The following is a 144179-nucleotide window of genomic DNA, read 5'->3' on the forward strand; positions in this document are numbered from 1 at the left end:
TATCAAAGGGCGGTGACTCCGCTGCAGGACAACCCAGGGATCCAGTCAGACCAAGGAGCCCGAGACCAGTTAGGAGAAGAGTCAAACCAGACCGTTATTAGAACCAGGGTTGAAGTAACCTTGGGAGAGTCAGTTAGGCTTCCATGTCAGTGTACAGAAGAAAATAGTGGTAAAGGGAAACTCAGAGTTCAGTGGGAAGATAGCCATGGTAAGATCCTAGATCTGTCAGAGACAGTACCAGTAGGGAAATATACATTAGTTAATGACAAAAGGAGAGTGAAGGTTGAGGGAGACTGTAGTCTCTATGTATATAAGCCTCAACAGGAAGATCAAGGCGATTACAGGTGTTCTTTTTACGATCGGCATAGTGATACTAGGGGGGAATAAGAGTATAGATTCACAAGAGGTTGGGGAAACAAGAGAATTGACAACGATGACATCAACTCTCCAGACGAAAGCTGGACAGATGGAAGAGAAATCTACTCCTTCAATGGCAAAAGCTATTGAAAGTATAAATGCATCACATGTAACTACGAAGGCGCCTCAGGTGATATCTATAACGTCACCTCCTTGGAGTACTGTGATTAGAGCTAAGTTAGGAGGAACAGTTTACCTTCCTTGTCAATGTGGAAGAGGGAATAATGGAGGGAACTTGTTTCCCAAATGGGAAAATAGTCGTGGTGAAGATTTGTTGTTGACAAGACCTGACGATGACGTTGTGCCTCGTGGTCAGAGGAAGTATATTTTGTATAATGAGGTTAGGTGGATAAAAATTAAAGATGATTGTTCCCTTGTCCTGCGCAACGTTACTCGGGAAGACGAAGGGGAATATATGTGTACATATCGGGAGCCAGAGTTTAAATTTGTTCCATCTAGCCACTCTTGGATTGGAAGTTACATAAGTCGTAAGGTGAGACTTATGATAACAAACCTAAGACCTGTTGAAGTAACCACTGCAAAGGTAAATAACACACGTATAGAGGCTGCTACTTTAAATTTGAAATCAATAAATAATGATAATGCTTCCAATCAGAGTACTACCTTGGCGGTAATATTAACGCCTAGGAAATTGGAGAATGTGACACAGACACTTGACAAAGTATCCTTGAAAGTGAAAGAGATGGTAATTGAGAGCCGGAAGTCTATGTTAGAGATGGGGATTAGTGTGAGTAGTAGGAAGGAGATTGAGGAAGTGAAGGTTGGAAATTCATCTGAGACTGTTCAGAGGAATATTGTAGATGTGGGAAAGGAGTTTGTTGACTCGGATCGGATATCACAGGAGATGTTTGAACAGAACCATGTAATGCAGAAGAGAGAAGCTAAGTGGAAAGCGTATGGATTTGATGCTTTAGCGTTGGGAATTGTAGACCCATGGGCAGGTAGAAATTTATGGTTTCAGCAGTTAACACACTCAGTGAGATCAATCAAGAAATTGAAGGGTCCATGTGTGTTGAAAGTACCAACACCAGGTACATGGCCTTCAATTTTGGAGGCGGTACCGGAACCATTAACTATGGCATGTCAATCTTCTGTACTGTCATGGCTCTTGTATCAACAGCAGTCATCAGTGGATAAAGTGATGGCTTTATCAGTGAACCTTTTTAAACCTAGAATGAATTGTTCTTGGTTGGCAGATTTACCATATGAGAATTTGCTTGAACAACATGAAAATGTGATGACAGCGGTACCTGATCCGATGGAAGTGACACCTGTGAGAGCAAAGTACTGTTTTTGCTCAAATGAAACTAATAAGGGGTCTGGAATGTTTATGGGAATATCAGAGTGTGATGGCTATATGATGGATTTAGGAAAGCGTGAGGATGAGGATGTGAATAAGTTGTATGAAGTGATTTTTCAAGTGTCAAAGCGTCCGAGTAGAACTTTGATGGTAGAACATCAAGTGTTGCCTGGTAATGTGACTATAGGCAATTTCAGGGATATTTGGTGGATTTGTGGTGAAAATGCTTATCTATTTCTACCATACGGGTGGACAGGATGTTGCTATATGGCAACACTGAAACTCCCATATGAAGTTTTTTCTGTCCAGAAGGGAGAAGCATCTGATGAGGCTCAATCTAATGTTGCTTCTGGAAGTAGGAATAAAAGAGAATTAGCGCAATTTCATAATCTGGAGTCTTACCATTGGAGAATAAGTATAGGAGAAAAGTGGGGAATAGGTTTATTTCCGTGGTATGGGGTAGCGTTCTTGGCAGATCACATCGACAACATTACCTATACCTTGCAAGGCTTTGCGAACGAAACCATAAGAGGTTTCGAATTGTTGTCAAACACCCAGAGAAGTCACAGACTGACGTTGCTGAAACATGACATGGCTCTTGATTATATTTTGGCCAAACAAGGGGGCTTATGTGTTGCTTTAAATTTATCAGGAGATGCTTGCTATACGTTGATTCCTGATAGTTCTGACAATATGACTAGTGTCATAGAGGCATTGAAGCACATAAGAGATGCGTTTGGCCCATCAGAAGACGCGGGATGGTCTGCAAACGCTTGGTTGCAGGATAAATTGGGGCCACTAGGAGCAGTGTTAGTTCAGGTTTTGGTAGCGCTCGTTATGTCGTTGTGCGTGATGTTTTGTTTTTGCACGCTGTTGTTGACCTTTGCAAAGGCCATGATAATTAAATGGGTTGGAGTTGTGCTGCCCGGCGATCAAACGCTGATGCCATTATTACACGAAGCTGACACGGACGTGGATGAGGATGACGCCATAAAGATCGAATTGGTGGAGGAATATCCATTTTAAAACATAATCATATTATTTACCTCTGTTTTTGCTTGTGTAGTTTGTAGTGTTGATGTTGTGTTGCTCTTTCGAGACTTTGTTTAGTCTCGAAGGGGGGATATGGCAACAAATGAACAATATGATTAATGGACAATATTTACATTTTTACTTATCTTATTCTGTGTTTGATGTTTTAATTGGTATCTGTTCTGTATGCAAAAGATACTGGTTTTCTTTTCTTTCATTCTAGAACATATTGGGGAAGAATACTGTGAGGGTGGTGGATTGTCAGGGACTCCGAGGGGCTGAATGGATTCAGACACTTCAAACATGAAAATACGAATGGCCTGAAGAACTCTGAACGTGGACTGTCGATACAACATCCAGAGTCAAGACGTCATCGATACTACACCGGCGTCAAGGCTGCTGAGAAACTACAGCGTTATACAGTCTTATGTCTTCTCTGAGATGTTACCTTAGTGTTATTGAAAAGGAATTTTCTTTTTTGTGTATTACATGCTTGAGAAATGATGGTTTCTAAATATAATGGGACCTCAGATGTTTTCTTTTTCTTTTTCTCGATGTTTAGGGACAGTGGGGTAGGCAGGAAAAGGTTCATAGAAGGGTGCGATGGGTCGACCAGCCTGACTTTGGACATTTGTTTTGTTTTAATTTGCTGAGAGTTCCATATGCATTTGCTTAAATCAGTTCCATATACAAATTGCTAAAATCCTGTATTTCAGTGTTATGGAGTATTACGTATGGTCGCCTTGGCAGAGGGACCGTGAGAGAATTTTCCTGTATACATTGTTTAATACATTGTTCAAGAAAGATTAGCTGCCTGACAGGTTTTTCACTCTCACTTTTATACTCCATAAAGTTGTTTCAATGGTAATAAGGACAGGTTGTTAAATTTGTCATGTTAATACACCTGTATGTTTCTTCTCTTATTTTTTCGAGACTTTGTTAAGTCTCGAAGGGGGGAATATGTGGTATATTTTCAGGTCTGATGCCGGACTGAGAGGCCCCTAATTGTAAACATATGTGAAAGAAGTAGGGCAAAGGCCAGGGGCTGAAAGATAACATGTAGGGAATACCTAAGGCATGAGTTCATATCTTAGCTCAGGGATTGGACGATCTGAACCCAATATATGGGGGTGCGAGGGACCCGAAGTGCAGGACTTTCATATTCGCCCCGAAGCCTCCGGACTGCTCGAGACGTCCGTATGACATGTGTGACTTGTTTGTAATAAACTCTATTTACCAGCAAGAACAGTGTCCTCGGAGCTTCCTTCATCATCACTTCAACAGCACGGTCGCAGAAAAGATACGACAGTAACGACACACTTACATTGTACACCCAAACTCTTCAGAAACAAGCTAAGCAGCAGCATGTGTAATAAGGTCTGTGCCTCCATCCATCCTGTCAGCCCTCAATATTTGATTGACTGCAACGTTAAACCTTCTTTGATCTGCAGTCTATCAAAAAAAATTGTCATCTTGTCAGCCGTAACCCCTCGTATCAGAGCAGCTCCCCTGCTCATCTGAAAAATTCATACCAAAACACATCAACAACAAAGGGATGAGGAAATTGTCAAAGTATTGCAGCAGGATTGCAGCAATACTTTGCTCCTCAGAAGATTTTTCGATCCATCCTTCCATCTCTTGGGTATGTCTGTCTGCCTCTCCCTCCATTGTCTCTCTCCTGACCAAACCTCCTCTTCTTTCCTTACCTCTCATGCTTCCTTATGTTTAGGTCAAGGGCACTACATGGCTTTGTACCAACTATCACAGCTCAAAAAGTATGATTTGATAACCAAATATTAACTGAAAATCAGTTTTATATGCTAGAAAGTGATAGATTCAATCTTATTTTCAGTCACAGGCAGCTGCTTAAAAGAAAAAAAGCATCAAGTTAAATCTAGCGACTAGCTGGTGAACATAGTGATGCAGCTTAAGAGCAAAATCTTTTTCTCAGATTTTGTCGGAAACCAAAACAGAAAACTTAGGGCCTTTTTTTTTTACACCTGAAAGTCTGAACTTCAAAACCCGGTACTATATTCATTCATGGAGCTCTCCAAGTCACTGCATGTTCTACAACACTGTCCGGCACATATTTCAGAATAAAAGCCTCATGTTAACAAATGAAGGAATTCTGTCCATAGAAAAATCACTTGAGGGCTTTTATTTTGAAATGAAAGCAGGAAGTGTTGATTTAAAAATAAGTCTTTACTTTTTTTCATCTCCGTAACATATTCTACAGATAGACATCGAAACTGTAGTAATCTTGCTGGTATGATGTCCATATACTGTCAATAGATCACTTTCACTGTCTGTTATTGCTGTGAACCGCGCGCGGCACGCATCAAAAATAGGCGAGACCTCTATTCTCTAGAAGAGACGCAGCTGAGGTGCGCTTCTCACACGGGCAGTGTGGCTGCTCTAACCTGTTAACATGAACGCCGAAATCAAAAAACAACAGGTAACGCAGCTGCCACGCGCCCCTAACGTTCCCTGTGTGTCCCGGGCCTTACGTGAAAGTGCAACTTCCGCGCACGGGACAAGAAGAACGATATCCTGGATGAAAGCCTTGTGTTGGTTTGACTCTTTCGTTTTTTTTCGGTTTACAAAAAACTAAAACCGAACCGAACCGAACCCTGGTTCAATTTGATCCGGGCCAAGACCACCTTTTTTCTCCGGAACGTGGTCCGAGGGAGGTTTCACCCCTGTAATTTTCATTAATATATCATTAATTTGTATTTACACCTTTGATGTCAATGACTGTTAAATCACATTTTTCCTCACACAACTAAGTTGGGAGACTTGACAATGGAGGTTTCTCGAGTAGCTGCTTGTTGCTGAAATCTTTCTTTCATTTTTCTACTCTTCCTCGGCTTCCTTCATGACGACCAGTTTTGACATTAGCATGCAGGGACTGTTGTGTCTGTTAGCCATGGGACTGTAAACTGGATTCAATGTAGGCATGATGTGCAAGCCAGAATAATGAAATGTCATGTTGTGTGTGTGTGAATGTATAAGAGAGAGAAAGAGATGGAGGAAGAGACGACAGAAAACAGACAAGAGAGTTTTTTATTGTGTTCATGAGTCAACAGTATATGCTCAGGATTGTGTGAGTGTGCTGCATGTGTGTGTGTGTGTGTGTGTGTGTGTACATACTGTACATGCATGATCTGGGTGCAGGCGGGTCTGTGCATTTGCAGACTTGTACATACAAGAAATGTACAGGATTAGCTGTGCTGACACAGTGACAACGTTCAGTTTCACAGCAGCTCACACGTCTCCTGACATTTCATGAAATGAGCACGATGTAATAACATAACATGGCCTGTGCATAAGAAATGAGAGGGATTCATTTCCCACCAGGAGAGGATTACACAGAGACACTGACTTCAGCTTTGAACTATCGCAGAGTAAAGCAAGTGTGTGTGCAGGGATTAAACATAGAGAGACATATGACTTTATGTTAAATTTTTAACCTTAGGGACGATATTTTATAGTTTAAAAATGTCCATTTTCACACAGATTTTCCTCCTCTGATCGTCAGGTTGTTTCAACATGTCTTCAAACTAAATTAAAAAGTAGGTCATTGTCCTACAAAACCATCAGTGTGTTCCGATCTGGAGCTCCCAATTACTTTTAAAAATGAATATGACCATTACAGAAATGATTCATATCACTGTTTTCTGCTCTTCCAGCACTATGATTAAGATTTGGTTAGGTTTGGTTATGGTTAACTAAACTACTTAGTTAAAGGAATCATTAGATATTTTGGGAAACATGCTTATTTGCTTTCTTACCGAGTTCTCTCATCCCGATAGCTCTCTCATTTCTGAGCCGGCAGGCAGTTAGCTTGGCTTAGCATAAAGACTGGAAACAGGGGGAAACAGCTAGCCAAAGTCACCTGCTTGGTTTACCAAAACCATCGCACATTTTACCATCGCTTGCATGAATTTTGAGCCGCAAGAGTGTTTTTGCAGTCCATGTTTATTCATCCATAACAGTCTATGTAACAATTAGTGATGGGAATTCCATCTCTTTTTAGTGATCCAGATCATTTGGCTCAGCTCACCAAGAAGAGCCGGCTTGTTCGCGACCAACACATCACTAGTAACAACGGTAAGAGATGTAAGCTGTAAGCATGCTAACAACGTACTGTATGCATTGACATCGTGTGTGTGGGGAGTGTGTCTTTGTGTTGACACCTCAGCCTGAGAATCAGACGGATTTTAAAACTTAACTGGAACTCCAGTTCTCTCTATTATTTTCCTCCAAAGCCTATCTTTTTCTTCCTGTATTCATATGTTCCTGTTGTTTGTGCCATTTCTAAAATTAGCCTCATTAACATTCCTGTTCTGTGTGAAAGTATTCAGGATGAAAACAACAGTTCGAAAAAATATATTGATGTCCGAATTAATTGCAAGAAAGAAAAACACGCACCCTGTGTGTAAAGGCCTTAAATCCATTCAACCTTCATGCAAAAAACTAAAGACTCTAAAATGTGCAAACTAGTTCCCACTTGCTGCTCTTTCACTTGTCAGATCACCTTCATACTGGCTCAATCATTGGCTCCCCTGACCTTGCACTTCCTATAAACAAAACTGAGCATGGCTGGATATCAACATAGGACGCTCTCTCTCTCTCTCCGACCCAGATTGGACCCAATCACAGCAGCCAACCAGACTTGGAAAGAGAGAGTCTCTAACAGCTAATTCTGCTGTGATTCCAGCATGTCAGCTGAGAGCCAGCTGGATGCAGATAGAGAGAAAAAAGAGGAAAGAAGTCAAGAGGGGTAGAGAGAAAGATAGAAGTGATGGAGACTGACAGATGAAGAGACACGACCGGGTGGCCGTATCGTGTACGCTTTTGTCAGCCAGGCTGTCCGAGGCCTTGGCAGTCACGCTCCATTTATCTGACACGTGTTGAGAATCAGAGAGGCTTGAGGTTTCCTCTCTATTTCATTCTCTTGTCCTTCTCCTCCTCCTTCTATTTTCTTTGTGAATATTCGATTCCCCTTGAGCTACGTATCTGCCATGAAGAGGAGGAGGTTAAGGAGAGGAGACTAAAGAGGAAGAAGTTGGGAGTACTTCAGAAAACAAGCAAAACTGAGACAGCAAAGCTCGCTCTTATCTCTCGAGTTTCCTCTTAATTCATTCCAAAGACAGGAGGAAACAAAAGCAAAGAGGAGGCTAAACCAGTCAGTGAAAGAGGGGACAACAACGTTCTATGCAGAGAGGAAAAATAAATGACAACTGGGGAATAGTAGTTTTGGAGTTAATGAACCAGACAGTCGAGGAAGAAGAGGAACCAGAGTCAAAGGGAGACGTGAGAATAGAGGGGGAAGAGAAGGAGACGACAAAAAAAGACAAAGTCGACTGCTTTTCCAAATCCTTAAAATGACATATAGAAGACGAGGACCAGCGAAGGTGAGGAAGATGAGCTAACATCCCCTGCAACAGCATCAAAAGGCTTTTTAATCATAGTCTGAGAGGTGTCGACACATATCACGGGCATTCATCATTTCCCTCTATGTTCTTTTGTAGATAAACATAACAGTACAGCGAGTCATTACACAGGTGTCGAGATAAATCTTCAAACAGCGTCTGGCGCTTTGTCGGCGTCACTTATAAGCCGCAGTCATTTAGATTGAGCGCTATCTGCATGTAGGGATTTTTGGACTTATGGAGAGACGATTGGAATTTTAAAAAAGGAAAAAAAGCTGAACGTCATGTGAATGTTGAGCAGGGACATGACTTTTCCCTGAGCACTGAGGTTTGACGCAGGAAAAAAAAAAACGAAGAAAAGTTTCGAGCGACCGTCTCCTCCGCCTGCGCTGGACGTCTCTGCCCTGGGCGAGTGTGGGGGAAAAATGCAAGCAGATAAAAACACAAAAAAAAGTTGCAGTGTCTTTGCATCCCCCTCTCTTTCTCTTCCTGTCTCCTTCTCCTCGCTATCATTCCCTCCACCCCCCGCCACCTCAGGGAGGTAAATGACTCTGCTGTGTGAAGGTAGAGTCGAGGCTGTTTGACCTTGATAGCAAACCTGCATTCCTAAATAAATATTCAGTGGCTCAGGAGCGGTGGCGCGTGCCTTTTCCTCCCCCAGATAACAGGTTATGTATGAGGCAGATGCTTTGGTTTTGGGCCCAGCCAGCACCGCTACGGCCTGCCGAGGGAGCTTACAGGAAGTAGTGATGTTGCATTACATTACAATAGAGCTTTTTTAAACTCAAGACATTTTGACTTGTCACGGTAGGAAAAGCACAAATATTAGAATTAATGATGGCTGAATCAATTTAGCTGCTTTGATTTCAGGTTCCTGAATAATGCGTGCTGGGTCACTGACTATATTGACATGCACACTAAAATTCCACTATTATTCCAAATATGATAATATTCCGAATTTGATACAGGTCATTTAAACAGCATATTCTGTATGGAGATTATGAATTAGGCCTTATTAAGACGTGGGATATGCCGATATTATTCAAGTTTTAGGAGCATTCTTTGGACATAACCATCAACATCAGAATATGCGTCTCGATTGGGGATTTACGTCAGTTTGCGACACATAACCTCTTGCCTTTTTACGGCCAGCTCTGTGCGTTGTACACAAACCAACTAGCCGACAGTTTGCAGAGATGCATGCCCAAAAGAAAAGTCCACATTTCTGGTCAGAAGGAGAAACACTCCTACTTTTAAACATTATGAAAGACTTGGATATCAACAGGTTTTTGGATTACGCCAACCTTTTCAAGAAGTTGGTTGAAGGAATGAAAGAGGGAGGCTGTAATTGCATGGTCCAGTCATATGGCAAGTGTGGTTTAATACTACAAATCCCAGAAGTCTGATTAATTAATAGGCCTACAGCTTGGATACTGCATGGGGGAGAGTGTTATTTTATCTCATTGTTATCTCTCCCACAGTAATGCTGGAGTTCATGGTGGTCAATGGTAAACTCCAACACTAACAATGGAAACAACTGTGACCTGAATGAGGTGTGGGACTCACTGATGATTTAATTCAGTACAGGTGTGACTGATTGTATGTATCAGAGACCTAATTAGCTGAGCCTCTATACCTCACAGGTGAATAATTAAGACAACCAACCCCCAAATCCTTTTCCACCTGAATAATAACAGAGTTTTACAAACCACATGCTTATCTGCAGGAGGTCAGCTGGTCTGTTAATCAATACTTTAGACTCAACCATTAACTCACCAGATAGTTAGCCATACAACTTTAACAACTGGCTTTTCCTGTTTGGAAAGAAAATCTCCTCTACTTGTTTCAAGATATTTTTAAATCCCTAAAACCCTAAACTTTTAATAAAATGTCCCCTTCTTGTAATTACGAAACAGAGATTGTCATGAAGTAATTTTATTGTTGATATTTCATGTTTACAAAACATCCATGAACACATCATGACAGTAGGCCTAACAAGTTTGCATTGGATACATTTCAGTAGGCTTTGATGGTTTTTGCTTAATTGTCATCAGTTTTCATTGGTAACTTTTCTAGTCAAGGTAAAAAAGAAAAATGTGAAAAATGTCCACATTGAGGTCCTGTGCAATTAGGCTTAGGGCTCTCACATCAGATGGGGTTGGAGTTACAGTATCGCAGGGACTTACTCAGCATCCTGTACCAACCTGACATGTACAGTGGCTACAGATCCGATACTCTGAGATAATGCTGTGTTGAACCCAGAGGAGCGATCCATCTTCAGTTGGTGTTACCTGCACAGTGGCTTTAGAGCAGCGCCTTCTGTAGAGATCATGGATTGGAGCCAGCAGCGTAACATAATTGTGATTGGCTCCAGTGCAAATTTTCTTCTTGGGCCCTCACCCCAAACACAAACACACGCCTGTGCGCACACACAAACTCGGACACACACAACCACTTCAGACAATTGCTATGGAGACGCTCATCATGCAACTCCCATCCAGCAAACCATCCTGAAATCAGCACCACGGACAGCAGCCAAAAAACGCTAATTTAACCGCCCGCCCTGGACTCAGCGGCTAAATGTTATCACAGACACAGATTACAGTAGGTGCACATTTTCTGGCTGTTTTGTGAAGATGAAATGAGGAGTTATCTATATGATACATCCGCATTTCACTACAAAAACCTAAATAAGGTTGCAGCTGGTTGGAGGGAGATCGCCAAGGAGCTGAAAGTTTCCCACTTGCTATACTGTGTGTCATTTCCAGTAAATCTCCCAATATAAAAGGCCAAGCTCTCAACATGGCGATGGTGAGCTGGGCGGCTCACAGCTAATGGTGGTAACAGCGCTAACAGTGCAAACAATGGCGAAAAGTGCTGACAGAGATAAGAGTGTTTACCTGAGGGGGAACCGGAGGGTGGGTGCTACACTTCTGCGATGTATCAGCACTGATACAGTGGGGCACGCTCACATGCACTAACATGCACTAAAAGACATGCAGGACCCACCCGGCTATGTCAACAAAGCAAGGAGAAGCTCGGATTACAACACACACAGAGGGAGAGTGACTTCATTCTCTGCTCAGGTATACATTACTCCTCCATATCTTTACATAGCGAATAGTTGTTTGCTGCTATATTAATGCTCTGGATATCGTATAGTGCACATTTAAAAATAACAAACGTAGGAAGATAAGTGGTTCCGTCTCCAGTCTGATCCAACAGACGTGCATAGTAACGGACTCAGTGTGGACAGAGAGCGCCCCATGCTTTAGTCGGAGGATTTCTGGGTCGCTGTGCAGCTGCACCGGTTGCACCGTTGATATTTACGCCACTGATTGAAGTGACATCTCAGGATGATGTTAGGGGTCGCAGTCGACGCCCAGCTGGGCATATAAAGCAAATTATCTGCTGTTTTTCCTTGTTTATTATACTTCCAATATGCCTCGTCGTTGCTGCATCCCAATAAAACACCTCAGATTTCCCATCAGATGGTGGCTCCTTTGTGCAGTGAACCCTATCAAACACAACACCAAAACCACAATCATACAAACATAAGAACACCTGAGGACAGACAGAAGGTGTTAGGCAGGGAAAAAAAATCAAATAAATAAAAAAACAAAGCAAAACAAAACAGCATAATGCATTACACCTTCACTCTACATTATGTCACCTGTAACAAAACACGCACACCTAGGAATGCGTAATTCTGATTTTCAATAACTAGGTGAGGTAAGATGACAGATGAGATATATTTTACACTCCCTGAGGAAATCTGTCACAGGCGCATCCAGCCGTTGAATTAATATGAAAATACATATATATAATATTGCTCACTGGCTCACACACACAAACAGCGCTATTTTAACATTACCCATCAGTCAGCACTCACACAGCAAGTTCGTTATAACAGTAACTGCACTCAAAGGAAATGGTTTGCTTTCTTGAGGACACAAAGAAAAGAACAAATGTTCACACCTTTTTATGGGTATTTTATGTGAAGGACAATTATACTTTTTGTATGACACAGGTCGCACTGAAATGGTATCTTACTTCTTTAAAGAACAATTCTGGTTTCATTAAAACTTGGGTCTTATTTTACAGCTTTGGTAATATCTTTGTACTCACTGTTGCAGCCTGGCTCAAGGAATGCAACACATAGCGGAGACCAGACCAGGTAAATGTGATGAATAGGCATATGTATTTGCAAAAAGAACAATACAAAATGGAACAATGTGTGAAAATGTCTTTAAAAAAAACAAAACTAAAACAGCAGCTGTGTCAGTAAAGGGAGGAGAGAGTCTTTGTGGGAAGGTGGTGAGCTTTATTTACTGAACCACTCCCGGCTCAGGTGTGTCTCATGAAGCTGACGAGTGGATCCTGCAAGACAAACCAAGAGCCGGCAAGCAAAGAACACAGAGACCCCTAGAGTGTGTTCCAATCCACGTACTTCAATGTAGTGCACTGTGTGTACTCTATACTCACTTGAATAGTGCGTAAATTTCAACAGGGTAGGGTCGTCTCAAATCGAATACTCTGCGACGCACTGACTGGAAATGACGATCGCAATATTTGACCGCGGCTCGCTACCCGCCAAAATATCTTCTGAAAAAAAAAGTGGAAATTACATTTCCAACGTCGTCGCCTACGCCTACGATGTGTCCTCCTGTTGGCTGAAAATGCACTGGTATGTTTACGTATTGTATTGTTTTGTTCTGTTATCTACGTATGTTTGAATAGTGGTCGTGGCTCCGCCCCTTCCGCTACGTAGCCAAGATGGTGACAGTTGAGTGTGGAAAGTGTCCAGCGTTCCACACTCAACGATCTGACCGTTTTGAGTACAACATCCGGGTACTTTGAGTGCACTGCATTTTGCCGTTCTTCCCAGCGTGAATAAACTTATGCACTCAAAATAGTAAGTGTAAGTACAGAAGTACGCGGATTGGAACACACTCCTAGTGGAGCGGAGGGGTCATCACAAAACCAAGTCAATGTTTAGGACCTTAAGTGCAAAAAATATTCTTTTACTGCCCTTCCAAAAATATATATATATATATATATTCCTACTAAGCTGTTTAAATGGTTAATGAGAATGAATATTCCACTTATATTCCCGTTTACATGCAGCGATGCATACTCTGATTAACGTAACCAGTGGCGGACTTGTTCGACCTTGTGAACACAGCCTCCCTCTTTCATTATTTAGGCTACTTTACCATCAGTTATTACAAAAGAGATTATTACAACCATTATTTTCACAAGACTGTTGTTAAAATAAAATATAACTGTTTTAAACTCAAGTAACTATTAATCACAAGTCATACTTAGTAGGATATGTAATTGTAGTTGATTCGTTTTTTACCGTCCGGTCATTGCAGGTATCTGTTAAAATGAGCTGAGCTGCCTCGGTCTTCCTCTGTAAATCAAACAAGTGTAAATCACTGTAGACACATCATGACAGGACAGCTCTTTTTTCTCTTTTCTTCAGTTCCTGATCCGTGTGCCCTCGGCTGCTATCGATGGTCTTTGATGAGGACCCTGAGTGATCGCAGCCTGGCTTCACCTCTGCGCTCGCAGCGCCCCGCAGCCTTGTCTAATTTGTTTTCTCACCAAGTAATTAAAAATGCAGTGTGGAGGAGCGGGCTGATCAATGACACCTGGCAGCCACGGAGGGAAAAGTTCAGTCCGTCCATTCATCCGTCAGTGGACACCTAACTGTCCATTTATCTGCCCATCCACACACACACACACACACACAAAACCAGCCATTCCTCTTGCATCCTTCCATCCCGGCACCTTCACCTACTACTGACCTTGGAATAAATGCGTGTGTGTGGTGTTTGCAGATGACATGTGCTCCAGAGGTCGAGGTGATTGAGTTGTTTGTGCAGGTAGGTGTGTTTAATCATCTCTAGAGGTTGAGGTTAATCCGGGTAGGAGGCAAAGAACTCACACAAGGCAAGTTTACTTGAATACAGCGCAGTCGCAGAGAAAAATGTTAGCTTTGTATGTTTCTGCAAACCCGGGATACATTTCACATCAGCCTCGTATCACGTTTGCAGAAATGAATAATGGTGTTACTTTAGGATCAGGCAACAAAACCTCCATAGTTAGGTTTAGGAAAGAACTAATTGGTTGGGCTTAAAACTATTACGTTTGTACAGTGAAAATGAAACCGAACGTTGTGAAAATGGGACACAAACAAACGGCTGATTGTATCGAAACACGCGACGTGAACAGCGGTCTCCTGGAGGAAAGCCTTGTGTTTGTTGGACCCATCCACCTCCCCTCCTGCCAACCCTGTGTCTCTCATTTTGCTCTTTATACTACCTCACTTGTTCTGACCGAATGCATAAACGTCAACATTCAACGAACCCCACATTTTTTTCCGGGCGACTGGGCTGTGGTATAGCACCTTTCAACTAACCTTGCAATCAGTGATCACGTGAAAATCCATTGTGTCAGGCTTGAAGTAATGCGTTTGCGTGTCTTGCCAGCCTTTGACTGGACCAATCAGCATCCTATGAGGAGCTACAGTCTGCTATGGGCGTTTATGTGTGCGTGACGCAGCACAGAAAAGCTACGGTTCATTCTAAGGTTTTTTCGCACTGAAAGCTTTTCTCGATGGAAAATATATTTTCACTCTTTTCCTGACTGGCTTTGGCAAGAGTTTGATTGACAGATGGTTCAACCAATCACCTGCCAAGTCTTTTTTTGGAAGTGCCTGCCCTTTTCCGAACAGTTTCCAATGACGGCTGCTCAGATGGTTCTGTGTAACAAAGCATCTGGTGCGTCAGGTTGCCTTTCAACAACGGAGTAATTCAAAATGCTTTACATAACAGACACATACAGAGACACTTAATCCTCATGACAACGTACTGTACAAGAAGTGTCCTCTTTGTCCCTGACAATGACATTTAAGTCATAATACTGTCACTCTCCTCTTGAATCTTATCACCATAACACACTCACACAAACACACACGTGTATTGACTTACAGTAATTCTCTGAAGGCTTACATTAATCTAACCTTAATACCTACATGTAATATTTTTTAGGCTTCACCAATTTTCACTGAGAAATGTTCAGAATTTCTGAGAGGAGCAAAATGGTTTAAACAATCTGGCAATGAATGAGTGAAACGGGGAGGCTTAAATACTGGCTTGATTACTGTTGATATGAAGCTGTGAGCTCAGGTGAGGTGACGAGGGGGGAGTGGCTTACTGGTGGGGTGAGGTGAGGGCCAAGTTGTGGAAAAATACTGAGTGCAGGCATGAGAACGAGCAGACTGTGAAGAAAAATTCCAACAACAAAAACTGAAAATGGAAAATGGTCTTCTAATTCACAAATCATGTCCAATCACGTCTACTCTACCATTTTTTTAAGTGATGATAAGGCCGGAAATATACTTTGCGTGTCAACATGTATGCAAGGGTCCATGTGATGTAAATTTCGTCGTCATTGGGTGTACGCCTAGGCTCTGTGTGGACGTCCAAATTCCAGCAATTTGTTGTGAACGCACAGACCTGTGTGGACTTGTCCAAGACAAGTGGTAGTGTAGCGATCTACTGCGCATGTGTTGAACGTGTCCTCCAAGCGGACAGTGAAAACACAACTAATATGCGTCCGTGGTGTCCGCAACTGTACGTCTGTGTGACCGTTTGGGACTACTTACCTGAAATTACAAGAATTTGTTATTTCTACAATGGTGTTTTTAGAATCGCACTGCAACAGCATTGAAGCGTTTTGCAAATACCAGATGACAGATTTATGTCCAACGCAAAAGGGTTTTAGGATATGTTTGAGGAGTTTTGAATCTTGAATCTGGCATTCTAGGATGAAAGAGATGATGTAGGGATGAACTGATACATGATACTGTTGGATGGCGTGATCAGTCCTCTGTAGCAGAACCATTTAGAGAATCCAGTTAGGGAAGTCCTCAAGCAAACGTCATCACCAACAGCTGCTTTGAGCCTCCCAGTCAGCACAAATGAATGCATACAACACATGAGCTACCATATGCTGGGATGTGTGCGTCCAGGAGAGATAGTGTGTATGTATCTCTGTGTATGTTGGTTACGTGTGCATTTGCATCTCTGCCGTTAGTGCAATTAATGACTAATGTAGAAGAACTGAATACTTCAAAATGTCCCCGGAGCACATTTGTGCAAATGATCCAGATGCTGCACATGCAGCTAACCATGTTTGTTAAACGTGCTCTCTGATAACATGACAGCCAATCTTTTGCAAAACCGTATTAATAATCCTGCTGTTATTTCAATTACAAGCATGAGGAAGATAATTTCAGCTGAAACTTCGTGGTCATCTGTTGCCGTTCTGTGTCTCCACCACTGTCATGTAGCTTGACAGCTATCTTCTTGGACTGTCAATTATCAGAGGATGACCAGCATGTCACATAGCCTTTTGACGACCTCTCCCTTCCCTTTTCCTTTCTTCTCTCTCTCCCTCTATATTTCACATTGTCTCCTTCTCTGTCATTTAATCTCTGTGATTTGCGTGGGTGTAAATAATTAAGACATCAGTCCCAGGGTACAGAAATCTCTTTCAGTGGGAGCTTGTAAATCAGAACTCATTATCAAAACCCGTAGAGGACCTGTTGGACTGTTATTAAAAAGGAAATTGAGAATGCTGCTTTGCTGATGACAGATGAAAAGGGACATGAACCCAAACCCATGCGTTACCTCAGCAGGATACTGTCAAAGAAAAATAAACTTCTGCCTATTTCATGCTTCTCAATGCCCTACCCTCAGTAGACCATGGAGAGGAATCCTGGCTGGTTTTGTTATGCAAAATTTGATGTTTTATTTTTTTGTTGGTTAGGTCAGTGGGCTTGATTTGACTGACACATCCACTGATGATGTACACCTTAAGTTCCACCTTGTTTCTGCATCATTGTGCACCTCTGGCTATTAAATCTCAACAATGAAAAACGTAGACGTAAGTGACGTTTCGAGCGTTTTGAACGTTAGTGATGTTCGAACCATCACTTACAAAGATTTGCCAATAAATTGCACTCTAAGGGAGCTATAGTGTGCAGACTTTCTTCTACGTGTTTCATTGCTGTCTTCTATTGGTCCAGCGCCGGCCTTCTATGGTTTTGGATGTGCGCCACCACCTTACATTGTTTGTACCATCAGGCCCTTATTATTTCTGTTTAATAACTTTTCAGTCCACACGTAACTTGCAAGTCAATCATATGTGGTGACAAATTACTAAAGTTTCAGACAGTGATCACCAATGTTTCAAATCCAATGCAGATAGAGAAAGAAAGAAAGACAAAATATAATTTGTAAAATAGCATATGGTGTCATCTGCAAACATTCAGCAACTTTTTCCAGCAGCTCTTGCTTCTCAGAAAAAGAAAAATGCATTTCAGTATATAGAAATATTGTCAAGGCTCTGAACTTTTTCCCCTTTAACTTGATGTTTATAGAGAAAGTTAATTAGATCTCGCTGTTGCACACCTTGCAAGCTGCACTGGTTAAAATTAAGTGAGGACTAACTCCACACACCTTTAGCATCTTAAGTGCTGTATTCTTCTTTGATGTAGTGGCTGCATTAGTTTTCATTTTCCAGCAGGGTGAGACCAGGACACCCATTCTTAACTGACTCGGTTGAGGCACATCAAAGGCTTCCTTATTCACCGAGGAACGTATACCGCCATCGTGTCCTCATATGAATCAAATCAGTGTAGAGGGAAGAAGTTTGGGATACTTGCTTCCAAAGTGCATAAGGAAATCCTTATCGGCACGATCAGGTGTTGTGGATTATGGGTGAGAGTTACTGCTACATTTACTTTAGATTTGATCGAGAAAGTGCAAGGCATTCTGCAAAGTTTTACGGTGAACACGGGCTGTCAAAAAGTTATTATGAAATAAAATTATAACCTCCAGGGAAGACAGCAACTGCTGTATAATTGTCTCGCAGCTAAAAGCGATTATGAGATGAAAAACATCCGGATCAGACTCAACTCAACAATCAGTCACATTGTATGTTCACTTTACAGTCATTTATCCAGGCAGCACATCACAATGTTGAATCAGAGGCGAATGGCACAATCAGTAACAATCAGGTCGATATACACAGGCACGACTGCCGGTTGAGCACATATCTCAAGTGTGTGGGGGGGATTCAATTAAACAATTTCCTGAGGGAAACCCTCAAATGGAAGGTTTCAAATGAGACCATGATTCTTTGAGTGAAGAGACTTTCATTACCACTCACCACAGAGGGTTAATCATGTATGAACAGTAGTGCTGATGAAGCATCTGGGATGAGTGGGAGAAACATCTTCAAGATAAAAACAGCAAACCCATATATTTCCATTAACAAAGTACTTGTAGATATCTGAGATATGATGTGCCCATTGGTGAGATACAGTGCTGCACGCCAATCACAATCTGAGGCTGTAATGAATGTAATGATAAATGAATGACGCACACTTCACACTTGGCTCAGGCATATCAGATATAGTAGGCCTGTATGGATAAGTGAAAGTATGCATGCGAGTGTTAACCTAAATTAAATTGCCTCCCAACTTTGCAACTTTGAAGCAGATTAAAAGAGGGGAAAAGGGAAAATAGACCAACAAAATAAACCGAACAGTAAAACGGACAAAGTTTCAATAGGTCAGTGCTCTGGACAACGCATCAGCCAAGACATTTTCGGCAGATATCTATGTTGTATGGCTGAGGGGAAAAGACTTCATCTCAAAATGTGCTGGTCCATTTGCTAAGACTCACTAATATACCATATACTGTAAGACAATGAGTCATTCTAACAACTTCCAGGAGTCTGGCAGGAAGGTCTTTGTGTAAGTATGTCACTAATAAAGAGGATTAAATTAGCTGCAGTTGAAAACATACTTGGACAAGCTTCACATATTACATAATGCTTTAATGGAAGAGTCATTTTATGAGAGAAAACGCTCCGAGGCGGTCCATTTTCGCATTTTGTCATTTTTATGCCACGGAACAAAACTACGGTAATGGCCGAAGTTAGGTTTAGGCAATAAAACCACTTACTTAGGTAAAAAACATCATGGTTGGGCTTAAAATAAGTACGTAAACTAAGTAAAATACGTACGGACACAACATAACAGAAGTACGGAAAACACACTACTAACATAACTTCAAAATAACTCAACAACAATTTAGGACACAAACTCCGGTCTCCTGGTTGAAAAGGCCTGTGTTTGTTGGACCCGACCACTTCCGCTCTGCCCACCATAAGCAAATGTTCGCAGTTTTCTACGTCACTAACTCTGAGCGTAGCATATTTACGCGGATACGTTTACATGGCAGTCACTACAGACTACAAATGACACGCCAAAAGCAAGAAAGGCGGTCGTATTGCACGCAAAATGACTTGCGATTCATACACTATTTAGTGCAACCGGGCTGGTTTTCTCCTTGGACTCATCTTGGGGAAACATATTTTTTATTTCATTTTATTTTTTGGAGAGAAGATTCAGTTCATTTCATCAAACAGAGGATTCACATATGAATAAATTACATTCTGTGGCCAACAAATGAACCAGTCACAAACAAGTTACATAAACATCAATTGAAAATGGAAAAACTCCATTAATAACTTCTACACATTGGAAAATAAGAGTACAAACTCTAGCCCACTACAAAATGATTGCACTGCAAATGGTTTTCTCTCAGTATGAATTTCACACAAAATAACCAACCCTCATTACACGTTTGTCCAGAGTGAGCGGACCTTGCTCGTGCCTCCATCCCGATCCGCTGGGTCACAAATCTTCCTCCTCAGCATCACGACCTCTGCTCCTCCCCCTCCACAGACTGTGTTTGTCAATAATTGATTTGACCTTCTGTTTGAGCAATTAACCCCATCACCTCTCATTCAATGTTTATCGACCCTCTAACAAAACACAATCCTGTGGGAAAAAACACAGCGAATGAATATAAATGTTGAGCACGAGCGGAGCCGTGATCCTCCATCAGCCGGAGGCAGAGTGAACTCGGTTTCAGTGCTGCATCTATTTTTATGTAATTATGCGCACATTGATTAGCTGCATTGACAGGCTTACAGTAACAACTGGAGCTGAATTAAAGAGGTTAATTAATATGACTGGGTTTCGGCACATGCCAATATGTAATGATGGAGGAAAGGCTGACTGTGTAGAGGTGTAGAAGTTGATTATCCTCCAAGAGGAGAGTGATTTTACGGTCAGCATGCTTTCCAATTTCTCAGCAGCTCTCTCCCTCTTCCTCCTGTATCTTCACATCTCCATCTCTTCCCTCCATGTGTTTCCCTCTCTTTCCGGGTCGGCCTTTAAGCCACATTCTCCCTCAGACTGTCATCACATGCTTGTATCCCGAAGTGCTGATTCCTCTTCCTTTAAAGAGGAGCTATGTTGCTCCAATTAGACGGACAATTTAATCTGATATGAGGTGAGAACATCGCTACTTCCTGCAGATATTGCACATTTATCATTTAAGGAGCACCAGTGAAAAATCTTTTTTTATTTTCTCTCTCTCCCCAGAGGCTCTGGCAGCGAAACGGGACATGCAGTATTATACACCATCTCGGTTTAATTTCAGCAAACAACATTTAGGCTGTGTAAGTGTGATTGCTGCTGTCAATCACCTCTAAGCTGGTTGAGGGGGGGGGGGGGGAAACAGCAGTATTAAAATTCAGAAACAACCACATCCATCCATCTGTTAGTTTTCTCTGTGCACATATTGCTGCTTAGGGTGCTGGAGCATATCCCAGCATGCACTGGGCCTAAGAGCCCACTCAAGAATTAATGTTTTCACTCAGCTTGAGGTGTAAAGTTACCATATATATATATATATTAAGAGAAGCTCTTCACAAAAGTTGTGCGGTTTTGGGGTGTGCTTCCACATATTCTTGCCAACCACTATTATACCACAGGCCTTTCTCATTCCCAGAGCCTCAAATATCAAGGGCTCGTCATGTGAAACCCATCCGAGGCAACAGTAAACGCTCAAAGGAAGTGCGCCGGGAGTGTGGTGACGTAGTTTAAAGAGCAAAAAGACACACATTGGCAGGCGGGAGGAGAGTCGGATGGGTCCAACAACTACAAGACTCAATAAATTTGTGATGTGATGATGACGAAGTATTACTAATATTCCTGGCACGCTTTTGATTACATAATTCTACATTGTACCTTTTCAGAACTTTAAACATCTGATACGCTGATAGAAACACACTTTTTTGCATTATTTTGCTCTTTTAAGACACGTTGCTTAAAATGTATTTGTAATAATTTGATTTTGCACATCCATGTTTTATTTGTGCATGTAAAATGATTCACACATCTTCTTTTCACAGCAGATATCTCGACCTGTCAAACACAGGTCTGACTGATATTGCCACTGATGCACTGCATGGCAGTAATTGCTGGAATGAAGCCGTCATTATAGTTAACAGTTCTACCTTTTGCTTTCCCTGCTATGACAGGTCAAAGTGATGTGATGATACAGTAGCGAGGCTATCAGGATTCAGACAACAAAACAACATGAAAAGTAGGAGATGGAAAGACCTTTCACAGGGGAAGAGAAGAAAAATACAGGTGGTGCTCAGCAAGAAAACACGCCGCTCAAATCCAGAATATGACGCAGATCTTTCTCTTATAGATGAAGAACCTTCGTTAGAGCGTTTTAGTGTGTAGAAGCTCAACACAGTTTGGCCAAAGTTTGAGAAAAATGTAAATAAACATTAAATTAACCATACTAATTGATGTTTTTCATATTTTATATCAATTCAACAAATAAACCTTGATAAAACATCATTACATTGAAATTGGATTTACACAGAGACACGGTCGATATGGCTCAGAGGAATATCTTTCAAAACATATTTTTAAGAGGGTTCATGTTTCTCTGCTTTATGTTAAAATAATTTGCATTAATATATTACAACCCGCAGTGTGTGTTCTGTAAAGATAGAATACAAGGATGAGATGGAAACCTCAGTCTAGTTGGGTGGTTGGGTGACGGAGGCGGCATTTAGAAGGTTTGTTTTATATTAAGAGGTCAACAGTAGAGTGAGACACTTCGATCCATTAACTTATCTCTCCTCTGACAGTCTCCCGACATGTAGATAAGTATTCGTAGAAGAAAACACAAGCGAGGAAAGCTCCTCGGTGGCGTCGGGCCTAAAACCGGCGTCCAAGGCCGCTCGCCACGGTCCTAACCGGTAAACAGATATGACAGCTCTCGGCAAGATGGGCCCCTCAGTTGCAGATTTTAATCTCCCCAGGCGAGCTCCGTCCTGCCGGCTCACCTCGCTGCATTTGCTCTGAGAAAAGCCGCAGCAGCTCAACATAACCCCAGAGGAAAGCTTAATATAATTCCTCCACTTTGAAACATCTCATCTTTTTAAATCTCTGCTAAGTGGGAGGAGGAATGGAGGGAAGAGAGGAGGACGAGGTAGGAGTGGTGGTGGTGGTGGTGGTGGAGGAGGACATGCCAGTCTTTGCCAGTCTCTGTGTGTATGTCTCTCTTTTCCTAAATCTTTCCTCCCTGCTTCCTCAGCAGTGAGAGGAGTGGAGCAGTTAGCAGCGTTACTATCATTCCTCCTCCTCCTCATCCTCCTCCTCCTCCTCCTCCTCCTGCCCCCTCTGGGAGAAGAGAAAAGCAAAAAGCTGTTTACTTGGTTTTCACTCTCATTAACCGCAGAAGCGAAGGTCAGCCCGTCAATACGCTCGGCCGTGTTCATCTTTAGACAATGGGTCTTTCAAAAATAGTGGGCATAAAATAAAACAATTAGCAGCACCTCTGCCATAATCTTTAATGTCAAGCTGCAGGCTTTTAGTCCAAATGCACTGAGGTAGAAAGACTCAGGGAAAGGGTATGTTTTGAATAGGAAAACAGTGAAACGATGAGTTGCATGTTGATTAGGTACTTATCCACCACTGACAGAGTTTGACAATTTTTTTGCAAATATCAACTTTTGCATATTTGAACATGCAGTGGATAACTTTCTTTACCTTTCCAGTACTTCCTGAAAGTCAGTATACTTATTTGTGAGAGTTGAGAAGATGTCTCGATTGGCTTGAGATGTCGGACGATGTCGTGTGTTCATGAGTTAACTGAATCATTTGTTCATTTGTTAAGTTATGGTTCCAATGAAATTACAGAAATAATGCTTCATTGCATAATTTCTCAACTTACAACAAACAATATAATTTCTAATTTGTGTTTTCATTTTAAATTAGGTGTAGAACACTTCTTATTGTGCACTTTAAGGACAGTTTGGTTAAGGTGGATCTTTGCAACTGTTATATCCGACAAGACCAACAAAGAGGCAGCTGTAACGTTCTCTTTGGATCATTAGACTGGAAATACATTTATATTTCACCAGTGAAGTTGTTGCTATTCTCAGACACAGTTGAGTTTAATATTAATGAAGCGTTGCTGTTTCCCCATGCAGTTGAAATAAGTAAGTATGCCCATCTTTGATGTCAAGCCAACATGCAGCCCATTAAAAATCTTTCTTTTCTCTAAAACATGAGAAAGCAGACAATATCCATGGTCATTAGAGTAAATAAGACATTTTCAATATATCTGCTGTTTCATTATATATTACGCTACAAAAGCCGAAGTCACTTTAGAGGTTCAACATTTTACAAAAAAGCTTTTCAAAATGCTGCTTAGAGTTAGAAACATTCTCAAGATGATTACTTAACGTCTGTTTTCTTTGATGTACAGTAGGATATTAAACAGAATAGTCAAACAACTAGTTTCCTATTAACTTTTTTGAAGTATTCCTTTTGTCCTACTGTGGTGATGATGCTTTAAAGACAGGTTAAGTTCATTTGCAGTCAAATTTAGGAGCACTGCTAAACTTATTTAAAGGTCCCATATTGTAAAAAGTTTTATTTTCATGTCTTTTATATTATAAAGCAGGTTTAAATTGTATATAAATACTGTGAAAGTATCAAAACGCTTAATCCACAAAGAAATACACACAGCCCGTATTCAGAAACTGAGCTTTTGAAACAAGCCGTCAGGATTTCTGTCCATTTGTGATGTCACGAATATACAATACTTAGACCATTTCACAGTTTTAAACGTAAACATTCTAAATGGGTCCCAGTTTATTTCCTGTTGCAGTGTATGTGAATGACATCAGCTGACAGGAAGTAAACATGGACCCCAAACTGTTGCCTAGCAACGCAATTCTGTTGCAATTCCATTGAAATGCACTAAAACGGAGCGTTTCAGACAGAGGGTAAATATAGGTATATTCAGATAGACAGTATGAGGAAAATAAAGGTTTTTTTAAACATTAAAGCATGTAAACATGTTCTAGTAGAAACCCAAAATACAAGTATGAACCTGATATGAGCACGATATGGGACCTTTAAATGCAATGTTTTTGGCATGTTTGAAACGCATGGTGTGAAACTACAGTATATGCCGTGCTAGTGGTTAGCATGACTCAATGTGAGTGACATATCTTGTCAACTCGAACATTGAACGAACATTTACTTTCCAATTAGGAGGCTGAGAATAGAGTGGACATATGACACTCTGGATAAAACTACAAATCTGCAAGAGAAACGGGGATGTGACAATGAAGAGTGACACTGCTACTCAGGAACTATTCCACTAATATTTAGAGGCATGATCACATCGCAGCGGGTCAACATACTGCAGTGTACAAATGTCAGTGTCACTTAGAGCTCCGCCGTCCTCATGTCTTTCCGTGTCTCCACGTTTCTCTCTCTGTCTGTCAGGTGGAAAGGTCACCTGCTCGGGAGGATCACAGCTCTCTCTGGCTGATCTCTTCATCATAGAGCTGCCGCACAGATCTCATCAGTAAATACGTCCCCGCTCTGCTGAGACCTGACCTCCTCCTCCTGTATCTCGCTCTGCATGAGGAGGTGGAGCAGCTCTCTTCTGACATCTTTTCAAAGGTGTCACAAATACGATGCCTGCATAGATAAACAACCAAGGTGGTTGACAGCCTCCACAGGCCATTAGACTGCGTGTGCCATGTGGACTGGTTTTACTGGGAAGTTAAGTTTAAGTTGATTCTACCAGCCGTGGAAAGTCTATATTTATTTAGTTTTGTGCAGTGCTTACTTTGTAGATCAGAGGGTCCTGGACTACAGAGAGGGTGTTGTTCCGGCGGTTCACCCACTTGCTTAACTGTTATTATGTTACATATGTTAATTTTGTTTTTATATCCCAAGAGGTATGGGATCAATGCAAATAGGTAGCAGACTACAGGTAGTCAAAAAACGTGAGGTTCCGGATCCTCTTCCGGCAGGATCAGGCACAAATGAAGCCCTGGTTTTATTTTATAATTCATGTGTACGCTAAAACTAATACCACTATAGAAAGTAACTTTTTTTTAAAATCTATTTACTCAGATATCATATTTGTTTTTTGGTATTAAACTTGAATACTTCCATTTTATGCTACATCAAAGGTGACATATTATGCAAAATGTACTTTATGCATATTTGACAACTATACTTATTAGTTACTTTGCAGAGTAAGATTTAAAATACAAAACATTGAATTGCTCATTGAATCAATTATGATGAAGTGTAACAGATTAGCACCACCCTCAATAGATTCAACATTTAAAAGTACACGTTAAGAATGTAATAGTAACAATCCAATAGTTTCATATATATATATATATATAAAATTATAAAACACACTGAAAAAGTAATTCTGGATAATGAGTCGAAACAAAAAACAAAAACAGCGAGAACTCTAAGAAAGACGGGAGGTAAAAATAGAGCATGGGTATGTATGGGTACGTTCGTAAAGATGCACCGCAACAGGTACAAGTAAGAGTCAAGAAGACATCAGTGACAGTCTTTCCACACATCCTTCTAATCAGCCGAAATAGTGTGTGCAGTAGTATAGGCAGAGTTTGGAGATGAGTAAAGGGAAATAAATTAGTAGCTGGAGCAAGAGGGTCAGCTTAATATGATACCAAATGTCTAAACATTTTCTCTACTGGGTTACAAAAGCATTAAACACACTTAAGAAACATGACACGGGATGAAAACACTAAACTTCCACTTGTTTAATTGTAACTTTTAAGTAAAGGATCTGAATGCTTTTTACACCGCTGCACTTTCCCATTAATTCTAAAGTAGAAGTCGTACTGTCAACAAATGAGACGATAACTAAAGTGTTTCAGAGCGTCCTCGGGGCCACTACACTGCCGTTTACAATGTGTCCCACTCCATTGGGTTTGGTGGCGCATCTGCTGGGCCTTGGCACACATTATGAATGAAGTGTATTTATTCTGTACAGCAGTAAATACTAACAAAATTAATCTCTAAGGTAAAGTATAAACTGCTGCGGCAGCAAGTTAAAGTATGAAAACTTGGTCCCTTGCCACTTCATTGGCAAAATGTTTTTAGTAAACCTGGCATATAATGCAAACGTGCAAATTGGGAGGAAATGTAAACTTTAAATTTTAATGATGTTTTTTTTATTTTAAAATGACATCGTGATATGAAACTCATGGGGAAACTATAGAGCAGGATGGAAACCAGAAGCCTGAAGGTTGAATCATTATTTATAAAATGGGTCCGTGTCTTATGTGCATTAGTGTCGAATACAAAGTGTGCTGCTCTCTTTCTCCTCAGGCGGAGGGCATGAATATAAATGATGGTATTTTACTTTGTAAGAATCCAGGCACGAACGACACACACTTTCCAACACACACACGTAGATGTATGCGAACTGTACGAGCACGTGTTGAAATGAACACGCATGTACCAAATGCACACCCACAAGAATATGCAAAATAAACACACGCACGTAGAGTACAAACACATATAGAACCAAAAATAAAATACACATGTGTACGTACGCTCGTACACCTTTGTTGTGGTCATATCTGTGCGTGTGCATGTACACACATGCCTTCTTCATTACCAACTGAGGACCACAACGTTACTCCAACAAAGTGAGGACCTCTGTTTCTGGTCATCTCCGAAGTCCACTGTTGGACAGGAAAGTAAGTGCTTATATAGACACACATTTATGCAGCAGTGTGTGTTTACCCAAGCTTTTTTTACTGTGCACCTGTGTGCAATTGTGATGTTGCCAGATGTGTGTGCACGCATCTGTGTGAGTGTGTGTGTGTATACAAACCATGTGCAGTGCTACTGATAAGGACTGTCCTGAGCGGCCATTGGTCATAGGTGTGTGTGTGTGTGTGTGTGTGTGTGTGTGTGTGTGTGTGTGTGTGTGTGTGTGTGTTATGGGGTCCCCTCGGTCGCCCTACCATTCACTCAAACAAAAGCTGAAGAGATGACCCTCTGAGACAGACATTTATGACCACATCAACACTGTCTGGCTGTTTTTTTCCCCCCACTGTCTTCCTTCTGCCCCCTCAGTCCCTTCACTTCAGTACTGTCAAACCAGCTTTGCCTCAATAGGGGTCTGTCAATACTCACACAGCTCTCTAGAGGTAACTACACAGCTAGTCAACCGTGAGCATATGAAGAAGGAGTGGGCCATTAGCATACCTGCTGCGGCGTGTAGTGTGGGCTGGCCCACCTGGTCTCCGCTTGCTACTGCTCGCTGTTCCGAGTTGCTCGGCCAGCTCCCGACTCCGCCTCAGTCCTGTCGCCGGTGCGTCTGGGCACATGTGGGGAGAGCCCAAGCAGCTGTGGGCCGACGGTCGGCCTCGCAGTTCAATAAGGTCTCGTTAGGACGGGACGTAGACGATACCCAAGGAACTGTTGACGGCACAAACATTCACGGGGCATTGTTCAGTCACGGTGTCACTTCGTTAGTCTTCTCAGGATTGGCATTCAACTTTAACGACCGAACACACCACGCCAAAGTCCTCCCTTTTGGCGTTCAGGTCGGTCTCTCTGGCGTTCCTGTGTGGCAGCGGCCCTCTCGCTCTCCCACGAGGTGCTTAAATCACTTCCTGGTCACCAACTAGGCCCGCCCCTAAACCTCAGCAGCGAATCGTCATAGCCCATCCTTATGACTCAACTTATGACAGGCAGTTAGACCTTGACAGTACCTTTACTTCTACAGTTCGCTCACTGTCGATCTTTAAACATATCTTCAGAAATCGTTAACCCCATATTTTAAGGGTTTAACCACAAGTAATAACCCTGTCTTTTACTAAATTGTGTGCCCATACAACTAAAGTGCATTCTCAATAACATTGCGAGGGAAACATATTTTTCTCGGATGATGCAGTTTCAAACAGTTTTAAACAGTAGACCTGGATGAGGTGTAGCAGAGTCAGACTTACTGCCAATTTGGCTCAGTGACCAACCGTTGTTCTGCAACAACAACAAAACACCGTAGTAAGTGTTAGTTTCCCCCTTAATGCTCTTTGTTAAAGGATAGGTTCACAATTTTTGAATCTATATCGTAAAACAACAGTCAGGTGCCCATTCGGACACTGAAACATGTTTTGCTTACTGTAATTGTTTCTTTTTAAAGGCTGCTAAAAATGAAACATTACAAAGACATCTAAATCAGATGGTTTTTGAAATATACTATCTCTATCTAGATATTTGGAGTGAAAAAGGTTACATTCCCAAGGCTGGCTTTTTAGCATTATTATATGCGCACAGAAGATTGTTGAGGAAATGTGAGTAGTTGCATGAAGTTGATACTTGTGAAACAAAAGTAAAAAAGCATTAATAGATGAAATCCTCATAATTACATTCAAGTTAATGACAGAGAAACTCCTCCCCCGTGTCACCCATTCTATCTCCTTTCTGCCTCTTCCCTTGGGTTTAATATCAATTCTTGATTGCTTTTCATCTCTCTTCAATTTGTTTCATTATTTCACTCTCTAATTATTTCAACCTCTGTGTTCTTCATAGCACTCGGACTCTAGAGTTTTCACACGTTTCCTTCTTTCAGAGAATATAGAAGAAAACTGTATTTTCTCTCTCCTTTCTCTTTTATTTCCGTCTCCTCTCTCTGCCTCTTTCTCTCCCAGGACAGTCTCTCAGACAGAGGAGTCACAGACCACATTAACCTTTAAGAGCTAAAAATCAATGTCCTGTTGTTAATTTGTGCTAATTTGCTTCCACTTAGTTTTACAGCAGCCTTCTTTTTTTTTTTCCCCCACTCCGAATTTCAAAACGAATGAGAACATACGATAGTTCTATCGCCCGCACGCCTCCAGACGTTAAGCGGTTTTGTCTGTCCTCAATCCATGTCTTCAGTGCCCCCCTGGGGCCAGCTTAGCAATAGAAAATAACTTGGAAGTTACAATCAGGCTTTTTCTGGAGTGGTTGACTTGGTTATGAGGATATACACACAGAAACCTAAAGATGAAGACTCAGTGACGTGAAACACATTTCTTATCAGCTCTCAGTACTCACTGCACCTCAATATATAGAACACCCACTCCAACTGCCACTGCCTGAATCCAAACCTCAAGCCACTAGGTGTAGAATTGCAAATTGCAAACCATGCACAGTAAGTTCAGCCAAAGTATTTAGTTCACATGCATTTGACGATGCTGCCAGTTTTTATGTGCACAAACTTCAGTATGAAAAGACAAGACTCAGAATGAGTGCATAGGTGGTGGCATGTACAAAAGATGGGCTGATGTTTGGTTTACATGAGTAAAAGAAGTTGCATTCAAATGCTTCACTTGAAAGTAGAAATATTCCATTGTTAGCGTGCTAGCAAAAACATGTACTGTGTCGTATTGTCTGTTTCAAAAGTGGTAATTTTTATGCATGGTTTCTTTAGGGTATTATGTAATAATATGCATTACATTATTTACTAATGCATTAATGTGAAGGCAACATTTTAATGTTGTACGCATTGGAGCCAATTCTGTCAAATAACTATTTTACATGCTGTCTTATTACAACTTATTTCATAACTTCAAACTTGTTTGTTTTCCTTTTTTATGTTTGAATCTGTCATTACATATATTTTCACAAGTAATTGCACTCAAAACATCACATCCCTTTTTTTTATAAATGAAAGCTATTATGTATCCAAAACAGCGGATTGAAGTGGTTTGAATTAGCATATATCTTTTTCAGATGAGCCAAGCAGCTGGATCACGGACCAATCAATGGGACAGACAATCACCAATGTCTGAATACCCCAAACCTTATGACCTATTAAAACTAGCCATTGTAAATCTAAGAGAAAGCATGACTCTGCAACTGCATGATGTGTTTCTCTCCATTGATTCATTCAAAAATTGTTGATATTTCAAGAGAAAGATGATGACATATCCAGAATAAAACTACAAAGCATACACCAAACAAGCGAACACTTGCTAGGAATGCAAAGTACATTTTTTATGTTGAGTATTTGTTGAGATTTTTGAAGCATTGTTTACATTTGTTTTTCACCCTCACCTTCTGACCGAACTGATGTAGGTGAGTGCCAAACAAGAAAAGCCACCACACAGCAGGAAAACACCATCTGAGAGCAAATGTTAGTGCATGTGTGGCTGCATGATTATCATCTCCCAAACCTATTTGTCAACTTATAGATGTGCAGGCAGAGTGTGTGTGTGTGTGTGTGTGTGTGTGTGTGTGTGTGTGTGTGTGTGTGTGTGTGTGTGTGTGCAGGTGTGTGTCTGCTCAGTGTGCCTACTTGAAAATCAGCAGCAGAGCTTCACCTCTTGTTATAGTAGCATCTCATGTAGATGCATCAGAGCCACACTGTGTTCAGAGACTGCTCCCGAAATCCATAATGGATCTGAATAACAGTGATTTCTGAGACTGTGTGCGTGTGTTTGTGTGTGTGAGGCCTCCTTTAGGAAGACATGCATTATGGATGGCACCATGTCACCATTAATAGGCCTCTGGACTGGAGAGAAAACCTTTAGGTCTACACCCTCGTTCACAGTTTATAAAAGATATATGGATGGATGTGTGGGGTGGATGATGGTTGGATAGATGGTCGAGTGGATCAATGGATGGATGAATGGTGGATTGAAATTACGAATGGATGGATAAGTGAATGGATGATGGTTGATGGATGGATTGGCTGTGCTTGGTCAGTGGCCCTATACGCTTCAAACTATGACACTCTAGGTACCCCTCTAGTGTCACTTACGCGTTTACGCTTGTTACATGCATAATGTATTTTCAAAATAAACTTACGTCTTCACAGGAAGTTAGGTTTAGGCAACAAAACTGCTTAGGTAGGGTTAGGAAAAGATCATGGTTGACGTTAACTTGACTGACAAACGATTCACATGACTCACGTGACTAATGACTGATGTGACTGTTCAGACCTGGTATTAACATGCGTCCTCAGTGATCGGATCACAAGTGGACAGCTTTAAGTACGTCTGTCCACACCTGGCATTAGAATGCGTCTCCACATGCGTCTTCAGTGGCCACTTGCCACTGGTTTTGACTGAGCATTAACCAGGTCATTCAGGACATTTTAGTAGTCATCAATTACTCCGACTAGGTGATTAATCACGGGAGTATTTCTTTTACCCAATTACAATGATCGTCAAAAACGTTTCAAATAAGACCCACCTGGGGGGTAGGTGAAATAACAGAGTCCTGGATTGGCTCTGAGAGGCTGTTTACAAATGAGCCGCGATCTAATTGGACTAAACCCCCAGCAGGCACGTCTGATCTGGAGATACCAACAACTAGATAGCGGGAGCCTTTCCTAAATACCTTAAATTATATTTATTTAACAATGCATAAAGTAGAAAATGATTGTTCAAACAAAGCTATGTTCGACAACAATCAACGTTATGTCCAAGTTTCTCTCTGCCTCTTTCTCTTGCTGCATGTCCAACATGTTCTCACTCCCTTTAGTGCCCCACACAGCCCAGTGTTAGAGCCACCTATGACAACAATGACTTGTCAACAGCTACTACCCCCAGCGGCCCCAGCTGCATATCTGCATTGCCATGACTTTATTACTGCACCGAGCTAAAACAGCAGATTACTCTAAAGAGATGCACAGTGTTGACTAGTGGTTTTGACTATTCTTGGAAACCCATAACGTCAGCCCAGTCATTGTCACTGGAGGACCAAATGTAACCTGGCTCTGCCCCAGATTTGTCATGGTTTAAGGGGTGCAGACTTATTATTTGGGCTCAGAATCAACTTCAGTTAGAAGCACTCTGGGCCAGTGTCGTCTCCCGGACTTGGACCAGTGTACTTGGACTGACACCATCAAGTCATTCAAATAAAATACCCAAAATACATAGTCTATAATTGTCCTCCAGAGCAACACATATAGCGTCTTCTGATCTGACACCCCTACTGGCAGGATGACACTGTTTGTCAGTGCCTTCCAAAACTGTTACAGATCACGTTACAGGTTTAGTTAGGGTTAGGGAAAGACCTCAGTTTGGATTGAAACGACAACTTTGTAATGGTAATTGAATGATCGTGGTCATGCTTAAAACAATGTTGACTGTGGCATTTTGATCTTCTTTATGTCACTCTTTTCTCCTGTCTGTTTCCAGTTTTGTTGGCATTTCTTTCTCCCTCTTCCTTTTCCTCAACACCTCCCATCTTCCTCTCCCTCTTCACCCTCCTCCGTGTTTCCCATTACGACTTCTGTCTCTTCTCGGCTAATAGTCGAGTATCTGCCCGCGACGCTGATGAGGCCCATTAGCGCGAGTGAGCCGCAACAAAGGAGGATCACAGCTCTGCAATGTAATGTGATGAGTTTCCTCTCTCTTATCAATTCCAGGGAAACATTAAAGGAGTACGGGAGGAAAAAACTCTCATTTCATACACCCATAATTAAATGACACAGACGGGTTGATAGTCCCTGGACCATTGTGAATCCAAATTACGCAAAGTAATGAAGGAAAGCACTTTTAAACTGGAGGTAAAAAGCCAGAGAGGCTTTGAAATCATCTTTATGCTTCAGCTGCATGTTTTGTGTACATTTATAAAGTTGTTTGGTGTAAATTTACCTTAGAAAAATAGATAAATAAGAACCGTCCCCGGTTAATTTACTTTCAATTATAACTTGCTTTGATGTACCCATTCTTTTTTTTAATAGAAAAAGGTTATTCAGAGAACATATTGGAGCAGCAAAGAAAATCTTCCTGAGTGAATATTTTAGAATGCATATATCGCTCATGCATATAATACCACTGGCTTGCAGAGCTGCTCTCACAGCCTTGTGCACACTGAAGGTTAGTTGTGGTTATAGGGAGAGGGGGCCAGAGAATGGGGGGCAAAATTGAGAGATAGTAGAGAGTATTTATTTCATTACACTATGTTGCAACACAAAACTATGTTTCTAAAACATAACTAACTCCAACCACAGGAAAGTAATTGAATATAATTTACAGGACGGGTAATGTAGTAAAAAGAGAGTCCAATAGTGTGTTCCAATCCGTGTACTTCTGTACTTACACTTACTATTTTGAGTGCATAAGTGCGTTCACACTGGGAAGTACGGCAAAATGCAGTGCACTCAAAGTACCCGGATGTTGTACTCAAAACGGTCAGATCGTTGAGTGTGGAACGCTGGACACTTTCCACACTCAACTGTCGCCATCTTGGCTACGTAGTGGAAGGGGCGGAGCCACGACCACTATTCAAACATACGCCGATAACAGAATAAAACAATACAATACGTAAACATACCGGTGCATTTTCAGCCAACAGGAGGACACATCGTAGGCGTAGGCGATGACGTTGGAAACGTAATTTCCACTCTGCTTTCATTTTTTTCAGAAGATATTTTGGCGGGTAGCGAGCCGCGGTCAAATGTTGCGATCGTCATTTCCGGTCAGTGCGTCGCAGAGTATTCGATTTGAGACGATCCTACCCCGCTGAAATTTACGCACTACTCAAGTGAGTACAGAGTGCACAAAGTGTACTACATTGAAGTGTACTTCTGGAAGTACGTGGATTGGAACACACTAACAGTTTAATTTTTAAGTCCCCATTACAGATGTTTCCATCGCAGGAGTTTTTCTTCTAAATTCTCAATTGGAAAAATGCACTTTTTGTTGGTTTCACTTTAGAATATTTTCTGGAAAATGAAAATATTTTCTTCATTTATCATTTTAGAATGCGAAAGTTCTACGTTATAAACCACATCCCTTACTTTATGGTATTGCAGCCTCAATTTCTTTAATTTGTCACGGCATTGTTCCGCTGTTCTGTTGTACCCACGCGCATGCAAATACTCTCGAATTATCCCATAAATCTCTGCATTTTTGTGAGTATTTTGGATGTTTTTGTTTGCCCAAATTTCAATCAAGCATTGAATTTCTGCGCTAGACCAGAGAGATCCTTTCGTTGCCATGTCTGAGCTGTACAGTCACGTAGTCATGACAACGCATTCTAAATAGCGGTCCACTTCCGTGTTTTGGTACGGTTTGCTTTCACACCTGATACAAACCGTACCCGAGTACGCATGATCCGTACTCCAGACCACCTTGTATAGTGGACTCGAGTGTGGATCGACGAACCGTGCCCGAGTACGGTACGGAGCGTTCACACTAATCAATCCAACTGGACTTTGGGGGACAAGTGTACTCGGATCCGGGCCTGGGTCCCTAATGTGAAAGCACCCTAAGATAAACTCTGTTGGCAAGCTGGTTCAGGTACATTAGACACATAACAATGCTTGATAAAAAAAAATACAGTGTGCCATCTTTCTGGAAATGCCTTATTTTTATGAAACTTGTAAAATGTTTGACGTTTCTTTAATTCAATAATTATAGTCATTGTTGTGTTTCCGGGACTGTCTCAGTTCCCATGGTGAGAGGAATGCAAGCTTTGTGATGTCTCCCGCGGTATTTATTGTGTGATTTGTATAATCTGTGAAGAGAGGAGTTTCAATCTGGACCTATTGTGGCAAAACAGATTGGACAGAGCTTGAGCATTCTCACTTCATCTGCAGTGCAAACTGCAGTCTAAATAGCCAATAGCAGTATTTCAAAATGTGAATTAAATCAACCAAATTCTTTTAAATTAATGTTTTTTCCTCCTTTGTTCAAGTCGAGCCAAGACTGTGAGTGCCTGTATTTGTATTGAAATAGATAATGTCACATTTGTTTAATATCTATTTAAATGGAAAAGAGAACAGGACTAAAGCCAAACATCCCAAAGAGAAAAAAAACAAAAAACAACAGCCAGCTTCAGTTCTCTGGGTGTAACAGATGAACAGACACTTTGAGAGAAGCCCAGCACTCCCTTGGTGCAAGAGCACATCCGGACTCCAAATTCATCCTCATTAGTTTCCCATGATGAGTTTAATGAGCACCTCGTTGGGAAGGTTTTGCTTGGCCCACTGTCCTCTGGGTCCTCTGGCATCGCAAGGCCCGCGAGAGCCTCTCACATAGAAGAACCCGATGAAGCGACATCCATCATCAAACAGAGGCGAGAGGAGATGGCGAAAGAGAGACAGAAGGAGGAAACAAAAACCCCACACAGAGAGAAGACGGAGAAAGTGAGGGGGAACGACAGCAGATGGAGTTGAGAGAGGGTCTCCCAGCGGATGAGGGAAAAGGGGAGAGCTCATGATTAGCAAAGCCACATCCATCATCCTGCAGAGGAAAAAGGTGAAGAAGAAAAAGGAGAAAACGCAGGATGGACACAAAAAGTGATGAGAGAAAGTAAAAAAAAAAGGGAAATTACAATCTTGCAAGGTGGTGCACCCACCTGCTACTCAACGTCAGCAAAACCAAGGAGCTGAGAGTTGATTTTTAGGGAAATAAAAGGGGGCGAAGACACACACCCCTGTCTATAGCAGTGGAGCTGAGGTGGAGGAGGTGAATAGTTTCAGGGTCCTGGGAGCATCACAGAGAACCTGTCATACCCTGCTGTCCTCGAGACATGTTATACATGTCTGTACTTGCATATTTTGATCCAGGAAAGAGAATAAGTCTCCACATATGCTTCAAAAGCTGGTCTGGGGTCAGTCCTCCATCAGGACCATGATGGGAACATAGACTGTATATAAGACGTGGACGTAGTCACCGTAACGTCACCCATTGGTTTGTGGACTACGGTTCTGAAGCCTCGACTTTGGCATTTTTGCCGTCGTTTTGGAACCAGAAGCAACACGAGAGGGTGGAGCTAAGTACAACCGAACGCTGAATAAGACAGTTTTAGGTGACCAAAATGTTCCAGAAGTTGTTAAAGTTGTAAGACCCAACGTAGTGGTAGCGACCTGTCAATCACGAGGTAGCCCCGCCCTAAAGCATCCCCTGCTTTATGGTCTATTTGACTCTAAATGGGATCATAATTTACTAAATGAACATCATGCTGTATTGAAGAAGACTTGAAACTAGAGATTGAGACCATAAACTCATGTTTACAATGTTTACTGAGGTAATAAATCAAGTGAGAAGTAGGCTCATTTTCTCATAGACTTCTATACAATCAGACTTCTTTTTGCAACCAGAGGAGTCGCCCCCTGCTGGCTGTTAGAAAGAATGCAAGTTTAAGGCACTACAAACAGAAATGAGATACGCCCAAATTGAAAAAGAATGTTCATAAATTATAATCCTTGCTAAACAGAGAAAGGATGTAATGCAGAAGTTCTATCAGGGACATTTGGGCTTTGAAAAAAACAACAAAATGACTGGCAAGAGAGGCTGGCATCAAAATGTACAACATGCATAACACACCAGAGCAGACACCAGAAGGAGACCATGATCGATGATCACGACCATGATCGATGTCCTCACCCAGCAGGCATTGGAGAGAGTCGGTGCGGATCTGTTCCCTTTTGGAGGAAATTAATACCCGTTGTTAATTGTCTATTTTTCCAAACTATCCTGAAATTGCTCATCTCACAAGCCTGACAGCTACAGGGGTGGTGAAGCACATGAAGTCAATATTTGCACGACATATGAAACTACAAAGGCGCGACGAGTTCAACCATAAGGCAGCAAATCCACATTTCCCCGAGGGGGAAGTCAAGACAGGCCAACGGGAGAGTCGAAAAACAGGTGCAAACAATACAAAACAAAAACTCATACCAACTGTGATGACATTTACCTGGCACTACTGGCATATAGAACAGACCCACTTGAAACTGGAAAGGATTCCCATGGGTGGCAAATTACAAACACAAGTGCTGGGGGGTTAGAGAGAGACAGATGAAACGCTGTAAGCAACGCCAAAAGGTATATTGTATCTGAAACCAGCAGGCTTCCGTAGGGAGGTCATGGTTGATACGTCATGAGTATTTGACTGAATAAAGTTTAGTACATTAAATGGTGGTCAGTCGTCAGTCATTACGGATCCTATTATTAACACACGTCCATGAATCTGCTTAGAAATCATTGAATAGATTATGCTCCTTTTAACTTCCGAATTGGCCTGAGAGTATTCACATTTTTAAGCTTTTAGTATGAAATCCAGTGATAGTTTTCTGTACATATATGGGTACATAGCAAAGTAGTTGTAGCCCACTGACTCCATTAAAATGTCAAAATCCATTAATATTAACTTTAATTTTTCATGCTGCACTACTGGGGAGCTGGAGTACACCTTTTATCTCAGGGGACATTGCGTGCATGTTTGCATGCAATGACCTCACATGTTTCATCTTTGGTTAAGAGTATGATTTTGAAGAACAATGCAGCCAAACCAACCTATTCTACTGCAGCACGTATAAAAGAACATGAACTATGATGACAGCTTTAGCCGACTACTCTCCCATCCCCACAGACTGAATTATCAGCAGCTAAAGGCTAAAAGGTGGAGTTAAACCCAGGGGTAATACTATATTTCTTTAAAGCTCTGGAGACGGCTGGTTGGCTCTTGGGTTTCAGGGCTTTGAAACTTAGTATTGTGGGAAACCAGCGGTGAAATGCAGTCTCTCATACTGGGATATGGTCTCATAAAAAAATAATGCTCCTCCTCAGGCATGGCCCTGCTGGTCATTCTGAAGTCTGGGCTGAAGGTTTATAAGGTGATGGTGCTTTCTTCCCATCACTCCTGCTCTCCACAGACTCTGGCTTTTACCTACTTGTTTTACCTGATTTACAGATTCGTCACTTTAATTGTGTTAGAATAAAGAACGCTGCTGTACTTCACAACAGTTTGTAAGCCACGGACACGGGAGGTCAAGCTTAATGAATTTAAAAGCAAAAACACAAAGAAATACAGAGTTCCTCACTACTTTATTCAAGCCGCCTCTTCTGCTTCATTCCTACATATCCCAGAGTGCCTACCAGCAACATTCAGAGAGCAGGTGTGATCCTGTTGCTGATGTACTTATAAGTGAAGAGTTCAAACCTAAGAATGGAAGAGAGTGGGAACATTTCCAGTCAACAAAACTGCTCTCTCTGCACCAAGATCCATTTCTCTCTGTGTGATTGTTACACATCTGTGTGAAGTCTGCAAAGACGTCCTTGATCTTTGACTCAGAGATGGTTCACAAAGCAGAAAGTGTTACATAAATGTTTCACACAGCTGAAAATAAGAATACATTTGCTTTTATACTATTTTTTAAATATGCACATTGTTATGTTTCCAACATTTGGTGAAATATTGCAGCATTCGAGGCCTGAAGATTGAACAAGGCCTGTAGTTCTACTCCTCCCTGTTCCTTATATTGTTTTAGTAAAGTCCCTTCCTGTTTTGTAACCCCCCAATTTATGTTGCTACTGTTTGCTGTTCATTCAAACTCAATTTTTATCTTCATATGGTTCACTTTAGGGGTTCAAAGTCAGGCTGCCCCCAGCCCTAGGACGCATTTATTGTGAAACACCAAGAGGAAGGGTTAAGTTTAATTAACAGCATCAGAACAACAATGCAAAAATACAGCATAATCTGCTAAACAAGCAGTGCATAAGGCCATTATTTATTTTAAAAAGCAATGTGATCTCATCCTTACTCGTCAAAGTTGGTGCTCGTGCAGAAGCATAGTATCTTGACGTTGAAGGTTCGCAAGTGGCGGTTAGGCTTAGGCAACCAAACCATTTTGTTAGGGTTGAAAAAACATCATGGTTCGTGCTGTTCTCATACACCATTCGAAATTATACCTACGAAAAGTAAATGCACTGTAATTCATATATATCCCATGGAATCAATTTGTATGTAATCCACGTAATTGTGAACCAGTATAAATAGCAGCGGACGCCGTGCAAGAAGGAGGTCGGGTTGGATGGGTGGGTCAAAGAACACAACACCTTCGCCCAGGAGACAGTGTCTTGTGTGAAACCAGAAGTCAACGTTGACTTATTTGTCACGTAACTTCAGTACTTATGTGACGTCACTTCCGGTGTGGTGTAACTTGACCATGATCTTTTCTTAATCCTAACCAAGTTGTTTCCCATGAAAACAGCAGTTTATTTTGAAAGGACTTGAGCGTAAATTGACGCTGGACATTTGTAGGAAAACACACAGAATAAGAACTTTTCGTAAGAAATCATACGAACTGTTGTATGAGAATACGTTGCATGGTATGGCTTATAAGGGTTAGGGTAAGCATTGTTTCTGTTTGGGAATCAAACCATCCAATGACAACCATTATAGGTCTCATTTAAACCTTTTTTTAAATGCAGCGATAACCCACGCATCTCTATGTTTTACAATAATTGCCTGAAACCATCGTTTGTTGTTCCATGCTCATAAAGTAATTACGTATGTGTGTGCAGATTGAAGTTTCAATTTAAGAAAGTGCTGCAGATAATTGTATTTCCAACCTTTAAATTAAGTTATAAAACTGAGAATTGCTAGCACCGTTCTCTCCAATCTCATGGGCTCCTTGTGCCTGATAGAGTGAACATAAGTACCATTAGAGCCCTGGTGAATTGGTTGGAATTAAAAGGGATGTTTGTCATTGCCCGTGAAGTCAAGCATTTGCTTAGTTGAGCAAATTCGAGTAACCCTGTTTACCGGCGTTATGTCGCCTGTAGCAGAGAACACGAGTGAGCAAAAAAAAAAGAAAGAAATAAACAAATAAATTAATGAAGCAGATGACAAACTGATGGAGACGAAAGAAAAAAATGTATATGCAGGAAGACCTCTGAGCAGCTTGTGCCAGCCGAGAAAAGAACCTGCAGGGGGTTATGCAAATGCCCGAGTCGTAGCCTGTCAAGAAATCCGAATTCAGCCCAAGCACGTGTCCGCGCTCACCCTCTGTGGAGTCCTTACACGCTTTATTATTCATTTCCAGGCATCACTTGTGGCTCCTGGCCATATTTTTAGAGAGCAGAGAGGGAAACATCCTTGAGAGGCGTCGGGCAGCGAGACGGCGAGTAGTGTTAGCACTTCTGCTCACTCCAAAAGGCGTTACCAATCCCGGCGGACGAGCGGAGCCCCACAGAGGAGCGGATGGGACGTAAAATAGCATATGGCCAAGCACTATCATTCTAATTGCAGCTGCCTGTGAATGACCGGCTTCTGCACAGGACACTAAATCCACCTTGTGCTGTTCAACGCTCTCGCATCTGCTTATCTCCCTCCGAACGCAGAAGAACACTTCTGTGCTTAATAAATAGGCCTCCCCCTTTAAAAGCTGCTACACACAGAAATATCAAGAACAGCAGGGAAGGAAAATAATTGTATTGCTGCAATTTATACACGGTTGCAAACTATTCCCTCTAAAATGTCGCTTTGCACCACATTTAACTAAATGTACGGAGGGTTGTTACTGACCAGGTGCAATCTGAGTCTGTGTACATGCTTTCTCTCTTTTTTATTTTGTCCCTATTTGCTTCCTGCTGTTACTGCACTGGTAGTTTTGAAGGTGATTACACTGTTTCAAGGACCATACCAGTGATTTTGCATATTTTAGCATATTTACTACAACAAAATATAACATGCATTTGAAAATGGGGAAATTATGGTAAGATTGCAGTAGAAAAAAACACTGCTATGGTTCAGAATAGCTCCAATTTATCCCATTGTAATGCCATTAATTTGAAGTATATTAAAGACACAGGCCAAACAAACAACCAACATGTTCTCATCCCAACTTGTCACATACTGACGCTATGTCAGACCCCTTGGTGTCACTTCTCGCTAACAGTAAACTTAACATTGTGAATTAAACAAAAAACACCTGCTTAGGTTTAGGCAACAAAACCACTTAGTTAGATTTAGGAAAAAGACATCATGGTTGGGTTTAAAATTACGACATTCGTACAGTGAAATGTGACATTGTTGTGAACATGAACGAACAGCTGATTGTAACGTGAAAGTGAAACTTAACACACAGGACACGAACGGCGTCTGTATTTCACTCCCTGGAATGAGAATGGGCTGGAACAAATTGTCTCCAGCATCAGTCGAGGTGGTGGATTGGTCAAACAAACACAGGCCTTTCACCCAGGAGACCGCTGTTTGTATCCTGTGTTAAACCAAAAGTCAATGTTAACTTATTTTAATTTACATCCGTATATAGTAAAAGTAGTTTTGTTTCGTAGTTTTGTGTTTTGTTTTTTGTTTTGTTTAACGCTAACCACATGTTTAAAACTGCTATCGTAATCCGGGAGAAAATACCGTTCCTTTGAAACGTAAGTGAGAACGCACATTTTGTAGGAAACAGGGTTGGAAAAACAATAACATTGGTTATTTGTGCTAAATCTGAAAAAACACCTATTTTTCCGGCAACATTCAAAGGTCTGGAACCAGGCTATATTTGCATTGCTATAGAAAAACCATGAGGCACGTACAGACAACATCCTAAACAAGAGGCAGTAAACGTCAGCTGGCCAACGCCCCACAAATAAGTTGAGAACAAGGCATTACTGTAAAAAAGCTGCTTTAATTCCTGTTTTTATGGCAGGGGGAGATATCATACGGGCCTAACGATTTAGCAACTGAAGAGCTTCCAGACGCCAGCTCTAATTCAATTTCCTTTCCTGCTCATTAACTTATAGTCCAGTCATTAGTTAAAGGCAGTGCTGTTTGGATTGGCTCAGCATTTTGGATAAATTAAGAGCAAGATGGTTTGTCAGGCTGATATGAGATCAGTGGATGAAATCCTCTGAGCTAATTGGAATTTGTCAGCAAGCTGCCAAACATGGGTTTTTTTTGCGCTGTTTAACAACAATTTACAAAGACGTTAAAGAGAAATGTTGTGTTTGCCCCAAGTAACGACAACTCGCATCTGTTTTAAAGGAAGCTGCTATCATTTCAGTAATACTGCTCTATTAAGTATTGATTACTTCTCTTTAATGTCTTTCTGCTTTAAACTTTTAGTGATAATCTACAGAGAAACTCAGTGATTATAAAGGGACTCTTCTGTAACAAATGAAGGTCAACTTTTAAGGCACTTTTTGAGATACTTTCATAACATCTCCCAAGTTTTGGAAAGACTTTCTCACCATTAATTCATTTACGTCGGCCTTATTGCCAAAATGATATATAATTTCTGACAGCGAGAGTGGGAAGCTGCTCCTGGCACGGGAGCACAGGAAGAACGCCAGGGAGTAAAGTTATATCTTTAATTAATTAACATGGACAATGTTATCTTTCTGACTTCAACGGCAGGTTTCTAAGCCAGGAGGCCCCAGTTGTAGGACGAATATAATATTAGCTCAGGAGGAGGGGGGGTGAAATCACTGGAGGTCACAGCCAACAGATTCATGTACCAGTCCTGTTGATATACGATGCAGCCGAACATGAATTTAAAAAGCAGAAGTAGAATAAATAAAGAGGAAACATGACGTGCAGCAGGTTACAGATGTGCGTGTGCATGACGTATGTTCTGAGAAAATTGTGCCGTTGTCGTCGAGGCCAAAGTGGAATCAGTGCATTTATCAGTGCAAACAGCACCATTAGGAAAGGATGTAAAGTAATAGTAGCAGGACTGTATGCAAAGTGGCAGAGAAGTCAGAGCAATTACTGGCAGCATGGTGCGACGTGAAGGAGACATGATGTGATGAAAGTGCTCTACTGTACCCAAGGGCATTTTCTGCGATTGCTGCATAAATGCACAAATGGAAGCTGCTACATACTGTACAGTATATCAACCAACGTTAATCATGTTAACAACATCTAGTCTACGAAGGAAAAACATCTCCAGACATTTATTACAACATGAGTTCTATTTTCCTAGCACCTGCTGTTCTATTAATTCTGATAACATTGTACTCACTAATGCTAAAACAAGCAGTCAGATGGTCAGACGGGTTGTAAAACAAACTTTAAAAAAACTTCTCTGAAAGAGAACATCTGTCCAACAACTGTCCATCACGATTTAAACAACTTCCTGGTTCAACTATGTCCTACGGTACCTACCATAGTTATGTGTATGCACTTTTCATGTGCAATGAATTACATTATGGATGCACCTATTTGCAGTTTTACCTCCAAATAGTGTGGTGTAAACTGTCGACTTGTTTACAACCTGTCTAATTATCTGACTGCTGTTGTTTCTTGCCCCGTTAGAGCCGTCATATTTATTGTTGATGCTGCGTTCCGAGATCTCAGCAATCACTTTTGTCAGTACAGTGTCATTATAATGGACAGAACCAATGGCCAGAGCTGTGGAAATAAAACCCAAGTTGAAAAACAACCCTAGTTTTGCTTGAATATGAATATGGTAACATTTGTGATGGTGAACGTCGGGCGTCTGGTAGCCTGGAGGTCGGGATGCGAACCGTGTGGCTGCAGCGTCCCTGGTTTGATTCCAGCCCGTGACCTTTGTTGCATACCCAAACCCCTCTCTCATTCCCCATTTTTCCAGTCTGTATCTGAACTGTCACCATCTTATAAAGTTAAAATGCCCCCAAAATATACTACATTAAGGGAATTGGTCTGTCAATTCAACACATTCTCATCCCATCTCGCCACGCCCCTTCTTGGCGTCACTTAATTTTTGGCATCAAAACATCTATAGTTACTCTTGGCGTCACTTTAAGTTTAGGCAACAAAGCCATTTAGGTTTAGGAAATAACTACATGGTTGGGCTCAACACTACTACGTTTGTAAAGTGAAAATTACACTGAACGGTGTGAACACAGGACACAAACGAACAGCTGATCGCATCGTGACGCACAGGACACGAACAGCGGTCTCCTGGATGAAAGCCTTGTGTTTGTTGGACCCATCCACCTACCCTCCCACCCGCCTGGTGTGTGTCTTTTCGTTCTTTTAACTATGTCACCACACACCCGTTACACTTCCAGTTTACTGTTGCTGCGGATGGGTTTACATTATAGTTAACGGAACGCCCGGTGCGTTTCTTAAAGGTGCTAAAGGGTGCTTTGTGCAGCGGTACCGAACGCCGACAGCCGTGACAACGTCTTGATATTTAACACCCTGGGAGAACGGGCTGGTAAATTGACTTTCATAATGTTTTATGGACAAACTAGGTGATTATACTTTTATGGTTTATGTATATCCATTCTTAGTCTATTTTTAGTTTCCATGCAAAGTGACATCCTAAAACCAATGAGCAATACATCACTAAATTGAAGAGTGTTTTACATGGCTGTAGTCATCAGCCATGGTTGGGTGTACAAAGAACATGACTTTGACTCTGAACACTGAGGTTTGTGCCTAACCCTAACCCTAACTGCTGGTTTGTTCAGTATTTATCATTTCTTCCTAACCTAAAACCAAGCCTAAGATCAAAAATAAACACAAGGCAACTGTGTGAATAGATTTTCATGTGAGAATGGGAATTTGATCAAAAATAAAGTGTCTTATTTAATGAGTTTACTTCTGAAAACTCTAACACACACACACAGACATAGCATGTGGCACCATTATGAAGTGGGAGTTTGATTATACTCTCATAAAGTGGCCCATCATGGGACAAAGCAGCCTTTAAGCTGCCTCAAGGCCAGAATCTAAACTTATCTGTCTGCCCTCCCACATAGCACTGCTAATATACTGTCTCTGTGGAACATAAGGAGACTAATTACATATTACTGCTCTGTTACTCACTGCACGGAAAAATCTGCCTTCTTTCTCCATAAAAATTGTCTAAACCAAACGTCTGCTCCAAAGCTATTACTTCTTTTTAGCTTCATTAATTTGTTGTTTGGAAATCATGAATTGGAGATGTGTTTGGTGAATCCCACTTCAGTCACCGAGGAGGGATATAAATCAAGAACAGGTGGGTTAATAAATGATGCTTAAAGCTTACGTTTAGTGATATATGAAGGCCTGATTTACTGATTCAGAGTGAATGCAAAGTAGAAATTAGAAGTGGAATGAATGTAAAATCAGTGGAAAGCCATGAAAAGAATTCTTTGGGAAGAGAAATGTGAAGCTTTTTCATCAGACCAGTATGCATAATTGTAAGCTGCATAACAAAGAATGCAGCCTGAGGAAGAAGAAAACCTTGGCACCACACAAACCATTGCACAACAAATATAAAGATGAATGCTGTAAAAATGCCCACAAGGGCACTACCACTATCGGTATTGGCACCGATGGAGCGCTAAGTACTTATAAATTTTATTAATTTGTTTTAGACAAAACAAATACTTAAAATGGCGTGAACTTTAAGGCCATGAATATCATCTGGTGTGATGAAAAAGAGCTGCTGTGGAGAAGATTCTTTACAGACGTCTAAAGGTCAACACACACCGGCCACAACGTGGAGCATCATTTGATGCATTTCACTTGACACCTGATGCATCATTTAGGAATTAGATGGGGTACAGTAGCTGGGATGTGCCGATCCCAGGAGCGAATGTGTTAAAACTAGATGGTTTTCTGGAGAGTTGAAATGCGTCAATGCTGGGAAATAGGACAGTGGCGTATCCCAACAAGTTGACACACATTGAATGGGTGTGAGTGTACTGATCCATCTCATATTCCTCATATGTTTTTCCTTAACTTTGGAGCAAATAAGCAATTTTTCATGTCAATATTTCCCAATTTGGGATCAATAAACTACATCCATCCATCCATCCATCCATGGCGTATCGTATAGCTACCTGAAAATAATCACGTTCGGTAGAGTCTTTCATCTAATCTGTGGTGTTACTGGGCATGTTAAAGGCAAGTATATCCCCTTATAACCAAGCCTGGGGAGAAGCAATTCTTTAAGGACAAGCTCTTGGAACTTAATGTCCCTTGAAGTATTTTTTTGCTTCGTCTTCTTGAGGGTGGGCTGCACGGTGGTGCAGTGGTTAGCACTGGCGCCTCACAGCTAGAGGGTTGCAGGTTCGAATCCGGCTTGGGACCCTTCTGTGTGGAGTTTGCATGTTCTCCCCGTGTTAGCGTGGGTTTTCTCCGGGTACTCCGGTTTCCTCCCACAGTCCAAAGACATGCAGGTTAGGTTAATTGTGGACTCTAAAAAATTGCCCGTAGGTGTGAATGTGAGCGTGAATGGTTGTATGTCTCTATGTGTCAGCCCTGCGATGGACTGGCGACCTGTCCAGGGTGTACCCTGCCTTCGCCCAATGTCGGCTGGGATCGGCTCCAGCCCCCCCGCGACCCCTAACGGGATAAGCGGTTGCAGATGGATGGATGGGTCTTCTTGAGGAAGAATAAGGGGAGATGTAGGTAAAGCTTCGACGCCAGACTACACCTTTGGAGGCCTTAGGTAATAATGTAGTGACAGATAATTGCACGAATACATTCTACCGTAGCGTTCTGTGTGTGAGTGTGGATCTATGTTCATGCGAGTGGGCGTTAATCATCCGTTGGTCAGCGAGTGTGACGACCACCTCATGCTGATGCCATTTATTACTGTTGCAAAGTGGCAGAAGTTGACAGCTCCATAAGCACTTATTAGGATCATCTAATGGTAATGACCGTTGACATCAGCTGTCATATATGGTGTGCATCTACATCGCTGGCAATAACAACATAATTACACGCCTGAGGGGCAAATGAAATTAAAGGGCCTTAGCCGTGTCGTTTGAAATAACAACTGAGGCTGTAAAAACCACAGACTGAATGTGAAGAATGAGTGACTCTAATTCCAAAATAAGTCGAAGCTCATGCTTTATTAGGATTGATTGTGTTTTATGGTGGCTGTATAGCAATTTTGTACACCAGTTTGTAAACATTTTGGAGTTCTTTCCGCCAAGTGTAGCCGTCCGAAACCTACAACTACATTTTTGTTGCTCATATGAAGGGTCTGTACAATGTGAATGTGAAGCTTTAAGATCTGCATCACCTATGGATATGAAACTGCTCAGAGAAATGATGCACCTGAAGTCAATCCTTCAGTGGAATGACCGGCAGGTTATAATAAACAAGCAATCCACACACCAGACTCTTTAAAAGAGGCAAAGAAAACCTCTTCAAGGCATTTATTGACCTTTCTTTGCTTCCTACAAAATCTATTCAATAAAAGCCTTGAAGAGATTATGTTTTCTGCTCCTTTACAGTCTTCTGGGCATTCTGTAGAGTCTCTTGTTTATTTGTTCATGCCTTGCCATCACTACCTGTGTGGAAGGGCCATCGAAAGTTCACCAACTCTACACAACACATCAATGGTTGCCATGGAAGCAAACAACAATCCTTTTACATGCAGCCAGGTGTTGGTATCTCAACAAATTTCCAAGCTGAATCCTTTCTGTTGATGTTTCACCAATCAAAAGCTTTCAACATGCCAAATAACTCTCAACGATATAATAAAATATGATCACAAACTAGGCCGATGAACATCCAACAATGTTGGTCACAGAACAAATTTAGACACTAAAAGGTCTGCATTTACTTCTAAACATGCACCAATTTCAATTCAATTCAATCAAGCTTGTCTCTCTGATTATGAATGAGTCTCCTGTGATATCGCCTGACACATGTCAAACTTTTTTTACATTTATTTTTAGCTTTTAGTGTGAAATCCTGTGTGATGAGGCCTGCATGTTAAGACCTTATACCCAGAAACTCCATGACCAAAATAAATGGAGCTAAGCTTTTTAAGACGTCTCCTGCTTGGACAGCGATGGGTGCCTAAAGGCTCCCTAGGCCAACCTGGAGAAACCAGACCGGGAAAATGAATCAGTAACACTTTTTCCTTCACTTAACAAACTCAAACTGGCCACTGAAGTCTGATCTGCTTACTGTGCTTGGACCAGATGCCAACCCCCGTTTCTGAAAAGGGAAGACAATGCTCAAGTACCTTAAAGGTCCCATATTGTAAAAAGTAAGATTTTCATCTCTTTTATATTTTAAAGCAGGTTTAAGTGCTATATAAATACTGTTAAACTATCAAAACGCTCAATATACGGACAAATACACACAGCCCGTATTCAGAAATTGCGCGTTTGAAACAAGCCGATTTCTGTCCATTTGTGATGTCACAAATATACAATATTTAGACCATTACACGGTTTTAAACGTAAACATTCTAAATGTGTCCCAGTTTATTTCCTGTTGCAGTGTATGTAAATAACATCAGCTGACAGGAAGTAAACATGGACCCAAACCATTGCCTAGCAACGCAATATCGTTGAAATGCATTAAAACGGAGCGTTTCAGACACAAGGTAAATACAGGTATATTCAGGCAGAAAGTATGAGGAGAAGAAAGTTTTTTTTTTAACATTGCAGCATGTGAACATGTTCTAGTAGAAACACAAAATACAAGTATGAACCTGAAAATGAGCACGATATGGGACCTTTTAAACTTGCATTCTATCTAATGTCCAGCAGGGGGTGACTCCTTGGTTTATGGGTTTCAATCGTTTATGGTCTCAATCGCTAGTTTCAGGTCTTCGTCATTACATCATGATGTTCATTGAGTAAATTTGTTCCCATTTAGAGTCGAATAGACATTAGGACGTGGCTACCTTGTGATTGACGATTGCTACCGCCGTGTTGTTCAGTCTGGGCATTGTCTATATGTTTTGTCATAGAGCTTTAACCCTTTCACAGTGTGTTTTCATTCCATGGAAGTTGTGATGTAATATGTAATGTAATGTAATAATTCGATCGCCTTGAAATGTCTTATTCAGCGTTCGGTTGTACTTAGCTCCACCCTATCGTCTCACGTCTGATTGCAAAAAAAACAACATGGGGACAGCCAAATTACCGAACTTGTGGCTTCAAAACCGTAGTCCACAAACCAATAGGTGGCGTCACGGTGACTACATCCACTTCTTATATACAGTCTATGGTTTGTACTGCTTCTAGGTGTGGCCCCATGTATTTCAATGAATGCAAAACAGCAGTGTGCTCAAAAAAAGATCTGCAGCTAAACCACAGGTTGTGTTATGCACATGTGAAGGAACGGGGTGAGACTGTTTTGATTTGGGTTGCAAATTAGCTCTCAAGTGGAGTCTCGAAAGAGCAGAGCAAGCAAGCTGTGGTTCCATTTTATGCACTGTGAACCCACTATTGTGTGTGGGGGTTTTTCATGTGTGTGTGTCTACGTGTCTTTTTACAGAATTTGTTGATCTTTTTTTTCACAGGCAACTCACACCCTGCCCTATAATTAATGGAGCACTGGCAGCTTCTCCTCATATGCACCGACTGAGCGCTCGGCTTCCTACGATGTCAAGAGCCAAGAATGGGATTCAAAAATAACAGGGGAGTGACGTTTGGAAAAAAAGCAGTAAAATATGGTTGGGGTGGATTTTTACTGAACTTGAGAAATAAAAGACAGAAAAAAAGCATCTGATAAAGCTCTTGCGTACATTTCTGACACATTTACATTTACAGTGTATATACATTTATACAACTTTCTACACTTTTTCTTTTACAATGTCATAACACGTCATTTCTTTCCAATCTGAGGGCAGCCAGCGGCAGCAGATTGTTTCTGCACTTTAATCTTTGTGGGCAGAAACATTCACAACAGCGAGTAATGTATTGAGGCTGTGATGTTAATTGTAAAGAAAACCTAATAAATAAATAAATAAGGGATCAGAGGAGTGTATCAGAATAAAGGTCCTTGACAACCTCTACCAGGTTAGGTTAATTGTTGACTCTAAATTGCCCGTAGGTGTGAATGTGAGTGTGAATGGTTGTCTGTCTCTATGTGTCAGCCCTGTGATGGACTGGCGACCTGTCCAGGGTGTACCCCGCCTTCGCCCAATGTCGGCTGGGATCGGCTCCAGCCCCCCCGCGACCCCTAACGGGATAAGCGGTTGCAGATGAGGATGAGGGACAACCTCTACCAGGAGGGTATAACAGTAGTGTGCATAACAGTATTGAATAGCTTCTTTGTAAGTGCCGTTGCATAAATGTGTTCAGGTAGAAGTGTTTCAGTCAAAAGTACATTAGTCCACTGTGTTTTACATTCCGCCCCGGAACTAATGTTCCCTGTGTAGTACCACTATGACGAAATTTGTTGAGGCACTGTAAACAATACAACGTGAGTGAAGGAGCAGATTCCTTTCGCGAGGCTCTGTAAAGTGTTTAAAGCTATGATTATCGACGTCTGAAGCTAAAAGCATACCGTCAAAGAGACTTTCAAAAGGACTTTGATGGACTCAATAACCTCTTTTCATGACAAGCGGCCAACGAGGTATTGTTGTTCTACCTGTAAATGCACTTTAACTCATGTTCGCGCCAATTTGTATTTTCCTTTGTTGTCATATTATGTCAAGTGTATTTTACTGATATGCTTGTGCTATGTTGATTCGTAGTTCTCACGGCGTATGCATGACGTGACTAAGAAGTGAAGCATCAGAGAAAAGACGTGTCCAAGCAATAAACGCCCGTATCAAAGAACCGACCTGTGTCTATGTTGTTGTGAATAGAGCTACATTCTTTGTGTGAGGATGGTGTAAGCAGAAATGTTAATATGGTAAGTCACTTGAGATAGCATGTGTTAAGTTGGAAAGATGTCAAAATGAGAAAGATGATGCAAGAAGTACAGTCTTTGTTTTGGTGAAAATACAGGCATGAAGTAATTATAATATGTATGGTACTGGTTGTCACCTCTACAGTGTAAACATCACTGTTTTCATCTATGCAAAGTAGCACTAAACACAGTTGAAGCCCATGAAAATGTCCCTGATTTCAACCCGGTCTCACCAATGAATGACACGGCAATTTGTAAGTCATTTCGTGTCTAATAACGACGCCGTTCTTGCTTTTGGCGTGTCATTTCACGCCATGCAGTCTGTACTGAGAGCAATGTGAACGCATCCATGTAAATATGCTACGATCAGAGCTAGTGACGTAGAATAAAAAGTGATAAAAACTGCTTCTGGTGGACGAGAAGGGGAAGTGGATGGGTCCAACAAACACAGGACTTTCAATCAGGAAACCGGTGTTTTTGTCCCAAAGTGTTGACTTATTTTTAAGTTACGTTAGTACCTTTAATGACGTGTTTTCCGTACTTATGTTACGTTGTTTACGTGCATATTTTACTTAGTTTGCATACTTATGTTAAGCCTAACCATGATGTTTTTCTCCTAAACTTAACTAAGTAGTTTTGTTGTCTAAACCTAACTGCAGTCGTTACCGCAAAGTATTGGAGAAATTAAAATTTTACCCTGATGAAGGAGCTAAATGAAAAGTCCGGGATCACCTAAGTTCACAAAGACTGTGAGCTTGGCAAACAAAACAAAAACATGGCACTTATTGGCATTACTGGTGTCATTAGTTATGCTGTTTTCAGGTGCCTGTGTGTTAAAGTTATTTCTCCAGTTATTCCGATGACGCACAGTTAATTCTTTGGAGCACAATGTTTCAGCATCGACTAATTAAAGGCAATAAAACTAGAATAATAATAATTTATTGTCTGAGATTTAATTTGCCTTCTGTCTCTGTTTTAGTTGGTAAACACATGAGAAATGATGTGGATATGCGCATCAGTCTAGCCTGCCTAGAGTTCTGTTTGTTCATTAGGAGCTGTTGGCAGTCAGATGTCAGCATCTGTCTCCTTTTACTGGTAAATCCTTGCGTTTGGCGTTGTTTCCCTCATTACATTCTCACTCCTAACAAACCCCACCAGAGTTTGGTTGTCAGAGGACTAAGACCTCACTTTTCAGGAGTATTTTGAAGTGTTTCTCCTTACGTGGGTTTAAGCCCACTGAGAAATCACTGTGATGTTGAGCTATACGGAAACATTTGAGTTCAAATGAATCCCTGTGTAGATATCTGGCTTGGATTATAAAGGAAAGACAGCTATGGTTTCTCTCCAAAGAATAAGACTTACATCAATTCCTGAAAGCTTCGGAAATACCAGAAAGCTTCTCCATATCAATACTAGCTTCACCACAATCAACATGAATTATGAATAAGTTTAATCATATGCAATCAAATACAGTTCAGTAAGCCTGTAACAAGAAGTACAATGTGCAATTCCGCAAACATAAGACAAATGTGCAAATTCAGCGAGGGGTGGGGTGAGGGGTTGGCCCCTGTACAATTAACTTTGTATTTAATAATTTAACTGCGCTTGGGACAAATGATTTCTGGTCGACAATCTTGATGGCTCGTGGCAATATAAAGCACCTTCCTGAGGGGAGCATTTTAAATTGAGGGTACAATGGATGGAACAGATCACTTGCTATATCAAGAGCTTTCCTTTTTGGTATTCAGTACATGCCTGCCCCTTAATTGCTTCTGTGGTTTCCCTATAATTTTACTGGCCGTGTTAACCACTCTTGACAGATTCCCTTTACATTTGACACCCAAGTGTCTGTTCGAAGCGACCGTGTTAAAGGACGAAATCATTTCCAACAGATTTTTGTGCACCATTTCAAGAATATTCTGGCTCACCCTAAACTCATTAAGTAGGCGTAACCTCTGACCTACCTAACTACAGACTTTCCCCTGCAGTGTCGTATCATAAACATATTTAAATAATCTTAAATCTGCATCTTGGATTCCAATTAATTGGTATACAACGAAAATAAGAAAGGTGATAGAATGGTACTTTGGGGCGCGCCTGTGTTTAAAATGGTCAATTCTGACACCTTTTGAGGACTCTTTGTAGACGGTCAGACAGAAAATCTCTGATCCACAAAATTAGACCACCATTCACCCCGAGATCCAGAAATCCAGAAGCCTTTGCAGGAGGACGTGTGTCTTCAGTCAACACAGATTCACATTCCAGCTCATGTTATTGGTCATAGGTCTTTTTGCACGGGATACATTTTGACTTTGTCACAGTAAGAAAAGCACAGGTGTAAATAATGAAATGAATGATGGATGAGTTCCATTCAGCTGCTTTGGTTTCAGGATCCTGGTATCGTGCATGCTGGCTCACTGTGACTCTCACTAGAGCACTTAATAGAACAGAGCTATCGTTCAGGTTCGGGTTCGGGTTAGGGGTTAGGGTCAGCTATCGTAAACACATTCACATTCCTGAACATCGTTACTCCAGATAAGCTGAGTGAACAGTGTCACAGCAATCAAGAGTGAAGTAATGAGCATGCACACTTACTTTCATATTGTATAGCCTATGCCAATTTGGTATCTATGTGTAAAGTTCTAAGTCTGCTTCCGCCAATGTTCTCTGCATACTTTCATGTAGTATTGTGAAGCAGGCTGTCTTTGGTCTCCAAAGCTTTAAATTGGCCGTTAGTAAACGTGTCTCACGCTGTGATCTAGGTCTAACATTTTGGCGCTGTCGACCAAAGATTTCACAATGTTTCCGGCATCTTTCATCTGGGAAAGTCTAAAATCTCACAGTGTATACGGACTTTAACTGCTGCATCTCTGTACTTCCCGTATGTTCAAATCAATAGAAAAAGAACTGCGCACTCAGGAGTAAAATTATAACAGATTTATCCAGCAAAAGATAAATGCAATGCGGAGGTTTAAGCTGTCCCAACACCCTTGCAACAGGGCTTCCTGTTTACCCCCACACATGTCAGCCAATAACAGTGCCACCTGTGTGTTTCCCACTTTGTTTCAGGTCAGATTCATCAACCACACAGGTGGCTGGATCAATGTGGAACGTTTAATTATTGTTGTGACAAATGGCAGCGGCATTTAGCAGGGTTTGCAGAGCAAATGATCTCAGTGATTGCAGTAGGGGAGTGTGCCATGATTCACAATGACAAGTCATGAATTATTAAGCCGCCAGAGCTGCCTGATGCCCTGAAGCCATGTTTCCCTTTGTAGAAGGAAGCCCAGCAGGGGCAAACAAAGGGGACACAAAGGGGATTTCAATTCGAGCCACCCACAAAGCTGAGGCTGCTGAGGGAAATTTAGGTTGGTGTCGGATCTGCCAGTTGAATGAGAAATGGAGGATTTGCACATTCCTGCAGTGTAATTTAGGTAGAAGAGAAATGACTCATGAATATAAAAAAAAAATATAGAATTTCTGCTATTTGAAAAGATGCAATTAGGGAAGTCAGCGCCTACATGCCATCAAAGGAATAATCCATCATTAGATGAAGTATAAAACATTGTGGTATGTAATGACATGTTCCAATTTCAGTCCATTCCATTATATGAGAAAGGCTTGGATCCGATGTGACATAGTATACATAAAACAGGTCAAGCCAATACCTAAATAACTGATGATTCAGAGCTGTGTTTTACTGAAGAAATCCATAAAAGCCACTCTCTAGTTTTTACTGCGCATTCTCCCACGTATTCATAATCACTTCCTCTTTTCAGATACCAGATAAAAATAACCGCAGCAATTTACTCTGTTGATCACAACAGTCACTGAATGAGACCTTATACTTAACTATTGTGAGGTCTGATATCAAAAAGCTGATATTAAGAGTTTCAATCAAGGTTCTAGCTGATCGCAGGGATGTTGTGCTTATGTAAACTCTGGTGCAATCTGAGATGGAAAAAAGAAGGTTATACACATAATGTTTTTTTAATTAAAGCTGCTGTGGGTACCTTACAAATAAAACCTGCTGAAAAGGTTCAGCTCAATGCATTCAGTTGGTATTCACCCCAAGCAACTGCAGTTGTCACTGGGCAAAACAAAGCTATAGTTAGCTCACTTCAGCATTGTTGATTTGGACAACTTGTTTGCATTGCTAGTATTCAAACATGTAGTCAAGCCGAGCTCTGCATTGAACACAGGTGTGTGCAGAGGGAGACACATTTCAAAAATATCAAGATTCCCACAAAATAGCAAGGCTTTGTCACGGCAATTGTTGTTCGATTCCGCCGCACAAAGCACTCTTTTGCGTTGGTATGAAACGCACCGGGCGTTCCAAAGACTACAATGTAAACCCATCTGTGGAAACAGTAAACGCTCCGAGAAAGAGCGCCGTGAGTGTGGTGACGTAGTTTAAAGAGTTTAAAAGAGCAAAAGAGACACACCGGGCGGGAGGGAGGGAAGGTGACTGGGACCAACAATCCCAAGGCTTTCATCCAGGGGTATTTTAGTCATTATTATTTGGCTTCCGCGAGGGAAGTTTCCCTCGAAGGGATGATGAGGTGAAGGGAAGCTAACTATGAGCAGAACTTCATTTGAGAAATGAAAGCAATCTAAATGACTCAGGATTAATTTGGAGCAATTGGGGCTTCAGTAATGCCTACAGTTTCCCTGTATTATTCATACATATTAAACTTCCAAAACTGTGAAGTAATTGTAATGATGCTGAAACCTTAAAAACACTTTACAGAGCAAAACATGCTAATTATACATAGCACATTTGTAACCTGGTGCTAATAAGCGCTAAGTAGGAGACTACTGAGAGAAAAGCCATAGCTAATGACTCATACATTACTAATACATGTCAACTAATAACCGGCAAATAGGATTTTCTTAATTGAAAGTGTTACCCACCAGGCTAATGGGGTTCTATGTAGTCAGTGTTGTTTTAGAATGAGAGCTAACTGCTGAAGAAGCCAGGAGGAGTGACAGATTTACCAACCGCAGCCAGCATTTATTGGGTTTAAGTAACATTTACGAGACAAAGTCCTGACACATGATGAGCTCCGTCTTATTTCCTTGACACTTTTTTGCAGCGCTGCCAATAATGAGTCATGAGGTGAAGTTTTCCCCAGCAGGGTCGCTGAGGGCTGCGATTCCCCCCACAGCACGCCACTGCCTCCTCCTGACCTAATTACCACAAATAATTGCTCATAATACTACGCCGCCAGGATCCCAAGATGAAACGCTCAAAAATAGCATCCTCAGCAGTTATTACCAGCTGTTACACGAGAATAATGTGATACGAAATTGACATCATTTCCCTGCGTGCAGATGAACCAGTCTGTACACGCTAGACGTCTCCAACACAACCCATCCCACCGTGACCTGGTTGTCTTGACAAATCATGCTTTGGACTTCAAGTTGGATTAAGTAAAACTGTTTTCTGTTGAGCCTCAGTCTGAATGACATTACAGTCAGGTGGACCTGACATGGGAAATTGCTGTAATGGTTTAAAATTGTCCACCAGCTTTGAATATTTTAAGATGTCTCGGCATTTCTGTAGGTACAGTAGTGACTCGCCTGTCAGACAGTTGAACATTCTTCTGAAACTTTGACTTTGTTTTTTTGATGCCGTGTCTATAAGGTACCCTGAACTGCCAACAAGCAGCATAAAGGGTTTTTCCACACTGGGAGCGATTGACGCACCCAAATCATTTTCAATGAGAGGCGAGCAGGCAGGTAGGAGGCGCAGGCGATCTGACAGGCGGAGCAACAAGTGTGCACAATCCTGTGAAACTGTGTCACGACGCTCAGTGAAAATCAAAGGACGAGTTACTGATCCTTGATGTTTGTGAGTTTCCTGAAATATATATATGATTTCACATAAACGGGAGGACTTTTGCATGGCAAAATCTGATCCTGGAGAAACTTTACAGGTGTGTAGTTGAGATCGTAATGAAGACTGAGTTCGAAGATGGGTGTGGTCCAATAAAGGGTGCCGGAAGAAGGGGGGAGGTAGGACATTACGTTCTCATACCAACTCGTCACATTGGCTACTGGCGCTTTGTCACGCCCCTTGACGTCACTTTAGGTTTAGGCAACAGAACCACTTAGTTAGACTTAGGAAAACTACTTAAAACTACTACGTTTGTAAAGTGAAAATGAAAGTGAACATTGTGAATACGGGGTACAAACAATCAGCAGATTGTAACGTGAAAGTGAAAATTAACGCACGGGACACAAACTGCAATCTCCTGGATGAAAGCCCTGTGTTTGTTGTAAAGAAGCTCAAATGATCCTTCAGTGTGTCCCCAACTTTAAACAGATTGAACCAGTATTTCAGGTCCATTAGTCACCTTACCCAATATGTGACGGGGAGATTGGCACGGATATCCTCACGGATATCCTCTCTGTGTCTGTGGTCGTTCTGTACGGTGGGCATCCCACCCATCTGGCGCTCTAAGTAGGTCAATACAGATTCAAATACTTATATGCAAATGCCCATTTGGCTCCTGCGGGTCTGGTTCTTATGAGCAGAGTGTCTGGGATTTGGCGCTGGATGAAAAGTCGGGGTTTGAGATGACTTTTAGGATGACTTTAACCGCAGTGTTTTTACTCTCCGTCGCCGTCTGTCTCACCACCAGAAACACACAATCACACACTCGTGAGGTTTAATTGATTTTTCTGTTGCTGTAGATAAATCCATGTTCCGCATCTCATGTTGCTGGCTGCAGCCCTTGTCTTCCAGCCTGGTAAACCCCATTCATCACCTACAGCCTCTGCATACGCCGACCCTCGTGACGACGCCTCTGTTACTGAGCTCGCTCAACCTCAGGCTGCCCTTTCAACACACACACACACACACACACACACACACACACACACACACACAATAATGACAACATTAGAAGATAATGATTTCAGTTATCCTCCGGGTACATGTAGCTGTACATTATATGGATTCCCTGATGAAAACTCCCCCCTTATTTAAAAATAATAAGCTGAATAAGATCACACAGACATGCACACACTGATGGGACATTATGTATGGCCGGTTCATTTAGAAGCCGAGGGCTGATTTTAGATTCTGCATCTGTCAAACTGCACTCCGGGGTCTGTAGCTGGACCCTGACCCGGAGCTTGTTAGCTGACAGTTACAGTAGGAGCCAGTGTGTCTCGAGCTCTCCTCATTCCTGCATCACCACTGCATACCATTTGTGCTTTAACATTATACAGCACACTTTGAATAATGCACTTTTAAACAAAAGCTCAAACAATGAAGCAGATCTCAGAACAGTAGCTGTCTGGCGAGAGTCAGGAATTTATTGAGATTTTCTTCCAGATACAGGGCATCAAATATACAGTTACCATCTACACTTTACTGCTGGACATCATCCCAAAACACATCACATCCCGAACACATTAATACGATACGGAAGATGTGCAGGTCCGTTGCACACAAACCAGTGAAAATAACAATATACACACAACAATGGGACAAATGTGATCTTGACCATTTTATCTATTGGTCATTATAAAACATTATTTATTAACGTGAATTCAAGGCTTTAAAATGTTTTTTAAGCATGAATATAGGTATAGGTTACAGCTGAGTCAGTCATGTCAGTGGGGGTGATGTCAGTTTCACACTTACCAGCTGAATTACTTCACTATTGAAAAAGTCCTGGCATTGACTTGGGCCTTGGAGGATTTTGGTGCTTGGGCTCCAAACCGAACTTCCTAAATTCTCAGTGCCAAAATAGAGGATTAAAAAGATGGTTGGGATCAACCTGGTCTCACTCCCAACTACCGTCTTTTGGTAAGTGACCCGAGGCATCGGCAAAAACAGAGGCACCCTTTTTAAACAGTAGGCTTTGTGACGATCAAGTCTGTTCAGGGCGGACGGTAGGTCAAACAAACACAAGACTTTCAACCAGGAGACAGCGGTTCATGTCCTGTGTGAAACTAAAAGTAACGTTGACTTACTTTGTCATGTAAGTTGTAGTAGTCTCGTGACTCATCGGTATCGTCAGTCGCTAGTCAGTGAAGGTCATGTCAACCATGACCGTTTCCTAACCCTACCTAAGTGGTTGTGTTGCATAAACTTATAGCTTCCTGTGAAGTTTATTTTGAAAGGACACTATGCACGTAACCAGCGTATATTAACGCTCCGTCCAAAAGTAACGCTAGAGGGAGTACCTCGTGCATCGGTCTCCGATTCCAAGGGGCGGTATTTGACGAGTTGGGAGGAAAAATGTGTTGTTGGGATAGTGTGGTGGAGGGAGACACCAGTCAAACCAGAATGTGTTTACGATCAGCTGTCCTTCATACTTTTCTCTCAATCTTTTGCTGGCTCTCCCTCTGGAGTCTCCCTACAGAAAACGATGTAAGTGTATACAGTATGTACCATTGATGTTCTTTCTATACTCAGAAAGCAAAGACCAAACGGGGTTACCTCTGTATACTTTATTCATGTACTCTTGGAGAGTTCAGCACTTCCTGCTGAGGATCTTGTGATAAATGACAGAGCTGTCGTTTCAACTCAAGCAGGGTGAGCAACACGTGCCACAATTCATTTTCCCTCCAGCCCTCAGAGTGCTGACTGCTGCGCGGAGAAATGAGATGTGCCATCAAAGCTAACCTTAGCCTTTATTCCTGCGTGAACCCAGCTATGTTTAACCAGCCGAGGTCCCGCAGGGCACACGGCAGGAGAGACGAATCAAGAGAAGCTTCGATCCACACGCGGAGCGAAGGTCGGCGTTCCACCAGAGCGGTTAATTCAATATGAAAATCCAAATGCGGAGCCCACCGCGGCCCCGCCGTTTGATTCCTGACACTTGAAAGTGCAGTTCTGAAATCACTGCGAGTCCGATGTGGAATGCAATTTGGCAAAAAAAAGGGAGACAGAGCATGAAATCTGCATGTCCTTGGAAAGATTACTGCAGGTGTTTTCATTCCTCTCTCGTAGAATCAGAGATTCTTCTTTCCTTTTCTCAAAAACTTTCTCTCATCTGATTAAAGTTTACCTGCAAAGAACACAATCATATGTTTGTTTATGTGTAAAATTGATAATTTCTATCAAAACATACATATTCAAATATTTGTTTTAGTCCAACAGACACATTTAATATATTATTCCTGCTATGAGTGGACCAAAAAAAACAGTTGGAAGGGAAAGAAGGAGAAGGGCGCTGTCATATTAATCATCCTGCAGCCACTCTTCATCTCTTCCTTTAACCACACTTCAAGTTAGTGACTCCGGCCTTGTGTTACTCTCTCCTGACATGTCACTTTGTCAAATGAGGAGACTTCTTGGATACGATGCACGCCAGATTAAAAACCTTCACTGACAGGAACTCAGGAGACACGTAATGTGAGATTCAGTGAGTCCAAATTGTTGCAGCTATAGAGCTGCTCTCCAGAAGGACAACTGGCTAACTGATATACAAAACATGATAGATGATAATGTCTTTTCTCATTCAGTCAGGGCTGATATCCATAAACCTAGAAGATTTAAACAGTAGCACAGAATACACCCTCCAAACTGAGCATGAAGTTCAGAATCACACTTCTCTTTAATTGTTTCAACACAAACCCAACATTATATACTTCATGAAGGTAGGATTTATCCCAGGGCTTAGTGTTGGATGTACCTAAATAACTGGCAATTTAGTGCAGCTGCTTTATAGAGCACATCAGTTTTGAAAAGGGAGCAAGGTGGACTTTTACAGCATCCATTTTTGTCTTGTGACAATCTCTGAACCCATCGACTATCGGTCTGACAGAGGATAAGCTTCTGGGGACAAGAAGCTATATTTCTGGAGTTCCAGCTGATCTCCGGGGCCAAGACTTTCTTTTCCGTGTGCTGCTCATTGTTTACAGTCTGATTGGCAACTTGAGACACGAGATGTGAGTTGAGAGACGACGGGTACAACTGGATTGTTTCACAAGCAGCCAGTTTACACTCTAACTTTAAACCAATAAAACGCCAAATCATCGTCAGACAGTAGCCAGTGGATTCCGGTCAATAGGTTCCGCCTTATTTTCTCTCCACAAAGACCGTTTTCCTGCATTCAACCAAAGCCTATACTCAAATGTGATTGGTTAGTACTATACTCAGACTACAAACGGTAACCAGAACACCTGCGGTACCAAAATCTTGTCCCGTTGCCTACAGATTCGACATGTGAATGCAGACTGTTTATACAGATTAGTCTTGTGTTAATTTCTCCAAAACACAAACACACTTGTTCCATTTGAAAGCACCATTCATGGCTGTATCAAACAATTATACCCTGTATGTGCTCTTTGTGTCCTTCTCTCACCGAGCTGCCTGACTCCCAGCAGACACGAGTAACCCGTAAAGAAATGTCTTGATAGGACTTTTGGTGGAATGTTTTTTACAGGGTTTCAATCTGAAAGAACATTATTTTTATGAACATCCTTGAGGTCCCTCTTTGCAGTTAATGTTTTACATATTAAGCTTTGCCAATGAGATAATTTCTCCCTGCAGAGCTGCTGCTGTTCCTCTGAGAAATGATAGTATGCTCAGATTTCTAAATGAGGCTGACCTGCTTTTTAAGGCCGTTCAGATGAATCCAGGTAAAATCAGTTAGTCCTCATTGACTCCTCCGATTAAATTCACACAGTCATGAAGAAAATGTTAAGGATGTTAAGGATAATAGAGATAAAAAGACTAAACTAGGGGGGTCTTTTAGTCAGAGTTTATATAGTTTGTGCAGCACCCAGCTCTCCTTCCGTTTATCACGATGATCAAATATTTTACTACCCACGCTAAGAGGACATAAGATCATGTACAGTCAGGTCAGAGTGTCTATTTCAGATTGCAAAGAGAAGCACAACATGTTGATTTGTGAGAATGAGTGTCGTGATATAAGTGCATGGATGTGTTTTGCTTGCCACGGAGATTATAGAATATTATTAGAACCTGCAACCATCAGAGGTTACTTTAACGTGGTGATTCAGCACCGCCACTTTCAAAGAAATTTTGGTCCAAAATGAGATATTTCATCAATATTTGGAAAAACAAAATGTTTACATTTACTCAGTAGCGAGTGATTGCACCGTCAAAAGCCATCGGTTTTGGGTAAATGATGCCACTTTGACGTCGGTAAACACTGAGGGAAGAGGTAGGAACTAATGCATTTCCCTCCCTAAAATAAAAACAGTTGTGATGGTACCGACTCCACAGATTTCAGCTCATCGGGAAGCCCGAGAGACATTTCCCAACTACATATTTATTTGGAGAAACAAGTGCTTTCACAATGAAAAAATATCTCCTTAATAATAATGAAAAAAGGTCTCTTCAATTATAATAAAACAAAATAAAATCCCTCTTCGATAATAAGCAGATGTGGGGGTTTCAATGAAAAGAACAGAATAAAATCTGCAGGCATTAGGCTATCATTAGGCAAGAACAAACTCTTGCACGAATAGCACTAAGGTCAAGTAACCAAATGGGACGGTGTTCTTTAATATTCACTCCAGCTAGGTTTCAGAATACTCAAATCAGAAAAGTTAAGACGGCAAAGAAGTCTCAAAAGTCTCAAAAAGACCAGAGTTTCTGGCTGACAATATCTGCTTGAAATGAGGTCAAGGAATCCCTAAAGAAAGGGCAAGAGGTGGTAATGCCCCAAGCTGCTCTCAATTCTTAATCAGGAGTCAGTCCCCACACGCTGCTCAAGAGGTGATCTGAATAAACTACAATCAACTCAGAGGAATTCAGCTAACATGAACTTGGAAAAAGGGAAATAACAGCAAGTACCAAACAATGATGGACCACACAGTTAAGAATGAAAATGAACACTTTGCTGAGCCAAATGTTTTAAATAACCTTATTTTCAGAATCGTCACTTCAGATAAACCTCCTGTACTGTATACTGTAAGGAAGCTGAATGATGAAGTTTGGGTAATGGTCAAAAATGCATGCACAGGGTGGTGTTAAATATAAATCTTAATGTATTCTGCGGCAGCTCTCTTTCTGCTTTAGCTGCAATATATATATTACAATTCTGAATTCATTTTGGGCTGTGGAATTACTTACAGACAACACATTTCCTCATAATGGTGACTGACATGAAAGAGATTTGGCCGCAGTAATGACTTGGATTTCTAATCTGCAGATAGGCCGTGATGGATCTGAGGCAGCTGCTCACACAGCCGAACCGATGTGCACACGCACACATGCATGCATGTTAGACATAGGAACTGCAGATGTGCGTACCCACACGTTAACGTGCCCACAGTCGAGGTAAATTGCTCATCATGTCGGCTAATGACGTGTGGATGAAGACCCGGACAAGGCCTACATACTAATGCGACCGTGAGGTGATGAAAGCAAGGAGAGCAATGTGTGCTATCTCGTAATGAAAAGAGAGTAAGAGACTCTGAACTTGTTAAGTGGATTTTTAATACCAAAGCGGAGATGATAAGGAAGAGCCTTGTAAGAGGAAATTCAAATTAATGTTGAGCACAGAAAAAGTGACATCGAATCTTATCTGGAGATGATGATCAGCTGCTCTGATGAAGACCTCTGCACGGAGGGAAATAACTTAAATAAGTGGTACATGACTCACGCTGACATCGGATATATTACCATGCATGGAGTCGCCCTGCAGCTGGCTGTGAGCTGATTATGGTCTATTTCATTATGGGTCTTTTAGGGTCTGAGGTTCAGCTGATTTGTTGTCATAAATAAAACAATAAATAAAGTTTCAGCTTCCAGATCGCTTTTAAATGAACAGTAGGTCACCTCGAAGAGCCCTAAAGTTTTGCAAAATGGACATTGGATAGACGCGGAACCATGCATACTATGTTGGGTGGTGTAGCCTACAGGAAGTATAAAGTTGCCTTAATACGATGAGCGTCAGGGGTGAAAGTGCAAAGTTTACAATTACCCCAACCTTCATCGCTTCACATTGTTCCCCTCCACAGTCTCACGGCAGTTTGTGAAATACTCCCGAAATGTAATCTATTTAACTCATGTACATAGACACGAATTTCCCTTTTTTTTTTCGTGACGCTCATCATGACTTCAACAACGTATTTTCTGTGCGTTTTCAACATGTCAATTCCAGTCTTTTCAAAATAAAACTGCTTACTTCGGGTTACAAATAGATCGGCTTGGTCAAATTAAGGCAACAAAGCTACTTAGTTATAGGTTCAGGAAGAGATCGTGGTTTGGCTAAAAAATAACTGCAGAACTTCCGGAGGTTACCTGACAAATAAATCAACTTTGACTTCTGGTTTCACATGGTACGAACACCGGTCTCCTCGGTGGAAGTCCAATGTGTTTTGATCCAAACCGACCTCCGTTCTACTTGGGGTTTCGTTGCTCTTTACACTTCCCGGTTTCACCAACTGCTGTCTCCTCACACCCCCAGCACATGCATCCCTGAACCCGTGCACAACATTCTTTCTTCTGCTTATAACATAGATTCACCACATCATCCCAAAACTTGCAAAATATGCGTTCAAATGTACCCCTGGTGTGCCGAACAGTGTGCGAGCTACGCTCATACTCTGATAATGAGCTGCTTCGCATGCTGTCAGGTTAATCGTGTTCGTGCTGCTTGGAAACTGCTCTTTTTGCTGGCAGTGCAAACTCCGACTCCCAAGGCATTAAAGGTGGATTTTGATGTTGGCTACAAAGAAAAAACATCAACACTTAGAGTTGTGGGACCTGGGATCCTAATTTCTTGCACTGGTGCTAGGAGTAACATGGTGCTCCCCAGGAGGGAAGGGGCGCTGGTTGGGGGGGCATCTTCGTCTGTTTCATCCTGTTTTCTGGCACGCTGCTCTACCTGTGAAAAGGGAAATTCTGTTAATTGGTTTATTCATGGAAACAGGCAGAGTCAGTCACAGGGTATCAAAGGTTCATGTAAAGAGCCTAACATGACTTCAGTGGATTAAAGCCAACACTCTGGGTCGCTTTAAACACAACCAGAACATCTATCCTGGGGTGGGGAGGTGTTATATAAAGGGCAACATGGAGCGTGTTCAACTAGAGTGATAATTAACAGGAAGGACATAATGATGATAGGAAAAAAAATTATGAAAGAGCCTCTTTACAGTTCAGGAAACCACTGACTGGGAAGTTCCCACATTTTAAACTAGAACTTAAGTCATTTCAAAAACTTTGCTATCATTATATAACATAGCTAAGGTTCCTAATTTGGGATTTTTGCCACAAAATACATATATTTTCTTAAGAATAGATCAAGTTAAACTGATTTCATCTGGATCTTTTGTCAAACCACACCCAAAAAGTACGTTTCCCGTTGCAAGAAAACACTGATCACTACACCTTACAGTGACAATGTCCTCTACTGAAATGCACAGCTCATTTATTACCTCCGCCAAGGCCGAAGGAGGTTTTGTTTTCACCGGCATTGGTTTGTTGGTCGGTTTGTCCATTTGGACGATTACTCCAAAAGTCCACAATGGATTTGAATGAAATTTTTTGGAGGGGTGGGGTGTGGCAATGAACAATCCATTAGATTTTGGTGGCGATCCGGATCATGATCCGGCTTCGGGTATTTTTTTTTAAAAACTCCGCTCAGCCTGTGCATTAACAACATGCGCAGTGTTACTGATGACACGTTCATGACGCAGCGGGGGGGGGCAGCGACGTACATCTCATCTCAACATAAACAAAAACACATGTGAATGACGGCGCAAGCTGAATGGCGAGGGGAGCAGCGACGTACAAGAAACCTACCTTGGCGGAGGTCTGCGCTCTCCGAGTGCACTTCTAGTTTTTTTATTTTTTTTTACCTGGCACACCCTTTTTAAATATTCAAAATAAACAGATTCCTTTTTTTCATATCAATCATAAAAATAAAAAAAGTAAAAAAGTATCTAGAGACCATCTTGCGATGGGATCACACTAACCTTGACACTAACATTGCAAAATTGGGTCAGAGGCATAAAGTGGCCAACGGCCCCTTGATCTCAACCACACACCTGTAAAGTTCCGTGACTGCATCTTGCACAGTTGTGACGCTGTCGCTGTGACAAAATTTGTCCACAGATAAAATGGACAGACGGATGGACATAAATATAAACACCTGACAAAGTACTCAAAACCACTTCTGTGGTTTCCGCTACAGTAGGCGTCCTCAGGACCACATTTTGCCATGATGAGACACAAACACACAGAATCATAAGGTGAAAACAATCTTAGTGTCGCTTACACCTTGTATTTGGACAATCACGTTTGAAGCATCTGGACAAAGCTTTGGGAAACCAAACACTCAACTACCAGCGGGTGACAGGTGCAACTAGAGAGGACAAGCAAGCGGCTGCTGGGGTGTGTTCATGAGTGTTCTTTAATTTATTGCATCTTCTAAAAACATCCTCCGAAGGCAAATTACTTAAGGAGTCCCAGTGCGGAACACGTGGCAGCAGCTGTGAAAAAGACAGTTTAACACAACCAATCCTCGACAGCCACCGCTGGTTTTGTTTTCCTCTCACGTGATTGATCATAGAGGTATCGATCGGATGGAGAGCACCAAACTGCGGTTGTGTGTGTGTGTGTGTGTGTGTGTGTGTGTGTGTGTGTGCATGTATGCGAACATGAGCACTTATGCCTTATTCATTGATCGTTTGTCCCGTTTCATCTAAAATCCTTTGCAGGAGAAGCATTTTCCGGTTTAATCCATCTCTGTGATGTCTGATAGCTTTTGCTTTCACATGGCTCATAATAATCACTCTCTCTGTAACACTGACAATCTGGAAACTGTTTACTCTTCACTTTGGAGGCGATGCGGCTCAGCGGGGCTTCTTTCACTGAAAGCATACTGATCCGTCACCTTCCTCTAACAAATGCAGTTAAATGTTTGTGGATTGTGTATGTTGTGTCTGAGTAAGGGATGCATCTGTTTGTTGATGTAAAGGCGTTTCCACGCACCAACATTTGTATTTGATAGTTGGTTCGCCAGATCCAGCATGACTGGACTTTATGCCAAATTCTTACATTCCCTTAGTCATGGTGTTTTCTTCTTTTTTTTTATCTTCCCATGACAACTATGGTATGATCAATTATCAACACTACTGTTGCCACGGATGGGTATTAAACGCCGATGGCTTAGACAAAGCCTAAGCCATTAGGCGACCTATTTGTCGCCCTGGGAATGAGAACGGGCTGTAACTATGGGCCTGCTCTGTTCATCCATACTTCAATTTCTACTTTAATATCTTGTTTGTTTACTCCATACACGAGCAGAAATGTAAAAATTAGTTGTGGATTTATAGGAGTTAAGGCACGATTAATATTCGCCCCCAGTTCACTTCCGTTCTATGCGAGCGAAGTGGCAAAAAAGCATTCGCTTTTCGTGCAAATTCGCATCTTTGCATTCGGTTTGACTTCAACCTTGGTGAACTTTTAGATATATTAATTAGTAAAATGTTGACGTGATGATGGACGGAGCCAAACTTACTGCTGAAAGCTCATGACCTTCTGGTGTACAGACATGAAAGTAGTATCGATATTCTTATCTAACTCTCGGCAAGAGAGTGGTTGTGTTTAGAAAACATTTTATAATAAATACATGAGTAAACGTTCAGCACATCGAGTATAGAGTACGACTTGTTGAAACCATTAAAAAGCACCGGTACGGTCCTTTCAAGCAGCCAGTCGTCTCTGTCCACCGGCATCTAGCAGCCTCATGATCATTTCTACAAGCGTCTGTGAATACCAATCAGGGCCGGCTGATGTGTTCCCGCTGTCTGTTTGGCAGCGAAAATAAAGGGCAGAGCGGGAGCTGAATGTTCATCATTTGATATTAACACCAGACAAAGCAGGCCTCTTTGATCAAGGCCCGAAGGTCAACCGCAACAGCTGTTGCGATGCGCCGACAGGAGGCAAACCTTTTCTTCTTCACCCCGGGGTACGGCAGCTTCCCGCCAGGCAGGAGCCGCCCCACGTGTGTGTTCGCAAATCTCATAATACCTGTTTTTACCTTCCAAGACAATCTGTCTTTTAAACATCATACTGAGGTGAAGTTTCTGTTATAGAAACAAATGCTGTTTGCCTTCTGCGAGGAAAACAAATAATTCAAGCGACGCTATCAGCAATCGATTATGTTGATATTTTATATATGACTTAATCTTTTTTTTAAATGTTAGATTCAGCGTATCGTGCTGCGTTATGATTTCCACACACTTCATTGCAGTTTGTATGAGAAAGTTGGTTGGTGTTCTTTACACAATCATAAATATTGGTACATATTTCTGTATAAAGACAAATTAAACAAACTGACTCCTTATCCCAAAAATATGTATGAATACCACGATAATGCACAAGGTGTTTAGCGTGCAATTCAAATGCCTTTCTTGCTTTTGGCGTGTCATTTGAACACCACGTAGTCTGTACTGAGTCTATTGTAAAATATGCTACGCTCAGAGTAAGTGATGTAGAATATAAAAAGCGAGAAAGACTGCTTATGATGGGTGGGAGGGGAGGTGTATGGGTCCAACAAACACAGGACTTTTAACCAGGAGGCCAATGTTTGAGACCGGTGGTTTGTTTTATGTTTGCGACATGTTTTCCATACTTACGTTACATTGTTTCGGTACATATTTTACTTCGTTTACGTACTTATTTTAAGTACGTAAATGACAAAAAAGGCTCAAAGTGTAATGTTTTCGATTTATACGCCTTATCAGGTTGCCTTATCTCGACAAAAACAATCAGTGGCTGCAGCCGCCGTTCATGTGGACTAATTCGGTATATCATTCCAAGAGCCCGCTCCGTTTTTGTTGAAAGCACCTTTAAAGTTTTTGGACCTTCATCTTGGTGTGACAGAGACATTTTAAATTAAATTATTTTATAAGTATGCATAAAGGTCATGAGGTTGACGTTATTTATTTAAGGTCAACCTCATGGTTGCACTACAAAAAGTCACCAAAGTCACTGGGATACAAGGTGACAACCCATCTAGTAGACATTGAGACATTTCAAAGGTTACCCTTTATGTTTGTTTTTATCTATTTTTTAATAATACAAATGCAATTTTATTCTTGGTAGTTGTCTGCAACCCATTTATTCTTCTTCAGGTACATACCGTCCATACCAGTGGCCACTTAAATCCACCGGAGCACCCGTCTGGCCAAAATCGTGCCTTGGAGAGGAGGAGACACTTCTCATTCACTTTTTCTCAGATCAAAGGATTCTTTGGAGCCTCCTTTTATTTCTTTTTTACCTCTTCTCCCCTTTGAGCCACTTTGATGTAGCCGATAGCCTGTAGCGACATGCTGCTCTGCGGTTGGGATATTGTTGAGAAGGTCCAGCTTTTGAGGGAAAACCTACCATGAAAACCCTGCAGCATTAGTAGTATAGGACTGGTGGCTTTGCGCGTGCATGTGAAATGCGCGTGCACGTGAGCATGCGCGTGCGCGTGCGCGCGCGTGTGTGTGTGGGGATACAGGTGAACCCTTGGTGACCCTGGTGTCCTTTTTGTAACCCTAGGGCTGATGTTAATTATTGGTAGTTGTCCAAAGGTGTCTGCTGTAAGGTGTTATCAGTTGCTCCACAACAAAAAAAGAAAGACCCCATCCTGTGGATCCTGATGCAGATAAAAAAATACAGTTGTATCCCAATATGTGTCTTTTATTACAGTATCATTAAAAGTTCAAACAAACCCCTGGTCCCTGTGACCAAATGTTTTTGCTTTTTGGTGTTTCCACAGAAGACCCATACTGTTGATCCTGAGTCAGATAAAAAAAAAAGTAGGTTGTATCCAAGATGTTATCAGTTGCTCAGTAAACAAAAGAAGACCCCCTCCTGTTGATACTGGTTCAGTGAACAAAACACAGTTGTATCCCTATATGTGAACTCCGTTGTATCCAAGAGGTGTCTTTTTTATTACAGTATCATTAAAAGTTCAAACAAAGCCTAGTGTGCTGTGGTCAAAATGTTTATGGCTTTTGATGCTGTGGTGGTTGGTACTGTTTGCAGGCTATAGCAGCATGGATCCTGTAACCATATGTTTGTTTGTGAGAGGGTGTATGGATTAGCGTTGTTCGTAGTCGATATTAACATGTATCCAGGACAAATGGTGTGAGAAGGGAAGTATGTCATCTCCTTCATGTCATCTCCTAAAATTCTTTATGAGATGTATCTGTGAGAGGGGGTGGGGTATGGGGTGGTATTGTTTGTAATAGATATCAGCATGTATCCAGGGACAAATGGGGTGGATGTGAGCGGGATGGGGGTCATCTCTTGTATGCCATCTCCTAAAATTCTTTAGGAGATGTATCTGTGCTGTAATGATTTGTTAACATTTTAAATTGGTAGATGTGTGTTAGTACACCACTAATTGTGCTTGTAGTCATCTCCCAAAAAAAAAAAGCGGTGCAATGTCGGTAGAGTTACAATATAGTGGGTTTTTAAAAAAAAAAAAAAAAAATGTATGTAGTGTGAATGGGGCAACCTCAAGGCCTGTCAACCATGCGTATTCATGAGATGTCACTAGTTCCATCTTTTACCTACACTTTGTGTATATAGTCAGCATTCAGCTGAGGTCGTGTTTACCAAACTTCACAACTTTTGAAGAGGACGCTTTTCCTAACGCCACTTTTGCATTTTGCACATTAGGTACAGTGTTCTTTTCTTTGGATGCTTCATTTTTGGCGTCTGTGAACATAGAGCTGATGTGACTTGCCAAAAAGCCCCAGTTTTGTCTCATCTGTCCAAAAGACATTCTCCAAGAAGCTTTGTGGCTTGTCAATATGCATTTTGGCATATTCCAGTCTCACTTTTTTATGATTTGGTGTCCTCCGGGGTTGTCTGCCATTAAGTCCACTTTGGCTCAAACAGGAGAAAATGGCTCATGGACTACTACTAAAACACTATGAATACTATAGAACTAACTAGCATTGTTAGAAAAATAATTATTAATGGGACAAATTTCATGGGTATTTTAGCGTGCGATCAACTGCCTAAACACATCAGGCTGCTTGGAGATGGTCTTATAGCTTTTACCTTTAACATGCTTGTCTATAATTTTCTTTCTAATCTCCTGAGACAACTCTCTCCTTAGCTTTCTGTGGTCCATGTTCAGTGTGGTACACACCATGATACCAATGTTTAATGTGTCCCTATGGTCAAATTATTTTCAATCTTTTCTAGGGGTACCATCATTTTTGTCCAGGCCAGCTTCATTAGTTTGTTTTTTTAAATGATTCTGAACCAAAATTCAAAAACATTAGCTGATTTTCATTAGTTCATTTTCAATACATTTTTATTTATTATTACTTTTTTGTCAGTTTCAAGTTATTTCAGTGACCATTGTTTTTTTTTATTCTTTCTTTAACGGAAGGGTACCAACAATTTTGACTATGTGTGTAGATGCACACACACACACACACACACACACACACACACACACATACAGTATATACATATGTCTATATCCACACCCGCTTACATATAGATATCCACTTAGACACAGCCAATGTTTAATGTGCCCCTATGGTCAAATTATTTTCAATCTTTTCTAGGGGTACCATCATTTTGTCCAGGCCAGCTTCATTAGTTTGTTTTTTTAAATGATTCTGAACCAAAATTCAAAAACATTAGCTGATTTTCATTAGTTCATTTTCAATAAATTTTTATTATTACTTTTTGTCAGTTTCAAGTTATTTCAGTGACCATTGTTTTTTTTTATTCTTTCTTTTAACGGAAGGGTACCAACAATTTTGACTATGTGTGTAGATACACACACACACACATACAGTATATACATATGTCTATATCCACACCCGCTTACATATAGATATCCACTTAGACACATTCGCTTACACAGTTATCTATTCTATTTTACAGACAAAAAAAAAAAAAAAAGGACATATTTACATCCCTTTAGCTGACCTTTTTGTCGACATTACTTATTAATTAATTTTGTTTAACTCCAATCCTCACCCTGACTCAAAGTAGCCCATCCATGATCAAAAATGATATTCTGTTCTTTTATTTCTATTAACATCCCTCTCAAGAACCCACTGATGTTTCAAAAACATTTTGAAATGTTCAGTGTTTAACTGTTGTCTTTTTTATAGCTTTAAATATAAATGCTTTCCCCATCGTAATGATGATGTTGTTCAGGTCTTTTCCTTTTTTTTTTTCATCACCCCTTAAATCACCAAACATTATAGATAAAGGACAACTATAGAAATTTGATTTGTAGACTGAGATCCACTTTTTTCAACGTTAATCCAAAATAATGCAACTTCCTTACAATACCAAAAATAAATGAATGTCTGACTCCTCTTCCTCCTCACACAATCTACATATGTCACCTTGTTGGATCCCCCATTTTAATTTTTTTTTAGCATTCTCTTAGTAGGCAAGAATTTGTAGATTAGTTTTAGTTGTAAAATTCTAATGGAGACATCAAAAGAAGTTGTGTAAATACATGCATATACTTTCCTCCATGGGATACATTTGTCTAACAAATACCCCCATTTTTGACTGGATAGCTACTGGTGTAGCAGAAATGTGTTTAAGTTGCATGTATAACTGATATATTTTCTTGTTTATTTTTGTCTTATTCATCCATGTTGTGTCCTTAATGTAGGGGTAACATGCCACTTGTTTTGTACATAATAATAGCTTCCTTTTCCAGATCTGAGGTATAGCTGCACAGAGTTGATTAAATGTAAAAAGGTCACAAACATTACCGTATACTATTTTAAATTCATCATAAGTCTTGATTTCGCCCCCACTATTCAAGAGGTCATTTATAAATAATATTCCTTTTTTCAAACATTGATTCAATAAAGATACGGTGATCATTAATCAAAATATTTTATATTATACCACAACACTTGGCTCTGGATTTCATAAATTCACACTGGTTGATGATATTGGTATTGAAACCAACTGACTATGGCCACGTCCAAAAAGACGGATAAGTATGGAAATGACTTTCTCTTTAATATAGTGAACTGAAAAGCAGTTAACTGGAGGTAAGGATAGAGTTCTTTGTGGAACAGAGGATGAGCAGACCTCAATCATTTTGCTGAAAACCACTGCGGATTTAAGATACATTTTGGTATAAGGGATGCTTTTAGTGCAAAGTTGAGTGCCTTAAGGTTTAACAATTTAAGTCCACAGTGTTTGTAATCATTATACAGATAAGCTCTTTTAATTTTGTCAGGCTTCCAACCCCATATGAAATTGAACACATTTTGCTCATATTTTTTAAACAGCTCCTCTCCTGGGGTAGGTAATGACATGAGGATATAGATAAACTGAGGAATCACTAAGGAATTTATCACGGTTATTTTTTTCCATATAAAGTTAAGTTAGTCATTCCCCAAACTTTTTAATTTTCTGTCTACTGTATGTAGCTTTCTATCAAAGTTTTCCTTCGTGATAAGGTCCATGTCTTTAGGGATATGTATACCAATGACATCTATTGGGCCATCTGACCATTTTAGTGGGCAGATTACTATAGATATTAAAATTTGTACCTTTCAGAGATCCAATTCGCAGCACAGTACATTTATCATAGTTAGGTTTTAGTCAGGAAATTACTGAGAAGTTATTCAACTCTTTAACTAATGCAGTAAAGGATGCAACATTTTGGTTGATTTTGAAAGTTTACATCGTCCGCATACATTGATATTTTTGATTCCAAACTATTTATTCTCAAACCTTCTATGTTGTTATTCATTCTTACTTTTTGTGCTAAGATTTCTATAGCTATAATAAATAGATACGCAGACAGTGGACATCCTTCTTTCAATCTTCTATATTGCTTAATTGTTTCAGAAAAAAAAACATTGTTTATTATTTTACACTTTGGATTACTATACATTACTTTTTATCCAACTAATTAAAGAGTCTCCAAAGTTAAAATATTCTAAACATTTATAAATAAAATCCAAACGTACTTTATCGAAAGCTTTCTCAAAGGCAGCAAAAAAAAAAAAAAAAAAAATGAAAGCAGAGGTTTTTGTTGAGTCATAATATTCAATTATTTCAATTATTTGTCTAATACTGTCACTGATAGATCGACACTGTAAGAAGCCACACTGATCTGGATGAATAATATTGGGCAGTACTAGTTTTAATCTGTTTGCAAGACATTTGGCTAATATTTTAGCATCGTTACATTGTAGTGTGATTGGCCTCCAATTCTTTAGAGTAGTGGGATCTTTATACCTTCCACCTGAATCTTGTTTCAATAATAGGGAGATTAAACCTTCCTGTTGAGTTTCTGTAAGTTGTTTTTTGCTATATGACCAGTTGAAGGTGTTCAGCAAAGGTGTTTTAACAGACTCATAGAAGGTTTGATAAAAGTTTACAGGTATGCCATCGGCTCCTGGACTTTTTACCTTTTTCAAAGGAGTTAATAGCTGGATGTAATTCCATCCAGCGTAATAAGTCCCTCACAAGATTTTTTTCTTTCTCTGTTAACTTTACGGTATTATCGTCTTGAGAATTGGGGCTAGTATTTTGAGGCAATAAATCCTCTGGTGGGCTCTGTAAGGAGTACAATTTTGAAAAATAATTATGTTGTACCAGCAAAATTTCCCTTGGTTTTTTCAATGATTTTATTTCCTACTACAAGCTTCAAAACATTTTTCTTTACAGTGTTTTTATACTGCAGATTTAAAAAATATTTGGTTGATCTCTCCCGATTTTTCCAGCCATTCTATTCTATTTCTCAAATATGATACGTTGGCTTTCTCTGCACATAGTCTTTCTAACTCTCTTTCCTTGTGCTCAAGAATGTCCAGTAGAGCTTGTGACACATTTGTATTATTGTCTACCCGTTCTGTTAAATCTTCTATCTCAGCTATCAATATTTTTTCTGTCTCCAAACGATTTTTATTTTTCCTTGAGCTGTATTGAATGCAGTGTCCCCTTAAGGTGTATTTTAAAAGCATCCCATATAATCAAAGGATCCGCTGTATCATTATTCACTACAAAGAAATCTTTTATGAATTTGTTTGTTGTATCTATAAACTCTTTATCCTTCAATAGCTTCTGATTTAATTTCCAGTATCCTGGACCCCTATGAAACGTTGTGGTACAAATGCTCAAGGTTATAAGATGATGATCTGACCTAAATCTCTCTTTAATCTCGACTTTATTCATTTTTGGAGTCAAAGAAAATGATGTTAAGAAATAATCTATTCTGCTAGCCTGATTTCCTCGTCTCCATGTATATCTTGTTTGCTTTGGATTTCGCAATCGCCATATGTCAATTAAATCTAGTGAGGTCATGAGGTCAGAAATAGCATTATATGCTCTAGAATGATAATTCTTAGTTTGTATGCCTTTTCGATCCAGATCTACATCCAACACAGTGTTGTAGTCTCCTGTCATTATCAAATTTTTTATCATGTAGTTTTTCTTTTCTTGCAACATGTTGAATATATCTTGAAAGAAGAGTGGATCATCAGAATGAGGTGCATACAGATTTACTAATACAAATTCTAGGCTATCCACCAATATATCTTGTATAATATATCTACCTGCTTGATGTATTATTGTATCTTTGACCACAATATCTACTTCCTTTTTATACATTATCATTACAACTTTAGAATTTGAGCATCCGTGTGAAAAGTATATGTTATCCCCTCCACGCTGTTGTCCATTTAATCTCATACAGTTGGGTAGAGTGAGTCTCTTGTAAACAAAATATATCATAGTTTTTATCCGTAAGCCAACTAATAAAGTGTCCCCTTTTCTTCCTATCAGCTAAACCGTTACAGTTGAAGCTTGATATTACTAACTTAGACATATTTGATCTTCAGTGGATTCTATACTTTCATGATTCTTGAAAAAAAAAAAAGGATGGAAATAATAATAGTGACACCAAAACAACGGGAAGGGGCTGAAAATATTTCCTGTTTCTTCCATCCTCTGATGATATATTTTCTATTGTCATATTTCTCTCCCTTTTTAAATAGCGTCTAAGAGAAACATTTTACTATAACAAAACATCCAATCCCAATTTATGAGCGCAAAACTAAGAACAAAAGATCATCAATGCAGAAAATAAAAAAATTATGATCTTTTGTTCTTAGTTTTGCGCTCATAAATTGGGATTGGATGTTTTGTTATAGTAAAATGTTTCTCTTAGACGCTATTTAAAAAGGGAGAGAAATATGACAATAGAAAATATATCATCAGAGGATGGAAGAAACAGGAAATATTTTCAGCCCCTTCCCGTTGTTTTGGTGTCACTATTATTATTTCCATCCTTTTTTTTTTTTCAAGAATCATGAAAGTATAGAATCCACTGAAGATCAAATATGTCTAAGTTAGTAATATCAAGCTTCAACTGTAACGGTTTAGCTGATAGGAAGAAAAGGGGACACTTTATTAGTTGGCTTACGGATAAAAACTATGATATATTTTGTTTACAAGAGACTCACTCTACCCAACTGTATGAGATTAAATGGACAACAGCGTGGAGGGGATAACATATACTTTTCACACGGATGCTCAAATTCTAAAGTTGTAATGATAATGTATAAAAAGGAAGTAGATATTGTGGTCAAAGATACAATAATACATCAAGCAGGTAGATATATTATACAAGATATATTGGTGGATAGCCTAGAATTTGTATTAGTAAATCTGTATGCACCTCATTCTGATGATCCACTCTTCTTTCAAGATATATTCAACATGTTGCAAGAAAAGAAAAACTACATGATAAAAAATTTGATAATGACAGGAGACTACAACACTGTGTTGGATGTAGATCTGGATCGAAAAGGCATACAAACTAAGAATTATCATTCTAGAGCATATAATGCTATTTCTGACCTCATGACCTCACTAGATTTAATTGACATATGGCGATTGCGAAATCCAAAGCAAACAAGATATACATGGAGACGAGGAAATCAGGCTAGCAGAATAGATTATTTCTTAACATCATTTTCTTTGACTCCAAAAATGAATAAAGTCGAGATTAAAGAGAGATTTAGGTCAGATCATCATCTTATAACCTTGAGCATTTGTACCACAACGTTTCATAGGGGTCCAGGATACTGGAAATTAAATCAGAAGCTATTGAAGGATAAAGAGTTTATAGATACAACAAACAAATTCATAAAAGATTTCTTTGTAGTGAATAATGATACAGCGGCTCCTTTGATTATATGGGATGCTTTTAAAATACACCTTAAGGGGACACTGCATTCAATACAGCTCAAGGAAAAATAAAAATCGTTTGGAGACAGAAAAAATATTGATAGCTGAGATAGAAGATTTAACAGAACGGGTAGACAATAATACAAATGTGTCACAAGCTCTACTGGACATTCTTGAGCACAAGGAAAGAGAGTTAGAAAGACTATGTGCAGAGAAAGCCAACGTATCATATTTGAGAAATAGAATAGAATGGCTGGAAAAATCGGGAGAGATCAACCAAATATTTTTTAAATCTGCAGTATAAAAACACTGTAAAGAAAAATGTTTTGAAGCTTGTAGTAGGAAATAAAATCATTGAAAAAACCAAGGGAAATTTTGCTGGTACAACATAATTATTTTTCAAAATTGTACTCCTTACAGAGCCCACCAGAGGATTTATTGCCTCAAAATACTAGCCCCAATTCTCAAGACGATAATACCGTAAAGTTAACAGAGAAAGAAAAAAATCTTGTGAGGGACTTATTACGCTGGATGGAATTACATCCAGCTATTAACTCCTTTGAAAAAGGTAAAAAGTCCAGGAGCCGATGGCATACCTGTAAACTTTTATCAAACCTTCTATGAGTCTGTTAAAACACCTTTGCTGAACACCTTCAACTGGTCATATAGCAAAAAACAACTTACAGAAACTCAACAGGAAGGTTTAATCTCCCTATTATTGAAACAAGATTCAGGTGGAAGGTATAAAGATCCCACTACTCTAAAGAATTGGAGGCCAATCACACTACAATGTAACGATGCTAAAATATTAGCCAAATGTCTTGCAAACAGATTAAAACTAGTACTGCCCAATATTATTCATCCAGATCAGTGTGGCTTCTTACAGTGTCGATCTATCAGTGACAGTATTAGACAAATAATTGAAATAATTGAATATTATGACTCAACAAAAACCTCTGCTTTCATTTTTTTTTTTTTTTTTTTTGCTGCCTTTGAGAAAGCTTTCGATAAAGTACGTTTGGATTTTATTTATAAATGTTTAGAATATTTTAACTTTGGAGACTCTTTAATTAGTTGGATAAAAAGTAATGTATAGTAATCCAAAGTGTAAAATAATAAACAATGTTTTTTTTTCTGAAACAATTAAGCAATATAGAAGATTGAAAGAAGGATGTCCACTGTCTGCGTATCTATTTATTATAGCTATAGAAATCTTAGCACAAAAAGTAAGAATGAATAACAACATAGAAGGTTTGAGAATAAATAGTTTGGAATCAAAAATATCAATGTATGCGGACGATGTAAACTTTCAAAATCAACCAAATGTTGCATCCTTTACTGCATTAGTTAAAGAGTTGAATAACTTCTCAGTAATTTCCTGACTAAAACCTAACTATGATAAATGTACTGTGCTGCGAATTGGATCTCTGAAAGGTACAAATTTTAATATCTATAGTAATCTGCCCACTAAAATGGTCAGATGGCCCAATAGATGTCATTGGTATACATATCCCTAAAGACATGGACCTTATCACGAAGGAAAACTTTGATAGAAAGCTACATACAGTAGACAGAAAATTAAAAAGTTTGGGGAATGACTAACTTAACTTTATATGGAAAAAAATAACCGTGATAAATTCCTTAGTGATTCCTCAGTTTATCTATATCCTCATGTCATTACCTACCCCAGGAGAGGAGCTGTTTAAAAAATATGAGCAAAATGTGTTCAATTTCATATGGGGTTGGAAGCCTGACAAAATTAAAAGAGCTTATCTGTATAATGATTACAAACACTGTGGACTTAAATTGTTAAACCTTAAGGCACTCAACTTTGCACTAAAAGCATCCCTTATACCAAAATGTATCTTAAATCCGCAGTGGTTTTCAGCAAAATGATTGAGGTCTGCTCATCCTCTGTTCCACAAAGAACTCTATCCTTACCTCCAGTTAACTGCTTTTCAGTTCACTATATTAAAGAGAAAGTCATTTCCATACTTATCCGTCTTTTTGGACGTGGCCATAGTCAGTTGGTTTCAATACCAATATCATCAACCAGTGTGAATTTATGAAATCCAGAGCCAAGTGTTGTGGTATAATATAAAATATTTTGATTAATGATCACCGTATCTTTATTGAATCAATGTTTGAAAAAAGGAATATTATTTATAAATGACCTCTTGAATAGTGGGGGCGAAATCAAGACTTATGATGAATTTAAAATAGTATACGGTAATGTTTGTGACCTTTTTACATTTAATCAACTCTGTGCAGCTATACCTCAGATCTGGAAAAGGAAGCTATTATTATGTACAAAACAAGTGGCATGTTACCCCTACATTAAGGACACAACATGGATGAATAAGACAAAAATAAACAAGAAAATATATCAGTTATACATGCAACTTAAACACATTTCTGCTACACCAGTAGCTATCCAGTCAAAAATGGGGGTATTTGTTAGACAAATGTATCCCATGGAGGAAAGTATATGCATGTATTTACACAACTTCTTTTGATGTCTCCATTAGAATTTTACAACTAAAACTAATCTACAAATTCTTGCCTACTAAGAGAATGCTAAAAAAAAATTAAAATGGGGGATCCAACAAGGTGACATATGTAGATTGTGTGAGGAGGAAGAGGAGTCAGACATTCATTTATTTTTGGTATTGTAAGGAAGTTGCATTATTTTGGATTAACGTTGAAAAAAGTGGATCTCAGTCTACAAATCAAATTTCTATAGTTGTCCTTTATCTATAATGTTTGGTGATTTAAGGGGTGATGAAAAAAAAAAAGGAAAAGACCTGAACAACATCATCATTACGATGGGGAAAGCATTTATATTTAAAGCTATAAAAAAGACAACAGTTAAACACTGAACATTTCAAAATGTTTTTGAAACATCAGTGGGTTCTTGAGAGGGATGTTAATAGAAATAAAAGAACAGAATATCATTTTTGATCATGGATGGGCTACTTTGAGTCAGGGTGAGGATTGGAGTTAAACAAAATTAATTAATAAGTAATGTCGACAAAAAGGTCAGCTAAAGGGATGTAAATATGTCCTTTTTTTTTTTTTTTTGTCTGTAAAATAGAATAGATAACTGTGTAAGCGAATGTGTCTAAGTGGATATCTATATGTAAGCGGGTGTGGATATAGACATATGTATATACTGTATGTGTGTGTGTGTGTATCTACACACATAGTCAAAATTGTTGGTACCCTTCCGTTAAAAGAAAGAATAAAAAAAAACAATGGTCACTGAAATAACTTGAAACTGACAAAAAGTAATAATAAAAATTTATTGAAAATGAACTAATGAAAATCAGCTAATGTTTTTGAATTTTGGTTCAGAATCATTTAAAAAAACAAACTAATGAAGCTGGCCTGGACAAAATGATGGTACCCCTAGAAAAGATTGAAAATAATTTGACCATAGGGGCACATTAAACATTGGCTGTGTCTAAGTGGATATCTATATGTAAGCGGGTGTGGATATAGACATATGTATATACTGTATGTGTGTGTGTGTGTGTGTGTGTGTGTGTGTGTGTGTGCATCTACACACATAGTCAAAATTGTTGGTACCCTTCCGTTAAAGAAAGAATAAAAAAAAACAATGGTCACTGAAATAACTTGAAACTGACAAAAAAGTAATAATAAATAAAAATGTATTGAAAATGAACTAATGAAAATCAGCTAATGTTTTTGAATTTTGGTTCAGAATCATTTAAAAAAACAAACTAATGAAGCTGGCCTGGACAAAAATGATGGTACCCCTAGAAAAGATTGAAAATAATTTGACCATAGGGACACATTAAACATTGGTATCATGGTGTGTACCACACTGAACATGGACCACAGAAAGCTAAGGAGAGAGTTGTCTCAGGAGATTAGAAAGAAAATTATAGACAAGCATGTTAAAGGTAAAAGCTATAAGACCATCTCCAAGCAGCCTGATGTGTTTAGGCAGTTGATCGCACGCTAAAATACCCATGAAATTTGTCCCATTAATAATTATTTTTCTAACAATGCTAGTTAGTTCTATAGTATTCATAGTGTTTTAGTAGTAGTCCATGAGCCATTTTCTCCTGTTTGAGCCAAAGTGGACTTAATGGCAGACAACCCCGGAGGACACCAAATCATAAAAAAGTGAGACTGGAATATGCCAAAATGCATATTGACAAGCCACAAAGCTTCTTGGAGAATGTCTTTTGGACAGATGAGACAAAACTGGGGCTTTTTGGCAAGTCACATCAGCTCTATGTTCACAGACGCCAAAAATGAAGCATCCAAAGAAAAGAACACTGTACCTAATGTGCAAAATGCAAAAGTGGCGTTAGGAAAAGCGTCCTCTTCAAAAGTTGTGAAGTTTGGTAAACACGACCTCAGCTGAATGCTGACTATATACACAAAGTGTAGGTAAAAGATGGAACTAGTGACATCTCATGAATACGCATGGTTGACAGGCCTTGAGGTTGCCCCATTCACACTACATACATTTTTTTTTTTTTTTTTTAAAAACCCACTATATTGTAACTCTACCGACATTGCACCGCTTTTTTTTTTTGGGAGATGACTACAAGCACAATTAGTGGTGTACTAACACACATCTACCAATTTAAAATGTTAACAAATCATTACAGCACAGATACATCTCCTAAAGAATTTTAGGAGATGGCATACAAGAGATGACCCCCATCCCGCTCACATCCACCCCATTTGTCCCTGGATACATGCTGATATCTATTACAAACAATACCACCCCATACCCCACCCCCTCTCACAGATACATCTCATAAAGAATTTTAGGAGATGACATGAAGGAGATGACATACTTCCCTTCTCACACCATTTGTCCTGGATACATGTTAATATCGACTACGAACAACGCTAATCCATACACCCTCTCACAAACAAACATATGGTTACAGGATCCATGCTGCTATAGCCTGCAAACAGTACCAACCACCACAGCATCAAAAGCCATAAACATTTTGACCACAGCACACTAGGCTTTGTTTGAACTTTTAATGATACTGTAATAAAAAAGACACCTCTTGGATACAACGGAGTTCACATATAGGGATACAACTGTGTTTTGTTCACTGAACCAGTATCAACAGGAGGGGGTCTTCTTTTGTTTACTGAGCAACTGATAACATCTTGGATACAACCTACTTTTTTTTTTATCTGACTCAGGATCAACAGTATGGGTCTTCTGTGGAAACACCAAAAAGCAAAAACATTTGGTCACAGGGACCAGGGGTTTGTTTGAACTTTTAATGATACTGTAATAAAAGACACATATTGGGATACAACTGTATTTTTTTATCTGCATCAGGATCCACAGGATGGGGTCTTTCTTTTTTTGTTGTGGAGCAACTGATAACACCTTACAGCAGACACCTTTGGACAACTACCAATAATTAACATCAGCCCTAGGGTTACAAAAAGGACACCAGGGTCACCAAGGGTTCACCTGTATCCCCACACACACACGCGCGCGCACGCGCATGCTCACGTGCACGCGCATTTCACATGCACGCGCAAAGCCACCAGTCCTATACTACTAGCATTGTTAAAAGAAACCTTTACACTTTGGCTTTAGAAGAGGGCATACACCGACCGAACGTTAGCTGCAGGGAAATCCTTTCACCACCACGTTGTAAAGACCGTCCTCACCAGAACAGGAGGCATCGGTTGTTTGTTCAAAAGCTTAAAAAGACCTTCGTTTGAGAGGCGATATCTAGTGGATGTACAAATAAGGAGGGTGATGTACCGCCACACAATCTCTCATTCAAGCGTGTGAGACCACGGTTCCCACCTCGTCTTCTAACAGCAGTGGACATTGATTTGTTTTAACCATGAAGCCAAACTTTAATTACTCAAACTCAGCCTGACCTATTTCTTCACAAGACTTAGCATTTGTTAATTAGTAAAAAACACAATATAGCTGCAGCCCAGGCTGATGGGAATGTTTTGCAGATATTTGGTCATAAACCAGAGTGTTGGACAATTTCAAATTTTGACCAGGAGATTGTGGTTAAAATCCATCCAATAGTTGACATTTCATTGATATTTATTTAAGGTCAACCTCATGGTTGTACTACAAAGAGTCAGGGGATCACCGAAGTCACTAGGATACAAGGTGACAATCAATCTAGTAGACATTGAGAAATTTCACAGGATAACTGAAGATGTTGACCTGCTAGTGGCACCAGACGAAAAGTCAGATCACCAAGGTCATTTGGATTCATCTTCTGGGCACCGTGAAGGTCCAAATCGGTAGACCGACCAACAGAAGTACTGACGTTACTATACCTAAAGCCACTCTGACGATTTGTTTTAGCCACTTGGGGACAGTGGCAATTCTGGAGTCACATTATCATTCATTTGGAGTTGTGTTTCTGTTTCTGTTTGCTTACTGCCTGCTGCAACCAAAACCAACGCTATGAGAGTGTTGAGTGAACCAAAACAGTAAGGTTGCATTCTGGACAGCTAAATAATGAGCTGAGACTTACCGTAAGGGGTGCTGCTTTTTTTATTTCCAATGCGCTTGGGAAGTTGCACTCCTGTCGCCATTACTGAGCAAAAACCTGCATGCTGCGATGACGACGATGATGATGATGATATAGTTGTGGTAATTTGACTGGAAGCCTCTCTGACTAAACTAAACACAGTCAAAACAAAGATAAATGGATTTCCAGCACTGTGAATCCCTGACAGTAGCTTTACACTTGATTTCTCTGTGTCAAGTTGGCTGACCTTTCAACCGGATGTCGTCTTAGACGAAAAGGGTGAAGCCAGTAAAATAGTCCGTGGGACAGATTTTAAAGTTCTGGGTAGCCCTGCACTAAAATGATTAACCTCTCCTCCATATATTTACCATATACTGATATTTCCAGAAGAAAGAAAAGATATCTGCCGGCTGTGATTGGTTGTTCCTCGTTGAACTATTTTTATCTCAAAGTGCAGCTCTCGCGTTAGAGTACGCCTTCCACGCGTCTACATCTAGAACAATGGATTTGCACTAAAAACGCAGCACGTGTACACCGCCTAAAGCTCCGATTCAGGTGATGATTCTCTGTAGGTACATCACTACAAGCAACCCCTTTCACATTGTCACACTGTTTTCATTATTTGATGCACCGCTATAATTAAAATATTGATTATAGTCTCTTTAATGTTCCAGTTTCGGGGGACCCCTAATCTTAACAAAGACTTGAAAGCAAGGATAATGGCTTTGAAAACCCGCGTGCTGCTGAAGAGGATAACATCGAGTTTGATTTGCTTGGTCTTACAATTTCCTCTGTGATATAAAAGTAATCTTTTCATATAATAACTTTCACATTTTTATTTATCTTTTTTTTACTCAAGCAGTGTTGATGTCCGTCTCGGTGATCATATAAAAATTGCTGGTGTGTGTTCGGCCACTCGATCAGAGATGACACACATCCCTGCTATCCATTCACTCTTATTTTTTACCTCTTCTTTATGTTAGACCTGAGCCCAGAGTGTCAGAGTGGATCTGCTTTTAACTGCAGAGCCACAAGGTTGTTGCTTGCTGCTCTTATACGTGTGACATTGATTTTCCCTTTACATTCTGCCCTGTAACAGCGCGGTAACACAAGTTTACCTGTCACTGCAAATGTCAAGCAATCAGGTGCTCTTAAAAAAGGTCAGCATTTTATGGGATGTTTAACATGTCGGAGGGATTACAGCAGCAAATTTCCCAGCAGAACTCAGGAGGGATCGCAGTGAATCTTAACTCATTATCCGAACGGCTGTTTGACAAGCGCACGACCTCAAGCTGTGTGACCTATGAAAGGTGGAGAACGTTGACTACCACGCCCCTAATCCCTTTCATCCATGGATGTACATGTCGTATATTTTAAATGGCATGACATTTTTCATTTTAATAACTGCTTTTACTTAACTATCAGGTTCCCATTCAGGATATAGTTCAGTTGATATATTTAAAGGTCTTCTTCACTGTACTACAACTCGAGCTTAGTCAGGTCAATCACATTTTAACATAATTTTAGCATTGATGTTCTTAATGTGGCTGTTTTTATATGGTGTATTATTTATTTTCTTACTTTGTGTTCTGTCCTCTTATTGCAGCCTACCCCTAAGCTTAGTAGGAACTATCACCCCTTTTAATACCCCTGTTCTTACTGTGGTTGTTTTATTATTTCATGTGCTTGCTGTGTGCTGTGTTCGATGTATTCTTTTTTAATTGTAAAGTGTATTGGGACCATGCTGCAAGGTGATTCTGCACTTTAAATCAAATTGATTGATTGCATATAAAAACACTGAATGAATAATAACCACTCATGTTCAGGTTTTTAAACTTTTTTTATTCTACTTTAAGTTTGGATTTTTTTCTCAAACAGCAGCAGTGACACTGATGTCGCCTCCCCCGAGCAGTTTATTTCAATCTGTAGAGGTTATATATAGGGTGCACGCAGGTGAATAGGATGAGGCTGATAACTTGAGTTAGTCTGGTAATTGGTTGCGATGATACCTAGTCACCCACTGGAACAAATATGATTTTATGAGAACAAAGCACATTCCTTAGGGGAGTGCTACAGTCTGCTCTGGAGCAAGCCGTCGGATCAGCCCAAATCGATTGTGCTTGTGACAATACATTTTACTTTTACCTATTTTTGCAATCTGAAAGGGAAGCAAACTTTTAGCCTGGCTGTTCACACCAGCTCAAGTTAATTTCTCCCTGACGGTCAACAAACAATTCTGCTTTTCTGATGCACCCCTCTCTCTCTCCCTGTTTGTCTGTCTATCTGTCTGCTTGTGTGTGTGAGTGTGTATCTGGCAGTGCTAACACATGTCTCCTGGCGCTGCGTATCTAGGGCAGGCAGGGAAATTTGGGCACAACAATAAAAAGAGCGGCTCTTAATGTACGACACGGTTTCCCTTCATTCGTACCAAAGAGCCGTTCAAAAGGTTTGGATAGTTCTGCAAACGTCACATCACTAGTGGTGTGATGTGACACACGTGGTGTCACAGACGCGGGAAGCTCTCAAGTATAGAGAATCCAGGAAATTCAAAAGTGGCATCTGCCGTCATCCAGGTTCGAACAGGCAGGAAATGGGAGTGCAGATAAAGCACCGGAGGTGGCTGAGTCACGGCTGAGGCAGAAGCCACTGCTGGGGTCCGTAGCGAGTGTTGGTACTTCTAGGGGCCGACAACATCCAGGGCAAAGAGCGGCAACATCTCGTTCGGGAGGAAGTGCGAGTCCAAGCTGTCTATGACGTCCGACCAAGTCCAGCAAACCTTCACGTCTGGGGGCAAAAGTGAGACACCTTTCTGCTGTAGTTGTTCTGGAAGAGGATCATTGGAACACCTCCTTAGCAGCTGAACAAAAGCCCTTGGAGACGGGCGCAATCACTGGGGCAGTCACTGAGAGTGTAGCCACGGCCATCAAGAGCCAGCACCAGAGCACAAGAGCCAGAGCCATCACATTCCTCAGAGACGGAGAGAAGCCCCACCTAGAGCAGTCTGATCTCCTCACAACCCCTCGCAGGATATATCTTTCATCTAACAATGCAGGACCTTTTACTTGACATGCATCATTACATTACTACATGTTGATATTTCTGCTTAATTGAAGGATCTGAGTACTTTTTCCACTGACTGCACTGGAGATATCGTGTTCATCATTCCTTGTCAACAGTAGCTCCTCTGTTTCGCCCCGCAGGATAGAAGAGCTTTTTATCACCTTACCTGTTTGCTTATTTGATTTTCCAAGACACCTACAAGTTGTTCACATCCACAGTTCAGTAGAGGAGACACTGGCACAAATTGACATACGGGGGAGCTTTTTAAATATGTACTCACAATATGTTCCTGTGTGCAGTTGGCAGGCTGTATTAAGTATGCTAGTAAATGTAGCTCTGATTAATAGATGATGCGTCTGACTTGGCGTTACTGTTGCCACAGATGGTGACCTTTTCTTTGCTGTGATGAGGGAGGAGACGGGGGCAAAGCAAAGACTACTGAAATTAGGACACACTGATCCTTCCACAAACGGGAAGTCAACAATGTCTGGCTGGTTTTAACTGTAATTCCTTCCAGCTCTGCAAGTTAAAGCTACAACCACAGAGTTGTTTTTAAAGGAATACTGCGCGAAAACTCTTATAACACCCTTCTGTAGGCTTGAAATCTGGGTCTAGTCTCCTTTTTGGGAGGACATCAGCTTTAGTCAGTTGATTCTATGAACTATGAATACCAATGGAGACACGGTGTTGCAGCAAATGTCAAACAATTACTCTTGCAGCATAATGCTCCACTGTTTAACTGTGTTCTCATTAAGTTCCTTAATACACTGCTTCTGTGTAGCTTCACACATGAGTCTATTTAAACGCGTTGTGAAGAAATTATGAGCTTATTCACTGTTTTACTAATTCTGAAAGCAGCTTATGTGCGTTCCAAAACTGTTTTACTATTCCAACGTATTCTCATGCAGTGGTTCGTATTAAATCTTACGAAAAACTAATTATTCGTTTTCCTACAAATGTTCACTTACACGTGTCAATTTGTGATTGTAACATGCATAAAGTCTTTTCAAAATAAACTTCCGTCTTCACAGGAAACAACTTCATTAGGTTTTCAGCAATAAAACGACTTAGTTAGGTGTAGGAAAAGATCAACTTTGGTTAGGTTCAGGCAACAAAACCACTTAGTTAGGCATGGGATTTGGCTTAAAATTACTCCAGAAGTGGCGTTACTTAAGTACGTAAGTTATGAGACAAATAAATCAACGTCTGGTTTCACACGGGACACAAACGCCGGTCTCCAGACCCACCCATCCATCCCGACCTCCTCGCTACGCGGCGTTCGTCGCTCTCTACATTTCACGATTACTTCAATTTAACATTAATTGATTTTGTGGGACAAACACGAATTACGGTGGATTGCTTTTTGTAGGTATAGCTCTGAACAGTGAATGGGACCAGCCTGGTTATTTAAACTTTTTTAAGTGGTGATTTAACATCTGGAGAAACAGAAAATGAAACATTGTGGTTAAAGGAACAGTTATCTTAACAGAATATGACATTCTTCCTGCTGTACTCGTCTCTCTTGCAAAAAGAGAGCTTGATCTTATTAATATTTCCTTATTAAATACAGGTTATAATAATAACAAATGAGTGTTTTATGAAAACAGGTGTACTTGAGTAATGGTTATACAGCTATACGGCAACGAGTTATGGAATTAGACTCCTATATAAAGTCATTGTGAAGTCACTGTACATTTTGTATTAAAGCTGATGTGCAGAACTTTTGTCTCCCCCCTGTGGCAGTTAGAGTAATTACAATATGTTAGAGAGAGCAGCATATGGTGGAAGATATGGTGGAAAGTATTAGAGAAGCATCCAAGAAAGGTTTCTGGAGTGGTGGCTCCAGATAATAAAAGAAACTTGGCGTTCAGAGGAAGGATTAAAGTCCAAAACATTTGCACGGGAAGACTTGACTTGAGCGCTCCTTACTCTGCTCCGACATTGTCTCTCACCCAGTACTCTCAGTATGATGCTCTGAATAAGTAAACAGCAGTTCTCCAAACCCTCTGAATTCAAGAGACAATTTCAATGTCGGAGTGCTGATACCCTGAGTGCAAATTCCTGAGCACATGCACACACACACACACACACACACACACACACACATACACACACTGGTGCCAGCAGTGTTTGTTCAAGTTGCAGTCAGACACACACAATGCATGTCATCTATTTCACTGTGACTGCGACGCTGAATGAGGAAAATACAAAAGCTGTGAGTCAGGAGGAGACAGAGAGGCAAAGAAATGGAGAGACAGAGAAATAGGTTTGTGTATATGTTCATTAAAACACACACACACACAGTATGGACTTAAGTGGATATGCAAAGAAAGGAAAAGCTTTGATTTACTTCTTGGCTGTCAGACTGGAGTGTCCGTAAATGCACCGTGCTTTCAGTTCAGTTTTTGGGTGTTTTGTTGTTTTGACAATACAGCCGATTGGAGGCTAAAGTACATTTGAAAGGATTACTGAGAACTGAAACATTTGAAAACAGTAACTTACGTTGTTTATTCTAAACAATTTGTTGGATGTGAAACTACGAGGAGTGTCACAACTCTCACTCCTGTGTAGTGAGGTAGGCAGGTACAACATGAGCAATCCAAGGACAGAAATAATGGCTACATCTGCTGTCTGGGAACTGAAATTGTGATTCATGCACCCCTTAAAAAAGATAAATTCCTTGCAGCTGCATGCTGGTAGTCTAGTAAGCTTCTCATGTTAGCATGGCCGTATGCACGGTGTTAGAAATACCAAAGTCCAAAATTTTAGTTTACTGAACCTGATCTAAATATGTGCATTTTGAGATGTTTGGAGAGCTAAAATGTTATAGCAATAGCTTTAAAAACTATGTCAGTAGCATAAATGATCTGTCAAGCAGTAATACATGAGAATCAGGTTAAATGTTGCAATGAATCATCCACACTACAATCTGGAAATACAGATTACGAAACATCTGGAAATTAATGTTGACAATGTTGAATGAAAGGTTCACGAAAAGCATTTTTAGCCTTTTCACATGTTATTTTTACGCCACGCAACAAAACTACGGTAACAGCCACAGTTAGGTTTAGGCAACAAGACCACTTAGTTAGGTGTAGGAAAGCCATATGCAGCTCTTCAGCTCCTCTCCAGTGGCTCCTTGTGGATTTTTAAAAATGGAAATGAATAAATGTTTTTTTACATTTTCATTTTTATTTATTATTGTTGTAGGTCTATGGCACGACGGAGTATTAGGGCCACATTAAAGAAAAAAAATAATTCTGAGATTTCGAGAATAAAGTTATAATATTACGAGAATTAAGTCATAGGTTTACAAGAAAAAAGTTGTAATGTTAAGAGGACAAAGTCATAACATTATAAAGTAGTAATTTTGGCTGTTATTTTCTTTTTTTCTCTTTAAGTTATGACTTTCTTCTCGTAATATTACGACTTTTTTCTCGTTAAGTTATGACTTTAATCTCGTAATATTACGACTTTTTTCTCGTTAAATTATGACTTTATTCTCGTAATATTACGACTTTATTCTGTAAATCTCAGATGCTTTTTCCCCTCAATGTGGCCCTAATACTCCGTAGTACATTGTCTCTTTGGCCCTCACTGTATTAGACTTATATACTATATACTTACACTATAAACTGTGTTACCTTCATCACAATGCTCAAATGTTTTGCGGCTCCAGACAGATTTGTTTTTTTGGCCTAAAATGTCTCTTTTGATAGTAAAGGTTGCTGACCCCTGATTTAGTGCAACTGGGTTGGACAAACAATGTATTGTATAAGCTCTATAACTTCCAGGCAGTGTCGGTGCTTTATGATCCCCGAACGTTCTTATCATTTCCACGAGCTCCCCTTCCCTTAGATGTACAACAGCTCAATAAGGAGCCGGCGCAGGAAGAGTCTAGCTGTTTTTTTTTTTTTCATTTCTTTGCCCTTTCACATCAAAGTCTGAAAGGCTGTGACAGATTTGACATTCAAGCAGGCCGCCAGTTAATGAACAAATAAAGACTCAATCAAAATGCGAGAGGCTTTTCTCCCATTGTACCTGTACTGTGTGCTTTTCTTTCTTTCTTTCTTCTTTTTTTAAGCCAATAAGAGGGACTATTACAAATCGCTGAAGCAGGTAATTACTCCAAAACTAATTAGCTGACGAGTCAAGGACAGCTAGAAATGCAAAAGTAATGGAGTGTGGGGGGCTCTTGTCACATGAAAGAAGAGGGGAAAAAAGCAATTAAGAGGGAAAATGTACGGCAATGTAGCGTGTAAACAACTGAGGAGGGCAGTTAAGGAGGAGATCCAGCAAGATGGAGATTAACTGGAATAATAAGACACACACATATACAGTATAATCACACATACACTATCTCTCTTGTTAAATTTATTCCCACTGTTGCTCCATCACCCTGTAGATATAATCCTCCTCCTCATACTGTTATCTTTCTCCCTCAAAATGCAGCTGTCTTTCTCTTTCGCCCATCCTGTCGGCTTCTTATCCTTTCCTTGCTCTTATTAAATTTTCTTTAGAGTCACTAGCACCCAATTACTGCTTGGCCTTACTGCAGAAGAGGACCATATTACACTCTTGTACACACACACACACACGTCCAATAAACATGATGCACTTAATTACCATTCCTCTCCCATTCACCTGCACTCTTAAGCCTTATCGTGGAGGCTTTAAACTAGGCTCCTTCAGCTCTACAATATGTTTTTTTTAACTTTTTATTTAAAGTATTCTCCTCAACATGAAGTTGGTTTTCTAAATTAGCCTTTATACGATGTAATGCCACTCAATCTGACCAAACAAGATCTTTTTTTTTCACTTTTGTTAGAAGCTTTGAGAAGCCAACTTTCGGTTCTAATCGCATTTCTGCAGCAGAACAACTGCTGTTGTTGATAGTTTGTCTTTAGAATGAATCACAGTAAACAGCATCTTTATAAAGAAGCAGAGCTGGGTGTCGAGAACCTACAAAGTCTGGGAGGTGTCAAAAAATGATTTAGCATAACGTACCTCTTCCATGCATCCTGACATACTTCAGGTTTTGACTGTATTTTACTGGATAACGGACTGTTTTGCAATTAAAACTTTGACGATACGGTCGTTTATAAAAACACAACCTCAGGGATCTGGAGCGTTTCATGAATGTCTTCTTCATCATCCTACTCAAACTCTTATGAAAAGCTCCTCACGTTTACACAGCCTCCAGTGCTTTGGGTTTATTATACTTTACTTCTTTTAGGTTTCAGGAAAGTACAGAAGGTCACCAAACTATAATTGTTACGTTCCCCAGTTTACCGTCCAGGGGATGGAGGGAGTAACAATACAATAAAACCCAGAATACAGAGACGGGCAATTTATTAACAATAAATGAAAAGTGTACAATGACCAACTTAAATGTACTTTCTAACAGAAAGCGTTACTTTAAACTACAGCCAGCACTACGACAATAAACACACTTAAAGGAAACCACTGCCGACTCCGGCACACACATCCACCGACGACCTAAACCACGCAGCACACAGGCTCAATACTGCTGTTTTCCACCAACTACTGAGAAAACATATCTTACTCTTTAGTTTGCTGATATTTCCCTTTTTTCAGAAAGTAGAGAAGAAGAGTGAGTGTGAGACAGAAAAGACAGAGAAGCATAAAATGAGACAGAAAAGCATGAAATAAGACAGGGGGAGAGAGACAGAGAGAGTGGTGTCACTCTTCCCTCTTTCTTTCCCTCGACAGCCCCTCTGCTGTGTCACCGTGTTCCTGATGTACGACGCCACGTCACATTTACTTACGGAGGTCCTCCGGCATCCTCCCACCAAATCCCTGCGGCCGTGTCAGTTTGCTGAACCTGCCACGTTTGTGTCAACATCTATTTTGTTAACAGTTTAGCCGGAACATTAAGCTTCAGGCCGCGACTGGAGTGACAAATCTACGCCGCGCCCCCACGACGATTCCCCGCTCACGGTCAGCCGCCCGGCGGATAGTCGCAGGGTGGAGGCTGGTTGCCGAGTGAATACAGATGATGTCACGTCTGATTGGTTTGTATTCAGCGACCGATCTGGACGTATATATCACAGAGGGCAGGGTTTTTCTGAAGCCGGCGTCTCACTCGGCGGGCGGACAGATGTGGAGTCCAGCGGAGTCCAGCAGATGGATGGAAGGATGGAGAGATCTCCTCTTCACTATCCAGCTGTCCATCTTTACATTCATCCATCCGTCTATCAGTTCATTCTTCTGCATCTCTTAGGTCACCTCTTCACCTCTGCAGTTCGAATCTCTCTATTCTTGTGCTCCTCCGCCCGATTTCTTTTCATCATTTCATCCGTCTGTCCCTCCATTAATCTTACCAACGCTGCGTCGTTACACCTCTCCATCTCCGCACTCGTGTATCCCTCACTACCTGCATCATTCCATCTCTCTTTTCCTGTATCCTTCTGTCTATCATCAATCCATCTCTCCAACCATGCATTCCGCAATCATGTCATCCCTTCATACTTACATGGCTCCATCCTTTCTATCCATTATCACTCTCTCAATCCCTGCGATTTCCCAACCCTCTATCCCTCCATCATTCCATCTCTCAGCTCTGCGTTCCTCCTTGAATGTATCTCTCCATCACTCTCTCATCAGTCCATCTCTTCATACATGCATTCCTCTATCACTACTTCTCTACATTATTCCCTCTCTTTTTCCATCACTCCATCCCTGATATATTCCCCTATCTCTCGTCATTCCATCTCAACATCTCTTCCTACATCCATCCATCAATTCAGCCTTCCATCTTTGATTCTCTGTTCTGTTTATTGCTTTATCCCTCCATCTCCTCACCCTAACATTCCTTCTATCCCTCAATCACTCTCTCTATCGCTTACATCTCTCCATCCTTTCATTCCTCCATTCATTTATTCATCTTTTACTATCTCTTCAGCCCTCTCCAGCTGCCCATCTCATGTTCCTCCGTCCTTTCCTCTTCTCGTCTATTTTTATTTTCTCTCTGTTGTGCTGACAGCTCATTGTCAGACAACAGAGGACACAGTTGTCATACCTTTTGTCACTACGTCTCTCTCTCTCTCTCTCTCTCTCTCTCTCTCTCTCTCTCTCTCTCTCTCAGTGTATTTGTCACCTCGCTCGTTCAAACCTCCCGTGTGACAGCAGCTCTTCAGCTCGTCCTGTCAGCCATCTCTGCTGTCCCCCTGCTCTCACCTTTACCTTGTCACCACCTGTGATGTGTTGATTTCACTACCATGCTGCTGCTGCTGTGTGTGCGTGTGTGTGTGTGTGTGTGTGTGTGCGCGTGTGTGTGTGCGCGTGTGTGTGTGCGCGTGTGTGTGTGCGCGTGTGTGTGTGTGACTCATTATTTTATTATTAAAGCCACCGTCCCTCTTTTTTTCATGGTCAACAACTCACCTTTTCTGTTCACATTCCACTCCGCTACAGGGTGTCACCTCCACGGAGCCTAAACACACACATGCACAACAACCAGGATGTGCACACACACACACACACACACACACACACACAGGCGCCTCTGGCAGGCATCTGTGCTGCTGCTTCCCGGTGTTGCAGGCTGTGACTGTGACTGTGAAGTGAAGGCTTTATGACACGCTGGTTGTGGCAAGAGGAGCTGAGGAGGCGAGGGCTCACAGCTGCTACGGTGCAGTGTGGGAAAATGCTTACGCTGTTTATGACCTGTATGTAGTGACAAGGATGACCATACAGTCTCAAGAGTTGTTGAGGTAGTATAAGCTAAAGTGCACTTCAAGCACTGATGCTCAATATCTATTATATCTGAATATGTTGTGTTTATTGTTACATTATGTGTGTGTTCCTCTAAACTGCATGTTCTGAAGAAGAATAAAAGTCAACTTCCTGCATGCTAGTGTAAAAAATGGACGGGTGTCATTCATGTTGTTGTGAAGGAAGTACTTGTTGGCTTGTTCAAGCTTGCAGAAAGAGGCGGAGTTGGGTGATCACTTTCACTTTTACTGGGATATTTGTATCTTGATATTGTGTTCACACTGTGCTGAATGCATTTTCACCTGCTGAGATCTGATCAACGCAAAACAGGTCGCCTCCAGATGTGGTGCCCGATTCTGATCACAATGCGCTCTGAGTGCATTTACACCTGGCAATAATATGTTTTTCCAAATGCAGAGAATACATCCAGATACAGATCACACATTAATGCAAGGTGTAAATGGAATATCTTCTACTTACTCAGTCTGTACACTTCGGTGGAGGTTCCTGACATAGAGAGGAACTCGTGGTGGGGCGGATCCGCCTCCTGCATGTTTCTTATGTATATCAAGACACCGCATCATGTATTATTGTCACGTAACAAGTCTGTATAACCAAGTTAATGCAAGTCAAGATGCAAGTCTTTCAAGTCTCTGAATGCTGACCATTAAAACAGACAAAGTCTCACAGCAGTCAAGTCCAAATCAGGTCTCAAGCCCAGTTTTTTTCAAGACAGTTTTTGCAGATCTCAGATCAGATTTCCCAATTTGCGGGTTCCCTTCTAGACACAATCAAGTCTACAGCTCTATTTTATATATAATACATTATATTAATCAATTGACTACCAAGGACACTGTATCATATTCAGGAGAAAAGGCTCTTATATTCAGTGTGACTGGATTTACTCTGCTGATTTTTCAGCTTTCCCAGATTTCCCATCATTTCAGTGGACAATTCCCTGGCTGGCTGCACAGAGAGAAAGATCAGCCCTGCATACATCACGACAGCCAGAGGAGGAAAAAAAGAGTCAGAGAATAACTCCCTTGTGATCAGACCATATGCACCCGTCAGCTATTTCCTTGTGCTGCTGGGGAAGAGCAGACTCCTGCGTTTGAAAGTTTTATATGTACAATATACTGTATGCCACCATAATTAACCAAAGACATACAAGGTTTCTGTGCCGGGCTTCCCATCTGTCATCGCAGAAAGAAACATCGCTACGGCTTCTCGCAAACTTTTTATTCACCAAGTTTTTATTTGGCAGGCAGAGTGAAGTTAGAGGATTCTTTTAGGAGTTCTGGGTGTGAACAGGGGGGTATTGATTATCCTGCAAGGTGTTGTTCAGGCACGGGTGGCATGCTGTGCAGAATATTGATCATAATATTTGCATGCCACTCCAGATGTTGGGGGGAGTTTATTTGATTTACAGGCAGTAAGAGGTTGGCAGCATCACTTCTTCAGCAGCTTTGTCTGTGCAGGGTGCATCACCAGCAGGAAACAGCTACATTAACCCCCTGTTCACACAGATTGACTCCAACATTGGAGGTGCAACAGGATACCGTTAATTCTGAATAGAGCCTTAAAAAAAATCACCAGCAGGCTTAAATTATAGAAAGTATTCTTATTAAAAACAGAGTATATTTACCAACGGCTGCAAATGTCCATACTCGTCCATACTCATGCATTCTCCAGGCGTTCGCATCCTGTTTTTCTTCAACATCTATTCCTTTTGTTCGTTTCATGCCCTGGATCGAGACTGCGTTATCAGCGCTAACCGCCGTATGAGCGCAGTGCAGAGCGGCAGCGATTACCTAGTCAGTGGGGAAAACACACACACTGGTGGTCCAACAAACACAGGACTTTCAACCAGGAGGCTGTTCGAGACCGATGTTTTCTATTGTAAGTTACGTTAGTGACATGTTTTACGTCATTGTTGTTGTTTCCATATATAAAGAATTTTGTCATAACTAAGTGGTTTGATGCCTAAACCTACATGCGGACGTTATCGCAGTTTTGTTGTGTGGCGTACAAATGACACGCCAAACGCTATTTATACGCCTCACCCTGAGATAAGGTTTACTCCTTTATGTCTTTACATAGCACATAGTTGTTTGCTGCTATGTTAATGCTCTTAATTCCAAATTTAGCACATTTAACTACCCTCAATAAGTTGTACTTCAACCCGCCTTCTAGAGTGTGTGTGGAAAAATTTATTTTGGGAAGTATTACATAATGTATAGATGTTATGTTTAGATATTTTTGGAAAAAAAAAACACGTCTGTGAGTATAAGTTGTCTGACTATCTCGTTTTTGTAGCTGGAGATGATCTGCTCCATAATCTGCAATATGTCAGCTGTTTATTGGGCTGTAACATGGCAGGGAAGTTAATTAATTCATTAACTCAGTTTATATTTACCAATGTTTCTCCTCACCACTTATTTTTATTGTCATTTTGGTCTGCAGAGATTAATAGACGCTCCTTTGCCTAGTATTGTGTTTCTGAAGCTGTGCTGCTGATTCATGATAATTAAGGTTGTCTGAATGTGACTCCTGTTTATGAGTGACATCAAGATTTATACGGTGAAATGATTGGAAACAGATGCTTCTGAATAATTTATTTTATGTGCAAATAATTTCACCAATTCATCACACATCCCATTATTGAGAAACAGTCAGCTTTGATTTTACAGCATTCACACCTTTAGGCTATAAAATAGGCTTTTCAAAATATCATAAAACCATACAAATCACAAAGAGGAGTGTTTGATAATAAACACACTTGAATACTTAAATACACATTTTCTTTCCCTCCACAAGTTACTGATATAGTTGGGCTCACTATAAGCCGCGCACAACCCTTTCTACGACAAAATTATGTTCCCATACAACTAAACTTCATTCCCAATTACGTTTTGAGGGAAACACATTTTCTACCGGATTACAGTCACATATTTAAACTGTTTTAAACATGTGGTAAATGTTATAAACAAAACAAAAAATGCAACAACACTACTTTGTTAGGTTTAGGCAACAAAACTACTGGGTTAGGTTTTGTAAAAAAACATCATGGTTTGGCTTAAAATTACTATGTAAGTGAACGTTTGACTTTTAGTTTCACATGAACTGCGCTCTCCTGGGGTCTTGTGTTTGACCCATCCACCGATTCGGATTGGGATTTTCAAAGATAGGATCTCCAGGCACAACTGAGGGGAGGCGTGTGTCCAGTTTGGGGACCTCAGAATTGCATCTCTACTCTTTGCAGATGATGTGGTTCTGTTTGCTTCATCAGACTGGGACCGTCAGGATGTGGTGGTTTGCATTCAGATTTGAAGCAGTCCGGACGAGAGTCGGTACCTCCAAGTCTGAGGCTTTTAAGTTCTCTGCCAGAAAACTGTGGCGTTCTCCCTCTGGGTGGGGAGTGAGTTGCTGCCCCAAGTGAAGGAGTTCAAGTATCCTGTGGTCTTGTCCACGAGTGAGGGTAAAATGGAGCGTGAGATTGACAGGCGGATTGGTGCCGCCTCAGTTGGAAAGGAAAAGCTTTCGATTTACCAGTTGATATACACTCTAACCATCGCCTATGGTTATGGGGTTTGGGTGGTGACAGAAAACAAACAACATAAACTGTGAAGTATATCTACCTTTCTTGCTGAAAATGCCGCTTCGTTGCATCATTGGCAAAAAAAATAATTTATATCACCTTGCAATACTGAAATGAAAGAGATAGACTCAGCGGGAGAAGAAGCAAAGGAGGCCAAAGAGGACTGAAGAAGTATACCAACAGAGTGACGGAGAAAAAAACAAAATTTGAAATAGAATGAAAAATAACCCCAAGCAGGGTGCCTATCTTGGCTCATCCACTGGCTCCTGTTCGCTCTAATTTATACATTAGCTGCTGAGGCACTGTTTCGGAGGACACACTCTGCAGACTCCTGGCTGTGGGAATAAATAGTGCTGACATAATGTTATGCACATTACACCGTAAAAGTAAACTTTAAGCAGTCTGCCTGGTGGCTTGGATCCAAGGCGAAGTCATGTATTGTGTCTGAAGTCTGAGATTGGTCTCTTTTTTTATTTTTTTTATTCATGTGATTTATCCTCAGTGAAAGAGAGAAACTCCTGGAAGGGTTTGGTTTTCTCATATCATATTTTCATTCCTCTCAATTGCAGTTTCCAGGCGAATGTGGACTCAAAATAATTTAAACACAGCTGCTGCTTGATGTGAGGAGAAGTGATGTGGTTATAGCTATATAAAGAGCTGTTTTTTTTCTCTGCGTCTAGATACTTTTGTCTCCCTTTTAAGCTGTGTCTCTTTTCTCTTGGAAAAACTCCTTTCTTCTGTGATCGTTTTTTCATGTTTCATATTCATGCCGAGCGCAGAAAGTGTTTATCATTTGCCGACAGCTATGAAATCCTTGTAGAAAACAGCTGTGTGAAAAGTGAGACAGGTGAGTAAAGCAGAGGAAAGAAGAGTAGTGCAGATAGAGAAAAATAGTTCCATTACAACATGAGAGGTGGTTGCATTTTTAAAATAAACTACTGATTATTATTCAATAATTGCATCTAGAAGTTCAGTCAGACAAATAGAGTGAACATTTTGAAGAAATTGATTTTGGCATCAACGCTCTGTTTCATATTGCTCCTTGGAAAGTGTCATTTAAAGCAAGCAAACACAAGAGCAGGGAGAGATCAATGAGCCAGACTCCAACTACAGTTTGTGTTCCTGCAGAGGAGCCGCCATGCAGCCAAACCGACACTCCAATTTGTCTTTCTCAACAAAGACATCATGACAGAACGCTATAGAGAGCTGAAATTCCAATCACTTTATTTTGCTAGCGTTTCGCAAAAGCGTTTCCAAATCCTTGAAATTCCAACAAGTCTGACTACACATTTACATCTTTCCAGATGGTCACTATGTCAAATTAAGTGATTGAGGTATAGTAGAAAAACAACCAGAAAAACACTCAGCAGTGAGCGTTGTTGCTACTTTGGCTTCCTAATTGAGAGTAACAGTCCACATGATATGCAACAGCAAGCAGCTAATTACAGCAGCACCATATTTAGCAGCCTCAGCCGAGAAGCAATCCTAAACTAGTGTACACCGTATATGATGTTACTGTGGCAAACAGGGGGTACAGTAATCCTGGGACAAGCTATAGATGCAGCCTAAAGAATGTATAGCAGGCCTGGCTTAGTTAATTAATTGATTTATTCTGTTATTTACTGCTTAATTTATTTACTTTATTTATTGTTATGTAAATTATTAAATAATTATTACTATGTCTTTATTTCCTTCAGCTATTATTTTCAACATGCCAATATAGGCATGTTATATATATATATATATATGTTTTTTTATCCTCCTTTTTTCCCTTTCCTTCACCTATTTATCCATCTTCCCCTTTCCCTATTTCCTGGCTTGGGCAGCCTGATGTCATAAATAATAAATTAAAAAATAAATAAATAAACAAATCAATAAATAAACAAACACACAAACAAACAAACAAACAAACAAACAAACAAATAAATAAATGAATAAATGAATAAATGAATAAATAAATAAATAAATAAAACTTTATAAAATAAAATAAAATAAAAAGCTCTCCCGACACCGAACAGGCTCTCTCCCGATGGGTCTGGGGGCTCTTCAGAATGGGCAAAGGGGCGACAGAATACATCTCCGACATTCAGCCCCCGCTCCAGGGCTTTAGGGGCAGCTAAAGGAGGGTAACATGCCTCATGCAGCACAGGGGAAGCTTGGGAAACAAAGCTTTAGTTTAGTTTAGTTTTGTCAGGTATCACCTGTCTTGTCTTGCTTTACTAAATAAATAAATAATAATAAAAAAACAGGTAGAAGTTCATTTCACATTCAAAATATGGAGAGATGGGCACGACAGGGGAGGATAGAAGTGAGATGTATGAAAGAAGGGAATGACACAAGGAAGGGAAGAGGAGACCAAATGAGGAGTTGAAAAGGGGAGCGACGAGGAAATGAGAGGAAATGAAAAGAAAGGAGATGAGAAAAGTCGCTGAGATGAGGACATGTGATGGGACACGATGAGAGGAGAGAACATGAGATGTGGTGTGAGGAGGTGAGAACAGATGAGAGGTGAATTAGATGTCAGACTTCCTGCTGATTTTCTAATGACGAAGCTATACCTGAAGTTTCGCATGACTTTCTGAATAGTTTTTGGGCTCCGTTGAGTTCTCTGGCTCGGAGACATTAATTTGATTCAGGCTGTGCCTATAATACTTGTGAGCAGGATGAATTCATTGTTGGTTTAGGTGTGGAATTTGTTGATAACACCAGGCTTATTCTTCATGAAATATACACGAGACTCTGTTACACCAATTGGAAAACACATTTGCAGATATATGAGGGGTGGGGGGAATAAAAAAGCATTAATGCAAAGAGATGGTTGCATACTGTAGGGTAGAGAAATGGTTAATATCAGGAGACGGGGGTGAAGCGGTGCAGGCCTGGGGAAATGAGATGGATGGAGGACGAGGCAATGAGGGGGTTAGACAAATGCTGAGAGGTGAGAAGGGTGGCTGAAGTAGAAGAAGAAAGGAGTGATGGAAGGGATGAGACCGTTAACAAGCTGACTCGAGCAGAGAGAGGGCAGAGGGTGAGAACGAGAAAGATGAGAGGGAATAGAGAGGGGGAAAAAGGACAGTGAGGGAGAGCGAGCGAGGGATAGAGATACAGAAGTGTGAGTGAGGAATTAAGGGGAAAATGAGACACCCAATGGCAGTATAGAGAAATGGGAAGAATAAGACGGCACGCTCTCCTGCGTGTGGCCCTGGCCGAGCGAGGCCACCCGTAATCCAACCAGGATGTTAATGAGCAGGAGGGGTGAACGGGGGGTAGAGGTGGGAGGGAGTGATGGATCAGACCAGACCACTATCCCTGATCTTTTATCTCTGGTTTGACAGGCAGCGTCAAGAGGCCAGCTATCCTCAAGGCCCGCTATCCATTACAGCCCCGCCTTCATTATGATCGATCCACCAGGAAACAGCTTTACAGGGGGATGTGGTGGCGGTGGCGGTGGCGGTGGTTGGGGGGCACATATAGGGTGCTGGGTTCAGACCTTACACGGTGTCATCACGCTGCCCTGTTTCAATTATACTTCTGCTTCAGCACAGCCACAGAACTCGATGGGAATTTAAGTGCATAGGCTAGTTCTTAAAGTGTGTTTAGATTGAGTGTAAAACATATTTTTGCCTTGCTTGATTTTATGTATATTTGATACCTGGAGTGGCTTCGCAATCTGTCGAAGCTCAGCCTGGTCTCACCCTGGTCTCAGGGCGTCAAACATCGACGCTTGGGCAGTGGGCCGCGGTGTCTTGATACTGACGCACAATGCACCCTTTAGCATCTGTATGAGATGCACCGGGCTTTCAACTGACTCCAATGTAAATCCATTTGTGTCATTATTAGATGCTCATAGCAACGGACGTAGTATTAAGAGCACGAAGACCTCTACAGGGTGGGAGGGAGGGGTGATGGATGGGTCAAACAAACACAGGATATTAAGTCAGGGGACCAGCATTTGTGTCTGGTGTGAAACCACAAGTGAAACCAACTTAAGTACGGAAGTTACGTGACAAATAAATCAACGTTGACTTCTGGTTTCATACGGGATACAAACACCGACACATGACCCAACCATCCCTGACCTCCTTCCTATGCGGCGTTTGCCACTGCTTCGCATAGGTATAGCTACGAACGGTGTATGAGAACAGCCTGATTTGCGTCACTTGGAACAAACCCACACCTGTTTGTGTGCACTTTCCATCAACCTCATATGCAATTGCAGCCCTTCTAGATTTCACTTCCTGTTTAGTCTGAATACACCTTCGAGCTGCCTTCTTTTAGTTCGCTGCTCAAAGTTTTTGTCTTTCTCACTTTGTGTTCTCGTGTCTTTCGTGATGTGATTGATCTAATGGTCAAAGTAAAGCTGCACAACAAACTGTGAGAGGAGTTTACTCGCCAACAGATATTTCTGTTCGACTTGGCTGAGATTTAATTGGAAGCGCCCAAGATTCACTGCCAGAATGATGCATTGCATCCAAACAGCCCAACAGTGTGTGGTAGAAGGAAGAAGAGCCGGTTGAGATGTCTGAGAAAATGAACATCTTCATCTTCGTCTTCGCTGCCAGCGCCACTGACAGATGTTCACGCTACTTTTTGTTGGGTTAATATTCTGCGGTTGTCACTTCTTGTTTTGATCTCTTCTCGTTCCTTTATGTTCACTTCATCTGCTTTCTAACCCTGCTGTCTATTCCCTCGCAACAAAATCACAAATTATGTTTTCACAATTTCTTTTTTCCCTCCTTCATCCACCCCCTCATGTTTCAAGTCAGACTGCCATAGGATCATTTAAGACGTTAGAGGTTGCTCAGGGAGGTTTACCGAGTATTTAGTATCAGCGAGAGGCTCTCGCTTTTAATTTGCTTTTGTTTATCTGTTGTCTTTGTAGCTTTAGCACTGCCTGGACTTAATGCCTGAGCCTAAATGAGAGTGTTTATATCTTATGGAGTCTGGGGGTTTTGTGGGCTAAGGCCCTCATGGTGGTTTTCATTCTGTCAAGACACTCTATGTCTACGTTTTTTTCTTCAGTCTGTGTGTGTGAGTGTGTGATGTGACGCCTCGGTTGATGCGGTTTCTTGTATAATTTAAATAGCTTTGCTGCAACCCGCGGGGGCCACAGTGGGGTCACACATTCTGCTGACAGAATGTGTTTACCCCATTGGAAACAAATCTTCAAATGGTTATTTATTCTCATATACATCCAATTTCAGCGCTGCTGGTCTGGGTACAATCTGTAAATGGTGAAGTTAGAAAAACTGTATGTGAGGAGCTCTTTAGCTCCAAGGATTTGTCTCACCTCCTTTGACCTATTTAAGAGAGGCAGGCAGGAGACGCTGGCGCAAGTGATAAAAAAAACTGGTTCTAAATGATCCAAGGAAGGAAAACCGTGTGCCTTGGGTAAATGTAAATGTAATGGAGGTAATATTTTGAGACTTTTGCCATTCTTGGTTGGTGATTTTTCAATTTAACTGAATTTACACAGCTCTTTGCGTGCTTGATAAGGCAAAAATGAGACCATATTTCAGCACAAATGTCGACCTATTACAGAAGTAGTACAGAAGATCTTTTTGTTGGGCCATCTTCCACACATTAACATGAGATAAAACAATCAGTTGTCAAATTTGTGCTCCTAGCACCCCCACGTCTGTCGTTTAGTTTGATGTCTGGGATCAAACATGTAAAAAACACACATTACGAGCACGAGGCTGAATCCCAGTTCTTGTCAACTCAGGTATCTCTGCAGACGTGTAGCCAAACATAACCACGAGCTGAACCACAGAGCCTCTCTAACACACCGACACAGAAGTATAAATCCAGATTTCATGCCCTTGAAGCTCCACAAGCGCTGACAAACACCCAGAGTTCAGGTGATCCAGTAGTCCTCCTCCACAGCGGCCATATCTATTCACAGTCAAAGATAGATAACTCCTCTTGGGTCTCTACGTGAGAAGTCAGGTTCTTATACCTGCTTTCATTTCTGTGGTTAAACGAAACAAATAGAAGAGTAAACACACTCCCACAGCCTTTTCCCTCTGCCAGCTAAACCTGGATGATATCCTCAAAAGAAGCTGCCAAATTAATCAAAATCTCCTTCTTTCAGGAGAAGCTCTGAGCTGGGGGAGAAACCTGATGTAATCACTTACACACAGTGTGTGCGCGCGCGAGTCCGTTTTGCAACCGTGAGATTTCGAAGGAGAATCTGCCGGAAGGTTTTGGAGAGGTGAGGGGGAGCTGTCGGAGAAAAGGCTGGAAGCAGCAGCAGCAAATGTTTATCATATCACACACACATGCGCACGCACAATGTTACGGACACATTTCCCCCGACAGCTATGATGAGCCAAGCCGATTCATGCAGAAAATTGTTAGCTTCCTCCCAACCCCACTTCAGCTCAAAAACGGATTTTTATCTCAGTTCCATCCCCCCTCACACCCCTGATATCTGCCTGCCTCGCATTCTTCCACCCTCCCATGTCTACATCCCTTTGGTGTTCACTCTTCCTCTCCCCTCCTTCCTCCATCCCTCTCTCTGCCTTTATCACTTAATGGGTGGGTGTGCTCTCTCTCCATGAACGGACAGAGGAAACGATGGAAGAAGGGTTGGAAATGAGACACAAGACAAGAAGCCAGTCGGGTTACCTTTTCCCAGGTGATATCAAAGAGAGAAAATACAGAATCATATTATACTTAACTGTATTTTCCCCTCAAAATGGAGCTTGATGTGGAGAAGAAGGCTGCAGGGACGGTACTGACAAAGTGGATTATAATCAGCAGGAGAGATGAGATGCTTCTCAGGGCATTGTGGGATAGCAGGCCGATAATGTGAGAAAGACGGCGGGGTCGAAAGTCAAAATGTTATATTATGCAAATAAGGCTGAACTTTCATTTATTAAAAATCTAAAAAAGTGACATCTTGGTCGGTGTGAGTTTTATCTTGATCCCTTGTCCTGTCTGTGATTCCTCTTTTATACAACCCTTGCATCCAAGACTAAACAAAAATGGACTGCTGCTTGGCAAAAAACATACAAATTGTTACAGGGTTGCTTGTTTATACAGCGCTGGCTAACAAGGAAGACTTGCTAATGCTTGCCAGCACTGAAAAACCTTAATGATTGGTGGTTTGGCCTTCCACCTGTAAGAATGTCCTTGAGCAAGAACCCCAAACTTGCTCCCAATGAGTGAACCACAGCTTTGCCTATAAGCTCTGCCGATGTTTGTTTGTTCAGTGTCCAGCAAGTTCAGTAAATTTTCATGTTGGCTGAGAATGAACAACGCATGTTGGTAGTCTGGCTGTACAGGTGAAGGCAGGGGGTATTTGCAGACTTGAACCAGCTACATGTCACATCACCTCTCTGGTGTGTAGCTGAGCTCAGCTCTACGCACGGCTCAGGAACAAAATTGCTATTTTGGCAGCTGCTGCCACTGTGACCCGGAGCCTCGTACTGTACACCACAGTGCAGTCCATAACGTTGTGGATTTGGCTGGTTTTGGTTGGGCTCTGTACTTGGATTCTAAATGAGACAATAACCTTGTTTTCATTCACATAATTTCATTAGGGCTGTCAATCGATTCAAATATTTAGTTGCGATTATTCGCATGACTGTCCACGACTATTTGCAAATTAATCACACATTTTTTATCTGTTCAAAATGTACATTAAAGGGAGATTTGTCAAGTATTTAATACTCTTATTAACATGGGAGTGGACAAATATGCTTGCTTTATGCAAATGTATGTATATGTGTATTATTGGAAATCAATTAACAACAGAAACCCTCACAGGTAGACCAGTAGAACCTCGCTAATGACCACTAGAACCACCTAAATGACCAGTACAACCTCCCTAATGACCACTAGAACCAGCTAAAGGACCAGTAAAACCTCTCTAATGACCACTAGAACCACCTAAATGACCAGTACAACCTCCCTAATGACCACTAGAACCAGCTAAAGGACCAGTAAAACCTCTCTAATGACCACTAGAACCACCTAAAGGACCAGTAAAACCTCTCTAATGACCACTAGAACCACCTAAAAGACCAGTAGAACCTCCTTAATGACCACTAGAATCACCTAAAGGACCAGTAGAACCTCCCATTTAGCATAAAAAATGTGTTCAAAAACAGCATATGATTATCATAAAGTGGGCATGTCTGTAAAGGGGAGACTCGTGGGTACCCAGAGAACCCATTTACATTCATGAAAGAACAAGTAAAACTTGCCCAATTGAAACAAGTTCCTGAAGACTACTTGTTTTGTTTACGGACAGACTCTGAACAACCACATTAGCTTTCAAAGACCTTCTTATCTTCCTTTTAACAATACAAAACTATTAACACATTTTAAAAAAAATAAAAAATATTAGACTGCAAAAAGGGATGACTCCATGTGATTTCAGTTGGACTACAGAAAAATGCAACAAAACTTTTTCGTTAGCTTTAATAAAAACATTATTCTGGTTTAAAATGACTACAGAATTGAAACAAAACACAAAACAACAAAACTACTTAGTTAGGTTTAGTAAAAAAACATGATTCAAATAAATGAACATTGATTTTAGTTTCACACGGGACACGAGCAGCAGTGTCCTGGGCAAACTATCATCGCAAACGTATTTGAGATATGTCAAAAATACGTAATTCACAATGCAGTTTCATTGTATGGGAACATAAAAGTGTAAACAGAGGGAAGTTAATGGATGGATGGAGTCTGTACATGGAGGATTGATGATGTTTTATTGCACAAGTGAAGTTTCAGAAGTGCGTACACTTCACAGAAAGCTTCGCCAACCAACTTCCATCAAGAAATTGAAAAAGTTTGTCAAACTAAAGAGTGATGGAAACACCGGATGTCATTGAACGTGTGCCCATTTGATTACTAAAAGCCACACTACTCACCTCTAAAACTGCAGCACAAAAGCTCCTATTTTAGACTTTCTTCACATATAGTTTTCTGCTTATTTTGTTACTTTGCTCTCATGTGGGGATATATATGTATATATAGAAACGATTTTTCTTTCACCAGGCTTTAATGTTAGGCCTTTATCTGTGTGCTTCTTTCAGATAGAGCAGCACTCGCGAATACAGGAGGGAAGCTCTTTTTTCCTAGCTTTGTTTTGCTCCTCTAAGCATCCGCCATCAATAACACAGGGTTTTCTAGGGCTGTGGATAATTGTTGTTATTCATCATCATTGCTGGAGTATAACATTAAAAAAGGCATGGAGCAGGGTGGAAAGCAGACTGATGTCTGATGACACTGGTTTTTCACTTTGGATAAATGGAAATTATGCTGCAAGTACACAAAGATACAGAGTTACTCAGACCAGTTCCCTACTGCAGAAAATGTATCCTTTACCCTTTTTATTATTTTGCTGTTTTATTTAGATTTTGTTTTCATCTTCGGCTCTAACCTTCGAGGGAACACTACGTACAAAGGTCATGTTGGTAGCGGAGCTAGCACAAGTGCTGAAGATAATCCACTTGCTTGTTTGTTTCCAGACAATCAGTATAAACCTTTTTCACAGCTGTCATTTTGGCTCGTCATAGGAAGAGCACAGGTGTTACTAATAACATCGATGGCTCATCCGTTCTATTTAAGGGGTCCCAGTAAGCGGTGACAGTGAGCCAACATGCACAAAACCACCCAAGGAATCTGAAACTGAAGCAGCTAAAGCCAAGTTCACACTACACGACTGTGTGTATGTCTGTTCACACTACACAACTTGCCGTCTTGCAATCGGGAGTCTTTAAATCGTTGTGGTTTTCACACTACATGACTGACCGGAGACAGGAGGTCACACACTACAAGATCTTTCACCAGGAGGAATCCCCGATGAGGTCTCCAAACTAAGTTTTGTCACGAAAACACGCAAGAAATACACAGTAAATGATGTGATACCATACGCGAGACACATTGCCGATGTTGTCGTTGGCACATTGCCACTACAAAATAGCTTGTGTCCACTCTCTTTTTTACTATTTATTCCTCTAGGTGCAACAACAACTTTGCACCGTGTTGTAAACGCAACACATACAGGAAGGTCTTATTGTTAGGCTACCTGGCGACCCCCAGGTTTCCCCTCAAACCATGTCTTGCGCACTCATTGGTCGTAGCTCGTGGCAGGATATTTTAGGATGCTAGATATCTGGAATGTGTCTGCAAGGCACAAAGGCATCGACTCACATCTTTGAGCAGCTCACACATGACGCTTGAGCGCCGATTGCCTTTTGTCGGGGAGCTCCAGAAACTGTTGGGGGGCAGAAAATCTGAGCTAAATTCATGCAGTGTTAACTAGGCATAAATGACATTCAGCTGCAATTATTTAGTGATTCTGACTGCGACATTTCAAAGTGTCTTGTGTGAAAAAAGATCTACAGGCTGTGGGTTTGACTGTGTGATTTAGCAGTTTTCATAAAACAGCGTTAACACAATTGAGACGTTCTACTATGAAATGATTCTTTAAAGCTGCTGCATCAATATTGAATACTAATGTTGCTCTGTATCTAAGCAACGGTCTCGCTATGAAGTGATAATGTATCAATGTTGTGTTTACAACTTGTTTTCCACTGCCCCCCAGCAGCCAAACAATCAATTATGAATAATATCACATATTTCCCTAGTCATGCATTCCAAACAGTTTGTGTGTCTTTGGAGGAATTGCGGTTTTCGAAAATCTAAAATGCAATTAAAGGTTATAATCATGAAGAGTGTAATGCAATTTCATACTTTGACAGGAGGTTAGCTCGCTACAAATCTTCATTTAGCTTGTTTCTCTGAAAATGTCTCATTGATTACATTCAAATCAAAGTAATAAGGTAGGCGTTGTGAAAACCAAACAGAGGTAAGTAAACAAAGAAGCTCTGCAGTTTGATTTCAAAAACATGTTTTTCCTTTCATGTAGAGTTTTATTATTTTATCAAGGTGAGTCGTGTTGTGATCTTCTCCACTGATTACTTTCTTACAGCTAACGAGGCTACCAAAAAGTAGCCTTTGGCGCTACCTCCCAGATGACAGCTTTATTTACTATATTAATACTTTAAGAAGTGACAGCGGAGTGAAGTCGATTTGAAATACTTTCCTTAGATTTACACACTTGAATACATTATAAAATGTCATTGTAGTTACTTAATGGCCTCTGGACGTGAATTCTCAGTACGCCACTTCAAAAGTTCATCAATTGGTTTTATAGATCGTTAAGTTACGAGGGTGTTGGACCCACGTGAGCCCTCGCTGGCCTCCAGTTAAATCATGATGAAACCTTCGCTGTCTCACTAATTTCATCGCTGAGACAGAGAGTAAGTGAAGTGAACTGACTAGAGACCTTTAAAGTATATATCACATCGACTATATTCCGATGACACAAAAAAAAAGGACAGTCGAGCGCATAAATGTCAAGAGCTAAAGAAAAACCTGACAGAGATTTCATTTACATTCACCTCTTCTTCTCTTGCTCTTCTCTGCCTTCATGTGATTCCTGCTCTTTTTCCTGTTCTTTCTTTCTCTCATCTCTTTTTGTTTTCATTCACTTCACAGTAAGAGTAAAGGGTTTGAATAAAACGTCACACTTACAGAGCATTTTTTTGCCCGTATTCGAACTCTGAAGTCCCATTCAGTGGAGTTTTAGCATCATGTTGTTACGAATACATCTAATCAGCAGGTTCAAATTGCAGTTTGTTAAAGGTCCCATATTGTAAAAAGTAAGATGTTCATGTCTTTTATATTATAAAGCAGGTTTAAGTGCTTTATAAATACTGTTAAACTATCAAAACGCTCAATATACGGAGAAATACACACAGCCCGTATTCAGAAAGTGTGCGTTTGAAACAAGCCGTTAGGATTTCTGTCCATTTGTGATGTCACAAATATACAATATTTAGACCATTACACGGTTTTAAACGTAAACATTCTAAATGTGTCCCAGTTTATTTCCTGGTTGCAGCGTATGTTAATGACATCAGCTGACAGGAAGTAAACATGGAACCAAACTGTTGCCAGGATACCATGTTACCATGTTACCATGGATAAGGACATTGCTTTATTCATCTGTGTGTTTTGCTGCATGTAAGACTCATGGACTGTTAAAGGACTTGAGAAAAGGTAGGATTACTGGTTTGTGGAGTTTGAGTTTACCGATCACAGATCAATCATTTTTGAGTTTTGAACCTAGGTATCTTATTTCATTATGTGGTGAATTGGTAATGCAATGAGGTGTGTTACTACCAAATCTAGACTTAAGAAGGTGCAACTTCAAAAAGGCCTACATAAAAATAAAAGTTGAGTTAACTCAAAATAGAGAAGAGAAACTAAATATCAACTTAAAGGAGACTTTTATTGTGAAACTTTTCAAGGGACTAGAATGTTTCCTGTGATCTACTTGCAAATAAGTTCTGGAACTCGAACGCATTGTGATGTCATCGGCTCATAGAACTGATCTCTCCCAGTGAACACGTTCCACTGCTGTCTCAGAAGTTAGTCCCAAATCACATAAGATATCACTACGATCTCAAGCGGATACAACATTGCATCACTGCACGTTTTATACGGAGGCAAACAAATCGTCAGAAATATTTGTATTTCTGCAACCAAACACTTCTAACCAGTCTGTAAGTTGTGGTGTACTAACCTTTGGGTAAGTCTATAGACCTATACATGGTATACTTGAACTTTAAATAACTTTCCCGGTGGGAACTTTATTTGTTTATTTACCCACATAGCTGATAGCTGTCTGGTGCAAACGTCACCAATATCTAATAGTGCAATTCATTTTATGTTTGGACTTATTATCATAGTTTCAACATCATCATTGACATCAGTTGAAACCAGTGCAGTCAGAAACTACATTTTACCTAATTCATCCCTAATCTGACTTTAGAGGGACAGTAAATTAATAAACTGAGTATTTTTAATACTGTTATGGATGGAAAATATCAAATGTGAATTAGGATTGACAATATGGTAATGTTGATTTAAAATGGTATGTTATTTGTTATATCGTTTTAGTTCAAATGGACGGAGGAGACGGACCCCACATTCGTCCTCATTGGCGTAAGAACTTGACTCATTTCACACATTTCTGATGTATAATCTAGGAAGCAAATCAAGGAAAGCAGCCAAATACTGATTTCATGTTGAATTGTATGGGCTAACTGTCATATAAGTGGTAATGGAAACATAATTGTCTAATGATCTTGTTGGGCCAGAACATCGTCTGCGCCACTTGATGGAGGATATTGCACATCACGCGCGTATTGGCGCTGGAATGATCGTCTGGCTGCAATTCATCATCGCTAATGGACTGGAAAACGAAGCTGTGTTGATTGCCGTTGTTGATGAAAATCTTGCCAACGGTGAAGGAGTTCGCCGCGCTGGAGCTGCTGCTGCTGTAGAGCACCAAATTGACATGGTGGTCAACCAGCTTCTGAGAGCAGCTGCTCGGCCCCAAGTTGACGTGGAAGTCAACCGGCTTCTGGGAGCAGCTGCTGAGCCCCAAGTTGACATGGAAGTCAACCGGCCTGTGGAAGCAGCTGCTGAGCCCCAAGTTGACATGGAAGTCAACCGGCCTGTGGAAGCAGCTGCTGAGCCCCAAGTTGACGTGGAAGTCAACCGGCTTGGGGAAGCAGAAGATCCCCTGCCAGGAGGATCCAGCAGGAGGTTGTCTGATGCCGCCTCTGACAGTGACTATAGCAGCGATGCTGAGGAAGAAGACCCAGCATCCGTGCCCTCCTCTAGCCCCGTGCCTGGAGGATCCAGGAAGAGGTCAAGAGAGGAAGACGATGAAGCTGATGAGATGAGTGCAAAGCGAATCAGGTGCTTGTCTAACGCCGTCTCTGACAGTGACGATGGCAGCGATGCTGAGGAAGACGACCCAGCATCAGCGCCCTCCTCTAGCCCGATCCCTGGAGTATACAGGAAGAGGTCAAGAGAGGAAGACGATGAAGGGAATGAGAGAAGCAGCAAACAATTCAGACACTAATTAAGTTTGCTGACAGACATTTCTCCAGAATCCTATATTAATGTCCCAAGTTGACGTGGAAGTCAACCGGCCTTATTCTGATGACTCTGATGCCATTTGTCTTTCAAAGAGATTATGAATTTAGTTTTTTTTAGTTTTATGAATTTAGTTTTTTTTAGTTTTATGAATTTAGTTATATTTTTTTATTTTGTATCACAACTGTACTATCCTGAAATGTTTGAGTTTAGAGATTTACATTGTTTACTTTTGACGAAATAAATAATAAAACACCTGGCATAAACAGGTTTCATACAGTAATACTGAAGGACAAACCTGGTGTTTAGTTTATTACTCCAACTCTTTTATTCCTTCTGCTATCAGGTTATTAAAGTGAGATTTGTATTGACAGTTCCCTTACATGATAGATCATGTAACAATGTCTATTTATTAGCTATTTGTTTTGTCTTTATCTATTTATTATATTGTATTAACTTATCTGCTGTCCTTAATCGACCCCTGTTTGTCAGTTTTACTGATCTGTGATTGACAGAACATTTTGGATGTTTGTCTGGATGTTGTCTGTGTGTGTTTGTGGGGAAAGCTGTGAATTGAATTGCCCTTCTTGGGATCAATAAAGTTGTCCGAATCTGAATCTGAATCATTTGCATCCATTTGCACACATGACAGTTTTTATACTTTATCATAAATTGTATTAATTGTATTATTTATTAATCTAAAATGAATCAGTAGTTTGCTTATTTGAGAAGACATTTTTTTTTAGGTCTGGTAACTTTGAAACTGAGAACTTAAGAAAATGACTTTGCTGAAAGAGGAAGAGAGAACTAGCGAGGGAGTTTGTTTGCAGCGCAGCACATTTTCAGCAGGAAATGCATTTTCTAATTCTCTTTTCTCTTCAGTCAAAGTAAGGTGCAGTTGAGTGGGTCAACACACTCAGGAACAAAGGACAAAGGGAACGCCCTCAATCAAAGTGCAAACAGTGAATCAACTCAATCCACCTGTGTCCAATTAGCTGCCCAATTAGCACACCTATGCCTGCTTCCAGGGAGTATGCTTCTGTGCTCCACATCCAGTTCAATTCCAACAAGCACTAAAAAAGGGAGCAGTTTTTAACAGTTTCATCGTCTCTTTGAGTAAAACATAAAATGATGGCATCCATTGTATATTAGATATTCAGCAATGGACTTTATTGTGAAGTAAAAAAGTAGCAGTTTTATAATAGAATTTTTAAGTGCACCCAACTTTTGTATTTGTGTGTGTGTGTTGTAGAATGAGAGGTGATATCATAAAAAGGGCAATGTGACCCTATCAGCACTCAGGCTTCCCAATTTTTGATGTACGGGCCAATGAATCATGGAAGATGAACAGTTCCATCGGTTCTCTCGTCAAGACGATTCCTCACAAACAGCGATGTCTTTTCATGCAGAAAAAGCTCCATTAATATAAACAGCCTTTTGACCTCTAAAGGAAAAAACACAGACAGAAGGCGACTAACACACACACACATACATACACATATGAGACGTGACACCCCACATGGCATCGCTGAATGTTTAATACTCATTTGTGCCAGTAAAGTGGGATATAGATGCATTTAGACAACATTGAGCCCTTCGGTGTTGAAAACATTTAATCTGCTTTGACCTCCACAATTTGAGCTTGCAGGGTTCAGCGTTGCACTATATGGACCAGGATGAATCCAGTGTGTATGGGGGAGGTTATTGTGGTTTCTGATTGCCTTGTCTCCTGCAAATTGCATTCATATGCAGCTAATTTGCATTGTACATTCAGTCAAGGGTAATGTTTCCCCTCAATGCAGGAGGTAATGTATGTTCATATACTGCAGAAAAACCCATGGTAGTAGGTCGATGGCTGGGTGTACATAGAGCATTATTTTGACACTACAAATCCGGGTTTGTGCACCATTTTTTGCATCAAATCGGCATCAACTATCTCAATATATAACCAAGACCACAATTTGTTTCTGAACCTTAACCAAGGTGTTAGTGGCTTACCTTGGATGCGTTAAAATGCCCCCCCTTCAAACTTCCCCTTATAAATTCAGTTTATACTTTACAATGTTTTTTACTTTTAACTTAGTAGTTGGACTGGATTTGTTTAAAATTGTGATGCCCCACAGAGAAAAATAAATAAAAAATGAATATGAAGGATCATGGTTGCGGTTGCCTGTCAGCGAGTACACATAATGGAGGAGGAGGTTATAATATAAGAGGTGCAAGGCATTCTGAGTGAATATTATATTCTCCATAAATTAATGATTTTCTTTCTCTCTGGCCTCAGCATTGACACACTTTTCCTGCAGGGATTAATGATGTTTCATCTTATCTTTCACATTCACATTCATACATATACATTGCAATAACACATATGCGTGCACATACGTACATGCTCACTTCTCATCTTTGAAGACGCCGTTTCAGTATTTCAGGGCGGCCGATGGCTCCGCTACCCTTTTGGCTCGAAGACAGGCAGTTCGATGAAGCATGGAGGATCAAGGCTGAACCACGGAGCTTAGACACTCTGCTGAAAAATTAATGACCAAACACAGACATCTACATCATGTAAACACTACAAATAAGATGTCTCCATCAGCACGGAGTGGAAACGCAGCCGGTTAACGATCTTGTTTTTTATGGGTGGTACTGAACAAAGGCAGCACGCCTGAATTATGCAGCAATCTCAGCAAAAATGCACGAGCTAGTTATAGCTAGTGTTGCTCCTAATGTGAGTTTCTTGTAAAAATAAATCCTGCGAGTACACACATCGACACGTGCATTCGCACCGATGCTCATGCATGCGCTCTGTCATAGACACATGAGAACACAGATACACAAATTTGCGCTAAACACTTAGTGCTGTGGGGAATCTACCTCATAGCTTTCCTCTGGGGAAATATGTAGTAAAGTTTCTGTGCAAAAGTAATTTAAACTTTGTCTGTAAAACGATCATATCTGCAAATGCAATGTCAAATAATGCAAAATACCACGATTAGTGAGGCCTACAAAGGAGGCTTAATTAAGACATGAAAGGGTTTAAGCAATAAAAGATAACTGAGAATAAATAGGATGAAAAATTGCCATTTCTTTTCTTTTTTTTAAGCTAAACACATGCAGTTATAGGCATTAAAGTGGAACACCACCTTAATACGGAATTTCAATATGTTATTTCCATATTTTCTCTCAAAGCAAGACACCAGAGAAGTAAGGGGCCGTGTCCGCCAAATTTTTTTTCCCAGCTGAAAACGCCAGGCGCTCTTCTGAGAACGCTCAGCTGAGAGCGCTTCGGAGGCGCAGCTTTGGTTGCTTCTAGTTGCTATGATACAGAATTCCCAGCACCTTCTCATTCCCAGGGTGTCAATTAACAAGGCTTTGTCACGGCCGTTGGCGTTCGATACCGCCGTACAAGGCACCCTTTAGTGACGGTATGAGACGCACTGGGATTTCCATTAACTATAATGTAAGTCCATCCGCGGCGACAGTAAACGCTCAGGTAAAGTGTGCCTGGAGTGTGCATGGTGACGTAGTTTAAAGAGTGAAAGATACACACAGGGCAGGCGGGAGGGGAGACGGTTGGGTCCAACAACACAAGGCTTTCATCCAGTAGACCGCTGTTCGTGTCCCGTTCGTTACGTTTCACTTTCACATTACAATCAGCTTTTCGTTCGTGTCAAGTCACATTTTCACTGTACAAACATAGTAATTTTAAGCCCACCATGTTGTTTGTTTCCTAAACCTAACTAAGTGGTTTTGTTGCCTAAACCTAAGCAAATGTTTTTGTTTTATTCACAACATTAAGCACGTGTCTACTGCGACTGAAAAGTGACGCCGAGGGGTCTGACAAAGCGTCTGTATCCCAATGAGTTGGGATGAGAACGTGTTGGAATATCTGCGGAAGTAAACATGTCGGGGTCAACTGTAAACGGCAAAGTGCATCGCTCACTGCAGAATAGACGCTCAGCGCCTTGTCACGCTGCTGCAGGTTGTAATATAGCAAATATGCATCACTTCCATTGCAAAGCATTAAAAACAAATACACTGGCCTCAGGAAAAAATGCTTTGGTGGACACGACCCCTAAGTCTCAAACTTGTGATATAAAAGCGTATAAAATCTGGAACTGCTCAATAGACAATGAATGGGAGGCTGATTTTGTGGACCCACAGAATGTTTGTTTACTTTATATATATATATATATATGTATTATGGCATGTCGTCTAGGAAATTATTATATATATAATGTGAAATGTGAGAATATGGAATGAAATCTGACATCATCAAGGCGCTGCTGCCATCTTGTGTTCTAGGTCTTTATCCATACAGATCTTGATGCTGCTAGACGCGCGTGTCACTATCAGCGAGTCAGCACAAAATCGAAGTCAACGTTGATTTACTTTGTCACGTAACCTCTGTACTTAAGTTACACCACATCTGGAGTCATTTCAACCCAAACCACAATCTCTTCTTAAACCTAACTAAGAAGTTTTGTTGCCTAAACCTAACCAAGTTGTTTCCTGTGAAGACGGAAGTGTATTTTGAAAAGACTGCATGTAATGAGCGGAAATTGACACCTACGTGTCACATGTCTATTTGACATCCGAGGACTTTGTCAATACAAAGACATCATGTCTCTTGCCATCACCAACCCCCCCCCCTCTTGTTGAATGTGATAGCTGCTAAAACAAACTGGGGACCCCAAGTTGTTCTCAATGACACGCCCCCAATGACCATAAATAACAGATTGGTCTTTATACAGTACACACACACACACATACAGTATGTCTTCCTGTACAGTAGACTACAGTTCACCTGTGTTCCCTACATCACCATATCGCCGTCCGTCTCTGCCTGCTCTTGTTTTATACATAACCAGCAGGCTAATCTAATTACTGTGTGATGGAGAGCAGTCAATTTCACAGTCAGCCAGACACTTCTGCTGCCTAAAAATTGGGGCCACCCAAGTTTGATATATGAGGCAATAACCTGTAATGTAATGAAGTCACCTTCAGACCAAGACCCCTGTCATTGAAATAATAATGAATTATAACAAGTATAATAGTATTTGGGTTTGACACGCTGAGACTCTTTCGCTGCCTCTATCTCTCTCCTCTACACTCCGTCTTCCTTTCTCTCCCTCTCTCCTGGTTGAAATGGATTTCTCTTCTTTTTTTTTTTGCGATATTGAGGTGACTTTAAAGTTCATGGGCGAGCCTGTCGAGTCGGCAGTTTGACTGTGGGCCTTAAATGAGAGACATATGCACAGGCTGAAGTGTCAAACACTTCCGACACTCATAGTTCAAACTAATTTACTTTAGCAAGGTGGAGGGCTATAAAAATCAAATCTTGGGCTTGTCATTGTAATAGTAACTTCATATTAAAAGTGATGGGTTCAGCAGCTTTATGTCTTGGCAAAATGGGCGCTTATGCTGCAGAGCAAAAGAGAATCGGTTAAATACATGTGGTCAAGTGGAAATAATGCCTATAGCTGATGATGTGATGGGACTATAGAGATAGCATTAAGACAAAATGACGTAAAAGAAATACCAGACAAGTTATCAACCTGATTTTGCCAAAACAAACGTAATAAATATGTACCCAACACTCCCCTCGACATTGTTTAAAGCCACAGAACACATCTGTATTCAGTGAAAAAGCTCTAAAAGCCCACTTTATACTACCAGCATCAAACTGGCTCTTGTCTCAGAAGTTGGTGGAGACTCAAACAGAGCTAAAAGGAGGGAGAATATTGGTAATATTATATTCGTCAAGTGCATGCAAACACAACTCCAAATGAATGCCAAGATGTCTCCGTTTCTACTCGGTGTGTAAACAAGCTACTGTTTGCTAAAACAGTTTCCCAACCCAATCTCATAGGAGGGCATATAAGTAGCATGGCATTACAAAGACATTCCGTGTGTCAGTAGAACCCATTTTAGCCGCGTTTCATTTGTACGTCTCTTTTGTGTCATTTTTACACCACGTAATAAACCTATGGTAATGGCAACAGTTCACTCACTTAGGTTTAGGAAAAACATCATGGTTGGGGCTTAAAATAAGTATGTAAACTAAGTAAAATATGTTCGGAATCAATGTGACAGAAGTACGGAAAACGCATCACAAACGTCACGAAAAAACACGTCAGAAACGTCACCAGAATAACTCAACAACACTTTGGGACACGAACACCGGTCTCCTGGTTGAAAGTCCTGTGTTTGTTGGCCCCATCACCCTCTCCTCCTGCACACCATAAGCAATCTTTTTCACTTTCTATTCTACGTCACCAGCACTGAGCGTAGCATATACTATATGGTGTAGAAATGACACACCAAAAAGCAAGAACAGCGTTGTTATTGCACGCAAAATGACTGCCGTGATTACCGTGTCATTCATACAGCATTCAGTGCGACCGGGCTGCATTTTCCATATCCACATTATGAGCTGTTACAGTTTGTTTCAATGCACCTATGTGGCCAAAAAAATACTTAATACAGGTTTAGAGAAAGATTGGCATCTTGAAATTGAAATGCATTTGAGGAAGTTGATAGATTTATGCACCATTTTGGTCCCTATGTGAAGAATACATTTTTAAAGTAATTCCAAGAGCACTTATAGAATCCCCTGAAGATTTCATTTTCTTACAAAATGTATTAGTGTTGATCTAAATTAGTTTTAATGGTTTCCCAGTAAGAGTTGTTGATTCACTTTTCTCTGTTACATGTTTTTCATTTAGAAGATTGGATTTAATGAGTTTTTCTTTGTGTTGGAAATCTGAAACTGCAGTTTACCTGAATGCCTGAACAGGCATATATTGCTATGGCTCTCACGGGAGTTTAACAACACTTGTTACGATGTAAACAATTAAGAGTTATTGACTTTGTTTGTGTCTTAAGACTATTGCTATTAAAGTAAGAGACTGCCTTCGGCTCTGTGAAATGCAAGGACAAATGGGGGTGTTTTTATAATCCCTACCTAGATTTCCTCACATTTTTCTTCTAAAGTACAAAATAAAAACTGATAACTGGTGAAATTATATTGTAGTATAATACAAGTGGTAGTCATTCTTTTCAGTATGTTTTGATTTTAGGACTTGGATACATAATCCTAGCAAAATTACGCCAGGCTGCATAAACCATTTATTGAAGTCTTAACTGCCATCTGACTGCTTTCACATTAGAATTAGATCAAACTCTGTTGGGATTGAAGTTATACGCCAAATACTGACAGATTAGTTTATGTTCATCTGAGGTCATCTGATCCATAATACTGAATAATAATACATTATAATACTGTGGGAGAAACATAGAGTCACAGAATATGCTCATTTGTTTATCCACATTAGACACAATACAGGTAAAATCCAAGCCCCCAGGAAGAGCACCGGTCGTTGATACCAGTTTTTGTACAAGCCAAACGGCGGTACTACAACTTCCGTGTCTGTCGCGTGATGCCATTGGGCCCAAAAAGACTCCAATAGACTTACATTGGGAAAGAGATGTCTGTAAATCTGTGGAATCAACTTCCCACTATGAACACTCTAATAGTCCTTATTTAAATCATTGGGTCCTAAAAGTTGTAAAACAGCTGAATCCAGAGTTATTTCCTTTCCTCCGACTGAGGCTGGAGCGAGGGCTGGGAGGCGGAGTTAGCAAGCCATGACGACAGCATGACGGCTGTGACGAGCGGACGCTACTGCCAATTTGGCATCATGCGCCACTGAGCAACTTTCATGGGAATGAACGAGGTCCCGCCTCCAACGCTGTATCCAGTTCTCTTTATACATCCATGGTTAAAATCGTGTGACTCCATCCAGCCTTTGGTCTGACATTACACTATGTTAAACGATTAAGTGTGAGTAAACTTGATATTCAAAATAGTTACTATTCCGCTTGACACTTGCTTGCTTTTTCTGAAGCGTTAGACAACATGTCACCGTCTTCATCAGTGGATGGAGTTTGAGCAGTTGCCATAGAGATATAGAGGTGGCATAAAAAAACACACAGATGATGCAACAACCTGCGGGACAAATCACTGTTACTTTGAATAAATGCAGTAATGAAATGCATTATTCATTGTTGTCTGATAATGCAAATGACAAAGCACAAGGGAATCCAAAGAACTCATTTCATTCTTTATAGTGCACAAGAACTTGGCTGACATAATTTGAAATGATTATCCTAAACAATGCATCATTATCATCGCATCATGTGTAGTTGACATCATTTTTACTGCATGCTTTGTTCCCTTTTCGATTCAAACTTTGCATGTGTCAAAGACATTTCTTAAGACTCATATAACACCCCTTTTTTATAAAAGAAAAAAGAGAAAAAGATTGCGTCACCTTGTGGTTAGAGAACCGCCATCAAACCACCACAGGTTTGGCAGTTCCTGTGTGAGCAAAGAAACACCTAATTCATATGTGTGTAATATTACAATGGACCAGCTGGAGGTAAAAGGTTTTCATCTGGCAGCGGTGATGTCTTTATTTCCCACAATGGCTCTGCACAAGGCCACTGCTGCATTATGGGTTTCCTGAGTCAAGGGTGCTGGAAGTAGGGGGTCCAAGAGGCCAATACCTCCCTCCACTTTACGCCCGTCTCACTTTTTATATCGCGGATCACTGTATCCCTGTAAAGGCGGTGAAAATATGTTTCAATCATTCCTATCCACTCTGAGACATTAGGTAATATAAAGTAGGCAAACATAAAGAAATGTGGACAACATCAATATGGTGTCAACAGATCATGTGAAGAAAATGTCACATTTTCATGCATTAGGTTGTTTCAAGCAATAAAAACAAAAAACATTTTTGCCAATACACACCCCATCTCCACCACAGTAGGTTCTGCAGTGCAACTGTGAGGCTCATTTTGGCATTGAATTGCACTTTGGTGAATGTTTTCTGGGTCAAAGGAGACATATCATGCTCATTTTCAGGTTCATGTTTGTATTTTGGGTTTCTACTAGAACATGTTTACATGCTTTAATGTTAAAAAAAAATCTTTATTTTTCTCATATAGTCTGTCTGAATATACCTGTATTCATGCTCTGTCTGAAACGCTCTGTTTTAGCGCATTTCAACGAAAGTGCGTTGCTAGGAAACTGCTCGGGTTCATGTTTACATCCTGTCAGCCGATGTCGTTCACATACACTGCAACAGGAAATACACTTGGACACATTTAGTATGTTTACGTTTAAAACTGTGAAATGGTCTAAATATTGTAGATTTGTGACATCACAAATGTACAGAAATCCTGACGGCTTGTTTCAAACGCACAGTTACTGAATACAGGCTGTGTGTATTTCTCCATGGATTGAGTGTTTTGATACTTTCACAGTATTTATATATCACTTAAATCTGCTTTATGATATAAAAGACATGAAAATCTCAGTTTTTACAATATGTGACCTTTAAGTTAATGGGTAATTTGCCAGCAATGTCATCCCCGATTGTTTGTAGACTGTACAAGGTCTGTTCCTTTCAGTTGAGGAAATACCTCTTGCAATCAGGAATAATTATGTATGTGTGTGTCTCTATTTGCAGTTTGTGTGCCTCAATTAATACATTAAAATGAACAGTACCCTGTGGAGTTCTCATAGCTAAAACTGTTTTGTTTACATCACACTATGTCTCACTAAAACACATTCCCAAACCCGTACAAAGTGACCAAAGGGACAAGCACAAGCCTGTTGCAAAAAAGTGAATTGGTCAAACACACACAGTGGCCAAGACAAAGGAACCTGACCTGAACCAGAGGCCCTCACAGCCCAATACACAAGCAATATCATTATAAGTACAAGTTGGAAGTCTAAAAAGATGCTGCAGGTCATGGAATAGTAAGAGTGAATGAAGTAAACCTGATTCAGAGAGGCAAACTTCCTGTGTGGGCTTTACGTTGGTTGTGTTTGCACTCAGGACCAGTTACTGACGGACCTCTGGAGACTTCTGGAGCTCTTCTTTGCGGAGAATCAGAAGTTGCATACCGTTTTGAATTCCTAATGTGTGTGGGAAAATGTGGGTAAACAACATGCATAAGTAATACCCTCCACTAATGTTAAAGAGCCCTAAGGGCACAGCATTTAACTGCCAACTCTATAAGTGAAACCGTTGCCAGCCGGAGTTGAAAAAGTGTGGATATGAAGCAGGTGTTGCAGACAGGACTTGACATTCCCTGGATAAATAAAGTTGGAAACAAGTATGTGTGTACCCTTGACATTGTGTGATACAGTATGTGTTGTGCTACTGATGGGTGTAATATATGAGGCGTGTGAACAGGCTGTTTGCACCACCGCTCTGGCTGCCAGGCTTGTCACGACGAATGAGGGATCTGTCTTTGAGAAGCCCCTGTGTTGGCCTCTGCTCTGCTCTCTGCTGCCCTGATCCACCTTCATTTGCCCTGCACTTCAGACAGCAAGGAAGAGAGGAGCTAGGAGCACTGGGAACAGGAGCTGAGAGAGTGGAGTGGGATGAGGAACGAACGAATGGAAGCATGATGTATAATGCATTTGTGTGTGTATCTGGCAACGAACAGCGGTCTCATGGATGAAAGTCCTGTGTTTGTTGGACCACAGCACTCTCCCTGAGCGTTTACTGTTGCCGCGGATGGGTTTACATCGTAGTTAATGGAACACCCGGTGCGTCTCCTACCGTATCGAAACCCCTACCTGCCGTGATAAAGCGTTTGTATTTGACGCCCTGGGAATGAGAAGGAGCTGGTCCAACAAACACAGGGCTTTCATCTAGGAGACAGCTGTTCGTGTCCCGTGTGAAACCAACAACATGTTGTTTGTTTTTGTGTTCACAATGTTAACTTTCACTTTACAAACACATTTTTTTTTCTAAACATAACTAAGTGGTTTTGTTGCCTAAACCTAGTGCTTTTCTTTGAATTCACAATGTCAACCACTTGTTTACTACGACCGTAGTGGAGTGTCGTAGTTTGGTGCGCTGGGTTACCCAGTGCATTAGAAAGTGACGCCAAGGTTTCAGTATGTGACTAGTTGGGATGAGAAGATGTTGATATGGCCACAGGTTGTGTCTGTTTGTCTAGAGAGCCTATTGCATTTGGGCTTTGCTCATCTTTTTTTCGTTCTTTCATTAAACCGTTATATACAAATTCCTGCACCATAACACCAGTCTATGTGGTGAATGAGCTGATTGTATGATTCATCATGTTTAAAGGCTTCACAGTGTAGAAAGAGCTGGTGTTTGAGCTGCTGCAGGTGTTGATGTGTTCTGTGTTGGGGGTCAGTTGAGAGAGCCGAGGAGCAGCGGGGGGCCTTCAGAGCAACACACTGAGAAGCTGTGAGTCCTGCTCTCTGTCTGGATGAACACTCAACATCACAAGGAAAAGGCGAGGCCTGCTGTGATGAACACATACACATACAGGCACTAGCTAGCTGACTTTGTGTATCTGCAGCTCACCTCACACGAGTTACATTTTTAAGATTGATATGCATCTTTCTGAAAGGAAAAGCTGCTGATGGCAAAAAAAACAACTCATTGGTCTCATTTCAACCAGAATTTCCAGGTGGAGACTTCCATTTCTTCACACAGGAAGTAGATTGATTATTCATCCCGAAAGTCGAAAGAGCTCGACCCGTTCTTTATTAAAGCACACCGATCAATATGCAGATTGGCCCACACACACACACACACACACACACAACACACACATTCAGAACTCTGCTAAATGCCTCACAGTTTGCTTCCAATTAATAATGCAGCATATTGATGCGTTTCATGGGTAATTAGTCGGCACATTCAATAGTACATGGGTGCGGAGCCGATCGAGCCAGCTGCGATCATAAACAGAACATTATTCATTGTTGTAGACACATTATTAATTGTAGCTTCCACTGCTATTTTTAGCCCAACATGCCCCTATACTGATATTTTTGTGTCAAAGCTGTTGACAATAGACAAAACACTTCAATTTGACCATTTCTTTAACAAAAGCCATGACTCCACTTATAGCTGTGATTGGAATTCATTTAGTCGAAGTTTTCAATAATATAAATACCCTTTAATAACGCTGAATGCTTGAAAGTACCTGATTCAAAAAGCCTGTTTTCTGGCCCTTCTCCCTGTCATTCATTTTTAGCATTACAGACTAAATACTTAATACTTGATCTAGCCTGAGAACATGATATTGAGTATGCAGTTGTGAGGTTTTTCTGTCATCGGTCATCTGAGCATAGACACATGACATCATTCATTTCAGAACAGGTACTGGCTCGAGGAATGTGTCCTGTGGTTAATCAATGCTCAGGGTCTGTCTGATTAATAGGTGGGTTTGAAATGAAGATGTACTTGGAAGTGGACGAGTGGTCCGATCAGGATCGATGAGGAACAGAGAGGCTGAAAAGGGGAGAGAGACAGAGAGGAAGAAGAACAAGAAGGGCTGATGGGAGATAAGAGCCTCATAGGGGGATTCAAGGTGATACAACAAACACTATGGATGACCATATTAGGAGGGGAGCTGCTGAGAGTCACAAAATCAATGTTAGGAAAAGATCACGGTTGTGGAAGATCAACTAAGGTTAAGCTTTCGAAACACCGAGGTCAGGGACGTGGTTACAGTTAATAAAAGGGGGAAGGTTAAATACAGGTGTGAGATAGAAATCCAGTAACCTGCATGGAAGTAGCACTTCAAGCCAGTCCACCACCCCGACCTCCACACCCTTATCTTCCACTTATAGGGTGCACAACTTCCTGCAATAAACAGGACATCGGAACTGGATGTAAATCATGAGGTGCAGAATCGTCCAATACTGTCTGTTATAGCACCCCTCGCTGCAATGCTTGAAACTGCAACCAAGACACGATGTTTGTGTACTTGCATATAGGTTTTAGGTGGTAACAAAATGCTTTCAAGACTGGGGTATTGTCCTATCTCATCAGTGTTGACACCACAACCTTACTTTATTGATACTTTATTGGCACGCATCAATGTTGCAGAAATAACCATCTGAAAACCATTGGCAGATATATTTGTCGATCTCAAACAGTCCATCTTGGCAGTCTGATAACTATAGATTCAGCGTTTTTTCACATTAAACTCTGTGAAATTAGAGTTGAGTTCGACCAAAGCACACTTGGTGATTGTTTGAAAGAGTAACGACGACGGTTTAGGTGAGTTTTATTTTGTTTCTGTCCAGTTTGAATGCACGTGGATGATGGCGCAAGCTGCACGGAGAGGGGGGCGGAGGTGTGCGCTCTCCGAGTGCCATTCTAGTATCTACATAATATCTATGCAGGTAATGAAGGTGATTCCTGAGAGACAAATATCCCAAACACACGGACAAAAGAGACTGAGGCAGTGTGACAAAAAAGTGAGATTGACAACGTGTGAGTGTGAGAACCACCCATCATTTTTAAAACCTCCTTGTCTTAACATTCACACCAGACCAGAGCGCTACAGTATAGCCTCTCTGAACATCACAGCAAACCACACAGAGCTCAGCCAAGGTAGATGACATTTCTTTCTTTTTTTCATTTTCTTTCTTTTGTTGTCTTTTTTCTTCTTCACATCTCACGGGCTTAGAAGAGCTTTCATAATCCCAAAGGACATTCAGTTATTCCAATGCATAGAAGTAGTGTGTGCCCATGACATTCAGCACGAAGTATGGAAATCATCAAAATGCCTTTATGGTTCAGAATGGCTTTAGGGACACATTGAGCAGGAAATGAAGAACCCACTGGCCAACTGACAAAGGACAATGTGTTTATGACCTCTGATAAATATGTTTTTCTGAATTTTTAAGTTACGTTAGTGACATTTGTGACGTGTTTTCCATACTTACGATTCATTGTTTACGTACATATTTTACTTAGTTGTTTTAAGCCCAACCATGAAATTTTTCCTAAACCTAAGTGGTTTTGTTGCCTATACATAACCAAACGGTGTAGCTATCAAAATGCCAATTTAGCCCAATAATGTCCCAAGTCTTTTTGGCAAAAATCCATACAAAAGATGAAGAATAATATGAATAATAAATATGCTGAATTAAAGGGTATTGTGCTTTGTGAGCACACCTAAGTATATCCGTCACTACACTCTTCATATTGTAATATTGTGGGTTGTAGTGAACAACGTAGCCTCTAGGGGACGCTGTAAGGCTTTAGATTTGAACTATATTTCAGTGGCAAACTGTATCAGTCTGGTGCATTTTGACATGAACATCCATCTACAACCATCTACATCTATGACGCAGCAAAGAAAACAATTTGAACAGCAGTCTGTATCTTAGCCATCTGTTTGTAAGCTAATTAAAGATGTGTTATCTATGTAGTGCTCTCCGTATCATCTGATCTGTCTTGTTTCATTTTGATGTTTAATTAAGTCTAGAAAGAGACATTGTTTAGTAGATCTATGGACCACTATTAAGACACGTTATTTTTAAGAAGCAAAAAAGGTTTGCATTCGGATCATTTTCTACTGTGGCCATGCAAATCACTCTCTTCGTCTTTTTCTACTATGAAGTTTTGTATGATAGTTGAACATCAGTTTAAAATTAATGTTCCACAAAAGACACCCTTTGCTGCCAAAACAGACACCAAAACCTGAAGCTTGCTGTTGATGTTTCAGATCGATTGAACGAGGTTACTATGAACCCCTGGCTGTGCTGCTGTGGATGCTTGTGTGCTTTTTCCTACTCAAGCCCCAACTGAGCAATGAGTCTTCAGAGGTGAGCAAGCAAATCAAAGTGGTCCTTGACAATCTCTCTTTGTACAGCCCGTCTTTGATGTCTTTCACTCTCTGCCTCTTTGAGAGCCCTGCGTTACAAGAGTCATGGAAACGATGCCTAAAGAAAACCAATTGTGTTCGCGCCATTATGTTGTTCTCCTAGTCAAAGACCAAATAATGGAGCCATGTACTGTAGCCACCTGCTGCTCACCATCACTTTCCTGCCATGGCCATCACTTATGTTGGAAAATCACAGTAGGGCAGTCAAGAGTACAGACAACAAGAGTGGCACAAGAGCCACTTATCTTAAAAGCATCTAACGTTGAGAGTATGGATGACAGGCAGACACACCACACATCAACATGATGCTGTACAACGGTGCAACACATTAACAATAATATACTTTGAATAAATGTGTTATGTGAATCTTTTTCAGATTAATCTATTAAATACTGTATAAAGACAATGAAATGTCCAAAATGTCCTCACAACCAATTTAAAAGTGACTGTCTTTCAACAGTCCAAAACCCAAAGATATTCAATTTGCAATGATACAAAAGAGATTTTGATGAAAAAGAGATTTTAATCACAATGAAACTTTTTTCCTGGTTAAATAATAGGGAAACTCGAATGGCACTCGGAGAGCGCAGACCTCCGCCAAGGTTGATGACTTTAAAAACAGATCACAGCTCACAGCTGGTGGTACCGTGAGGTGGTCGGCTTGTTATTAACACGGTGTGTTTCCGTGTAACGTATCGGCGGATGCCTCTCTCATTCAGCAGCCTTGTTATGTCTGTATAACGTTACACTACGTTGTCTCTCATCCCGTCAGCTACCGTCATCTTTTTTCTTTCTCACCACGGACGGCCAGCAGCTCCCGCACACACATCCACAAACGTATCTCTCTGCTCTCAGAAGGAGGCGGGGTCATGTGTCATCAGTTACACTGCACATGTGTTATACCCTGTGGTCTTAATACTCAGGCTGATCGGAATCCTTAAATAGATTCCTGAATCATGATCAAATCCATCGCAGACTTTTGGAGTAATCCTGCTAACGGACAAACAAACAAACGAACCAACAAACAAATCAACGCCATGAAAACATAACCTCCTTCCTGACCTTCGGCCTTGGCAGAGGTAACTATATAGATACCTACATAGCACTATATTTGTGGGGTTAACAAAATTGTATACCATCTGCATTTCATTTTTGCTTCAATGCATCAGACAACAATGTAATGTAACATAATATATTACAATGTGTTGTTTTTTAAAACAATTATCAATGTTGCTGAAAAATCAGCTAACTGAATAAAGTTACTCAGTTAATCTTATCAAGTTTTAATAATTGTAACTTACTCTGTTGTTCTTCTGCAGACGAGCAATCAAATCCATCGCAAACTGCAGACAGACAAACCAACGGCGGTGAAAACATAACCTCCTTCACGGCCCTCGGCGTTGGAGGTAATAAAAGAAGAAATGACATCCATGAGAAGCACAGTTAGTGGTAACTGTGGGTGTCAATACCAGTCTTATCAGGTGATTAATTAGAAACAAACCTCATTTTTATAACCTAATTACAAAGTTTAATAAATGTGACCATAATAACATTTCCATTAACAATTTAATAGCTGCGAGCTAAAACCCCGTTTGCAACCAGGGGTCCATTAAGGGTGAAAAAACAATAAAGTGTAATCTGAGAACACAGAGCTGATGTGTGCTTAGTAAGCGGACATTCACGAAAGAGGATATCTTGTTATTTCACATCTCAATTAAAGAGTTACCACACTGCACATTATTAACTTTTTAATCACTCCATACTGCAACATGCTTTGTTAGACAGGAAATTAAAATGACAGCAACTGAGGCTTGTTGTTCTTAATCCGATAGGGGGAAAGATTCATTTAAACCCTTAATAAATCAGCTTAACCGCAGATTATTTTCCACAATATATAAAAGTTATACATTCAACAAAGCGTTATCTGTATTTTTAATTTGTTAAGAGCCAAACAAATGTGCAGTGTGCCGTCAAAAGAACATCCAAAGGCAAACTCCACAGGCATTTTGCCCTCATGTTTATTAATACAGCTGTTGTGACAAGCCTTCCATGTAATTTCCGCCGCAGTATGTTCCCGCTCTTCATCGTCGAACGCAATTAGCCGCGACCTACTTCATGAGAGGGAGACGTAGGACTACTGTTCTTTAATTGCCTCGCATCCTGGAGAGCAGCGAGTGGGCTACGTTTCATGTAATACTGCCAGTTTGAGCTGCTGGAAAATAACTGAGGAAATGTTAATGATGCACGTTCAGGAACACTTATCAGGAAGTTAATGAATAATTACTAAGTTTTGTCTGGAAAGAAATGAGAAAATATCCATTTCATTCAAATTATGGGTAATCAGGAGGAAATTAATGGGATGAGCATTAAATGAGCAGATATATGGAAAATGGAAACAGTCCTCTGGCAAAGCAGCAATTTATGAACATAAAGGATATCTGTTTTGGAGAATAGATTGTAGCCTTTCAGAGTGATTCTTCATTTAACTCCTGAACGACACATTTACTGTGTATCTTTATTGCACACTGTTTTAACTAATGATGAATAGTATGGTTCAAAAGTGCTGTAACAGGAATGAAAACTGTTTTGCATCTCAGGTATGAGAGCATAATGTTGTGATCATTTTACAGTCGATCGGTTAATCAATAGCAGTCAGTATGTGTCGATAATTTGAATGGCCTCTGAAAGTCCTGTGTTTGTTGGACACATCCACCCCGATCTCGATCCACTTTGTCACAAGGGATCACCTCACTTCCCAGCATTGGACACTTGAAGGCTGCCACCAGACACAAGGCACTAGGCATCTGATTGGACGAACCAGAACCAACCTGGCGGCTCATTTGGAAACTATTCTGTCATATATTATGAAAATAGTTCACCGAAATATGTTTTTCAAAACATTTTAGGGGAGAAATAAGCCATGCAGTTGCTGAATCTGTCTTACATTTTAGATCGACAACGTTAATGACAAAGTTCTTTGGGAGTTTCCAGAGGTGGCAGGTCGCGTCGGACGCCCCTGATTTGCATACAGTACCTCAACTTTATGCCAATGAGGAGCATCCGTCTCTTGAAACGCAACGCTATGCTAACAGAATGCAATGCACAGATGCTTACATAGAGAATAAATGTGAAGTGTGGAAAGGATAGATACTGTGGACACTTACCAGAAGTAATACTTTCTGCGTCCACAATTAGGTGAGGGTCCACGTCAGAGGTTGTACACGTACGCAGACAATTTGTTGTGACTTGTCTGGACTTGTAAGCATGGCTACTATGCTATCAGTGGTAGCGTAACAATCTACTTCCTCTTAGCGGACAGTGTAAACAGATTGGGAGTATAACCGAGGCTTTGAACTACGTCACTTGACATCCTCCTTTACTCTCGTAATAATCACTACGGTTACTAGAGGTAACGTTGGACTTAGTTGAAAGCCCAGTGCATCCCATAGAGACACTAAAGTGTGCCTCCGTGTGTCAGTATTAGATGCTGAGGGGTCTTTTGGGTTTGTTTCCATGGACAGGTCCGTCTCTGGTAAGGTCCTTTTGGGGTCATGTTCTGCTCTGTCTCTTTCTCACTTTCTCTCACCCTCTTTCTGTTGTGGCTTCCTATCAGTATTCTCTGAAAGTGTCCGTGTCACAACCTTCCTCTGGACCACACACACCTGTCAGTCAAACGGATCACGCCATGCTCTCTGTCAGACTCTCTTGCTCACTCTGTTCATTAGCATCACTCCATCTCACCTCCTCTCTACCTCTTTGTCCACAGAGATGAAGTTGTCACAGTGGGAAATTTCATTACCTCCTCATCTCCAACTTCCACCCTCCTCTCCATCTCTTCATCATTTTTTATTTTTTCCTCCTGCTGACCTGAGCTGCACAATTCAAATGTGATTTAATTATCACCTGTCCAGGCGCGCACACAACCACATTGTGTCCACTGGTGCAATCTTCTGCTTCTGTGAAGCAGCTGGTTGCAGTTTGGAGAAACTTGATCAACTCAACTTCTGCTGCAACAAAAAAAGTTGATTCGCTGTTTGTTTAAAAAATGATCAACAAGAAATTAAACAGATGATGAATCATCGCTGAAGCTTTCTATGCCTCAGAAGGGAGTCTGGTTATCTGGTATACTTACATTGGAACTCTCAGTAGTGCTCTCATAGTAGTAAACTATAATCAGCACTCTCTTGAATAGTAATAGAGTTTAAATTAGCAGTCACTTAAAACCATAGGGAAATACTGCTTTATTGGATTTTGATCATGTTGCTATTTCCGTATTCTTGTGGCAGTTCCAAATCAACACATTTAATATTTAGTGTTCTCGATTTTCTTGCTTGAAAATACATTCATGAACAGATCAATACTGGATGATCTTGTGACATCATGAGAATCCATCTGCCGTGCAAGGTTATGTGGTTAATCCATGTTCAAAGATTCGACATACTTGTTTTGAAATGATGTGTGATGATGAAACTAAAAGTGATAAGGTATAATGTACAGCGAGTCAGTCACTGTTGTGAAATAAACATCGACAAGGCGGTCTTGCATCGCCCTTAAGGGGTTTATTTCACAACAATGAAACACCAGCTGTTCATTATCCTGCTTATTACACGGCTACTATATACGAACGGTCTTCTATAAAGAAATAACAGACCGTAGTACGCGGGGATTGACCAATCAGAATCAAGTATTCAACAAAGCTGTGTAATATTATGAAATACCGGAGGATTTGCTGTTTTATTTCACATGATAAATCAAATATATTTGGGTTTTTGGAGTGTTGATTGGACAAAACAAGCAATTTGAAGATGTCACCTTGAAAATATAAAAAAAAGTGATTCCCATGTGTCATGATTTGCATATCAAAAATCTATGTGTGAGAGATATTTTCTGCTTGATATTGCATTTTCTGAAATATTGTGATTGAGTTTTGCCTTTCTTCAAAGTGTGTGGGTGTTGAAAATGACTTGTGAGGCTGTACATGCCAACACTTCATACATGACAAAAGAGGAAGGCTGCTGCACAAATTAAATGTAATGGGTTACACGCACACACACACACACACACCCTTTAATTAATCATAATTGCTGTTCTCCTTTTCTCTCCACCTCTCTTATTAATTGCGCTCAGTAAGAGCAAGTCAAGATGAGGAAAATACAACCTGCATTTTCCACTTCATCAGTTTGGCTCCATTCAGTTTGTCAGGCTCTGGTTCGCTGCACCCAGTCGTCATTTTGTAAATCTGCAGCAAGGAAATGTTTGGAAAATAAAGTCTATTGGTAGAATATGTTACGGAGATGAAAAAAAGTAAAGATTTATTTTTAAATCAACACTTCCTGCTTTCATTTCAAAATAAAAGCCCTTAAGCATTTTTTTTCTGTGGACATAATTCCTTCATTTGTTAACACAAGGCTTTTATTCTGAAATATGTGCCGGACAGTGTTGTAGAATCACGCAGCCGCCACGTGCTCCTGACGTTCCCAGTGTGGATGAGGCGTTATACAAAAGCACTGAGGCACCCTTTAGTGTCCGTATGAGACACACCAGGCTTTCGACTAACTCCAATCGAAACCCAATCAGTTTTTTGTAAATAAAAGGCTGCAGGAACAGTAACTAACGAGCCTACAGGGATTGTCATGTAGGACTCATACTGGAAAATAAATATAGTCAAAAGGAACTAAAGCTGCTGTTTGAGAATGTTGGAGCACCTTTAACTCCAGCACCGAGGTGTGTGAGAATATCCAGTAAATAATGTTTCGAGAAGGAGGAAGGCGAGCTGCACCTTTCAATGGGAGGTGGATTAGAGCCAAATGAATCAATCAGAGGTTAATACCTTCCTGGACAGTCTTAACCTGCCCCTATACACTCACACACACACACACACTCACACACACACACACACACACACACACACACACACACACTGTTGCCTACACTACTGCCAGATAACCCTGAGTGGAGATTGATTCATGAGGCTAGTGTCAAGTTCAAACCAAGGACACCCGAGCACCTGCTTACAGCCAGTACAGCTGAACACCACACACACAAACACATATAGGCACACTAGGCCCTGGCAGGAAGCACACACTTGCACATGCAAATACAATATAATAGACTCAAACCCAGCTTTTCCCCCATCTATGTATGATAGTGTTTTTACAACATGGTCTAGTTTCTGTATTGAATGATTTAGATATCTCTATGTTAAAAGTGTTTACTGTGTTTGAGCACCTTTCAGTTAAATTTTGCCTCACCAGACATCATTTTCTTTTAGGTTTTTACAAATCCAGAGTAACATCAGCACCCAGATTCCCCACCCTCCCTGGTGAAACACAATTTGACACTTTTCTTACCCTACTTCCTACTCTGAAAGATACCTGTACAAAAATCTATCGACAAAAGTTGCTCTTTACAAGCCACCTCATTAAACAACATTAAATCCTCATGGGAGGAGGGACTGGGTGAGGAAGTGTGTGATGAACTATGGGAAGGGGCACTCGAAAATGGTACACACCTTTTTCTATTTGTGCTTTACAAGACGATTCATTTTGCTTAGATGGAAATCCTCTGCACCTCCCTCTCATGCTCTTTGGAATAAAGCCGTTTTAAATCGGATAACATTGGACAAAATCAGACACACTTAAAGGGGTCTAAAAAGAAATTATGTGCAATGTGGGCTCCTTTCTTTTCTTATGTTAAATGATGTGTGTGTATATATATATTTCTATATATATATATACACATACCTCGTTGGATGGTTGGATGGAGGTTAGGACATGTAAGAGGCCTGTATACTCGACATCTATAGGACGGCATTAAGGAAGACTGTACAGTCTGATAGTTTACTGTAATTTTTTTGTTTTTAATACTGTTATATACATTTTTTAATGTATATGTATATGCATATTTATTCACCTGTTTCAACTTCTTTTCCCTCTGTGACTAGTTTTGTTGTATTGTTGTTTTTGTTGTGTCGTTCTATAGGCTTACTCCTACTTAATCATTTACAAGTAAAATGATTTTATAAATGCTGCTTACGTTGTAAATCCAATAAACACAGTATTAAAAAAAACAGTATTATAAGTACAGTATATCCTGAGGCATATACTCTCTCTCTCTCCTCTGTCTCCCCCTCAGTCTCTCCTCTTGTGTGTGTGACTCACAGGCAGGAGTACAGAGGTCAAAACTCGGCACTGAATCAAATTCAGGACTTTGCCTTGTTGCTGGAAAATGGAAAATGTCCGGCGGCTTCACGGCGAGCAGACGATGCCTATATAGCGGCTTAGCGCTGTCATCCGGATTAGCGTGTCATCAAGCAGCATTAAGGTCGTTGATCGTCGTGTGACAGTCAGAAAGGGTGAGCCAATTATGTGAGGTTGAAGACATCTGAGGGACACATTCACCAGGCTGTGCACTGGAGGACAAACGGTAGTTTTTAATGCCTCTAACTTGAGTATCTCCAGCGGCTTTGACATTGACTCTTCTGTCTGGTTTTCCATAAATAATGTCGCATTTGTATTTGTTTGTCAGACAGGTTGTAACAAGAGAAAAGAAGAGAAAAGAAACTTTCAGTTTGTCTGAAAGTCTGTGTCCAACGCAGCTAATCTGTCTAAATAGTCTGCTTGTTTACAACCTGTGTGATTGCCTAACTGCTTGTTATTCTTCTAAATTTGATTGACTCTATAATCATGTAAAAATTCTTCATTTAAGGACTTTAAAACTGATTATTATTTAACCATAAGCTAATAAAATACCCATGTTGTTTCATATAGAGAACGTTACTCAGTTCAAGCCTCGAAAAGACTGTAAATGTGTTCTCTTTTCATTTCTCAGCCAAGGTTTTCCATAACAATAGTCTTATCCTTGTGGACCAACCAAGGCAGTAAATGAAAAGCAAAACAAGGAGATTGAAAGAGAGAAAGTCAGAAAAAGACATACTTAAGAGAGACGGGGGAGGACGGAGGAGAGGAAGAGCGAGAAGTCAACAGGCATAAAGAAGCGAAGGAGAAAAAGTTGGAAAGAGGACCACCGAGAGGACAAAACTTTGGAACAGAAAGGCAATCATAATCTTCATGACTGCAAACTGTGCAAAAAACAACACACAAAATACTACAAAAATATGTTCGTGGACTGGAACCCACATTTCACATGCTGGGCTCATGGTTGCCCCAGGCAACCCAAGCTCCTTGCTCAGGTGGAAAGTGAGCAGCTGCCTTGGGCCATAATAACATATTTACCTGACTGTTAATGAAGACGGTGGACTCTCCGAGGCTCAGAGGTCACACTCCTCTCGCTGACAGCATCCGCCGATATCATACCATCTCATCTCCCCTTCAAAGGAACCAGTCATTGATTTTCAAGATGATATCCTTGTGGATATTATTAGTGGATTCCCAGTCCTCACCTCTACAGAGAGAGCGACAAAAACAGAGCTTTGTTGAAAGACAGAGGGCATTTTTTGTATTCTTTGTGCATTAGGAAATATTACAGTACATAGCAATTACGTGTAGGTATATAAATATAATCTTCACACAACAAATGACGATTTCCGAAACAAGCTGTGTCAACATCTAAACGGCATTTTGCCATGAAGTTTTATCCCCAAACTAAAACTAAAACAACGCTAAGAACAGCAGAATTATACATTATTCGGTCCATGCAACACTGTTGTAGTGTGTGGTCGAAACAACACTGCAGTCTGTCAGGGGTTCAACTCTGTCTTGTTATTTTTAGTGGTCAGTCTGGTGCTGATGGGAGTAGGAGCTCTGGATGAGTCAGTGGTCATCAGGAGGTTGATGAGACTCAGCTGAATACTGCATATATGAGCTCATCTGAAATTCAGGCTTAAGTTCAGGGGATGGCCAGGGAAAAGGTCAGCGTCATCAAACCAGGACCGGACACATTTTGCTCTTAGACCTTTTGTCAGTGACAGAGGAGGGAAGAGAAAGCCCCACCAAGACTTCATCCTGCAAATAAGGAAAAACTTGTGTTGCTTCAGGCACCTGTGACACATGAAATATGATCCGGGAAAGGTCCAGTTTGAGTAAGAGGTCCATCAGTTTAAAGGTAAAAACACAGCATAAAGGTTACATAAAGGGTTAGAATATCCTGAGACAGGATTTACATCCATGGAAAGTTATCACAGCTGCAATTATTCTAATCTTTCATCGCGACAATTACGAGATAACAGTAACGATTATCAGCTGTGATTGCCTTTTGTGACTTTTAATAGAAAAGTGTCTGATTTGCTTATTCAAACATGAGAACGACGTATAAAATTGCCATCACATTTACGTAATGAAATGTCTGAAAGGGGCCTTTGACTGTCAAGACGCATTGGTTCCCACTGAAAGCAGCAGGAAGCACACAGCGGGTGGCTAAATTTAATTTCCTTTCCCTGTAGGTTTCTCTAAATAGATGGCCACAGAGATAATGGTGAGTGAGAGCTGGAAACTGGAAGCAAACTGGGAGCACGAGGGTGCAAATGTCACTCCGATAATACTGTAACACGCAGGGGGAACGCTGGCCTTTCATGACGGATCATGGTAAGCTTTATTATGATCAGCCGTGGCTAAACTGGGAAGACTGTGGACTCCGCTTCCTGCAGGAAGAAAAAAAACTGTGGTTTAAAAAAGGAAAAAAAAAAACGTGACGGTTGGGTAAGGAAAATTGCAACTAACTCCCGCCATATTGTATAAAATGGAAGGAAATTTGTTAAGGGGTGGTATTGAATTAAAATTGTTATTCAATCAAAGTGATATGAGAGCCCTTGACAGTGTGTAATTGCAATCAGTTGAATTGCTTAATTCAAACGGAGAGCCATGGGGAACCACAATTTGCAGAGAGAGAGAGAGAGCAAATACGAGAAAGGAGGAAAGAGAACGGGAGTAGAGAGAGAGATTGTGAGGATTTTATTTATTTAATCCTAACCACCTCTAACTATGTTTACATCAGGCTGTGCAATTAATTAAATGTGGATATTATATGATTTAATTATGAGCTAATGTACCAGTGAATATACGCGATAAGTCAGAGTGACTCCATAGACTGGTTCTCTGGTCTGAACCCGGATTTGAGAATGTTTTATGTGGTGAGTTTAGATTGAGCGCTACTGAACAGTTTGTAGAGTTTTTATTCACTTAAGACAACAAACGCACGGCTGTTAACATTTATCACCGATGTGTGTGTGTGTGGAGTGTACCTGTGCTGCGTCTGTGTGACAACAACCCGTTCTCACTCCAAACTTGTCAAATACCGACGCTTGGTCAGTCGCCATCTGATTCCACCGGGCTTTCATCCAAATTCCACAAACTGACATAGTATTAAGAGCAAGAAAGTCTGCTTAGGAAGGAGGTCAGGGTGGATGGTTGGGAGAAACAAACATACTGTACTTTAACCCAGGAGGCTGCTGTTTGCGTTCCGTGTGAAACCAAGTCAACGTTGACTTATTTTACCTTAGTTTTGTTATGTAACTTACGTACTTAACTAACGCCGTGTACATAAGTTACGGAACTGTACGTTTCCTGTGCACATGGAAGTTTATGTTGAAAAGACAATATGCATTATGCACACGCCGTCCCCGAACATTCAAAACTGACGCTAGAGTGGTACTTAGAGCGTCATAGTTTGAAGCGCAACGCCTCATCCACACTTGGCACGTCAGGAGCGCGTGGCGGTTGCGTTGCGTGGCGGCTGCGTTGCGTGGCGGCTGCGTTGCGTGGCGGCTGCGTTGCTTGGCGGCTGCGTTGCTTGGCGGCTCTTTCATTATAAATGTCATTTATATTTATTTTACACAGAGAAAGGTTAAGAAGCGTGTTGTAATTTGTAAATAATAGCAAAAAGACACAATTAAAACTCTGCACTATATTCATTCATGGAGCTCCCCAAGTCACTGCATGTTCTAGAACACTGTCCGGCACAAATTTTGGAATAAAATCCTCGTGTTAACAAATGAAGTAATTCTCTAATTACGTTTGTCTTTGACGCATCACAAATCGCCCGCGGACGGCCACAGCAAGTGACGAAGTACAACGAGCGATGCGCAGAGCAGGTGACGTAGTACATAGAGCGACTGTTAATGAAAGTTACATGGAAAGTTACGTGGTATAATAACGAGTATACCAAGCGAGAAAGTCCACTATGGATAAGCGGGAGTGGTGCTGGATGGGTCAAACAAACACAGGACTTTGACCCAAGAGGCCGCTGTTTGTGTCCCATGTGAAACGTAGTCATTTACTAATCCTAGCCAAGTCGTTTTATTGCCTAAACCTAACTAAGTAGTGTGTTTTTCTTTTGTTTTTCGTTTCAATAATGTTTACCACGTTTAAAACTTTTTAAAGCTGCAACCATAACCTGGGAGTAAATACGTTTCCCTCGAAACGTAATTGAGAACGCATTTTAGTTGTATGGGAACGTAACTTTGTAGGAGACAGGGTTGGCATCGGCATCTGACAAGTTGGGAGTGAAAATGTGTCGGTGATAGACTTTCACAATGCCTACACAAAACAATCTATTTTATTAAAACAAAATTGTGAAAATGATGTACGTCCACTAGTGTTTCTAGGTTTTTGGAAAGAATCTCTGTCCACAGTGAAACCTGAACAATAGAAAAAACGCTTAATCTATTCTTCCCACGTCCTGTCTTTTAGTTGGCAAACAACAAACCGTGCATCACAGCCAACATCTGGTAAGGAGTGGGACCGATCCAGACCGGTTACTCTGCTGAGTCTTAGCCCGTTAAACATCTGTTGTCCCCTCCTGCTCCCTATGATCACCTGTCCTGTATTTTAATTCAGCTATTTGGTTCTTCTCATTTACATATTGTTTTTTTCTGTTTCTGTTGTCAGACAACAAAACAAGTATGAAATAGTGATTAAATCTGGGCTCATAAATACTACATGTTAACCAGCAGTTATTCTCAAGCTGCTGCGATGCAGTGCTGATTAAATCAACACAAGTACAGGTGAGAGTCCACTGATGCTCCCAACAGACACCACTGACTGTGTTTCATGCTATTTATTGATTATTTTATGTTTTATGTGTGCTCTAAATTATTGTGAGTGAATGAAACCAAACCAATAATCTTAAGCGTGATGCCCAAAGGCTAAGAAACAACATACAAAGTACACTATAAATATAAATATAACATTTCATCACTGATAGTACGATAATATTCAGATTCAAAAGTGATTTTATCATTAGAATTCCACAGAGATCCAGTTTTAGTCAGCACCTCTTGGTCTCAAGGTTACGGCGGCGTTCGGGCCTGTTGTTTCATAAATCAGGGGATAATGTGATTGGCTGAGATCGAGTCAGGGAGGCAATTAATTCTCCCCACTCCTCCAGCAGCACTTAAGGTGGCATTACTAACACTCCAAATGTATTATTTCAATCAGAGGGCTCTCTCTTCTCGCCGGATGAAATAATGGAAGGACTTGTGTCCTCCTCTTCTTTCCTTCATTATTTCTTTCTCTGGTTTCTTCTGGGTCTCTGATTAAAGTCTCTCTTTCCTTAAGTTTGTTCCTTCCTTCGGTCTCACTCTCGTGGCACTCTGTGCCATAATGTACTCCATTTTAATGCCTGATTATAGCCTACACTTTGATACATACGTATATGATGGCTCCTTGAAAAGTAAGTCGCAGTAAAAGTTTTTTTTCCACTCATGCTTTATAAGTTTCTTGTTAATATCTGTAATCCAGGATGAACTATATTGTACTTTCAGACAGTTTTTTTCCACTGCAGCTCATGCTTCATATAAGATGTCCTCATTGCGCTTAATATGAGACAAAAGTGCAAAGAAGTTTCCTGAAACATTGTGCAACCATGGTCCAACTTAACCCATTTGTGCTCGTGACAGATGTCAGCTAAAAGCACAATATCACTCTATATTTCAGCTGCTTGGCAGTAATGTTAGCTGACCAGACGAAGGTCTCTCCATGAATCAATGCTGATCCTAGTGTTGGCTTTTCCTGTCTCAGCCTCCCGACCGCGGCCGGAGGGAACAGGGGAGACACCGACACCGGAGTTTTGGTCGGAGACGATAACGTTTCTCTCTGCGGAGCCCCGTCACTTCACAAGACACGGGAAACCTCTGTTGGTCTGGAGGAGCTGCAGCAGTTATTTCTGCACAAACGTCCACTGTGCATTGACTAGATATTCTCAGAGCTAAACTAACTCTTCTGCAGTGTGGAGTGAGCAGCATGCACGTGAGAGTGGAGCGAAAGAGCAAGAACGAGCGCGGTGTGTGAGTGAAGGCAGGCAGAGGAGCAGAGTACAGCAAAGAATCCGGCCCTGGAGACCAAAGCTACGGTCTCCCCCGCGTCCTCCGACTGCGGCCAACACTGTTTAACAGACGGGCTTCACTAGATACAACCAAGAGGTTTTGGTGCTTCCGTGTAGTTTGTGTTGGAGTCTGAGTCTGAACAGCGTAGCAACACGCGAACGCGCATGGGACACCGACCCACACAGTAGTCCTGCTGAAATGAATGAAGGAGCTGCGTTTTTTTCCACACAGGGTTAATAATGCCCTTAACACCAGTGTACAAGGATATCAAGATAAAAACAAAGCATCACATTTGGATTTTTTGGTATGTGCCTTCGTGTCATATTATCGCCAGGGGGCATAGCACAATGTATGGTCTGCAGGGCATAGTTGTGCCATGCTGCGGTCCTTTGAAAATACAGACCTCCAGCATCGCTGACTTAAAGCAACATCACCGCTACGCTACCTTCCAGATCGAAAAGGACGATCCCTTTGGTTATTAATTGGACCCTGAGGATGCAACATTTGTGTGGGAGCACAAGTTCACAAGTGTAGAGAGAGAAGCTGTGACGCACTTACTGTATAACTCCGCCAGCTATGCTTCAGATTATTCATGGCAACTTCCATCCAAACGGATGCAGAGCGATAGAGCACAACGGCTACATCTGTATGTACACCATGTTCCTGAGACAAAAGCCTGGTTTCTATATATTGTTCTGTTAATTAAAACTCCGGGCAGATCTTTGGCTCTTAATGCACTTTAAGATTTTGCTGCATCTTTGAAACACTGTTAAATGTTTTTCTGCATCGAGCTTTTGGACCTTTTTTAAAAAACAAAGGTGGGGTAATTGCATAAAACTGAATGGCTGCTTTGTGATACCAGGCTAAAAGGCTGCAGATCCCAAAGAAATCTTTAAAATGAGGTCAGTCTTTTATAGTTTTGTCCTTCCTTAACAACAAAGAAGCTTAATCAGAACTTTGAACATGCATTGTTTAACATAAAACTTTAATAGGAGCAGATGACACAGTGCACTACTTTGATTCCACTTCACAGTTGGGGCTCTTGAACGCTTCATGCTCTACCAGGTGTTCGCAATCTGGACTATACCAAGTGGGATTTGAAGGAGGGAAAAGCAACGGGCTCTTCTTCTTTGTACTTTTCTTTTTCCTTCCTGCCCTAGTTGGGTTAACCGTGTGGAGATATTGTACAGTTAAAGCCTATTTGTGGAACTTCATGTTGTTTTGTTTATTGGCAACTTTAATTGTTCAATGTGTCTGATCTTTTGCTAATGTCGAGTTGGTTCTGACCAGGTGGTATTTGCAACCAGCTGCTGCTTATTGATTGTTTTTTTTTGTCTGCTTTGTCTGCTGGACTCTTTTTTGTCTCTGAGTTCATTGGTAAAGCAATCATTTTTGCATCGTTTATATAGTCAAGCTGGAAAAATAACGTGAAAAACAAACCTGAACCAAGTTGTTGTTCTCATTGCTGGTGCTCAAAAGAACTGCTGGCTCATTGTCTGATTCATTTGTAAGAGTCTCAACCTTTTAATATATTGGTACTGAAATTGACAACAATTTCAAATCAGTCTTGTGTTGATTGAAATGTTTACCCTGTGACAGTTGACTATATGTTAAACGTGAAAAATCATGTCCTTCAACTTCTTTGTTAGTCGGTGTTAAAGAGCATTTAACAAGATGAAAAAGCCCATCACAAGTGAACAGCACAACAATATAATAACCTCATTTTAAATAACTCTGCATCCTAAATGGCCACACCCATCCACTACACCTGAAGCCTATCAAAACCTCCAGATTTAAAAGTGCTAAATTCAAAATTCAGAGCATATCTCTGAATGCTCTGAGGATGGGAACTGGAGGAGGGGGCGCTTCCACGACGACACCGTCTGTCAGAACGGCGTTATCAGCTGTAACCACCGTATGAGAGCAGTGCAGAGAGGCCGCCATGAGTTAGCTAGTGGGCCACGCTCACATGCACTAACATGCACGCTAAAGGCCCTGCTATGTCAAAAGCACGGAGAAGCTTGGATTACAATATAGCATGACATTTCCGCGTGTCATGATAAGACATTTTAGGCTTTTCGCGTGTCATTTAACGCCACATCGTTACCAGAAAACGGTCGTGGTTAGGGTTAGGCAATAAAACCACAAAGTTAAGTTTAGGAAAGACATAAATTACATAAACTAAGTAAAGTACGTACATAATCAATGTAACATATGAACATAAAACATATCACAAACGTCACTACGTAACTTCAAAACAACACACGAACACCAGTCTTGAACATCAGTCTTCTGCTTGAAAGTCCTGTGTTTGTTGGACCATCCCACCCACTATAAGCTGTCGCTCTCACTTTTTATTTAACACACTCTTTAGTTTGCATATTTATGCAGATGCATTTGCATTGCCGTCAGTACAGACTACATCTACATACGTCTCCTTCAGAATGACTGACAGATTGCCCCTACCCCCCTCTGATAGTGTGTGATACTTTAAAATAGCTGCCCCCATCCCTGCGATGTCTAAAAGTGGATACTGATACTGCTGCATTTTGTTTTTATTGTCATTTATTTTAATTCACTATAAATAGTAGCCTAGGGGAAGGGAGCATAGATAAATGCCCCCCCTGTTAAAAACAATCAGCTTCATTTACTTTTAATTTCCACTGACTCTGTGATCAACTCCACGGCTTTATTCCCAGGAGCATCTGAGAAAGAGAACAACCAGAAAAGTCAGCAGCGGCACCAGCTCCTCGTCTTTTGACGGGCATTGTGGGTGATTGGATTGTCTGTATCAGCGTGTCGGCGGCCGAGAGCCGAACGATGGGAGACCCTGAAGCTGATTAAAGGCTGGCGCCGTCCGCCGCCGCCTAAACAGCTTGTGACAGGCCGGAGTCCGGCGGGCTCCACGGAGGCTCCTGCTGGAGACTGGAGGTGCCATCGCTGCTTAGACTGAGTGTGACAGGAGCAGCTTTACAGAAGGACGGACAAAACCCACTGAAATCGATGGATGCTGAGCAGCAGCAGCAGCAGCAGCAGCAGCAGCGTCGCAGTTCTAGTTGGTTGCTGCTGTTGTGATGCGTGCTGGTTATCTGCAGTCTGAAAGCTGATCTGATTGTTGTTAGCTGGTGGCTTTGAGAGAGAGAAGCAGGTATAAATAAAAAGCAGCTCCCCAGAACGTCCTCTTCAACCTTAGAGGACCGTCTGCGTTGTTGAATGGCAGGCCCACAAACAGCCACCTTAACGGCTACATGCAACAGTAAACTCAGAACAAGGAGTGAACATAATGACTTTGCTCGGTATAACACAAAGTCCTTCTCGGCTGAAAACAAGGTAATGGCTGCTAAAGACATCCAAAGGCTAAAATACCGGGTATTTTCACCGAATCAGGGAGAAAACATTATCCAGAGCTGTTAACAACATGAGATTACCAGGCCTTTACTTTTTGACATTTCTCTCTGTTCTTTCAGCTCCAGCAACACTAATTGCTGCTATTGATATTCAGGAGAAAGCACGCAGCATTTTACCTTTTTCATCCACATCAAAGAAAGCTAAATACTTCACACTGCAGCAAGCTGAAATAGAGTATATTTCCTCTCTGTTAAATCATCATATATTATGCACTGAGACACTACTCATGATCGTAACACTAATTTATGCAAACACAAGTTGAATACAGCATGAGCCTTTTGTCTGTAGCGTGCACATCCAAATAATGTTTAGTACATATACAGCATACGTAAGCCTGGGTTTGTTTTGGTTGGTTTTCATACATCATATTTACCATTCCAATACTAGCTAGTTTGATATTTAATATAGCTGCAAAACATCTCTTAAGTACAATGCACACAACCCCCAACCGCACACTAATGTTCCCAAACACAATGAATGCACCTCTGATAGTGTGATTGACTGGCAAAGCGTGTGGGACAAAAATGTGTTTGTCATTATGGTGTTTAAAATAAATGAGGCCTACATGACAGCAACTGCAATACAATGCAGTATGTTTAAAAAAACTCATGACGTCTCTGAAATCTGAGGCTGAGGAGAAAACTAAATCAGTTAAATATGAGATTTTAACAATGGCTGCATCTGTAAGTTGCGCTTCCCTCCTCCGAAGAATGTGCAAGTCAAATAACGATGCTTTGGCTGTGGCCCTCGGGGTCTTGATACAGTCGCACAAGGCACCCTTTGTGTATGAGACACACCGGGCTTTAAACTAACTCCAATGCAAACCCATCCGCGTCATTATTAGATGTATTAAGAGCAAGAAAGTCCATCATCATGCGCGCTTGCGTGTTGTCGGAGTCTCTCCTCCT

General features: G+C 40.7%; 1 protein-coding gene across 3 annotated transcripts; it reads left to right on the forward strand.

The window, feature by feature from the left end:
• Nucleotides 1-109871: 109871 nt before the first annotated feature.
• Nucleotides 109872-112284, forward strand: LOC141752612 (uncharacterized). 3 transcript variants are annotated; one of them, XM_074610656.1, is made up of 4 exons: nt 109872-110481; nt 110853-110897; nt 111053-111608; nt 111768-112284. In XM_074610656.1, the coding sequence occupies exons 2-4, from the start codon at nt 110858-110860 to the stop codon at nt 111823-111825; spliced, it is 654 nt and encodes a 217-aa protein (XP_074466757.1). In that variant the 5' UTR covers nt 109872-110481; nt 110853-110857; the 3' UTR covers nt 111826-112284. The 3 variants fall into 3 exon arrangements, with proteins under 3 accessions (XP_074466757.1, XP_074466755.1, XP_074466756.1); XM_074610654.1 differs by having other exon boundaries at nt 111053-112284; XM_074610655.1 differs by having other exon boundaries at nt 109872-110455; nt 111053-112284.
• Nucleotides 112285-144179: the final 31895 nt, after the last annotated feature.

Source organism: Sebastes fasciatus, chromosome 16 (genome assembly GCF_043250625.1).
Source record: "Sebastes fasciatus isolate fSebFas1 chromosome 16, fSebFas1.pri, whole genome shotgun sequence".
In the NCBI taxonomy this organism is placed as follows: Eukaryota; Metazoa; Chordata; class Actinopteri; order Perciformes; family Sebastidae; genus Sebastes; species Sebastes fasciatus.

Excerpts from the sequence above, each read along its gene's own strand:
- LOC141752612 (XM_074610654.1), top strand. The coding sequence starts at position 110,858 with ATGGACGGAGGAGACGGACCCCACATTCGTCCTCATTGGC. Across the intron at positions 110,898-111,052 it reads CCACATTCGTCCTCATTGGC|AACATCGTCTGCGCCACTTG; the intron begins GTAAGAACTTGA and ends TTGTTGGGCCAG.